Genomic DNA, 144179 nt, shown 5'->3' on the forward strand with positions numbered 1-144179 from the left:
AACAGGGAGAGAGTGATGCAGCAGAGTATGATGTAATTTTTCTATTTTTATGGACTTTGTACACTTTAAGGGAGAATGAGTCTATAAAAGCAGCTCAGTTTCAGTGGCTCTAAATCTGTCACATAGCTGCTAAAAGCTATTCAAACTCAGCTCTTGCATTTATTTTTTTGTTCTTCCTAAAAAAGAATTCAGTTTTCCAACTGTTGATAGAAGAATATTTTTCAAATGATTATTTTTATTTTTTAGAATATTATATGTATTATATATATGTATATATAATAGTATATGTATTATATATATGGTAATGTTGGTCAGAAAAACAAAGAGAGAAGATGTATACAAAGCCAAAGTCAAAGTGCCTCAGGTGTTTCCTTTGATATTTTTCTGAAGGTATAATTTTAAACATAATCAGGGAGAATTTTGGGACTGCAGAAGAGTAAAAGGAAAGAAGTGTCGGTTGTTGTGTCATACAGGCTGTCTTTCAGTTTTCTGGAGTTTCTTATATATAAGCTCTTTGCTACTTGCTGTTAATGCCAAGGATTTATTTATTTATTTATTTATTTATCCAGTAAGGCTATATAAAAATAAACTTCTTATGCTTTGTAAGGCCCAGCTAAAAGGTTTTGTAATGTAAGAGAGCATTAAATACTTAGTGGTTTACTCCATTGTAGCAAGACTACAAGCTTCGCTTAAAGAAGCTTCATCTTCATGTTAAAATGGTTTGCTGTATGGTTGTAAGTAAGGAAATGGGCCTGTCAATGCATCAGGTATGACAAGGCAGTCAAGCTGCTTTCCAGAATGTTTGCAGAGTTCATGTTTAATATCACTGATAATATATAATGTTATATTAAGATAGTGATGTTAAACACTCAAAGTATATTGCATATAATATAAAACTGCTGATGAATATAGTTTACAAAGACGTGTGTGCACTATGAAGCTTGTGGGTAAAAACTGCATGATTTAAAGAGAGTTAAGAGTGTTTTGCAAAAAGCCCTCACCTCCTTTTTATCATGTTTCTGGCAAGTCAAAATACAGTCCTTAGATAACTGTGAGCTGATAAGCTATTTAATGATGTCAGGCCTTGCCTACTAAAAAAATAATTAAAGCATGTCTTACACAGAAGAAAAAAAAGGTAATGTTTTCTATGATATTCTTAGGTAATTACTTATAAAGGCCAATTATTTAATTAGGTTTTTTTTTTCCATCTTCATATTACAAATACATAGGCATTGAAAAAGTCTGAAAAAGTCCAACGCCAAAAATCAGATTTAAACAATGCTAACAAAATCAATTTCTTAGCAGCTGTGACTAACAGATCTTTAAACTTTAAAGAGAGCTAAGTGTAATAATGAGCATGAAGTTGATGGTAAAATTTAGCTGAAAATACACAAGGTGCTGAATTAAATGTTTGCTATCGTTGGGCTAGACCAGTTTGTACAAAGCCTTTTGAAATGGCTGTGCAGAAATAACTGAGTAAGAGTTCTTTTGTTAGGTAATATCTTACCAGGTTAACATGGTGTCTGGACCTGTTTTCTAACACTGCATAAAGACAATTAATTGATTACAAGTCGAGAAGATAGCTCCATCTGCAAAGTGGAAGGTGGGGAAGAGCATGGCATGGAAGGTGAATCCCTTTCATTTCACACTGGCTTTGGGCAGCTTATTGGGGGGGGGGGGGGGGCTGTGCTTGTGCAGCCAGAGTAAGGGTCAGTGTACCTCTGTGTCCCAGTTTATGGAGCTCTGAATAAGTCTGATCTGGTCAGAGGAAATATGGGATTTGGACTACTAACGGAGTGTACAGAAAGAAGCAGGAGCTGTGTGCCTTTGTACAGCAGTGGAAGCATTTGCGTGCAATAATTTCCAAGAGTGCAGGATCTCTCTGAAGTTATCCTTATTTCCACAGAGTTAAGTGACAGGACCAATGAAAGCGTACTTGCATGGATAAATCACTACACATGTATTAGCAGTTAGTTTCCTTTTATTTCATAACTTTTTGCCAGGGTGTCACTTCCTGCTGATGGCAGTGTGTGCTGGGTTGCTTGGAAAGATGTTACTTTTGCACTTATCAGAAATTCTTACAGTATGATTAGATTGACTTTGCTTTACTTTTTGGCCTTTTTAATGTTACAGATTTGGGACTGCAACACGTGGGAGACGTTTGCCTGCGGCCAGTTTTAATGAGAGAAAGAACTCTGTTTTTAGTGATAATATGGCTCATTGCAGTAATGATTGCTTTTATTGCAAACTAACTAGAGTTTAAAAGCCATTTATGGCTAAAACAGGTCACTGGAACTATGTAGACAATAAAAGCATTATTGCTCTATCAGTGCCTTTTTACTCTTTGTTAAGAGAAACAGTAATCTTTCATTTCCTCCCAAACACTTAGAGCATCCCTAATTACATCACTGCTCAAGCTACAACTGCTGCTCTCAACATCACATAAATCTCACACTAAATTGATTTGTGGCTGAGTTGTGAAAGGGATCAATGGATTCATTTGCACTGATTCCCCACTCTGTTACTGAGAACGTGTCTACACATGTGAAGGATGAGATTATCTGTGTTGATTCACAACCTCCCAGATGTCTTAGAAGCGGCAGTATACCTGTGATACAAGGAAAAAGAATGGGAGAATTAAATCGGATGCTGTTTGATCTTGCTACTTCTATGATTGCTAAATCTCCAGTGTGGTGGAGTGAAATGCTGTCTTGTCACCAGCATTTTGTTCACAAAAGCACTGTTAACTCCTTGGAGAGAACACCTTACCATTTCCTACAGCAGTGACATGATACTCTCAAGTACCATAAACAGTCTGTTGCAGAATAAATGGTGACTATGTCTGAAAACTCTGTTTCATGCAAGGCAAGGTCCTTAAAAAAGAAGTCCCAGGTGTGAGCACAAGAGAATTTGCTAACCTTAATAGTATGTGCCTTTCCTGCATTATCTGTGACTGTTTCACCCTATTAGCAAAGAAAATTCTGGTCTTTACTAAAGGGAATTTTTAGTGTGTAAGAATAAATTAAACTGTATGACTGAGACCTTAGCTAATACTTTCAGAGTAAAGACATGTTTTTCCTGTGTGTTGTATAGTCCAGTACATATGACCTAAGTAGGCTTATTCCAACCCTAACTATTCTATGATTCTATGATTTTCTGAGTGTCACTCTGCCCATGTAAAGCCATCACTTATGCTACAAAACTGTCTTTGCTTTATCAATGTCATCAGATCTGTATCAGCAGAATATCTTTGCATAGAGAGTATGTATGGGAGTACTTTTCTGTTGGTACAGCTATATGACTTCAACAAAAGCATGGGCTGAGGTGGATTTTCTTTTCTTGATGTAACTTTTTCCATACCAATGTTTTTATCCAAAGGACTTGTATCATGATATGTTGTTCCTCTCTTGACAGAATGTGCGATTCCATAGCTGGGTTTAGCAAAAAGAAGGAAAACACTTTATACAGGAATACAGATTTTAGCTTTTAACGGGCACTGAGAGCCATTCCTTCTTTGGTAGAGTTAGCTCTACAAAAGGTTCCTCTGTTTCAGGGCTCTGCTGCAAAGAACTTTTTATAAGATTACATTTTAGGTGTACAAGAATGATTTTATTTTGTGAGTCAGAGGGGAAGAAGATCAAGCTTTGGCACAATGACAGTGCTGTCGATTATATGTATTGTGCTCTAAAGCATAACTTCTAAAATGATGGGCATCATTTTTGTTATTATGGCTTTGAAAAGGTTTGTCCTCATCCCATGTTTGTGTTGGCTTAGGAGAGCTGCAGAAACAACATTGAGGAGATGCCTGAAAAGAAATCTGACAGTCCAGGAGTACTATCAGTGTAGAGGTGTGTAGTTTCTGACTGTGGGCCCTGGGTGATGCACTGACACTGGTGTCAGGTAGCAAAGAATGCTCAAGGAGTCTGCAAGCCTTTCTGAGGTCAGTTTTTTGGGTCACCAGGTCACACTTATACATGCTTATACAGCAAATATTCCTGTTCTGGAGGTCATTTGCATAGAACAACTTGGACTGATTTTGCTAAAGGTTGGCTAGGCTTAGAGGAATGGGTTTCTTTTTGTGTGTGTGTGTGTAAAAAAGATGGGATTGAGGACGTGAAAATGTCCAGAAGGAAAAAGAGAACAAAGAAGAAAATGTGAAGAACACGGGACATATTCTTTAAGCTAAGGACCTAATTTGGCAATGAAATTGGACATGGTAAAGAAAGCAGAAGCAGATAAATTTAGAGAGTGAAGACAAATAGGAAGGACAACGATGAGGAACAGAACAAATCCCAAGACAAGGAAATGAAGCAGGCATTGTGTTCCTGTGATATAGACCTGTGCTTTTTGTTCTTTGCCCAGGTGTGGTTGTCGGGGCTTTGAAATTCTGTGGAGCTGAAGTTCTGTCATCTTGCACGGCCATATTGCCTTTGCAGCTCCCACAGTACTTGGCCTCCATGCCCCTCTACGATCCCAGTTTCAGGGTTTATGATCTGCAAAGTACTTACAATCAAATGGGTCATAAGTACATTGCTTGTGTCACAAGCACATACAAATAAAGTAGGAACTAAAGAGATGGCATCTAAATCATACTCAGCTAGAAAGACCAAGAAAGAGAGTGCTCCTTGATTTATCAACAACAACTTTAAATTTCCAAAATGAGTACTGGACACTAACTCAGAGTTGTCTACAACCTGGTCCACAGCATGAGCCTGTTGTCACCATGGCAAGAAATGTTCTGTCTCTAATAAGGGAGGTTAGATACATTTCCTATTAATATGTTTCAGGAATAAGTATGTTAAAAATATTTAAACCATCAGAAACTCCCATAACAAGGGTACTAAATGAAGAAATTTTAAAATCTGAATTTTACCCCATTAATTGATACAAGAGAAAGCTGAGGGGAAAGCTCTATGTTTTGTCAGTTTTGTTTAGAACCACAAATAAAATCACATGAAGGAAGGCTATGAAGTGCTTTTTACAGGTGTAGCAAATTACATCTGATGCAATCACGAGTGTAACATAAGTAAAGGGCTTGAATCGTGATGTAACTGTTCCTCAAAATAAACTGTCAACAGATTGCAGTAAGTAACACCCCACTCTGCTGCACGGCATCATCTGTGAGGGAAAATATGGAGGGAAACCTTATGGACAGATTCTGCCTCACGACACTTTCAGTCCTCAGGACAAGTATGTAACAGGAAAAAAAATCTACCTTTGAAGTTAATATATGCAAAAATATTTGGCCTTCTCTATAGTAAGGTGCTGCAGTTTTCTTTGGAGCATTTCTTAATGTTGTCTTGTAATGCTTAGTTTTACTACTGTCTCTTACCATCTTCAAAAGTTGTCTTTCACTGAAAAGAGCAGGGAAAGGGTTCATATATGCTGGTACTACAGAAAACAACACCGTCTGGCTTTAAAGATACTAGTAAGATGATGTTTTCTGTCTCTCATCCCTGTTCTTTCTCCCTGAAATTACTTTGCTTCCTGCTGCAAACTAGATTTCATGCCATTCATAATAATAATAATAAAGTGACATTAATGGCTATGTGTAGTGTATGTTCTGAATTGAGCCTGAGGAACTGTGTATAAGACACCAAACAGCAACTTTGCAAATAGGGTAAATTAGAGTTAAGAAAATGTTGTATAACATAGTACAAGTGGTAGGTAACTTATAGCCTTCACTTTCATTCACACCCACAGTTTGAACTCTTTCATGAAAGGATTCTTACTGGGAAGTAATCCTCTGGAGAAAATTCACCAACAACATGCCATCCTTCTGATATTAACCATGGCAGAAAATGCCAAAATAGAAAACTTACTCAGTACAGCTTTTTCCTTAAGTGTTGAGGACACAAAAGCTATCTAGTGACACTTTAAAAGTCTTTTCTTTTAATACATGTGTTAATATGCAACTGTGGATAATTAATCATTTATGTGAAATTAGAGTGACAGTTTTAAAGGTGTCTAAATAAGCTGGGAGCCAAAATCTGGTTGTTCAAAAGTGATGGGGACACTTGGGATCTCATAGAGCTTGGCAGATTTTCCTCTCTATGACTCAGAGTGAAACATTGTGCTGGACCCTCAGGCTTCCTCAGGAGCTGGAGAAGCTTATTCGTGGCTACACAGCCTGGTGACCAAGCTCTTTGGCTTCACTGATGACAGTTTGTGGTGATTGCAAAGCTGTTGTGGGGTTTTAAATCGATCCTTACTCAAGAGGGGGTCTCTGTGCTGGCTCCTGCACCCAGTGTAAGCATGCCACACTTGTGTAGTGTTGCCCCTAGGGTCTGATATTAGCATATGATTGGAAACAAGCTGTGTTTTGTGAAAACCTACTATTAGGCTTTTTATTTTTTCAGGGCACGTCTCTTACAGATACGTATTCTAAAACTCATTTGAATAGCAATCTTTATGGGTTATGCTATTCTTGAACATTCTGGAAATGAGGGAAAGACTGAAGACCAGGACATGGTATAGGAAATTTACACTTGGATTCCCAAAGGAAATGGGAACCGTGCAGCAGCAGTGGCGTGAAACTACTGCAACTGCAGGCTGAGCAAGGAGCAGGCAGGGTTTCCCTGCCACAGGGCATGCTGGCTGCATATATCTCCTTGCTCATGGCTGTGTAAGTCTCTGGGGCCCCAGTCTATGCGGGTGAAGGCTGAGACAGGCAATGCATCAGCAGCCTTCAGCTGTGGCGGCAGTCCCCTGGGAACCATGGCAAGCAGCAGGAACATCATCTGGAGTCCCCTGATGGATGCTGGAGAGAAGGCGTACTCTGTCCCTGCCAACTGTGAGGGCAGAGGCTGTTTGCTGGTCTGAACAAAGGTTGGCTACTTAATTTCTTTCTGCTGTTGTCACTAAAACTCCACATAAATCTTGTGCAATATTTGGTGTCCTTATGAAAAATGCTTTGACCCCCAAATCTAATAATGCTGACTGAGTAGTTTTAAGGGGGAAAAAAATAAGAAAAAAGCATTGGGAAACTGAGCGGCATTAGAAACTGAAGCCACTTGCTTGCTTCTCTACATGTGTGTGGGGCTAGTAGCAACCTGTTTATTCAACAGAAAGCATAGAGATGTGTAAGAAAATAAGGTCCTTGCATAGTAGCAGAAAATAGCTCTTGCTGTGGTGGTGGATTGGGGAAACATGAACAGTTCAGGGTCTGTGTCTGCCCTTTTGTTTCTCTTCCACAGCCCATCATAAGACATGAAACTTACTCCCTCACTAGTGTGAGAGTTGCAGCTCCTTGACCTCCCTGAGAAATCTGTGCCTGTGCAAAGTGTCTGTGGTATTGGCTTGATAAAATCAAATCTCAGCTTCTTTCTTTACACAATAAGTGCTCTGTGTTGCACCCTTCAGCAGTCTGTTCTTTAATATTTTGTTGATCTTCTTTAATCTTAGTGATTCTCTCTCTCGCCAGAAACAAGAAAACAAATAAATGCTGTAGCTGTATCAAAAGGTTTGAAATTCTGAGATTAAATGAAAAGCAACCTTCAGGCTGAACTGTATCCCTCATGAAGTATATGAACTCAATTTCATGACCTGCGCCTGCCCATTCAGTATCCTTTAATCTCACATTGGCCTTTGCTCCTGTCTGAGCCTTATGCTACTTGTCTCAGTAAGTGTGTTTAAAATTCCCTGTAATATCAATCCAGATAATTAATCTTATGGTTAATAGATAATTAATATGGTAGTATGGATGACATAGAGTAAAAGGAACTCTCTCTAGTGTTTATCTCAAATCAAAATTAGGGTAAATTTGTGGTGTCCTTTTTTTCACTGAATCTTTGGTGTGGCTAATAGGCTCTTCTATTGCTGCAAAGGAAAATTAATATACTAGACGATGCTATTTCTTTGGTTTCTGGATTAGAATTAATGCAGGAATATAAAATGAAAGAGATCTCATTGCTCAATGCTGATCTCTGTGGTTTGAACACCTGATACTTCTGCTTCTGAGGGAGGCAGGACTACAGTAAATAAATAAATAAAGTTGATACAGCACAAGAACACATGCACAGAGTAAATACATACAGAGTGTTGATGTTAATTTTGTATGTGAGTGGAACAATTTGGGATACAGATATTTTTTGTATGATCAGCAGGTGCTTTCATGTGTTCACAGCTGCTGAGTGTGTGTGTGCTTATACTCATATGCATTGTTGCTGTGTATAAATTTTACTCCTTTCTGTCCTTCCAAACTGAAGTTTCCTTCATGGGTGAGATGCTCCTGTGCTGTGTATAGTCTAGCAAGGGAAATAGAAGCAATGATCAGAATCATGATTTTAATAACAAACAAAGGCTTATTAACATATTTATGTTTTTCCCTTGGATCAGCATGTAATTTCACTGTGTCTAGTTTGTCTCCTTATTTCTTTCTTATATGGCTAGATAGCTACAAGCTTTCATCTTCACTTTCCATGTTCAGAGTTACTGTGTGTGGTATTATTTTGCAATGCCACAAACACAGCCTACTACCTAAATGCCTCTTCTGTAGGAACATGCCTAACAGGACTCAGCAGACTCTGCCTGTTTGATTGAAAGGCTGAGGGCTGCCAGGGTCCACCTCAGTGTGTGGGCAAAGTGTATTGCATTGGCTGCCCTGGATGCCCCCCTGCTCGTCTCTGAACATGCTCTTAACTCTGCTGTACTCAAAATAGGCTAGAATTCAGGAAGGACGATTAAATTTAATATCGCGGCAGTGTTTATTGGAGCCAATAAATACTGCAATAATAAAAATGGAGGCTATTTAATTGTTATTGCCTTTGAGTGTGAAGACTTTTTTTCTACGGTTTTGTCTCTGTAGCTGATTTTTTTTTTCTGGTCTCCCCTTTGTTCAGAGGTTAGTGTAATCTCTGAAAAGACTAAGCAAACATGGACACATTTTGAGGCATCAAAAGAACTAAATTTTATGATATATTAATTCTAATTTAAAAAAGTTTCCTTTTCTTTGAATAACCTTGTTACTCAGGTTTATCCTATAGATATGTAGGCATCACTTGTACTAGTAAGTAAGACAAGGTGAATATATACTTCAGCACTAATTCATACAATTTAATTATGAACTTGCTTCCCTGCACTGGAAAGTTTTTTTTTGCTTAGAGAAACAAAAAGAACTTTTAAATTTATTTAAAAAAAAATAATGATTTTTTCCCCAGTAAGAATAATACTATTTTTTAAGCTATATTTTGAAGTATCTATGTGAACATTTGCTTCTGTAGAGCCATGCTGCTTATTCAATATTCCTTGTGATCATATAACAAAAACCCTTTATAGTAGGACTAGTACTATTCACTAGTTTAAGGAGTGTTCTGTCTTTAAAAAGTGGGTGTAGGTTTTATTCCTTTTGATTTTTGAGTCCTTTGAGAGACCGCTATGTATAACAATAAAAGCTTCTCTACATATTGAGGAGCCAGGATCCTTAAGTTAAGCTTTTAAAAATTGCCAAAAATATGAAAATTAATTCTGGGTTTTGTCTACATGGTAAATTCTCTACTAAAAAGAAAGAGCTTGTTTTTAAAGTGTATTTCTCAGACTTCATTAGGTTTCTGTGTGGACACATTTACTGTACCTGAAGAATAGCTCTGGGTGAAGCAGAGGTGGAAAAGTTATGTTCATGTTTATTGTGGCAAAATCTAGCTAAAATCTTATGGGAGTCTCTGCACATCTTAATTTATCATCCCTTGCAGGAGTTCTTTATCGATTTTATTAGAGTCATAGAGACAGTATGAGCTGGAGAGGTGGCACATTTGCCTACATCTCAGTAGAACTTCATTCCACAGCAATTGATTGAGCTGCATTGGCTACCCCCCCCAAATTAATTCTTGTCAATATGAAAAGGAAAATGCACCAAATTAAAGAAATAACTTTTCAGTAAAAATCTCTGATGTTTCTGAATCTTTTTCTCAAGTCCTTACTGTACCTAAACTTCTTGCCAGTTGCAGACTGACTTCAGTCACATATTGAGAGCTAATCAGTCACATTGACTCTAGGTAGTAAAGTGAGAACATTTTCAACACAGCTGTTATTGCCTCTCTGGTCTTCAAGAAACACCTATGAAAAAGTTTAGAAATGACACTAGGAACCACATTTTATTTTACTTTTCTTTTTCTCTGTGTGTGTGTTTTGTTTTTTTATCTTTTTTTGTTTGTTTTTTTTTGAGGGGTTGCTTTGTGGTTTTTTTTTTTTGTTTGTTTGTTTTGTTTTGTTTTTTCAGTGATTTTACTTAGCTATTATTAGTGGGGTGCAACTTCTTCCTCTGGAGTGAGTTTATGCTATTGTGAGAAAGACAGCATCCCAATACGGTTTAAGAGAGAAAGAGACCTGTTTTCTTGACCAGTTATTCTTTCTGCCTTAAGAAAAGTCCAGGGATGTAAGAACAAACGATAGATACAAACAGATGTTGCAACAAGTAGCAGTATCTATTTTTTCGTGATTGTTTATACCAGCAAGCTTATTCAAATCAAGCTGCTTAAGGCTTTCCACCTCTGTAGAAGGTGAGAAATCACAAGGCGCAAGCTAAAAGATAGCATAATAAATACTTGACTTCAGAATTCCGTAGGCCTGGAAGAAGTTAAGGTCTTCCAGAAGATGGAGGTCCCTGGACATAAAAATGTGTTTTCTTCTTTGGTTGCATCAATTCTAATAATCAAACACAAATTGTTGCATGACTAGTACAGAAAGATGGTTTTCATTTGTCTTCTTAGATTAAGTTATGGTAATCACTGTAGTGCTTATGCTCCTGTGTGTCTGATTGATTGCTCTGTGCTCCTGGTGTTCTGTGCACTGAAAGTCGTGATGTTTGATGAAGCTGTCTCTATTTCAGGGTGGGCTGAGAGAGCAATTTTGAGGTCTTTGCTGCAATACATTTCTAGTTATAATCTTATTATATCAGCCTAAGCCAAATGCTGCAATGAATATGGAAATAAACAAAGAAAAAAATATACTGCTTGATTTAGAAGGAACTCTTTACTTGTTTGTGCAGTGCCAGAACCCAAGGATCTCTAAGGATAGGATCCTCTTGTGTTATGCACAGAAATATATTTAATGTGCCTAGCTTTCATAAAAGATTGTTGTCTTGACTAGATACCACAGTTTCAGAATGGTGTTTCTTTATCTGGTAAAAATAATTTAAAGGTCTATTTAAAGGCAGATAGTAGATTCATCTCAGGCTTCGTGGATGTGCATGAAGATTGGGACGGATGGTGCTTAGATATGCCATGAATATGTGATGCCATGTCTTCATTACACTTCAGCTGGGACTAGAGATGAATAATTTCTGATCTGGATGATATAATTGCTATTAACGTTCAACTTTAATTATTACGTGTGTGGTTTTTAAACCCTATTTAGAACAAGTTAAGTCCCATGAAATTCTAGTATTTTACTGATCACAAGAAAGGGGGAAGCAGTTTTTCCAGTTAAATGCAGTATACAACATATAGTGAGCAGGCAGTCTATTTAAAAGTGTATTGTCCTTGTCCAGCTGAACATTTTCTCTGTGCTTCATTGGTAGACTGAAAGATATATCTTTGCCCTTGATACCTATCATGAGGAAGGGACCTTTCTTCCTCTATTTTAGGTATAACTGCACCATACAGGATAGGTTTTGACTGGTAAAATCAGGGAGGTGTTTCCAGGAACACTGAAGACCATCAGTTCTGATTCTTTTGTAGAGGTCTTTAGTTCAGGAAGAAAAGAAAACCAGGAAAACAATAGGTGTGCCCTGACCATTTATCTACACAACTGCTGTCTACAAAGATGTTTTTGAGGAAGGCTAATTTTGCCATTCAGCATTTCTGGCAAATCCTGGAGGCCTCAGTCTTTCTGGATTCCAGAATAGTTTTGGCCTCTGGACAACACAGAAATCATCTGTCTCTTGTTAATGAAGATCTTTTGGACAGCAAGTAAAGTCATCCATACTGATTTCTGTGGTATCAGCTGCCTTTCATCAGGAAGACAAAGACAGAGCAAGGAAAAGGAGGAGTAAGGGCAGAAATAGTTAAGGTTACATTGCCAAACTGACAATTCCCACCACCCCCACCATGAAGGACTGTTCTTGGGATGGTGCCTGAGCGGGCAGGTGTGAGGAGGAGGAGGGCTGCCTGGCAGGCTGAGCTTGGTTAGGATGTCTGCGGGGTGGAGGGTGTCACGGATCAGAACATGCTGTAAGAAGCTTTAACACCCAACCCTGCAGAGCTAGATCGAGCTTCCTACAGCAGTGCCCCTTAAACAGCCCAGGCATGTCCCCATCTCTTTCAGCTTCCCACTTGTACGTGAAGCATCCTTGACCACAAACTAATAGCTACTGTGCAAAGAAGCCTTATGCATGCAAATTTCTAGGAAATGTGAGGAAGAAGCTAGGATTTCATGGTGTAGGTCTGGGATCTTTTAGTGCTGGGATGAAATTTAAGAAGTCCAGATGACAGATTCTTAACCTGGGACAGAGTAATGCTGGGCACAAGTATAAACCGGGAGAGGAGTGGCTGCAGAAAGGGACCTTGGGGTGCTGGTTGACAGCAGGATCAATAGGAGTCATCAGTGAGCCCTGACAGCCCAGAAGGCAAACTGCACCCTGGGGTGCAGCAGAACCCACAGCATCACCAGCTGGTCAAAAAGGTGATTGTCCTACTGTATTCAGTGCTGGTGGGGCCTCACCTCGAGTGCTGTGTGCAGTGCTGGGCCCCACAGTTTAAGAAGGATGTGAAAGTCCTTAAATGTGTCCAGAGGAGGACAACAAAACTGGTGAAAGGGCTGGAGGGAATGTCCTGTGAGGAGTGGCTGAGGGCTGAGGACTTTGGGCTTGTCTAGCCTGGGGAAAAGGAGGCTGAGGGAGACCTCACTGCTCTCTATGGGTTCTTGAGGAGGGGAAGTAGAGAGAGAGGTGCTGATCCCTCCCTCCCTGATAAAGCCCCCACTTGTCCCAGTGACAGGACATGTGGGAATGGTTCAAAGCTGCACCAGGGGAGGTTCAGACTGGACATTAGGAAGCATTTCTTAACCAAGAAGCTGGTCAGACACTGGAAATATCCTATCCTATCCTATCCTATCCTATCCTATCCTATCCTATCCTATCCTATCCTATCCTATCCTATCCTTTCCATTACATTCTATCCTGTCCTTGCTTATGCAACTGAAAAAGTGTGCAGCTGTACTGTGGTTAATTTAATAGTAGTACCAAAATAAAATATGCAGCAAAACCAGCAATAAGCTTAAAAGATCATTTTTTGTTTGTTTGTTTCTTTGTTTTCACTGTTTTGGTTATCCAAAACAAGATGTGGAACTTACCAGTAACACAAAGCAATATAGCACCACTTTAAGAGCCCTAAGCTTGCTTCAGGGATTTAGTGTATGTATCATTTGGCCTAATGCTGCACTGTGCAGTTGCAATGTTTTGGGTACTAGCAGCATAAAAGCTGTATTATGGGTTTGTGTTTAGACCAGTGTCTCTAGGTTTCTCTTATTAATCTGTTTACAATGGCGTGTTAATGTTGCTGTACTGTTTCCAATGCTGGAGCTGGCTTGGTAGCTGTGGGATTTCATTAGTGCCCTGGACTGTGTTGGACAGACATGGCTGCAGATTCAGAGATGTGACTGGTGTCAGAGTGAACTGGGGAGGGTGCAATTCAACCCCCGTATTATCTGTGTCTAACTCAACCCATGCTGAGTAAATAACTAGTAGTGAAAAGTTCACAGAAATAGTATCTATCTGAAGCTGGACTGGGTCTACCAAGTTTAGATCTGGGATTCAGTGTGATTATATTAAGGGACCATCTGCAACATTTAGACTTATGTGCATGAATCATTTGAGAGAGTTCATAGGTTATAAGTAGTGTCTTTTCCATTTTTGACCAAAAGAGTTTTTCAAATTTAAGAGAAAAAAAAAACACGTAGAGCTGGTGTAGAGCAGAGAGGACAAACTATGGAAATGGTGGGTTTTGAGAGTCAGGAGTTAAGCCAAGACAACCTCTGAATCCAGCTGGTTTTGTTCTTCTGCTACTAGCACAATGTGCTGCCCCCTATGTTCTTATTTTTGTTTGTTTTTTTGATCCATTCACAAGCTGCACTTCTTAAAAATAGAAACAGGATTTCATAGAAACAGGATTTTCAGCCTGTTTGGTGACATTTCAGAGGGAATTAATGGCAAATTCATTGGGGCATACAGGCCTTGCTGTGACTGTTTGCTGCTATGGATTTGGAGAATGATTAACGTTCCCTGTTTTCATTCTTTTTTAGACACCAGAGAAGGAGTTATGGGGAAGAGCAACTTCAGAGAAGGCCTGAGGGAAGAGGTAGCTGAGTTTTGTAGTTGCTTGTATTTGCTCACAATTCAATTCAGATGATAATTTTAATTACCTACAAGGAGAAAGTAAGATAGCTCCCCAATAAAATCCTGTGTACATGGATTCACTACATTCAAAACCTGGATGCTCAAAAAGTCTGTGAGAACATATTTATGTGAAGATTGGAGTGCTTCAGCCCCTGTTCATTAAAACAGGGATGTTGGGCAAGTTTGCACAAGTTGTACATTGGGTTGCTTCCCAATTTCAGTTGTAAAGCCCTAATACTTACATAGTGGCAGCTGGAGGGTTTTGCAGACTTGGATAGAAGGGGAGAGGCAGCTTAGCCTGCCTGATGATGCACTTAGGACTGAACAGGAGGCAGGCCATAGCAGAGGGTCAGCCTCAGAAGCTAGCTCAGCTGGCAGCTACACCGAACTAGGGCATCCCATAAACTGCCTGAAGACTGGAAGAGGAGCTCTGGGATCTGCTGTTGCTCCTCTCTGTATTAGACAGGCGCTCAGCTGCTGGGCTGCCAACATCAGCTGTTCAATACAAACATTATGTCAAGCTCAGTTTGCCTCCCAGGAAAAGCAGAGAAAGTGGTCTGGGCTGGGCAGAGGGAGTGGGAGAAAGTCCTTGGAAAGAACAGTGTGAATAAAGCCTCAAACAGGTTTCACCTTGTCCGCTTCAGTTATGATTTCCAGGCCCTTGGGTGGCTTTGTGAGATTATTTTGTACCTCAAAGCTATATCAAGCAGTGGGTATGTCTTAAAAACAACTATAGGTATGTAATTGTTAAGTATGACAGTAAGTATAGCTCATTTGTGAATGATAAGTATTATTATTCTTATGAAAGCAGAAAAGCAAGCTCCAACTAAAAACAGGGAGAAACAATATTTTTGCTTTGCTTTCTTCAACTAGCTAAAATATCACTGCAATGTTATTTTGTTTGCAGAACATATATATTTAATGAATAACTTTGCTTTCCTTGCTTGAATACCAGCAAAGTGTGATTATATACTGTTCCAAAAATAAATGTATAAAAAACTCGGGAGCTGTCTTGACTGTCACTTCGTATTACTGAAAAGCTGACTGCTCTGCTCACATATTGTGCCAATGACATCATCCTTATTCACTCTTATGTAAACAGCAACCCCAGATTCTTTTATTTATAGAGTCACATACTTCTCACAGATAAGAGCTCTTGTAGTTTGGTTAGACTTCAGCCAGGTATTGCTCATGAGCAGTCTCTTGGGCTGAAAATAAATAATCATTCAGTGACTGGGGATGAAAGGCTGTGAGCCAACAGGGACTGACACCTTCCATATGGTCAGGATGGCCTCTGTTTGTCTGCTGAAAGTGGCCACAGACCCACTTATCCTATGGGTTCAACCTGTTATTTAAACCTTTCAGATGAGTAAACTGAGGCTCATTTCTAATATTTGACAGTATCATTCCAGCTTCACTGGCAGTAATCCATTTTGCAGTATTATATTACAGAATTAGTACTGGTATACAAAACTTCCTCAGAATTCAATATACCATGGTTATGATTGCTTCTGTGGAAACAAATCTAACTCATCTTAAGACTTATTGTTGGATGAGAGATGCAGGAGGAAGAAGGCAATTTTCAAACTCAGGAAATAAAGAAGTCCTCAGCTTTTTCTTCACTTACCCATTTTCTTAATTTTGCTGCTTGGTTTATTCACAGAGTTGAAAAATTTGTGAAGAAAAGTTATCTGAAAGTGCTTAGAAAAGTGTTTCCAATGGGGATTATATTGTAGGTCTGTTACACACAATGTACAGCCTAGAAACAGAATGAATTCTCTCTGAATAGCAGATCTTACATCATTAATTTATATTAACTTTAGAGGCTTAAAATTAAGAATTTTAGGGCTTTCCCCACAGTTATGTGCAAATCAGGTGAAAGATGTGAGAAAGCATGGCTTCAGAAAGCATTTCCTTGGCTTGTCTTGCTCCCTGTAGTTCCATCAACTCTTCCAATTGAATTACACTAGTGGAGAATCTTGATCTAAATGTCTTAAGCCTGCCTTATCACAGTGACTCTCCTGATGCTCACAGTGTGTGTCTATCTCACAGTGTCTGACTGACAAGATATCCAATTTTAGGTTAACAGCCTCTTTTACAAGAGCTGGGCTTGGAGCTTCGTGTCTGCTGCTGAGCTACTGTAAGATTTGCATCTCAGCTTCTCTTGGTAACAGTAATTCTCTTAGTAATAATAACATCCTGTCAAGATGCTCTAAATATTTTTCCCTTTTCTCTGGCCATTTCTTCTCAGCTCATACTTCATATAAGGTTAATATGAAGCTCTGAATGAAATTTTCTCATGTTTCCCACTAGCTGGCTTTGAGCCATTCTGGAAAAAAGGCTGCGTCCTCTTGTACTGTTTCCTGGAATCTTTGTTCCTCCACTTAAAACCTATGGTGACCAGGAAACAACATATCCTAGTTCAACTTTTTTTTTTTCTGATTGAATCCTATATAATACTCATTGCAAGCCCTTCCAAAGTTCACTTCCCATTGACCTTAGTTACATAATGATAATACACAGACTGGGACAGTCTTCCTGTGTTTATGAGCTAGGTAATGTTCTTTATTTAAATTCTGTATTACAATGCATTTCTTCCAAGTTGCTTTTGAGGCTAAGCAGCAACCTAACTTGAAAACCGGCCTGCCCTTACTATAATATGTGTGTTTAGCTGGAAATGGATAGTTCAAATCAAAGTCCAACACAGTTCAAGTCTTGAGTATATACTGTGTAAGGGTATATTTCCAGATATAGATTGCTGTTAACAGATATATGAATATGCTATTCATAATATTCTTATCTGTTTCAGTTAGTTTATGGCATTGCCTTTTTTTTTGCTGCAACTTGATTGTGCAAATTAGCCCATTTTTTAATGAATATCAACTGATGCTTTTTAGAAATGCTATAACTAAGGTGTCATTAGAATTCATGTATGTCCAGATACACATATATGACAGCAGCAATGCCAATTTGATACTAGTTTTGGTTTATTTTTTTAAAACCGGCCTAGTTTAGCCTATGTCCTGAGGACAAAGTTTTGTTGCTGCAATAATGCATATCTGAATAAAGTCACTGAAAGACCATTCTTTTTTCCTAATTCAAGAAAGATTTTACTAAAGGTGAATGAATAATTCATAAAAAGAGACACATAAAATTTATTTTGCTGTGCGTTGTATTTATCTATGAACAGCCTTCAACTTCAGTTGGATTTATTAATTATTTAAAATTGTTTTCAGAACAAAGGCCTTAGGAAACTGGGGAAAAAAACAGGCCTTGCCTGGTTACTTGAAAAGACTAAGTAAACCATTTTGCTTAGATCACATGTCATTGCATCTGTTTTCTTGGTTAAGTGTAATTCCTGATGTAATTTCCTAAGAAGAGTACATGCATGAATAGACTCAGAGGCATCTGTGGTAGCACTCATGAGTTTGAAGTAAAAGAAATACCTAGTATATAAGATAAATTCTTCAAATGTTAACACCTAAGTAATTTAGTATTCATTTTTGGTTTTGCAACATGGCAAGCTCTATCAGTTTTGACTTTTTTATAAGGACATAGTAGGAAAATAGACAAATCAGAAAAGGATTTGAACTTCTTAACTTTCTGATAAAGCATGTTGGGTTTGGTAGTTTAACCCAGAACTGACAGAGGATTTCCAAGATTCCTCGTGAAATGCCTACAGTTTTATTATTCCCTTTGGGGTTTGCATTGCTATTTTGTTTAATTATTTCTCATCTAATCTCATTAAGTACCAATAAGAGAGAAATGCCAATGAGACTATATTCATCTCTCATTAACTACTAATTCTAACACACTTCTTGAGTCTTTAAGCAACAGAACAGAGAAAGAAAGTCTAGTGTCTTGCTAGAGCTCCAATTATTTATTTCTTTGGCAGCTGTCAAATTTATGCCCCAGATCCAAATTAAGTTATTAGAGTTTTAACAGGGAATTGTTTTTAAATAAACTAAACAAATTACAATCTAATTGTATGTATCTAGAGGATCAGAATGAGTTTTAATGAAGACAGGTGCCCTACTCACAACCCCAATATTTAAGTAAAAGATGAACTACAGACAAGAGGTGGTCCCACATCATGTCATTTCTATAAAACACTACAGCTTAGCTCCCAAGTCTGGGTTTCACAGAGCATTCTTTTCCTGGGTTCTTGAGCATTCTAATGGTACAGAAAACATTTCAAGACTTGTTAAGCAGACATTGGGAAGGAGGAAAAGTGAGCAAACCAATACAACTCTGTGGTTAGGACAAGGTCTGTTACCTGCTTTAGAGAGTTATTTCATTTGGCCTGTTGGCTAACAGGCATAAGTAATTCTTTGAGATCCATAACTGTTCCTTGCACATAGTTTAGGGCTCTAATAAAACACCAGTCATGGCAATTTTGCTGTACTTCTGTCCAGCCAGTCTGTGTGTCTTGCCAGCATGGTCACAAAGCTCTGAATGTCTAGAGAGCAGGGGCACTTCAAAGCAGCCTGTACCCCAGTGGTTTCAGAAAGCTGGGAAACAGCAGATGTTGACATGGATGTTTTAAGGTTGTCAGTGTTTCCAAGTTTTCCATAGTTTAAATGGGCTCAAATTTCCACAGGATTTATCCTGCAGGGATTTAACAAAAAAATCAAGTTTCTGTACAATTTTTTTTATTCCTTACAGAATGGCCCAGATGAGTTTTACTTAATTTCTTATTTCAATATGTGTGCTGAGTAAGAAGTTTTATTACCACATTGTAAAATCTCATTGTTCAGGATCATGACAAAAACCACAAAAGAAATCTATTACACTTACGTGGTGATAAGCTGGAGCATGTGGAAAAAACAGAATTGTCAGGGGCTTTAGCTGCTGAAACAGGAAGAGCCATTTATCTGGAGTGAACTAGTGACTGTACTTCTGCTAGTACAAATTTTTAAGTATTAAGAGACATTTTGCATTCACTTGCAGGTATAACACCTATTATGGTCTTATTGTGAAGAGCAAGGTTACTGTAGAGTCACTTTGTCTTGGAAAAATGATCTTGGAAAATGCCTTGGAAAACAGCCTTTTTGGAGCTGACTGATGATATCTGGCCCTTCTAGTTTTTGAAGGGGTTTTCTCTGGTCTGATACAAAAGTTTTGACCTCTAGGTTGAATATAGCAGTGAGACATCTCTATACATATACAGAAAACCTGTACTGACTAAAATTATCTGTGGTGGATCTGGAAGTACAGTGGAGCAATTTTGAGCAGGGTAAACTAGCCTGCTCATAAGTAAGTTCATATATGAGGACAGTGACTGAGCTCATGAAATAGTTGTCTAGCAAAACTGGCAAGGACAAATACATTTTTAAAATGAACCAGCAAGCAGATAACAATTATTTTAGAGTAATGACAGTGCTTTTGAGCTGTGACAAATTTTGTAGCCTGCAGGAATGTTTTCTGACCAAAAGAGTCAAAGGCAAGACAGAGTGAAGAATAAAGGCAAAACCAGAGCAAAACAACAAACAAAACCTCTGGTAAGGCATGAAAGGCTTTTTCCACAAAAAGATCCTTTACTTGTGATATATCAAACAGGTACACAGAGACTGCCTAAAGTATCAGGAGAAGTATGCCTGCATAGGTTGCCATCAATATTGGCAGTGTGTGCATAAGACTGTTTACCTCTTTTTCCTCTAATACTTATGTTTTTGGGGTGGTTTTTTTTTGTTGTTTGTTTTTTTTTGTGTTTTTTTTTCTTTTTTTTAAAAAAAGAGTATGTTGTTTTTTAAGAAACCTTTATCATTGCATAAAAATGAATACAGATTTAGGAGAAAATATCAGTGTTTCAGACCAAGCTGGATCTGTAGGTAGGAAAGTTTCAGGGAAAGAGTATTGCACTGAGGGTCCCCAGCAATGTGGTGTAAGTAATGAGGTAGGTACAGGCACCAAGTCCAATGCTGAAGTGAATAAACTTGGAGAGCTCAGGGCTACCATAAAGTACAGGTGCCATGTTACATCCACCTAGTAAAGGAGTTGCATCACTCAGCTCAGGTACAGAAATGGAATTAAACATCTATTTATGGGTAAAATGTAGAAAACAGTTGATGATGTCATGCAGGTTCTAAGCCTTGGACTGAGAAAGAATAATCCTCATTGCAAGTTGGATTTTAATAATTTACTTCTGTTGTATACTTGCTAGTGTCTTTTCAATCACAGGGTAAATTACAATGCATTTATGAAAGTAGGTTGTAATTGAAGAGACAAACTAATTAAATAGTTTATTTACTCTCCGGAAACAACTATTAATTGCAATTAAGTCTTTAAAAATATTGTATCAACAGTAGTGATGACCTTTATATCCTTAGTGCTTGCATACATCCTGACCCCTGGGAGCAGTTGTAATTTGCAGTCCCAAATTTCAGTTCATCTCGGACTGGTAAAATATAATTTGCTCATATTTTTGTAGTCTTCATTCGGAGTTTGGCAGCCCTCAGCACGTATTTCCAAGTTTCTCTGGGTTTGACAATTAATTAGTTTTAAGCACACTTGATTTAATTAAAGTTATTGCTGCCATTGGGATAGTTGCATTGTGAACATTACCTCTCCCAGCAACATACCAGAACATATTCTATACTAAAAAAACCTTCGGATTTCTCATCCTGAATCCTTCTAAATGTATGTTTATTTAACAAGTAAGTTTAAAACCTTATTTTGTGTTATCACCCATTTTCATGATAATATTGAAAATGAGCCTTTTTCCTGTACTGTAGTTTTAGTACGTTAAGTCAAGCTGATGCATCCTTTCTTAGGAGATAGTCAGCATGTGAGCTTATCTTCCTTTTTGCAGTTACTCATAGCATTAATTTGTTGGAAACTGCATGACAGTATCAGTGAATGAGTATCAGTGAATACTGGCAATTTTATGACAGTATCAGTGAATGAGTAACACGTTATCGGAACAAAAGATTTTTCTACTTTCATCCACACATCATCACTGAAAGACTGCAAATATTTGGATGAATTGCACAGGCTTGAAGTCACTCAATAATTTGAAATTGTAGTTTCTGAATTTTGATAGTTATTGGCTCAAAGTTTTAATGCTTTAATCACTTCTGTCACCTGTAAAATAATCACCTCTATGATAAGAGTTTAGAAAGCCATTTGTATTTGCAACATGCTTTAAAGATAAACACTTGAGTGAATGGGTTATCTGTTATCATATATCTAAGTGAAAACTTGGCCCAGAAAATGTCCAGATTAGGACATCCTTGATTTTGATTTGAAAAGAACAGGGACTGATCAGTGTCTTACCCATAGGTTCTGCTGCTCAAATAATGTCTCAATGAAAATGGAAAAAACCCTCTACTCTGTATAAGTAAGTCCTAAATCGGTGAGACTCCAAGTAACAAGCAGGGAAGTTGTCATAGTCTTACAGAGCTCTTGCTCAGCTGGTGGTTTGGAAAGCCAGAATTCTTTCTGTACTTGTTTTTGAAGATCAGGTGCTCAAAAGAAGGAGACAAGATTTGGCTTCTGAATTGTGGAGAGCATTCAAATACAAAACAAAACCAAGTCTCTAGTTTGTAAATACTAGGAAGTAGTTGTGACAAGGAAGGGAAAGACGTGTTACATATTGCTTCTCTTGTATCCAGGAACCTCAGTGCTTTTGCTTGAAGTACTCATCTACCTTGCTGTCTGCATCCCATTACATAGCTTAGGCTCAGTGATACATATTCGTAGAGTGTAGATGCTTGTTATATGTCATGGAAGCTAGTAGTAGCAACTCTAATCATAATTCAGTGCACAAATTCATCCCTAAATATTGTTGTCGCAGAGCTGTCATTGCACTTCTCAGCAGCATGGTTTTTAATACGCTCATGAGAAAACTATCTATAGCAGGCTGGTAATTGACTTGGGCATTTTTTAAATGAGAAACAAAACTATGTGAAATCTTTCCAGTGGTTCCATCTAAAAAAGGACCTCTTCAGCAACATAAGTGTTTAATTTTCTTACATGTCTCTTCTCTCAAGAACAGAAATATGGAGAAACCTCTCTGGAAAATGAATGCAATTATAGTGTACCTGTAGTGCCAATGTATTCAGTGTCATGTATTTAAAGGGTTGTACACTGGAATACTTCTGTAGCTCTAGCCTTGGTAGTTTTGCACCAAAAAGCATAATGGTGCTGTCTATAGTGTACAGCCCCATCTTTCCCATTAGACTTGCAAAGTGCTTGATTAAGAAAACTAAACACCAAACCAAACCAACCAACCAACCAACCAACCAACCAAACAAACAAACAAAAAGCCCAAGAAAAACCCCACCCAAATTCAATTGTGAAACACATTTCCTGCTAATATAATTCAGTGCTATGGATTTGTTTTCTCCCTTTTGATCTCTTCAACTGGACTCTTGCCTTTCAATTGAGACATATTAAATCATTAGTTTAGTTAATAAAAAGACTTTGAACTTTCAGACTCCTCAGGCATTTTCACCTCTGTAGCCTTAAAAGAGATGCCAGATTTTAAAAGGATCTTAAAGAGTTTGACATGTCACTCATGGTAAATTGCTGGAACGATAAATCAAGGAGATTTATTTTTGCACATGGAATGGAGATACAATAAGCAAGTTTTCTTGTTTTGGAAATCTTTATAGAGCTTAGACATTTTTTTCACTCTATTTGCAGTGATGGAGTGGAAGATGAATGAAATAATATAGTATAAATGACTCTGATGTTATCTGACTAGTACTGCCATTATCTCTCATGGAGCTGTCAGAAATATTCCGTTATATAAGACAGATAGTGCTGTAGTTGCTGACTAGAAGACTGGAATATGATGATTATACTGGCTAAAACTAACCTCTAGTTTCCTATACAGGAAGCCACTATTTCAAGACACAGTTAAAATGTGTTATTTCTGGCAATTGTTATTTTTATAGAGAAATGTAGCACTATTCAAAAAATAAATTTTAAATCCCCATGGTGAGAAAATTGAGGCTTTAAACTGTAGACAACAGCTGTAGTCTACATATCTTCATTTTAGTAGTGCTGAATGTTAATTTAAAATTAAAATAACCTCTCTGATGTACCGATTGAAACCAGCACACCCTTTAGGCAGAAGGGTTTGTTCATTAGCTCTGGCTAAAGTACTTGTGCAGAACAAAGTTTAAACTGGCAGTTCAACTCTGCTTTTGGAAGCAGGAATGCCCTCCTTTCTCCATCATGGTTTGTATGTTTTTCTACTTCACTGTAAATACCATTATAATTATATAGTCAGCTGGTGACGTTGCCAGTGTATTATTCCAGTGAAGGCTGCGCACCTTCTAGGCCATGTGCCTAGCTCAATTCTAAAATCATAGAATCACAAAATGGTTTGAGTTGGAAGAGATTTCAGAGTTCCAACACCCTGCCATAGGCAGGGACACCTTCAACTAGACCAAGTTTAATGGCATGCTGTTAACTTCTTTTTTAATAAATCTGTGTTTTGCAGTGGATAGAATTTAGCTATTAAGAGGTTGGTCTAGGTAGTCTATGCTGGTTCTGAACACTTCCAACTTCATTCTGACTTGTGTGTTTTTATTTAAATCACAGCATCACAACATCCTCTTTTTTTTTCATGCTTAAATAGAAGCTACTTGATACAGGCAATTTGACTCGTGAATAACACAGCCATTTATTATTCAGTCTATTCTTATGCTCATCTGCAGTTCATGACTATCTTGATTTCTGATGGAATGTTTGATGTTATGTGTATTTTGGTCTTTAAGTGAAGTAAGGTTTTTATTGCTTGTGTAGTCTAAGAAAAACAATTGCAGTACGTGAATTTTATGTAGTAATGCTGCTTATTTTTCAGCTGAAGAATGGCACTCTTCAACCCACAGTCTAATCAGTAGAAAACAGGAAATCCCTATTTCTGCTATTTCAGGATTGTCTTTCATTGTTATACTGATTTCTGCAGCTTTTGAGACTTACTTGTAGTTTTATGGAATGCTAGTAATTGCCCAAATACACATAAATCACAATTAATGGCCCTACAGAAACAGAGACTGGAAGTTGTCTCTTTCATATGTGAGCCAAGAGATTTATAGCTGGCTCCTGTCCAGCTGGATAACAGAACACGCGAGCAAGACAGAAGTGACTGCAGGCTTTTAAGACCATTGGCACATTCAACTTCTGCAACCTTAGAGAGGAATTCCTTCACCAGTGGTTTAAGAGTGATTATTATAGCTTGTTTTATTTGAGCACCTGCTTAGAGACAGGCAGTATAAGTTAGTTATTATCTGTAGAAATAACCATTTAAACAGTATGGTTTTGCTAATTTTTGCTGGTCATGTTTGGGAATGCAGTGTAAATGGCTTTTCCTTCAGTGAATAATTAATTACTAATTCATGGTACTAAAACATTTTAAATGGATGAGTGAGAAGGAAAACTTGTGGTAGAAAATGCATGGTCTGTTCCAGAGACCCAGGTTTCAGAAAGTGAGAGAAAAGGAGACAGAAACATGTGCCCCAGGACACAGAAGAAGAAACACCCTGCATTAAAACAGTCTGAATTTTTTTTTTGACTATAGCTTGATTTTTCTTCTCAGAGTTATATTTAGAGCAAGGGAAATTTACATATCCAAGAGGCTGAATCTGAAGCTGTAGAGGGATGAGACAGAGGAAATATTGCAGCTTCCTTGTGATACCACACAAAGGCAAGTTATTTTTTACATTGTATTTCAAAAAGATGTTGAAAATTTGGCAAGCCTCAACTGAACAATGCTCCACATCTTTTTCTCCAATCCAGTCTAACAGCATCAAAAGAAGAGAGTAACTTTCACCTCTGACTATCTGATAGTCTACACTCTACTTATTATGTATGAGGCTGACTCAAACTCAGGAAGAACCACAGAGTTTTACAGCCTTTGCAACCAACGTCAATTAGTTAAATTGGCTAGAACAATAAGGTGACAAAAGTGATGATGAGGGGCAGAAGAAATGAAAATCCTACGTTTTAAGGACTGACAAAGTCCTTGGTGACAATCTTTTTTTAATAAATCTGTGTTTTGCAGTGGATAGAATTTAGCTATTAAGAGGTTGGTCTAGGTAGTCTATGCTGGTTCTGAACACTTCCAACTTCATTCTGACTTGTGTGTTTTTATTTAAATCACAGCATCACAACATCCTCTTTTTTTTTCATGTGTGTTTTCAGAGAGGTATTTTATAATTTCAGGGGTTTTAATATCAGGTGTGATTTTACCAACTTTTTGAAAGGATAACTGGGCATGATGAACTTTCGTTTTGTATTGTACTTCCAGGATTGATCAAAATCTGAGAAAGAGCGCTGAATATCATGAATATAACTGCTTCAGCCATCCAGACTGTCCTGTTCGTGATTCAGCAAAATGCAGTTGTACAGATACAGGCACACAGTTTCTACTTGTATTTGACATTTTAAGTTTGCTTCTAAGGGGGAGGGGGAGAAAGTCTAATTGTCATTTAACTGTATTGTTCTGATAGCACTCTCACCATCTGTGGTTCAGAATCAATATTAACAGAGGAAGGATTTTATTTGCCTGGGGACATTGACAGTAGCTGCAACAGCTTTGCCAGAACAGCTTTTCATGTGGACACTCAGAACTATTGTCCATTTCCCTATCTGTGTAGATAAGCTCTGAGTCATACATGTATATTTTGCTGACTATTACGAAGTCTGAGGAAGTTAGCAGACGCCTAGAAAAAATAGATGCTATGTGCAATTTATGTGCTATGAGCAAATTATTAGTATTTGCATAGTTCTCAGAAGCTCAATATTCTGCACTTGAAGAAATTTTTCAGTTGTGTAGGGAAAGTGGAAGATGATACGTCTCCTTGACCCTGCAGTCTACCCCTGTGTTTTTCATCACAAAGTGTTTGCCCTCTTGCTTTTCCTTGCTCTGCCTCCTTTCTTTCACCCAGCCCTTAGGAGAACCAGAAGATGAACAACCCTTTGCACCCCTTAAAGGAGGTAACCTCAGGGGCTGCTTAAAGTAAAACCAGAGATAAGCCACTCCAAAATTCAGAAACAGAGGTACCTTCCTTGTAAAGCAAAGCTAATTCTGTAAAATGAGATGAATGTTTTCAATCCAGTTTCACATATATGGCCTAGCTTCAACTTAATAAGGCTCAGTTATAGTAACTCCTCATTTATAGTAACTCCAGCAGAAAAAAAATCCTTTAATTCAGTAGTAATTGGCTCTGTGAGAATTAACATACTGCACAAAACTGATCCTAAAGGCAGTAATCCTGTTTGTCTTACTTTTCCTAATGAATGCTATCTTTAATATCTAAATGCACATTTCTCCTTCTTTATGTTCTTACTATTTCAACATTCAAATGGAGTACTGAATATGAAATTAAACTAAAAGTATATTCAAAGTCAAATGTCATCTCTCTTTATAATGCTGATTTGGCAAATGCCAAGCCCTTTCTGCTAACATCTTTCCAAAATAACAAATATTTCTTCAGCTCTCAGGAGTTTGTATAGTGAGGCTAGCAGGTTTTTAATTTCTTTCAGGCCTGGCAACTTTCTGTTCAGTGACTCATCTGATTTTTAATAGATGTTGCATAACACTGGTTTTCACTGTGCTTGTGCTTGTTTTGTTTTTCACCATATGGAGTTTCTCAGTAAGAATATACTTTAAAAGAAGGAGCTAATGCAAATACACTGTTCCTTTCCAATTTTTGTTTTTTAGAAAGATGGACAAAGGCAATTATTGTTCACATGCAGAATGACTAACAGGCTAAAGGGCAATGGAACTGCCAGCCTATGTTTTTCTGTGGGAGACTTTTGTACACGTGAGTATTTCAAAGAACACTAAATCTAGTTAACTGCAACTATCATTAGGCTAAAAATAGTGGGAAAGACATAAACAAAACAAGGTTCTCTCTCACATCACCTGCATAAGTAAATCGACCTCTGACCATTCAGCATTACTGAAAACAGAGATATAGACTGGACAACTTTTCTTTAATAGTGACCTAAATTCTGCATATTTTTTTTTGTGTATGTGTTTAAAAACAAACCAGAACAAAGGGCTGATGGAGAGGAAGGGCAAGCACAGGGAAGCAAGCATGTATGCCAAGTGACTCCTATGGTAAGAGGTGTGTTGGATTCTTATGTCAAGTCCATTGCCACATTTTCACATCACAGATGCACAACGTATGCCTCATTCTTCCCTGGTGTCATGAAGTTCTCCTGGTCATTTGCTGTCATCCAGGGTCCCCTGATTCCTGCTCAAAGGTACTATCTCATACAAGCATTGATCTAACAAAGAAAAAATGTGTTTAGCGTAGGTGGAGTCTGTAGGAGGCATATTTGTGATCTGCCAAGCTGAGTAAGATTGCTTTCTCCCACCTTTACCTTTGTTTAGCTTGGTGCTTGGTGAGCAAGAAGAGCTTGCCCCTCTTCCCCTATTGATCTATTCCTAGTCCTTCCTCAATGCCACAATGGTTTTTTGCTCCAGCCTTCTTTGAGTTCCTATCTTGCTATTTTGTAACCATACATTTCATCTCAAACTGAGTGAACAGATAACCTTTGGAAAGCTTCAGTTATTTTGAATATAAGGATAACTTACTGTATGAATTGGAAAGAATCTGCTTACCATTGTTTGACTGCATTTTAGAGCTGGACTTATGAACTGATAAAAGCACCCAAACTTCAAAAACTTTTCTTTAGCTCATTCTCTCTCTAACCTAAGCACCCCTGGAATCTTTGAATGCCTATATCCTCTTCAAAAGCATGGACTTACAGCTCATGGAAATTTTATTTTTCTCTGATCAGAAAATGTGAATTTGTTTCAGAATTTGCTCTAGAAATCAAAACATTTTTGAAAGAGTTTAATTTTTGATTTACAGAAACTTGAGCAGAATTGCAACTATGAACCCATGATTTGTTAAGAGGAAACAAATGCAATTATATTTATGGCTTAATTCATTAGATGATTCAGCTGTTTAAGCTTGGAAAGTACAGGACAGTGAAATGAGGTCATGAAAGCAAAACTAAATCTTTCACTTATAAAGAAAGGTTTAGAAAGGTTTTGGCTTTATCTCAAATGGAAAGAAAAAGACTATTTTAAAAGAAAATTATCAGCATACTCAGAAGTTCTTGTTCTATTCTTCTATTGTACAGAGTAGGTATAGCGTGCTCACCAGCATTATTAGAGTGTAAAACTGTAAGGCTTTTTACAAGTTTATCATGCCATAATTAATTAACTACATATTTTCCTTTGGCTTTGCCTTTGGCATCTTAATATGAGTTTACATAGTCCTTTGTTCTCCTCATTGTTATTGGAGCTGAGCTTTTACTGGCCATTAAGAAAGACTAGGGTGCTGGTCCTAGTTTCAGCAAAGTCCATCAAAATATAAAGCTTGTGCTTGTTTCATTATGAATTTTCTCTTGTTTTCCCCTGTGCTAAATGCAATAAACCTGAAAACAGGTGCATTGGCTCAGTGGGCGTATTTCCTAGTTGCTCTCAGACTGTTCTTAGCAAAGATGCATAACGGTAGACTATCTCCTACCCAACAGTTGTTTTAAGTTTTCGAATATCCCAATAAAATTACCAGCAGGTTGAATTCTAACTCTTCACTACAAGCAACATTTTATTTTTCCATGCAAAGGCAATTTCCTAGATTTGCTCATGAGTAAGCCTAGCATGAAGGATGCAATATGAAGTTGGCATAAACCCACTAGAGCTTCCATACCTATTCTACTGTGCTATGAACATCTCAAACTCGAGTAATGTAGACAGCCAAACATCTGGGTAAATTATATCCTGTGTTTGTAGCCAACATTCTTTGAAATTTTCAGCTAAAGTAGTATGCATGTATAAGAATTCTGAGATCCATTTGCTGTACCAGGGCTTGTACCAGGAGTTTAGAAAATCAAGGGTGAAGCTTAAGAAATCACAAAATTTCTGTTAATTCATGCCATTACTTAGCTTCCAGTGTTAATGCCTTAGAAGTCCACAGGACAGGTTAAAATAGGGTTAATTTCCACTGAAAATGACAGGTTTAAAGTTTTATTTATTTGTAAATATCAAAATGTTGTGTTTTCTGGTAATGAAATTGTTTGATATACTGAGACATTGTCTATAAATAGTATCCTATGGTAATTATGTCATTGCGGCATCTGAAATATCAGTATAATATGACTTAGCATGATATAGTTTATGCATTTCTATTATGGGCAGATGGTATTCTATGTTTAAATTGATGTAAAAAATCCCATACAATAGAGTGTAACAAAATAATAGCAATAATATAAGAAAATTCTGAGGATCTACTATCTCTAGTTTCTACGAAGACAAATGTGAACTCTTAGGAGCAAAGAAAGGATGCCATTTTTATTGCAAAAATAATAAAAATAATTAATTATTATATATTTCATTTTATTTTATTTTGGTCTTTCTCTGGTAAAGCAGTGGGTCTAAAAATTAGTCCCTTAGGTAGAGACAGTGCTCTGCCAGGGCAAAGTGATATTCTGGAAAATGAACGTCATAATTTTTGGATAGAGATGTAAGGAAAAGTAAATTCAAATTTAAAATATTGTTTTAACTCTGTAGAAGATGCTCAGCTGTTTTTGGGATACTGGCTGGCTATACCTCTCTACTATATTTGGAACTTTGATGGGCTTCAGAAAAGTACATCAGGAATTATCTGATATCCAAAAAAGACATGTTAACTAGAAAACTAAAGAAATTCAGACTCAGTAGTTTATTGAATAGCAGGTTGTAGGCTTACATGATTAGTCTTCTAGTATTTACCGTGTAGGTAATATTTCTAATAGGCATTTATTTTGTCTAACAGAGAACCACACAACTGGTTGAAAAATATTCAGACTAGAAATATTAACAGCTCTTAGTAGAGATGACAAGTAACATGCGACAGCACAGTTTAAAGGCAACTAAATTGTTGATGTGTTTCCCATTAAATTTACCTTGAAAAGTAGCAACAGGCTTTCCCTGGACTGTGTATGCTTCATCTTCCAGTAACTCCTGATGGTCCCTTTTGACTTCAAAATGTACGCACCTGTAAATGACAGACAACAGCATCATACCCCTTTCCCACCATACAAGGGTGTGCAAAGCAGTGGTGTTACCTTAAAAAAATCTTGGTTCTAAAGGAATTTACAAAAACTTACGAATTTTGCTCTTAAAAGCAAAGGCAAAACATCACAGTGCACTTCTGTATTGCATGTGAAGGTTACATAAGAGCCAAAAAAACTTTCCAACTCTGAAATACTGGGAAACTGTGATGAATGGGAGATTTCTTATATTTTAATTAAATAGATCGATTTGTTAGGAGGTGACTCACAACACTTGGATGTCCCTCTGCTACCCTTCAACACTTTTTGATTATTTTGTTAATTCTAGAATGTTGCATTCATTCTCTGCAGATGACTACTGAGTATCAATACAGATTTGTTTTCCTACCTGCTGGGCATTTTTTCCCCCAGCCTTCTGTTTTTGTCAAAACTGCTAAACAGCTTTTCCTCTTTGTCTGTTTTCAGCCCGTGGTACCAGAGGTGCTACAAATGAGTTTTCCAGCATTGTCAATGACATAGGATTAAATTTACAGGGGAAGATCCACCGTAACCAGTCATCCACACTGTTAACATGTGGCTGTTGCCATCTCTACTTGGGATGCTAAACATTGCTGAGGTAGACCTGGGTGAAGATGCAGACATCTTGCTCCAAGTCCATGCTCAGAAGCTTTCTCCCCACCATTATCATAGCACTGTCAGAAAGGGAGGGCTATAGATATGGGCAGTTTCAGTCACAAGGCACACTCCTACAGGTGTATGCATCAAGATGTCCTCTCTTCAGTCCCCTGGGTTGGTTTCCTTTACCAGAACAGACCCCTACCCTATACCCCTATCAGAAACTTGACAACTGAAAGAACTATTGACCATCAAAGAGCACCCTTCTCTTCCCCTAATCCTTTTTCTTTCTGTCTCTAATTGCCTTTGATTTTGCCCTTGCCTTTGCAGCTCACTCTGAAGAATCATGGGGTGAAACAACAAATGTTGAAAACTCCAAGTTTTTCAAATGGAAGAATTTCATTCTTTCAATTAAATAATTTTTAACCATACGTATCACTTTTGGTCACAATTTTCAAAGTCCCGTTGACTTCAGATAGGGCAAAGTTGAGCACTTCTCATCTCACATCTCAGTTGCCAACCTGTGGGAGAGGAATCTATACGCCAAGATGATATCTGCGTAATCCCAGAAGGGACATTTTATGTGTTGCGAATTAGAGCATTCATCTTACATCTAGGTGCACAAAAGACTGCATAGTGGTCTTGCAACAGTTGTAGAGGATTGGGAACCAAAGAGAAAAAAACTAATGTGGAGGTTGTAACACAAGCACATTGTGACATGCTTTGGATAGTTAATAAATAATTTTGTGCTACTGATGTACTTTTGATCTCCCCAAAAGAGCGTGAAGACCAGCTTGAATACCTCATAGCCCGAATTTATCAAAGCTAATATCATGTTGTAGTCCACATTCTTCATTTGTCTGTATTACTATATGCTATAGAGGAACAAGTATAACAGTATACTTATACAAGTATACGACTTTTTAGAATTCAGGTTTTAAAGAGGAGATTCAGTTTGGGGCTCTAACTTCAATCAATTTGGGTCAATATACTCTTTTTCTGTTCCAAACTGTAATTCACAACACATTGTCTAGGATTTTAGTGCTTTGTGAAAATTTTGCTGCCAGTGAAAGCTGTGCAGGCTGAGTGAGCACACAGTTTTCCTGGGGAGTTCTACAGTCTTTATCAAGCTAGGAAATTTCTGCTATTGAAAGATTTCATGCCAGAGCAAGCTGCATACATCATCACCCTCATACAGTTAGAAAGTTGCTTGCTGAAATCCATTGCAAACCAAACTATAGTCAACCTGGCATGTAATGAGCTCACCCAGGGGCAATGCAAAACAGATCTGTATCTTGAAAGCAAAATCTATCCTGGTGCTAACATTTATGTTTTAATATAAAACTGTGACATTACATAGGTTTCATACTCCCTTGATTTGTGTTTATAGCACATCAGAGGATTATTTTCATTTGATGGATTATGCCCTCTGGTATTCTCAGGTATGCAAACAGCCTATTTTATGATAGCAAGAGCAGTTGTCAGGGTGTCTTTTTTAAATGCTGTGCATTATGTTTGAATGAATTATTTCTGATGTTTCTGAATATCTACAAAATATCTACAAATTATATTTGGGTTTAGGATCCCATTTGATATAAAATTATTTTGGTGTGTATTTTAAAATAATTGTTTTGTAGTGTAGATTTAAGGGGGGGGGAAAAGGAAAAAAAAGAAAGGGAAATGTGGCAGTACAGTCAGAGCTGATCTTACAAATGCATAAATAAATGTGGTGATTTTTTTGTTTTAATTCTTCTTTCCTTTCTATTCAAAGGATACATTTTATTAAATAACAGGCTTCCCTGACCCATCTTTTTCCACATTCTGTTTTGTGTGGACAAAAAGTGGGGGACGGAGAGTTTAAAAATAAAAAGAAAAAACACAATGCAGAGTAGTGTTCGTGGTTTCTCCAAAACTCTGTTTTTCCACTAACTGTAGCAGGAACTGCTGGGCCATTGTTCTCTTTTTCAGTCTCTCATTCTACACTATTTCACCCTCTTTTAAGATCATCTCAAGTTTACACAAGTTACTACATGTCTTAACACTGTACTGGGATCTGCTGTGATTTCACTGAAAGCCCTTTTGGAATGAAGGGAGAATCAAACAGGTCTGCTAGACTTCCATCTAGCTGCAAGACTTTGCCCTCTGCGTGTTAAGTCAAGTTCCATCTATGCTCATTGAATAAGGAGTGAGTTTACATTGTCCTGACTCCTGATTAGGAGACCAACCCTCTCTATAGTACCCTGCATCACATAATTGTGCGGTTTAGGTGTGACTGCAGAGCTTCCCAAAGTAAACTCCCATCTACCCCCTTCCATTGATTATTACAGGTAGACTGCAGAGACCAGAACATCTCCCTGAGTGGTGTGAACATCTGCAAAAGTTCACTTTCTAATACACTGGTGAATGAGAAACATCCCTTCTGACTTTTCTCCTGTCTCTCTCATTCCATGCACATTTAGTCCCATGTAACCTTTGAGTTTTACAGAGAAGAAAGCTAGTCATGACATTTTGTTTTGTCACGTGCAAACCAGTCATGACATTTTCTTTTCCAAGAGCTTCAGTCACAAATTTTCATCAAAAAAAAAATTCTTAGAATAAACATTTTGCTTCTGGTGGCATTCATTCCTTTTTCTTTCTCCTATTGAAAACTGGGAAGTTTTCATATATTGTGGGAGGAGGAGTCACAAAAAGGCTTTATGCATCTCCAAAGCTACAGAGTGTCATTTTATGCTGAAAGTTTGCAATATGCTTGGTAATGGTAATCAAAGCAGACGATGAAAGTGTAATAGAGTATTGACATTTCCATAGATAGTCTTGTCTGCAGCCAACAAAAACCATGATGATGGGTGTCCTGGAAATGTGCAGGCTTCTGTTATTTACTTTGAATGTTTGCTTATATTTCAAGATTAATTATAGGTAGATGGGTTATTAATCAGAAATATATTACATGTATCAGGGTGAGAGCCAACATTTTTACCTTCCTTGCCTAACAGAATAATTAATTATATATACCTGAAGTACAGACAGAAAGCATATTTAGAAGATTTTCACAAAATTCTTTTTCCTAATAGTATGGATTGACTGTTTTGCTTGTTACAGGACATATGTTTCCTGGCAGAAGAAATTAAGCTTTTCCAAGCTAGACTGGAGAAACTTCCATTTTGTCCATCATCATGATGGTGTCCAGGAATGAATGTTTCAGCAGAAGATGCAGGAGCCAGGCAGTATCTATACAAGAGGTAATTTGTTTTGCAGCAGAAAGTTCTACCCTGAGGTGGACTAGACACAGATGTATGTAAATCTCAAGGCAGACAGTCTGATACTAATTTTATTGTTAATAGGGTATGATAGCAAGAACTTCCAAGGTTATTTGAATGTCACCTTCCCTCTTGAATAGGCTGATAGCTTGAGTTACATGCCATGGCACCTCCACTACCTACTCATACTGTGAGACAGTGTGAGAAAACATTTCCAGTTTTGAATTTGCTACCTTTCAATGTCATTAAATAGCTATTTGTTACCTTTCAATGTCATGAAATAGTTGCTATCTCTTTCTTTTCTTTCTTTCTTTTTATTGTATTTTGGAATGGAGAACAGTGACTTTCTATGGAGTACAGCTTTTGATCTTGATCTATAGGTTGGTTCTCCAAGGAAGATACTTCTCACAGCCTAAGCTATTCATGAGTGCTCTCACATGCTGTGGGTAATTGCTCTGGCTCATTGCAGCTGACCCTCAGGTGAGTCCTTGCTCCATCAGCTTCTCTACTGTGCTGTGGGCAGTATTTCTAAAGACTATAGTATATTTAGCCACCTTCTGAAAGCTGACATTTCCTTCATAGCCTAGGTACTGAAATGCATTTCCTCATAGCTAGTATTTACTCTTTCAGTGGGTGGCTTTGTTGATGCATCTTTCTAAAGATAGCTGTTAAGTAGAGATGCTGAATAATGATCCTTAAAGCTGTTATAAATGGATATCCAAAACATTTCAATCTGAAGGCAAATCTAGGAAGTTTGCTTGTGGTTGGTTGCTCATAATCTCTTCATGAGAGTTGATGCACTTCATAAGAGTGGGATTTATGTGATTTAAAAAGTAAACAAAACTATGAAGATATTTTGAACCACAGTAGAGAAACAGTAAGACAGATTCTTTGAAGATTATTGTACTTGTTGCTGTAGTGAAACACAACACCAAAGTCTTACTTTACACTGTATATTTTGTTTTGTTAAATGTTGATTTTTTATATTTACACTTACAGACATCAGCTGATATCCAAGCCAATAACTAAGCCAAGACATAGGTGACATTTGTACAAGAAATACTAAGACAAGTTTAGTTTACTGGGCACTGAGATCTGCTGGCATGCATTGGCTAATGTCTAACAAACCATCTCAACCTCCAAACCAGAGGGCTGCATATAAAGTGTGCATAGGGAATGGTCCCTGGATCACACTGACTGGCAAACCATGCCTGAGATTTGTTTATGGAGACTGCTAGCTGAAAGCAGGCCAAATCTGCAAATGGAAAACAAAAAAAGAATTTATTTAAAGGATTTGAGTGATTTTAATTCAGGACATTGCATTATTGTTTAGATAAATAAAACCATTTATATTACGCTGGATTGTGGAAGATAAATTTTCTCCAGATTGCGTGGCATCAGTCCTGACTTTGTCTTTCTGATAAGAATATGAAATTGAAACACAAGCATTTAAATTAAAAACCGCTGCTTCTGAGCTGTAATATTGTATGAAATAGTGATGCACCTCAGAAGTAGCAGCAAGCTGTGCTTTCTGCTAATACTGTGATTATAACACGATGGACATTAGGGCTAGAAGGGACATTGAGAGATTACCTTTTTCTTCCTCTGGCCAACAGGTGAAAGAACAGCTAAACACTACAGTTGTCATTGGAAAGATTTTTCTTTTTTTTTTCTTTACTTTAAGGCCTTCTTTTATATTCTCCACAGTGGAATAAAGAAAAAAAAACCAACCCTAAACTAGACTGAAAATAGGGAGTCCCTGAAGTGCTAGGAAAGAGAAGTCTATACAGGTGATACTGAAGGACTAAGGAGATGAGGAGAGGAAGAAGTCTCTTCTAACAGCATCTCAGAGAAGAAAACATCACAATCCTCTCCCACAAATTCTCCCTGAAAGCCTGAGAATGACCTTTGTCGTCCTTAATCCTCTTCAATGCTTAAGTCTCGAGACTTCCTTCCTCCATCAAAAAACTCACGCATCCTAAAGTCCTTTTCACCATCCCTTCCCAACAGCACTTTCCATTCTTAGTACCAGCAAAATGTTGAATTGTACTGCCTTCTACTTTAGCTGCTTCGCCCTCATCCATGACAAAATCTGTCAATTTGTCTATACTTCTGAGCTGCCTTTGAATAGCATGAATATCTGGGACTCCTTGGGAAATGAAGAACGTCCCTGGGCATGCGTGGGAAAGAATGAGCAACCTGGCAGTAACTGAACTGCAGCAAAAGAGCCCTTCTTGAGAATGGCTTGAACAGCAGGATAAAGTGGCTACATAGAGAGAACAGCAATGATACCCTGCCTGCTGTTAAATTCATAAATGCAAACAAATAAACAAATGTTCCCCTTTTACTTCAATTTACACTTTTTCTTGTAGCATCCACATTGCTACTGAGATAAAAATACATCTTCACCATAACAACTTTTAAGCATAATTGTAGATTGCCTTCCTTCAGTCTTTTCTTCTTCACCCTAAAAATCCCCTCAAAATCTTTCAGTACCTCCTCATAAATGTTTCTTTTAATAGTAAAAACTAACAAGTTTTCAGACAGAATTAAGAATCTTTCTAAACTTCATGGACACTTTTCATTGCAAACATTCAAACTAGGAGGAAATTATAATAATATAAAGAACAGTTACATAAATTCTGCTCTATGGAAGAAATATAAAGGAAATAAACAATAAATGACAAAATGTCTGTTAAGAAATCACAGAAAGCCTGCTGAGCTGCTGCTTTCTTTCCTTCTCCCAGATAAGTGTAAAAATTACTGCCAGTTTTGGAATACACACCACATTCCTGGCATGAGAAGCTATGCTTTCCTTTCTTTTTTTTTTTTCCCTTCAGTGAAGTCTTACCATTTGTATCTTCATGCATTTATTGTTTACTTGAGTCTGCCTGTGACTGATTCACAAACAGATGGACACAGTGAATTTCTGGAGAAGTCCTGCAGTTTGATTGGATTGTTTATTTGCAGATTTTGGCTAAGCCTGGGGAAATATAACAAGGAGAAAAGTCTAAGGTCAAAATTTAGATGCAGGTGTTTTCATAAGCTTTCAGCCCTTGTGCTGAATTTCCATATGGGTATGCATTTGTTCCCATGTTTGCTCACATGGCCCTAGTAATTTTATTTTTATTAGTAATAACCTTTCTTTCAACAGCTACATTACCTATGATTTGTTTGTTTTTTACTTGAGAAAGAGAGTGCCCAAGTTTTTTATACAGGCACAAAATTTTCACAGTCATGAGACCTATTAATAGGACATAATCTCTATCCCATGACATTAAGGTATATATGATCAAAACTTGAAGTGCCTGCTTAGCCAAATCACCCCATTTGTGACCCAGGTCATGGCTGAAACTGAAAGGGACACATGACAATGTATAACCAAACTATCTTGTATCTCTCAGTATAGTCTCCTTATAGCCTGTGCAGAAATCATTAACTTCATTATATACAGCCCTTCCTCCCAGCACTTTTGAGAGATTAAGAAAAGCTAAACAGAGTGACCTTGTGCATAGAAAAAGCAGTTGTTATAGTTGTTAATTCCTTTTCTACTGTGCAAATGTTGTTTACCTGAGGACGTTTGCTGTTAGTCATACTACACAGCTAATGGGTGAGGTTTAATATTTTGGTTTCTCCCTTCCAAGAGTGTTCTGGTGTGTGAATTCATGCTAAGTATGAACCCACTTGCTGGATCCCTTTCATGTCACCAGCCCAAACAAATCTTATTCCCATGGAGCTCTGCACACAGCTGCCAACTAAATTATAGTGAGGAGTCAGATGGTTCTGCACTGATTTTCCAGCTACTGCCTCTCCTAAATAGACAAAACATTACATTTCACTACATTACATTACATCGAAAGATAGCTTTTGCATATTTTACATTCCCTTGGGAGCAGAAGAGAAGGTCTGAGTCCTTGGTTAAAGACATGTCATAATTTACCATGGCAATTTCTGTATTATGTCTTTATTCTCTAGAATTTTCAACAGTCAGTAAATAATACACACAGTTGTACTGAAATAATCAGGATTATAGCCTCTATATATGAAAAGTGCCTGCTGAGAAGTATAATTTTGTCATGCATATTCTTCTAAACATTCAGTTTCCAGGTGAAAAATTATTTATTCTTGCATGCTGGATATTCTTGCATGCTGTGATAGAGAAGCAATGCAATGGAATGGCATCACACATAAGGGATAGTAGATTAATGGTCCTTTATCATTTTCCCTATTAAGACCAGGATATGATTTATTTTCCTAAGTCAAATCAGACATATAAAACTTAAAATTCAATATAATATTTAATCATAAAGAACTCTTTTGCCATCAGTATCTATTATTTGTACTGTGATCAGGCCTTGAGCTAGAAGTCTAATGCATGCAAGCATATAGTTAAAAGACAGTTCAAATTCTAGACAATTAGGGTGAAGTCTTGAAGGCAGCATATGAAGGAAGTCTTAGCACAGCTCTGTAGATGAGATTGATGAGCTTCTCAGGAAGACAAAAGCACCATTAAAAATGGTAATTCTAGCTTTTATGCTTGTCGCTTCTAGAATACAGCTCGCTTTTCTGGGGTTGTGAGTCTTATGGTGTCAATCTCTCTGGTCAGCATATAAAGAAGAATTATAATTCTACCAAACATAAACCCTCCAAAATTGTTCATGTTGGGCCTGCCAAGAGCTCTGTGGCTGCTTAAAAAATAGTGAATCTTTGCAATAATAAACCAACATCCATTATAATCTGTCTCCAAGCTTTTGAGTTTTCAAATGGAATTCTCACTTCAGTTATGAGGACTTGATGTTATTTATTTGTTTTTTGAATTTTTTTATCACATAACATTGGGAGCTCAGAAAAAAAAAGGTTAAGTCATGACACAAGAGTGCAAGATGACAAAACAATTAAAGAGTAATTAGACTTATTAAGTTTTAGAAGATGTGGCTCTAAGCAACCTGATCTAGATGAAGATGTCCATGCTCATTGCAGGGGAGCTGGACTATATGACCTCTGAAGGTCCCTTCCAAGCCAAACTGTTCTATGATTATGTGCTTATGTGGGTTTCTTGCTGTCTGGTTAATGCCAGAGAAGATCCATGTCAGAAACCTTTTACTGAAGAACAGTGAATATTGGAGCAAAAACTAGGTGTGTTACAAAAGTAAATTCATTAATGTGAAGGTTGTAGTGGTAATATGTGTCCAAGCTGAAGGTGGGTGGAAGGTGGGAGGAGGACTTTACCTAGAAGAAAAGAAACAAACTGTAGGCTTGGCAGTGGCAAAGCCACTACAAAATCAGACACCGACTCCTATAAAGACTTCTTATGACTAAGGAACACCAGGAACAGTAATATCAGCCACACTGCTGGGGTGCTGGGGTACAGATACCCCTCTGTCCCATAAGTAAACCGAAGACAATGTGCATGCTGAAGGACTGAGCATGCTCTTGCCAGACTTCATCAGGCATAGATATATTTTTTCATATTCCCACTGAAATCACAAGGTCTTAGAATGGGCTGGCTTGGGAAGGACCTTAAGATCATCTAGTTCCAATCCCCCTGTCATGGGCAGGGACACCTTCCATTAGACCAGGTTGCTCAAGGCCCCCTCCAATCTGGCCTTGAACACTGCCAGGGATGGCACAGTCACAACTCCCTTGGGCAGCTTGTTCCAGTGCCTGACCACTCTCACAGTAAAGAACTTCTTCCTTATATCCGACCTAAATTCCCCTGTTTAAGTTTGAATCTGTTACCGCTTGTCCTATCACTACAGTCCCTGATGGACAGTTCCTCTCCAGCACCCTTGTAGGCCCCCTTCAGGTGCTGAAAGGCTGCTATGAGGTCTTCATGCAGCCTTCTCTTCTGGCCCTAATTTTCTTAGCCCATAAAAAGTATGGGAGGTGCTCTAGTCCCCTTAGCTGCTAGAGCCAAGTCAGTATGTGGTACATCTTACTCAGGTAAGTACCCACTCATACTGACCAGTTAGTTTAGCCTAGGGTCAGCTGTTCATTCAAAGTACTCCTTCTTAGATTGAAGAGCACCCCTATGCTTTTCTCCCCAACAGGAACAGAGTCTCTCTAGAAGAAACACTTGCAGCCTTACTGCTAGTTGCATGTGGCTACATTTCCCATAGCCTAGGGTTAACCCTAGAGGGACAATTTACTCTTGTATTAGAGTTAGGATAGTGGAATTTGGAAGAAGAAAGGCTTTTAAGGCATGAAAAGAATCAGTCGTGCACTGTCTCCCTCTCTGCCCATACATTCTATGCTGTTTGTTATATTTTCCACTATGTTTATTCCCTCTGTGCTTTTAAGAGAGGAGGATAGCAAGAAAGTGATTGCATTGATTTTACATTTTACACCTGAGTGATAACAAGCTTAGCTATTGACCTGTGCTCAGTAAAATTTTTCATGTGTTGATTAGCGGAATAAAAACAAAAGTAAATAAATATAGAAGTAACACTCATTTAGCTTCATTGAAACTCACACACTTTGTGTGTATAAAATACAGTTCTAATTTAGCTCTGTTTCAAATCACTGAACCACTGTATGTTGTTTGAAGTTTTCCCAGCCCTGATCTTACAACAATCACAGAAAGATCAAAGCCAAATAGTTGCAAAAATTCCTGATGAAAGCAAGGGAGAATGTTCTGTTGATTCAGCTTGAAAGATTAAAAACTAGTAGAGATGAGCATTAAGTTTTCAGGTCAGAAAGAAGATATCAGAGAGAAAATGCTATATGCTTTCAATACAAAGAAACCTTTCAAGAAAATAGACTTTACAAAAACAAATGGAGCTAGAGGTGAAGAGCTTTATAGAGCTGCATTGAGCAAAGAGGGATTACACCATGGCAAAGAATAATGATAACTGCACTGCAGACACCTGAGAAATTGCATCTAGTTCTGAGAAAACCCCAGAGTTCACGTAACAGGTTCAGTCTCTGTATGAGCCTGGGAAATTGGTCAAGAAATGTCATGCCAGAAGATTCATTCGTGACAGGAGCAGCGCTTTCTGCCCATGATCCTTTGTGTTACGTCATTGTGGTGGGTTGACCCTGGCTGGATGCCAGGTGCCCACCAAAGCCACTCTATCACTCCCTTTCTCAGTTGGGCAGGGGAGAAGAAATATAACAAGATAAGCACAGGGAGAGATCATTCATCCATTATTGTCATGAGCAAAACAGAGTCATCTTGGGGAAATTAGTTATTTTTTTACCAATCGAATCAGAGTGGAGCAGTGAGACGTAAAAGCAAATCTTAAAATATCTTCTCCCCACATCTCTCTTCTTCCTGGGCTCAACTTCACTCCCTATTTTTATTAACTCCTTCCCCTCAGCACCACAGGGTGACAGAGAATTGGGGTTGTAGTCAGTTCATCACACATCGTCCCTGCCATTCCTTCCTCCTCAGGGGAGGACTCCTCACACTCTTCCCTTGCTCAAGCACAGGAGCCCTCACATAGCAGACAGTCCTCTACCGGCTTCTCCAATGTGAATCCTTCCCACGTGCTGCCATTCTTCACTACCTGATCCTGTGTGAGTGCCTTCCAGGCGTTCAGTCCTTCAGGAACAGACTGCTCTGGCATGGGGCCCCCACAGGGTCACAAGTCCTGCCAGTAAACCTGCTCCAGCACGGGCTCCTCTCTGAATGGGGCCACAGGTCCTGCCAGGAGCCTGTTCCAGCACATGCTTCTCACAGGACCACCACAGGCTGCAAGGGAATCTCTGCTCCAGCACCTGTAGCAATTCCTCCCCCCCTTCTTCACTGACCTTCGTGTCTGCAGCGTTGTTTCTCTCACATATTCTCACTCCAGCTGCAGTTGCTGTTGCACAGCAGTTTTCCCCCCACTTCTTAACTCTGTTATCCCAGAGGCTCTGTCAGACATGGGGGAAACTCCTAGCAGCTTCTCACAGAAGCTATCTTTCTAGACCCCCTCACCACCAAAATCTTGCCATGCAAACCCAGTACAGTCATGGAGCCTCTCACACCAAACCTAGACTGAGGCCAGGAGGTAAAAACATGTCAGAAAATGAGAAGACAACAGGATTATTGAATATTTTTGCCTCATTTACAAGTGTGTGTATTCACTATGGGTTTTGTACAGGTTTTCTTAGTTAAACCATACCAACCAACATATAACAAGCAACTCAGCAAGCACTAGTGTTGGAAAATTTTGGGGAGGAATCAGATATGATACTTAGCAGCATGCACCTTGTGAGGGTCTTTCTCTCTCTGTGTCGTTTCTAATTGCACTGTGTATCTATCTCATTTGAAAGTGAAATCATGAGCCAGAGGCTTACATTAAAAGTTCACACTGTAGTGCTGGGTAGCGGGGGGACCCCTTTTCAGGCTTTTCTTTGCACAAAAGGAATCAGAGTCATAGAATCATGCAGTCGCTGAGGTTGGAAAAGACCTTTAGGATCATCAAGTTCAACTGTTAACCCAGCACTGACAAGTCCACCATTAAACCATGTCCCTAACTGCCACATCTATATGTCTTTTAAATACTTCCAAGGATGGTGAAGACAGTTCAGACCAGAGAGTCAAACCAGTCTGTTTTCCTTCAGGTCAGCTATCAAGTGGCTGGGGGAATGAGACCACAGAGAAGAATGGGAAAGACTGCTTAAACACAAGAGTACCCCATGCACATTTCTCAGTGCTCCTTCCCCAAACCCAGCCTACCATACCTCCTGGACTGGAGAGCTATTTAAATTTCTACCTTATGGTAATTCTCTGTGTCTAGTTTCAATCCAGAGCAAGGGCCAGCTAATTTACTATTTCCCTGAAGAGCCCATACACTTTTCTACCCTGCCATAAAGAAGTTAAGTTCCTTTGCTGAGCAGACAAAAAAAGCTGCAAACTATGACTCAAAATACACAGCAGCTGCAGGGATCTGAACTATGTGGGAGAAGGGTTCTGCTGGAAGATGGGCAATGTGGGACAAGTTACCAAGAAGGGGGCAGGCTCAGAAAACAGAGGCAGCAGAAACACCGAAGAAATAACAGCCACGGCAGCAGAAAGTCAGAGAAAGATTTTTAATATCACCTGGGAGAACCCTAGAGACAGAGTTTGTAGAGATAGTGTTATCAGGGAAGAGCCTTGAAGGTCTCTGAATACAAGAACATAAGCGGGATGGTGTTTGTTCTCTGTACAAAACAGTCCTTGACCAGGAGAAGTTTAAGACCCTCAGATCTGCTGGGGTGCTCAGGTGATCACCTCAGGACCCAGCTGAGTTGCAAGAGTCCAGCGAAGAGAAGACCTAAAGTTTGTGGCTTGTCTGTTTTATTTCAGCTCAGCTGGCTTGTTTGTATTGAAGCAGAGAGCACTGGTCTGAATAGTTATGCAAGCAGGTCCACAAGTCAGTAGCCTCAGCGAAGTGATAGGGGCAGATGGCTGGGAACCAGTTGGGGCTGACAGGCTCTTCACCCAGCTCTGCTGAAGCCAGATCAAGATCTGTGAGCAGAACCTTGATATGTTGATTAGACACTCGAGTCAAAAAGGGTAATTACCCTTGGAGGTGTTTGCATTGTTATTTTGATGCCTGTATGCTAATTTGTGAGAAACTAGAATGGCAGATTTTTCTCCCTTACTTCATCCATGAGAAAGGAGACGACTCTCCATCATTTTTCAGTGACTCTGGTATTCAAAAAGAAGCTTAATTTCTCTTTATTAAGAAGATCCAGAAGAAATTATTGAGAAACTTCCTGCTGATCTTTTCAGACCAGCCTGCAGTTTGCTGGATGTTCATCGTTGTCATCGTCATCATCTTTTCAAAGGCTGAACCTGCTATGAGCTTTGACCTTCCTTTTGCTGAAAGTTTGTGCTCTCTTGTTACTCATCTCAGCTGTGTGGAAGGTGATGACCTCTCCATGTGGCTGTTGCACTCCCTCTGTGGCACCCAGGGATCTGCATTGCTATTGTTTTCTTTAAGTGGAGGCAGCAAGGGTTTTGTTTTTTTTTCTATTCCCTCTCCAGCTTTCTGGGCATACTGCATCACGTTTTGGTTCAGTGACCACACTGTTATTCTGTCAAATTGCCCATCCCTACCATTTTGGCTTTCCTTTTGGAGTGTGTACATTTCCCCCTGCAGCCTCCACTTACTCCTGTCATGTCTCTTCTTTCAGCATTACATGGTTCTGAGGCTATGATGACCCTGAGGGTCACTCTGTGCAGTTGCAATTAATCTTGTAGATGAGTTGAGCTTTATGGGAGAAGGACAGAGGGCTTAGGCAAGCTGTGCTGCTGAGCTCTGGGGCTGTCTCTGGGATACTGCCTGGGAGCCTTACATGAAGCCGGGGGAGCTATGGGACTTCTCAGAGTGTTTTTTTTTACAGTGGAGCACTTTCTCCCAGTCAGGTTTGTTAACTTTCCTTTACAGCCATCAGAGACAAAGCTAAGGATTTTTTGTTTGTTTTTATTTTGGGAAGAAAAAAAAAAGAGGGAAAAGAAGGCAGAGATCAAGACAATTTTTCACCAAATAACATAACTCCTTGAGAAATGCTCTGGGAAATACAGTTATCTGTAGTGATGAGAAAGCAGGAAAGGAATGGAAAGACTGGCTGTGAACCTGTGAACTGGCTGTGAACTCTGTTTCTTAGAGTGGTACCCTTTAAATTTCAGATTTGGAAAACTTTATCATGCCAGAGAGAAGCAAGGTGAGCTCAAAACAAGTTTTCCTTCCTTTTTGTCTACTTGCTGCAAGCTATACTTTTTCATGTTAATGGAAAGGTGATGTTACTCAGAAGGGGCTGTACTGGTTGGTGGCCAGATAAAGGTTCAGGAATATAAAGCTAATATAATACGGTTCAGCTATATAAAGACCTAGAAAAAGAAATGCTCTTTCTCATCTCCTGTGGCTTTACCGATATAAGAAGACTTCAACATGTAGAAAAGTATGATTTCCAAATATATGACTTGTGGATTTAATCATAGGACTGTGATACTGCTTTTTTGTTGTTTTGGTTTTAATAATCTCTGAAGCAGATACATTGCGAATCTGCCTCTTCTGTAGGAATCAGGCTGTTTGTTCCTTTTATTAGAAGATTACTGTTGGTTTCAGACTTATGTATCAGTGTTGTTTCTTTGGATGGGATTTACATTTATCTGAGCTCTTTGTCTAAATTTCTTTTCTTATCAATGGAGAGTAATACAGTTTGCTGAAGTCATCTTGTCCTTTCGCAGATCTCTAAGACAATTCAGATGAATCATTTTTTCTTGGTACATGCTTCTCCCTGCTGATAATAAGGGAGTCTAACAGAGCAGCTCTATACATCCAGACATGTTGCAGGTCACTAAAGTCACTTGAGTTGAAAACCACCTCTAGTGTTTGTGAAAAATGTACACACTATCAACCATGAATTGGCTTCTGAGTGAAATGGAAACTGTGAGTATATAGCCTCCTGGCGGAAGTCTATCCTCCAGTAAGGTAGTCCCCATAATCACATAGCCTGTATTCATGACTTTTGCTCCCTTGTTAGGTTTGCAGTGTGCCTACCTTCTGTACATAAGTGCTTTCTGCTGTATTTCAGGGGTAAAAAGGGTACTGAACCTGATGATTTTCATCAAGTATATGTTGCTTTTCCAGCCAAACTTCTTAACTCTTATTGTAAAATTTCAGTCCTGTTCTAACTGGGGCATTTAATAGCATATAGAGCAGTAACATTAGCTATGCTTTGAAATGAGTTATGACAAATGTTAGCTAGGAAGTAGATAATGGGCTATACTAGTTAATACAGATGAGCTAATGATGTTCTGATTGCCTTTCATGGAAGTATCTGCTTTTATTCGTGGATTATATAAGGAAAATAGGCATTTAGCTTTGGTCCTCTGATTTGCATCTGACTTAGATGTCTACCAGAACTTTGAATAGCTGAAATTGGAACACCTGGTTGGTGCTGATTCAATGTAAAGAAATATGTTGTGGGCTTAATTAAACAGTAACAGACCATTCAGTAATGCTAATGCACACATGCATGTTCAGAAAGATTAATTAATCTGACCTGCAGCTTGCTCTGTCATTAATTATTAAACATTTGAGAATACAGGAAAATGCATGGTCGGCTAATCAGATAAAGCCCTTTAAAATTAATTTTAAAACCTTCACCATTCCTACTAGAATCTTAAATCAACACTGGTTCCTAAATAAAATGTGATCTGACTGTCAAAAAAGATGGAGATTTTCCAAAAGTCACAATCTTAAATCTTCCTGCTATCAATCAAGACATCCTGTTATTAATCCCATCCACCATTAGCATTTTGGAATCAGAATTGTTGTGTCTTTCCACATTATCATTTGTAACATGCTTCATGGATTTTTTTCTCCACTCAGATTTTCCTTCAGAAAAAAATACATTGGCTCACGTAACCCAGTGCTAAGCATGTGGGAACTTGCTTAACAATTTAATTTTGGAAAATTTAAGTTTGCCTTCCTTGGGATCTTCCAGGTTGGAAGGGACCTCAGGTGGTCATCTGCTCTAACATCCTGTTCAAAGCACAGTCAGCAGTCGATTCAGCATTTAGGTGCTCAGGGTTTTGTTGAGTCAGATCTGGAAAACTTCCATGGTGAGAACTTTCTGGGCAGCCTGTCATAATGCTTGGACAATTTGTTTCCTTTGACCCAGTTGGAGCTACCCATCTTTTAGGCTGGGGCTGCTGTTTCTCGTCCATTTGCCACACCTCTATAACAAGGATTTGTATTCTTGCTAACTTTCCTGTAAATACTGGTAAGCTGCTGTTAAGTGCTCCCAAAGCCATCTTGTCTTCAGGCTGAACCAGATCTGATCCTGCAGCTTCTGGTTATAGGGCAAGTGCTCCAGCCCAACTATTTTGGTGGCCTCCACTGAACTCATTACAGTTTACCAATGTCTTTCATGTACTGGGAATCAAAACTAGCAGCAGTATTCAAGATGAGATGTAATGAGTACCAGATAAAGATGAATAATCAGTTTCCTTGATCAGCTGGCTCTGGTTTTGTTAATAAAGTCAAGTATGACAGCACACGCTGCCCACTCATGTTTAGGCACAAGCATACATTGTTGTAGCACCAGACTATTCTACTGCACACCAAACATCTGCAGGCAAACACTTGTTTTAAGCCAGAGATAGCATCATTTTCTAGACAATATTGCACTGTTTGTGACAAAAGTGTCAAACCTACCTGGCTGTCTGACATCAAACCCAATAAATCAGATAGTCTTACAGTAAGCAAATCTATTGTACAGCACATGTGCCAAAAGTACGTTTACTGTGCAAATACAGGATGACTTTGATACTTACTTTTTTAGCTGAAAGATATGATATACCTAAAAATCCCTTTTCCTAAATAAAAACATACTTTTCCACACAGCTGTCCCTTATTTGTGGAAACTTGCTAGGAGACTTTAAAAGAGAAAGCTGTTTAAAAGAGAAAGCCCAGGCAATACTGGATGAGCTCTAATTACTTTAACTGGAAGAACTGGTGGTTCTTCCTCTGTTTCTTCTTTCTGCCAGGATGTGGAGTGCAGAGGACTGGCTCTGGAGCCAGCCTTTGTGACAGTGCACTCCTCTGTGCTCTTGTGTCCAGGAGGACAATGCAGAGGCAGTTACATTGGCCCCACACAGGTCTGGCAAAGCCTACTAGCTGGGCTTTGTGCCATTCTTCCAAGGATTTATCCCCTGGTAGGTAATAAAAGTGTTTCCTTTTTACAGATTTATTTTGTACTTGCGTAACTTCAATATGTAGGTGAAGTCCCATGTATATTGCAAAAATAGCAAAACTGGCCATTTCTTTTGCTTGGTCTACAGCTCCCAGTGGGATTAGTTATCTCCTATTTTAACTCCAGCCATAGGCTAAAGCCCTTTCTAAATTTTTCCACATGTACTTGGTCTTCAGCTGAGTCCTGTCTACTGAAAGACTTTCTCAAACTTTTCCAGTTATTTAACTCCTCAGATTTTTGAAAGTCCAGAATGGGAGAGACAAATAGCTTGTTACCCTCACTACTGAATGCTGGGTATGTTCCCATCACCTGGGTTGGAGCAATCCCAGGCACAGCTACAGGTTGGGCAGAGAAGAGATTCAGAGCAGCCCTGCGGAAGAAGGACTTGGGGGTGCTGGCTGGTGAGAAAATGAACATGAGCCGGCTTCAGTGTGTGCTCGCAGCCCAGAAAGCCAACCATATCCTGGGCTTCACCAAAAGGAGCTTGACCAGCAGGTCCAAGGAGGTGATCCTGCCCCTTTGCTCTTGTGAGACCTCACTTGGAGTATTGTGTGCAGTTCTGGTGTCCTCAACATAAAAAGGACATGGAACTGTTGGAACAAGTCCAGAGAAGGGCCACGAGGATGATCAGGGGACTGGAGCACCTCCCGTATGAAGACAGGCTGAGAAAGTTGGGGCTGTTCAGCCTGGAGAAGAGAAGGCTGCATGGAGACCTCATAGCAGTCTTACAGTATCTGAAGGGGGCCTATAAGGGTGCTGTGGAGGGACTGTTCATTAGGGACTGTAGTGACAGTACAAGGGGTAATGGGTTCAAACTTAAAGAGGGGAAGTTTGGATTGGATATAAGGAAGAAGTTGTTTCCTGTGAGGGTGGTGAGGCACTGGAAAAGGCTGCCCAGGGAAGTTGTGAATGCTCCATCCCTGGGGGTGCTCAAGGCTGGGCTGGACAAAGCCTTGGGTGGCATGGTTTAATGTGAGGTGTCCCTGCCCATGGCTGGGGGGTTGGAGCTAGTTGATCTTAAGGTTTCTAACTTTCTAACACTAACTATTCTGTTATTCTATGATCCTATGCAGTGCTTTCTTCTGTGCATTCACCATTTATTTACACTCTCCAAGTTCTAACTTTTTACCTTCTGTGCATGTGGCTTTTTCTCCAGTGCTGTATTTCCACTTTTCTTGTGGACTCAGTGTTCATGTCCTGTTAGTTTTCAGATTTACAATCCTTACCTTTTGGATATAAAATTGTCAGCTGCTCTGGTCATTCTCTGTGTCCATCCTTTAAATGTTGTGCCAGAGCTTGTAAACTCTGATAATCCAATACAGAATACGCCTCTCTTTCCAACACTTAGTATAATTTTGGCTTGCTCTGTTTGTCACAAAGGGTTCAGCTTCATCTGTTTTTGGGGTATTCTGTCTTGAATTTCGTTGGTCTGTCAATCGCATGTTTATTTTTATTTTCATCTATGGCTTATATGTTTACCTCAGAGGACTGACTGGTTCACTTTCAACTTCATTTTTCATTGGGTAATTTAATTTACTCTGTAAGCTGTAAATGCTTGCTTAAGAGTTAAGTCTGGATCTTCTAGTAGTTTCCCTGTTTTGCCTCAGATTCACCCCAGATTGTTAGCTCAGATTTTCTATCTACCTATCTTTTCACTGACATCTTGCATTTTCAGTATGAAAGGCTATTTAGATTTTCTCTGGCAGTCTTTGACATTTCCAGATTTTCTGTTGTAGCAGGTCTTTTACCATTTGTCTAATCAGGGCTAAGTTGTGTTTTGTTTGTTTGTCTATTTGTTTTTAGTTTATTGTACCCTTCTTGTTCTGAAATCATTAGAGGCAAGGATTATTGTAGAGGTCTAAAGCTTTCTTAATCATCAACATAATGTGTTTTAAATCTCCAGCTTTGCATATTAATGGTACAAGATGGCTCTTGCGAGAGCCATGAGGATTGCTGCTTACACATACTGATGAATCGGCTTTTCTTTTTCTTTCTCTCTCTCTCTTTCTCTCTCTCTCTTTCTCTCTCTCACTGTCTCTTTCTCTCTCACTGTCTCTTTCTCTCTCTCTGTCTCTTTCTCTCTCTCTCTCTTTCTCTCCTCAAAATTTATTTTCTGGAGAGCCTTGCAGCCCATGTTGACTTTATACATACACTACTTCCTCATGATGCATGGATTTGATTGAGGTGGGCAAGAATATGAAGAGCAATTTGAAAATGGGAGAAATGGGAGATGGAAAACTACTGCTTCTTAGTTTTCAGCTGGTCTATAGCACATTAGTAACCAAAGCACACACAAGTTAAAATAATCCTTAAGAAATTCGAAATCTGACCATGTAAAAGTGACCATGAATAAAACCCCTGATCTTACAAAACCTAGTTAATGGTGGCTTAACACAAAATTATATGTGAAAGGTATATGGGTGAGAATCAAAAACTAGTAGGCACGAAGGTCTATAACAAAAGGTAAAAAGCTAATACACAATTCTAGATCATAGAATCATAGAATAGTTAGGGTTAGAAAGCACCTTAAGATCAACTAGCTCCAACCCCCATGCTGTGGGCAGGGACACCTCACATTAAACCATGCCACCCAAGGCTTTGTCCAGCCCAGCCTTGAGCACCCCCAGGGATGGAGCATTCAGAGATTCCCTGGGCAGCCTTTTCCAGTGCCTCACCACCCTCACAGTAAAGAACTTCCTTATATCCAGTGTAAACTTCCCCTGTTTAAGTTTGAACCCATTACCCCTTGTCCCGTCACTATAGACCCTAATGAAAAGTCCCTCCACAGCATCCCTACATCCCCCCTTCATATACTGGAAGGCTGCTATGAGGTCTCCACGCAGCCTTCTCTTCTCCAGGCTGAACAGCCCCAACTTTCTCAGCCTATCTTCATACAGGAGGTGCTCCATCTCCCCTGATCATCCTCATGGCCCTCCTCTGGACTTGTTCCAACAGTTCCATGTCCTTTTTATGTTGAGGACACCAGAACTGCACCCAATACTCCAAGTGAGGTCTCACAAGAGTAGAGGGGCAGGATCACCTCCTTCGACCTCCTGGTCACGCTCCTTTTGATGCAGCCCAGGATACAGTTGGCTTTCTGGGCTGCAAGCGCACACTGAAGCCGGCTCATGTTCATTTTCTCACCAACCAACACCCCCAAGTCCTTCTTCCGCAGGGCTGCTCTGAATCTCTTCTCTGCCCAACCTGTAGCTGTGCCTGGGATTGCTCCAACCCAGGTGTAGGACCTTGCACTTGGCATGATTAAACTTCATGAGGTTGGCATCAGCCCACCTCACAAGCATGTCAAGGTCCCTCTGGATGCCATTCCTTCCCTCCAGCATTATCAACCGAACCACACAGCTTGGTGTCATCGGCAAACCTGCTGAGGGCGCACTCAATCCCACTGTCCATGTCAGCGATGAAGATGTGGAACAAGACCAGTCCCAACACCGATCCCTGAGGGACACCACTTGTTACTGGTCTCCAGCTGGACATTGAGCCATTGACCACAACTCTTTGTGTGCTGCCATCCAGCCAGTTCTTTATCCACCAAGTGGTCCACCTATCAAATTGATGTCTCTCTAATTTAGTGACAAGGATGTTGTGTGGGACAGTGTGAAACACTTTACATCCTCCTTGAACCACCTACATTATTTTCATTGATTCATGAAATCAGCAATCTGATTTAATCTTGTTTCTGCCTCCATCTTCAGATTTGAGGCTACTTGATCAGAAATGAAGTTTGTAAATGTCAAAATGTTTAATGATAAGACTGTTTGTAATTATTTTTTTTCTGGAAAAAAACCCAAGGAGCTATGTGTTTATAGCTGCTTGATTTAGTGAAAGTGTGATAATTTAACTTTTCACTATAATAACATTTTATTTTAAATAACATAACATGCACTTAATAAGTATGTTGCCATTTGAGATGATTAAAAATATTTTCTGTATTCTAAAATAACATGAGGTTCTGTTTGTTTCAGGTTTTGTTTGGTTTTGTTTATTTTTTCTCTTTTTTACAAATCCCACCTGATGACATCCAGAAATAATTTTTTTCACTGTTGAAGCACAAGTAGTTATAAAATCTTTGGGATTCCCCTCAAATAAGAAATTTCATGTTCTAACCTGATGCTCTGAGTTCTTGCAAAAACATCTGTCTTATAAACTGTGCTGTCTATAATAATTTATGCATCATTAGACTAAATAGATCCTATGAATGAAGCAGAGGAAAATATTTACATCTTTTAATCCAGCTCATTTTTGTTTTTCAAAGAACTCTCATAGGCCTAGGGTTTATAATTACTCAAATGAGTATGAGCGCAGGTAATCCTCAGCCAGGTTGGGACCTCATTGTAGTAGATGCTGCACAAACACACAGTGTCTGCCAGCTTGTGTCCCAGAGCATTCACAGTTTGAAAACAAGCTGCAACAGGTGGATGATAAACAAGAGAAGATGGAGTAACTCTTACAAGCAGAATGCCTTAGTACAACTAATTAGTTGTGCAAATCAAAGCCCATTCATGGCAGCAGTGAAGAAATATATGAAGGAATAAAAAGAAACCAATATCTCCTTCAGTTTCAGTTTTCTAATAATATACACAAAACTGCTGTCATCAATACTTTACCAAAACCTGTCAATTTTTTTCAATAATGAGGCAGTATGATCTACCCTACTAAGTAACCATACTTTGAAAGACTGTTGAGAGTTCATAAAGCTTTTCTAAGGCATGGACACTAATATAGAAATGAAATATTAGTTTAATAACACTAGACCAACAATTTAATGGGCTTATAATTTTCAATGTCCCTAAGCAGTAAGCATCAAGAGCTGATATTAAATTCTGTTTTCTTATTTTAAAATTACTTTACATTTCCCAATGGGACTTTAAAGGTTTGCTGTTGCATTCTATCTGAAAAGAATCATGGATGATAGCAAATATAAAACCATAAAAGCTAACATGATCTGGGATATTACATCTGCCAATAGTTGTTTTCCTCCAATTTGGTACTAGACTTCTTAAAATTTATCAAGTTAGTGCTTCCAGTAAGGCATAACTTCCCATCCACTGGAAAATCTCATATAAATTACAGATTTTTTGAGGTTTAAATTTTGAAGTTTGGGTTTGTTTGTGGTTTCTGTTTGCTTATATGTGGGTTTTGTTGGTATTGTGGTTTAAGGCCAGCTGGCAATCCAGAACCACACAGCTGCTCGCTCACTCCCTCCCCTTCCTCCGCTCACTCCCTGAAGGATGGAGAGGAGAATAAAAAATATTTAACTCCCATGAGTTGAGATAAGAACAGTCCAGTAACTAAGGTATAACACAAACCACTACTGCTACCACCAATAATAATAATGATAAGGGAAATAACAAAGGAAGAGAATACAGCTGCCCACCACCCGCCGACCAATACCCAGCCCGACCCCAGCAGTGATCTAACCCTTCCGGGTAACTGCCCTCAGTTTATATAGTGAGCATGACGTGCTGTGGTGTGCAATACCTCTTTGGTTAATTTGGGTCAAGTGTCCCGTCTCTGCTTCCTCCCAGCTTCCCCTCCTCCCTCGCAGAGCATGACACTCAGAAAGTCCTTGGTCAGAGTTACTGAGCACCAACTAAAAACATCAGTGTTATCAGCACTGTTCCCAGGCTGAAAGTCAAAACCACAGCACTGCACCAGCTATTAAGAAGGAGAAAAATGACTGCTACTGCTGAACCCAGGACAGCTGGGTTTTCTTTTCTTAGTCTGTTTTAATACTTCAGGCAGTTCTAGAGCATCTAAAATATTTTGAGGACTTCTCATCTTTCATGGAGTTTTTAGACAAGTCAGTTGCAGTAAGTAGCCTCAGATACCTACTACTTCAACATCAGACTTGAATTATGAGTACAGGCTCAAAGTATATTTACCACAGTGACGTTGCCCCACTGAAGCAGTATCATATTACATAATTATCAGATTCAGGTGTACCTTTGAAAGAGAAAAGCTCCAGACAAAGGAAACCTCTGATAGTTCAGCGGAGGTCATTGCCTGAATGGAGTATAGTACAAGGTGTAATTTCTGTATGTGTATAGCTTTACTCATATCCAAATACATTTCTAATTTATAAAAGTTTTTAATATAGCTATATGACATTTTTATTTGATTGTACAAATAACTTCATATATTTTCTGAAAAGTCACTAAATATTTGCATGAAGCAGGACCAGCTTTCAAGATTGAGAGTATTTTGATGAAATAAATAGAATTCAATGGAATATCTTTTCTCTCATTTTACCTACTGCACGTTTTTATTTTGCAGAAAATAGTATCTCTTTCTGCATCAGTCTTTATTGACTAGGAGAGCACAGGTAGTATTTACAAGTTTTATATTGAAGGGTAGGACCTCATGGATGTAACTCAGGAGATCACTATTCTAAGCTTTGAGATGTTCAGAATCCTACTGTTTTCCAGAGCCATTGATTTCCTAGGTTAACTTTTGTTCTTACCCAACTCACCAGTAAGATCTTACAGCTATATGTCTTAGAAAATGCAGTCAGTACTTTTCCCAGGGTTATTGCCCTTTTTTTTTGATGTGAAATGCTTTCTGATTGTAAGAATGTGCACTGTTTCCTAAGAAATAAAAAGCAAGAAAAGAAACAGAAACAAAGGAGAGGAGGGTGAATTTGTCCCTTACTTTTGCTGTCTAGTGTTGCTTCAAGGAGGAACAGCTCTGAGTGTAACTTAAGTAAGCCCTGGAGTGTTGTCTGTGGTATGACAGAGGCTTCCTTCTAGATATTGCTGTTCTACCTGTTTGATGGCTAGGGCTTACTTTCATGGTGTAACACATGAAATATTTTGCACGTGGGGACTATCAGACTTTTTTCAACTTTTTTTTTGTTGTGAAGGTTTTGAAAATGTCTTCAAATTGCAACTCTGCTAATGGACATATCCTTTATGCATTCACAATTTGGAGTTTTCATGTTACACATAATGTAACATGTGTGCCCATATAACGTATAAAATGTGGTATCATCCTAACCTGAATTTTTACAGCAGAAAATTAGAATGAAACTTCTATCATGTACATCCAGGAGAAATTTTTGTTTCTTATCACTAAGAGAGTTTATATTAGTGTCTGGAATACACCTTTACACCATCAACAAGAAATGTACTATTGTTCTATATGTCAATCAAGTAGTAGGCAGCACTGTGAAACCAGTGTGGCCTTTTTATTTACTATGCATAACTTTGGTAGGCAGAGGCTCTTCTCTGGTGAGCTGGGTTAGAGTCCAAGCCTAGGTGAGGGATGTGGTCTAGCTGTTACACCTGATCTATCTGCACACCCTGGAAGGAATGCAAACAAAATCACACCTAAATAGCAGCTTTCTTTATAATTTCTTTATAAAGAACTAATTAGAGCCTTCCTGACCAACAGTGTACATCTTGGTCCTCTTCCTGTTACATGTAGATACCAAATGTGCATGAGTTGTGTATTCAACCCATCCTTCTGCTGCAACCCCAGGGATTCTTAGTCCCCAGTATCTACTCCCTGCCCAAGTCTGAGTAGGCATGGAAATAGCAGCTCTGAGAACTGCGGGCTGTGCCCCTGTGGCAATTTGTGCTGTCCACTCTCCACTTCCCTCTTTTCCAAAAACTCTTCTGTCACTGGCAGTCACCCACTTGATGGTTATTATTAGCTCTTGTTTTTTCCATGGTTGTCTAGGCTCCCATGTCAATTGTTACATACCATCACCCGGTTGGGCAGACTTCCCCAAGAAAGACAGTAGCCAAGTCTATCCTAATTTTGACTACAGAAATATCCATCTACCTCACAGCTTTCTTTCAAAGGATTCCAAGAAACAGGTCTATATAAAGACTCATGGGTTAGGTGAATTGCCTTGTCAGATTCCAAGTAACTGGGGCTTTGAAAGAAGACCAATGTCAGATCCCATGCCATAATGATAGTACTTACCTGCCATACAAAATTTTGGGAAAAAACCCCACCCTAAACAAAAAAACGACAAACCACTAAAGGACAGAATAGCCATAAATCTGAATATGTTTGCTTATGTGGGTTTGTGTGTATTAAAACAGATTGATTTTCATTCTTCTTCCTTCTGCTTTATAGAGAACTGGGAAAGACTTATTTGTCCCACAGATTACTTTCATGTCATGTTAAGAACATTCCTCTTTTGCTACATTATCATTCATAAAAGATCACTGTACTAGTTACTGGTGTGACTCTCACTGTTCTCACCTGTCTCTCAGGTTAATTTCTGGTGCTTAGTGGGCAATACCCCTGAGTCTTTATACTGAGGGGCTGCACATGGCATGGTAGCTGAGGTTCTCTGACACTCCATGCAGTGTGCAGCTGACTCCCTCACTGCTTCTGGGCACCCACTCTTTTGTAGGGCTTATAGAATCATAGAATGGTTAGAATTGGAAAAGACATTAAGACTACAATTGTTGACCTGTTGTAATGAAAATCTTGCAAATCTTTATTTGCCATCAATAATGTCCCTGCGTTTGTCATTTTGGGATGCTTGAAATAGTCAAGAAATACAGGATTTCTTTTCATAAGAGTTTTTTCCCATGCTCATTGTTTCCATACTTTGCCTGTTTAAGGAAACTCCATTTTGTACATCTCCAGTGGTAGCTGAGGCTAGAAACATCTTTATCTTTTTGGTCTAATGACATATTTGCTTTTCCACTCCTGTCTTTCTTTCTGTGGTGGTACATTCTTTTCCAGTCAGAAAGTGTTCATGTTCTGAGTAAATTGCCTTCTAAGATATACTTCACCTTATTATACTTAATGATGATAAAACTGGTGGTAAACCAGAAAGACCAACATGCAACTCCACTTCTCTAGAGTTCATGTTTTGATTTGATCTCTCATTTCTCTTTAGCCCTATAAAATCTTTCACTCCAATATAACTGTTTTCCTAGCAGTATCTATCTTGAGAGGTAGTTCTTTAAAATGGATTTCCATTTCTTGATTTGCTTTCTAAAATTTTCTTGGGCATTAAAAAAATTCCCAAAAATTAAAATACAAATAACTGCTTCCTAGATAGTTTTAAAGTGAAAGTCTTCATTTTTTTTGTACAAGCTCTGCATCCCAAGAGATACAGACATAATCAGTGCTAGACAAAAAATATGCTCCTTAGCTGTAGGATGAATCACTTACTGTGTCTCTTTATCCTAGATCTTTCATCATAAGTTTAATAGCCTCTCATACTTACGTATTTTCTTCCTGAGAGTCTACATTTATCCCTACATAAATTTTATACCTTGTTAAAATCTATGCTCTTATCCCAAACCCAGTGATTAAAGTATACTACTAAACTTTCCCCAAAACTGTGATGAGCTCATGTAGTCTCTTCTGACTTACAGTTGTGTTCAGCACAGATGGAGAAGGCTACATCAGAGGTAAGCCATTAGATGTAAAAGCTTACTAGGCTGGGTAGGAAGAGTTAAACACCTCAGTCTTGGACTATCCATAAAGCTGGATCAGAAATGGATTTTTAGTTTGGTAAGTTGAACTAACAAATCATAGAATCATAGAATCATAGAATAGTTAGGGTTGGAAAGGACCTTAAGATCATCTAGTTGCAACCCCCCTGCTGTGGGCAGGGACACCTCACGTTAAATCATACCACCCAGGGCCTCGTCCAACCTGGTATTGAACACTGCCAGGGATGGAGCATTCACAACTTCCCTGGGCAACCCATTCCAGTGCCTCACCACCCTCACAGAAAAGAATTTACTCCTTATATCCAATCTAAACTTCCCCTGTTTAAATTTTAACCCATTACCCCTTGTCCTATCACTACAGTCCCTAATGAGAAGTCCCTCCCCAGCATCCTTATAGGCCCCCTTCAGATACTGGAAGGCTGCTATGAGGTCTCCACGCAGCCTTCTCCAGGTTGAACAGCCCCAACTTCCTCAGCCTGTCTTCATATGGGAGGTGCTCCAGTCCCCTGATCATCCTCATGGCCCTCCTCTGGACTTGTTCCAACAGTTCCATGTCCTTTTTATGTTGAGGACACCAGAACTGCACACAATACTCCAAGTGAGGTCTCACAATAGCAGAGTAAAGGGGCAGGATCACCTCCTTCGACCTGCTGGTCACTCTTATTTTGATGCAGCCCAGGATAGGGTTGGCTTTCTGGGCTGGAAATGCACACTGCCTGCTCATGTTCATTTTCTCACCAACCAACACCCCAAGTCCTTCTCCGCAGGGCTGCTCTGAATCTCTTCTCTGCCCAACCTGTAGCTGTGCCTGGGATTGCTCCGACCCAGGTGTAGGACCTTGCACTTGGCATGGTTAAACTTCATGAGGTTGGCATCAGCCCACCTCACAAGCATGTCAAGGTCCCTCTGGATGCCATTCCTTCCCTCCAGCATTATCAACTGAACCACACAGCTTGGTGTCATCGGCAAATTTGAGGGTGCACTCAATCCCACTGTCCATGTCAGCGACGAAGATGTTAAACAAGACCGGCCCCAACACCGATCCCTGAGGGACAGCACTCATTACTGGTCTCCAGCCGGACATTGAGCCATTGACCACAACTCTTTGTGTGCGGCCATCCAGCCAGTTCTTTATCCACTGAGTGCTCCACCTACCAAATTGATGTCGCTCCAATTTAGTGACAAGGATGTTGTGTGGGACAGTGTCGAACACTTTGCACAAGTCCAGGTAGATGACATCAACTGCTCTACCCCTGTCCATTAGTTCTGTAGCCCCATCGTAGAGAAAACCAAACTGGTCAGGCAGGATTTCCCCTTAGTGAAGCCATGCTGGCTGTCACCAAGCACCTTGTTGATTTTCATGTGCCTTAGCATGCCTTCCAGGAGAATCTGCTCCAAGATTTTGCCAGGCACAGAGGTGAGACTGACTGGTCTGTAATTCCCCAGGAAATTGATTAAGTCAGAGCAGAAATTTTGTAAGGTTTAAGCAAATATCTCCATTGTCCTAAAACTTCAGAGTTTCACTTTCAGAATATATGAGAGACATAAACTGCCAACATTTTCTTAAATATGCATGTTCTTCATGTCTTTTTTGCACATTAAATATTAAGTGATTGTAAAGTGAATATTAAAATTTCAGAATGAATACAGGAAATGTATTAGAAATGCTGAAATAAAACAGTTACTTTAAGGAAAAATGAAAAAGTTCTATAGTTTTTAAATTGCCCTCTCTTTGTTTTTGGTTTTCATTTTTTTTAATTTTTTTTTTTAGTTGCCCATAACTCTTTGTTATTTCTCAAGCTGTTCATTTTCCTTATTTTCCATTTTAATTTCATGTGCATGCTAGTTTCCTGTTTGCTGAAAATGAAAGCCAACCCCAATTAACCTCATCCAACATTTTGGGTGAGGAGTTCTCCAAGTTAGCCACTAGAATGCACAGAGGTCAAGATTGCACCTGAATTATTATTTCACTACAGGCCAGAGGTGTCTTCATGTGAGTCTCAAGAAAAATATCTCCTTCAGCTCATGGTTCATGTCCTTGCAATACCTTCTGGATAGTGCTGCCTTTGCTCTTTCTCTCCAAACAAGAGTGAACATCAGTCAATTTTTCAAAATGCTGTCACACAAAGAGGGAATGTTGGTCGGGCTTTTATTCCACGGCTTGCTTAGTGGTACACCTCCAGACTGGAGTGAGAGGCAGTGGAGTTGCCTCTTTGGAGTGATGGATAAAGGTAGACGGGCAGATAGAAATATCAGAAGGTCTGAAGAGGGAAGATTAGTCAGGAAGGAAGACATCATTCCAGCAAGCAAGGCTTTGTCTGCTCTAGGATTCCTGAAAGACAGATTTTCAGAAAATGAGGAAATTTTGATGATGTTACAGGACTTCTTCCAAATGCAAGAGATTGGGCAAAGACACGGTGCTACCTTTGGAAACATGGCAGGTGGTGGCTGATCAGATGTAGGAGACATGTTCCTGCTGATGGATGAAAGATGCTGGGCAGAGTGCTAAGTAATATGACTAATGTCCCTCACTGATCTTGAAGATAAACCCAAGTAGTTTATATTTGATATGGGAGGCACTTGCATGGTTTCCAGAGCACTTCATTGAGCTAGCACTAAGTCCTTGTCTGCTTGCAAGACTGAAAATAAAGGCTATAAAAGCATATAAAAATTGGCTATAAAGGCAGATTTGCAAAGAGAAGCTGTGTTAAAGTCTAGGAAGCCAGGCAAAAGCTTGTGAACCACCACTGCTGTTAGTTGTTCTCACATGCTTTAAAGTTGCTACTTGGTACTCATGAAAATCTTTGGTAGTGGGAAGGAAATCACAGTGTTCACAGTGCTCAGACAGTCCATTTGAAGGTGGAAAATCAGGCCAGGAAGCAATCTGCTGGCTATGATAGATGTTTTGATAATTTAAAACTGGAAAGTGAGATTTTAGACACTGTCAAAAAAAAGTCCAACAAATAAATAGAGATGCTTTTGCTGCTGAAGGAGTGGCAGGTTTATGGCACTGGCATTGAAACCACATAGAGTACCAAGAGGCCCCAGGTCTTCTAGAACTACTCATGAATTCTTCATTCGGAAAACATAGTTTGAGTTCCTAATTCAAGCATGTATTCATGAAGACTTTTCAGCCTATGCTTAAGTCAATTTTTAAACAATCTTTGTTACTTGAGGAACTTAGCCCTTTCCCCTTCAGCCAGCTGGTAAGTTATCTATTCACTGGATGCAAGTTATTTGAAAATGAGGTCCTGAATTACTGTATAGTAAAACCCAGAATGCCTCAGTAGTGCTTTTTATTCACGTATCTATTTTTGGTCCCTTCTGCCTAAAATATTCTTCAGTTCCTTGTCATCTGGATAAATATTCTTCTGCTGCTTACTTTGGCTGAAAATTCATGTATATCTCAAATCAGTTAATATAGTTAATTTGTTACTTGAATCTTCACTATTATCATATTGTATAGGCAGTATCTATGCTATTTTACTTTGAATTGTATTTCTAGAAGTTCTTCAGAAACAGCACGTTAAACTTTTGCTAAATAAGCTTCTCTGCATTTGATTTCTTATTTGTTTTCAAATCTGTTTTCATATTTGGATTTTTTGGTTATATATAACCTCCTTCTGTAAAGGACTTCCAAAGTTCTCTTCTAACAAAACAACCTTATGAAGTGTTAGTCATTTTTGATATTTGAAGCTTCTGGTAAAATGATAGCTTTCCTATAATTAGATCAACACAAAGGCTGAAAGGGGTCATCTAGGAGATTTTGTTCTCAGTTTAAAAGTCAACCTTCTCTCTGCTAGCTGAATGACTTTTAGATACATACCAGATCATTCCCCTTACAGAGAAGGTTATCATTATCACTGTTTTTATCATTATATTGCAGTAGCCAGCATTCTACAGATGGGTGACAAGCATACACAAGTATAGCTTGCACTCTCAGCTGTCAATATAGGGAGGAGATGGGGAAACAGGGGCGTAAGAAGCTAAGAAGATGATATTCTAGAAAGAGTAGAACATTTCTAAAAATACAACAAAGGAACATGGTGTTGTGGTTTAAACCCTAGCCAGGCAGCTTGTTCACTGACTCCCAGTGAGTGGTGCCTGGCTGGAAGCAATTGAGACCCCCCCAGGGGCTCTCCCCTTCCCCGCTCCCAGAGGGATAGGGAGGAGAATCAAAAGAGTGCAACTCCCACATTTTGAGACAAGAACAGTCCAGCAACCAATGTACAACACAAATCACCACCACTACTACCAACGACAACAATGATAAAAGAAAATAAGGGAAGAGAATACAATACCACCGGCCAAGAAATGAGTCCAACCCAGAAGCCCGTGTCCTTCCGGGTAACTCCCAGTTACCCCCCACCCCAGGCATGACGTGCTGTGGTATGGAATACCTCTTTGGCTAGCCTGGGTCAGGCGCCCCGTCTCTGCTTCCTCCCAGCTTCCCCTCCTCCCTGGCAGAGCATGAGCCTCACAAAGTCCTTGGTCAGGGTAAACATTACTTAGCAACAACTGAAAACATCGGTGTTATCAGAACTGTTCCCAGGCTGAAAGTCAAAACACAATGCTGCACCAGCTACCAAGGAGAAAAATTGACTGCTACTGCTAAACCCAGGGCACATGGCTCAATGCAAAAAGTGCAAGCCCTGTGTTGAGGCTGAAGTCTGTGTTGTGCATCTGCCCTTTCTTTTGCATGTCTTCCATAACTCTTGGAATAGGCAACTTCCCAGGATGCTGGCTCTTGGAAAGGGAGTGAAGAAAAATAATACCTAAACTGAAAAACCTGAGATCAGGTGATGACTACAAGACTTATGCATACCATGACGTTCCCTGCATTTAGGGACTATCTTTGCCGAAACAGAATTCCTGAGTTCTTGAATCCTACTTGAGAATCCTGCGTACTGTATTCAACTATATACATACATTACCACTATATGTATAGTGGTTATAATAATTCTGAAGTGTTCAAAAGTGCTCTACTTTGCAACACAGCTCAGGTTCGGTTAATATTGTGTTCCCTGTATTTTCTTGATAGTTGTGCTTGGTTTTAGTAGTGTTCCCACTCATGACTACAGTAAAAATCAGAAGCTTTATTAAAGAAAGCCTCAGCTATCAAGTGTCCGGCTCCAGTTTATGTTAAAAATCTCTTACAGCTGGGCAGTTATTGCCTAATGAAAATCATATTTTTAAAAATGAAACACTGAAGTGCTTTTCTGACTCAACAGTTCTACAACCACTTCTTCCACTTACTTGCACAAGACTGCTCTGTTTAAAATGCACTCAGTCAATGCTCAAACCTTCCAGGTTTTGGTGTTTGGGGTGGCTTTTGTTGTTGTTGGGGGGTTGTTTTTTGTTTTTTTTTTTTTGTTTCTTTTTTTTTTTTTTTTTGTTTTTCCTGCTGTGTTTTTCCTACCTTAGTTTTCTCTTTGTATTAATAACTTAATGGTTGGAGAGTCAATTCTCGCTTTGCCTAGAGTCACACCAAAAGCCATCCCTTTCCAAGTGTTGCCTTGTTATAACACTAATGGACAAAATAGCATTTTTCACCACAAATGGGGAGAGAAAGACAGACGTTCACTGAAACTCACGTACAACTCCCTAACAATATCAGTTTCTCTTTAGTAAACTCTTAGCTATTATTGTGGCAAACACCCAGATGACAAACAGAGGATCCATACTGCTAAAAATGTACAAGCGATGCCTTTCCCATGCCTCTTACCCAAATGGTGTGAGATTTTTTTCACGATTGCTGCAGGTTTATATCTAGTTCCCAACACTGATAACTAACAGGTTTTGATTCTTACACAAACACTGCACCATTTTCTGTGCTAAACCTCTAAATCAGGGATCCACAGGAGAGGCAGATTATTGATTCCATGTCCACAGGGAATTAATTTTGATTGCTTTGCATAGGTTCAAAAACCTGTGTTTATGATCTCTATTTACTCTTATGAACCAGGATTAAATCTTACCATAAAAATAAACTTTTTATACTCATATTTTTTCATATTTTGACAAAAATTCTCCACAGAAATAACAAGTTCCTACACTATTTGGCTCTCATTAAAATTAGATTTAGATAGTAAAGCTCAGGTGAAATAAACCTTATTAAAATGTAAATTAAACAAACCAGCAGAATAAATTGCCTGGTAGATCTCTGTCAATGATACATTTTGTATCATTTTCCTGTTTCAATTTTAGCTCTTATCCCTTTTGTAAGTACGGAGATACAAGTAGGAGGTTTGTTTAGTTATGGGTTACTGATAAAATCTTTAAAAGACCAGGTATATAGTAGTTTCTTTCAGAGTCTGAAGACTTTTGGGTTTTGACACTGCTGACGTTTATTTGGCAAGAGTACTATTGTTCTCATTGCTTCTAAACAACTGCTGAATTATTTGGGAAAAAAATGCCAAGATGGCCACTGTGTAAAAGAATGTCCCTTCAAGTATTTTTATTCTTATTTTAGTTGCATGCATTGAAGTACAGAGTTTTTAACTCTGACTTCTACAAGATGTCAAACTGACAGTAGAGAAATGCATAAAATTAACAAATAAGAGAGTAGCAAAGTGCAGTTTTAGGATGAATCTTGTAGATCCTAACTAGGAGATAGTAGGACTTACTTCCTGCAGACATGCATGTATAGAAACCAAGTAGGAGGTTAGATAGGCAAAATCCAAACACATTTCATACCTCAGGGTTTGGTTTTGATTTATATAGTCTTCACCCTTTTCTAAGAATGGCTTTCAATAAGGAAGCTATTGAATTTTAAAACTATTGTTTATTCTTTCTATAGAAGACTAAGGATTGTGTTTAAACATCTATAATTTTATCTTTAGATCTGCTTTAATTGTGGCACAATTTGGAACAGTCCTGACCACAGAAATATGTATAACTGGTATGTGGAACTTTTTTATTCCCCTGAAAAAATTAAAGCTGTAAAAATTGGTAATTCTTTTCTCTTTGTGTTATCTAAACACTAATGACCTTTCCTTCTCTTCATTGATTTAAATATTAAGAGTTAAGAAGAAGAAAATTACAGAAAACCACTAAAGAATGAAAGAGCTTATCTACTGAAGATTATCAGATATGCGATAGACTCATGGGAAGGATTTACTAGCTCTAGCTCAGTTTCTAAGTATGTTCAGTACTAAATGAGACTTGCAAACGATCTATAATCTTCTAGCCCTTCTGAAGATAAAACAATATAAAAATGCATTGTCAATTGTTATTACTTGGCAGTACAGTGTGTCTCTGCCATTACCATTTCTTCGTCAGGGCAGTTCAAATGCTCATGGAGGCATTGATGGCACACAAGCACACTCACACAAAGGGTGAAGAAAAGGAACATGGAGTTTGATTGTGGTTATTTTTTTTTATAATTCTTTTTTTCTATTTGCAATGACAGCAAGCATGAAGGCATCTGTGCCTGTCTAAATTCAGCCCAAACCATCTGCCAACAGTTGCAGTTAAAGGGTAGAAAATCTAATCGTGACTCAGAGGACTTAGAAGGGAATGTGGGATTGAGCGCCCAGGCAATAAGCTGCAGAGATGTGTAACAGTCAGCTGGGAACAGACAGGAAGCAGTTAAATGAATGGGGGACATCTATTCTTATCACACTTACACTAGATGAACCTGATAATTAAATGAACAGTTACAGCGTAATGTATCGCAACACAGAGAGAAGTTTTTCAGATACATACTCATGCTGTGATCTTCTTCCCATCTATGTCTTCCTCCTCCTCAGCTTCAAACCTTCATCATTAAGAAACTTGCTATACAGTAAGTTTGCAGTTCTATGCAATGACAGTTACCTGAAATCAATGCTAGCTCTGAGTTATGGTAGCATCATAAACTGATTGCCTTAATGGAATTATTTATCATTACAATTATTTATTATTTATCACATGAGCTCTTAAGATATTCCTTGCTATTGATCATATTATCCTGTGCAATTTATTTTTCATTTATGTTGTCTGGATTAGAAACACATGAGGGAAAAGTGCAGATAGTTATTACTATGTTTTCCTTTTCAACAGAGAACATTTTGGGAAACAAACACAGTATATAAAAGCATAATGATTAAAACCTGCTTAACTTAAAAAGTGGGTTCATTATCCGAGTTCTCTCAGGGTAACTAATTTTCCAATTGCCTGAGATAACACTGGTCTTTTCGGTCAGAGATTTTTAACATAAACCCAAGCTGGATGCTTGATGTAACTGAGGCTATGTAATGTCCTGAGTGGTCCTGTCTCTAGGAGAGCTTCTGTTTCCTTGCTGCTACATGTTTCCCAAAGACTGCAAATTCATTTTCTTCAAAAAAGTATGACTGTCCTAAAGGAATGGGGGCTGCCTGCAGGCATTGCACCTATAAGATGTATGATGAGCCGCCTCTACAGTTTGTGGTAACTTCTCTGTGGTAAGCAGGAAAACTTGAGAGTCATCCTCCAGGCATGTCAATGGTTACATGTGATAGACTCCTGCATCACTTGGGTTTCAGCATGAACTAAGAGACAGCTCATCTTCATTTTACTTTGACACTCTGAATGTTTAGAAAGTGGCATGACTGGGAGGTCTTTCTCTACCTGCCTGTAAGCATACAATTCCCCAGACCATGGATAAAAATGAACAAGTTTCTCTTCTGCTTACCAAGTTGTACTGCTCTGCAATGTCTTCCAGGGCTCAGTTCACACTCTTTATTTTTCTTTCGCATTACACTAGAGAGCTTTTGCAGTTCTTCACAGGACAAAATTTTTGATGGCTGCTTGCTGGCAAACAAGTAGGATTTTGCCTATGATGGGCATTAAATACATACATATTTTATAAAGTATTCTTAAAAGTCTGTAGTTTATAATTATTCATGAAGAAGACGTGCTGCTTACAGAAGTATCCTCCTGAAAAAACGAGCCAGTACGGACATCTAAGGGAAGGAAAGAGAACATGGAGTCTAGTTAAGTACTCATAAAATTAACAACTGCTTTTGAAAAAAGGAAGGTTCAATAGATATTTTGAAATTATTTTGAAATTATTTCTACTTTTCAATTTCAAAAGTTTCCTCCTTAGGGCCTCACTGGACTCTAAAGTGTTTTAGGACATCTGGTGGGCATTAAACACAAAAGTGATTCTGAAGTTTTCTTCAATACATATTTCACAACTGGAATTACTGAGTGCTCACTATTTGCTGCTGTAGTTACATGCATTAAGCATGTTCCTGACCATTTGGAATTGGGAGTGGCTTTAGCGTGTTTATAGATTTCTGTAAAGATTAAAGTGATGGGACAACAGTAGCTGGCTTTTTTCTGTCCCTTGTCACACCAAAAGCCTGTGGAATAATTGAACCATGAGACAGCCAAGACATTTTTTTTTTTCCTGAATTTACCCATGGGGATTATTTATCTAATTATTGTCTATGTTTTGGCTGTATTTGAAATGTACCTAGCTAACTTGCCAAAAACTAAGCAAAAATCTACACCAGATTCTAAAATATACATTTACAGATTGTCATGTTCTTCATATCATGGAGACTACTACATGTGAATGTGAACATAAAAAGTCCTTGCAGTATAACATTTTTCATTCCTAACCCCATGAAACATATAAAATAAATATTTTTCCCTCCTTTAAACAAACTATTTAGTGCACCAAAAATTTAATTTCTTATTCGTAAGGGTCAGCTTTAGACAACTTTTGTTTTTTATGCAAGTATTTATCAAGGAGAAACAGGTATACAAGATGACCATGTACAAATGCTGTTGCTAGGGGGGTCTATTGGACATATCAGACATGCTTCTTTTTTTTCCCTAGGAAATGTACTAAGAAATATCATGCCTGTGGAGTTCTTCTGCTTACTCTCCCAATTGCTCTGGGTTTGTGTTTTGTTGTGTCTTATTCCCCATTTCTTCATCAAACTTCTCTTTCTGCAAGGAGTGAAGTTCACAGAGGACTGGCAGCAAGCATAATTATAGAATTTAAGCTCACTTAGTGCTCATGCTTTCTATCCCTGTGTTTTGATAATGAACAAAATTTACAAGATTTGTGTTGGAGAGGAAGAATCTGTTGCCAGTTTTTAGGATGTGGGGACCTGAGACTTCCGAGGGAGGAATATCCTTTCTTCTCAGGCTGACTTACCTCTCAGAGTCAGTCTGTGCTCCCCTATGCTTCCCTGCATAATTCAATTACTGTCACCTCATCTCCATTTATCTGTTTTTTTTTTTCCCTAACTAATCTTCCATTAAATTTTAAAAATTAAATGCAATATTGCAAGTAGTAGTGCAGAAGATTACTGAGAAAATTCATGGAAACTCAGTGACCAATCTTTAGCCAAACTGTATGCAATCAAAATCTTTCTTATACTCTAAACTGAATATATTTGTTTTTATCTCATTATTAATTGTTACTTAGTACATATTAAAACTGGTATTTAAGAAATGCCATAGAAAGAAAATATTCTTGGAAATGGATATGGAGTTAGCAAAAATATTTCATTTCATTTTGGGCAACCATTAGTCAAACAGCTCCATCTCTCTAGCCACAGTTTTTGAAGGAGGTGGAATAAAAAATTTTGAGAATACATATATTTTAAAACCTTTTTAGAGGTTTAAAAAGCATTGTGAAAATTTGTTCTCTTTTTTTCTTTGTAAATCAATAAAATCCATTTGTAAGTATTTTCACAGAGAAAAAGTTTCATCCTGCCATTCTGAGTTCTGAATTAAAAAATGCAACAGCCTTGAAGACCCAAAGAAGATGCTGCAAATCTTTATTCTGCCACTCAGTGACTTTTTTTAAAGCATTAAAAAAGTTTTTAAAACTATCCAGGTGGTAAAAGCAAGGAAACAAAAAATGGAAAACTTATAAACAACCCCCCTAGATACCATTCATTTTATTGCAGTTGGACACAAAAGAGAAAGGAATATTGTCAGCATTTTTGTGAATTTTATTCCATTTTTCTTCAACAGGTATAGCTCTAAATCTCACAAGATTTCAAGCAAAGTACTTTAAAAATAATTTAAAATTGAAATAGAATGTAGAAAGCATTTAAAGATTTAAACAACATTCTGCATTGTCCTATTTATATTCCTGTGTAGACAGTCATTTCTGTAGTTAAAATCAGTACTATTGTTTAATATTATCCTGATATGAAATGAAATCATTATACTGTGGTGATTTTTATCCAACCTTCTCATTAGGTTATAAGCAACTGGAATTTTTAATGAGCTTAAGTTCCTGAGATGCCCATTTCAACACTAGCATTTCAAAACTACTGACTATGAAAGGTGTCTAGAAAGCACTGCAAATATTGGACTATCCCACATAGAATGAAACAATATGAGTCTGATACAATCAGAAAATTTAAGAAATTTTTAGACCTCATTACTTCAGTTACCACAGTATTGCCAAGAGGAGGATTTTTTTACCATTAATATGTGATTTAACTTTTTTCTGAGGAGACACCCAAAAGGAGCTATGGATACTGTTCACATTGCAAAACCAAACACTTCTTATAAGCTAGGATATGTTGAAATGAAATCAATCTATCTGATCTTCATTTATCCCTGCACTCTGAACACAGATTTAAATCTTTCCATGGATGCCTTTCCTCATTTAGAGGCCAACAATATTGATGCTCAAATCAGAACTGTGTATTACCTCCCCTACAGCCCCATTTTCTCCCAGTCTTCAACATTCTTTCCCTCACACCTGATGTACCAAACATACTGTTTATGTACTGGTGTACAGACAGAATTGCTGCTTTTTTTCACTTGCTTCTTAATGGCATTTGTCACTGTATTACCTCAGGAGTTAGTTAATGTGTCTGGTAACACATTAACAATTAACTTGGCCATTTTCATAATTCCTGTGAAGAATTATTTCACTTTTATTGCTGGGGAGATGAGGCAATGAATATAAAACCTGTTCACCTCATTTGGACATCTAATTTCAAACTTTCCAAAGGATAACAACCCAAACTCACACTTTAGACATTTAAAGCATAGTCCCAGCTGGCATATCTGTCTGCGTACTTCAGAACATCAAGGAAGCAGAACCTTAAGTCGGTTTTCCCAGCTAATGAGCTTCTTAAGTTTAAACACCTTTCTTTGGCATTGTATCTGAGGCAACACAAAGAGCTGGTTCTTCAAGGCAGGATGCAATTGATGCCCAAGGAGACTGTGCTCTGTTTGCAAGCTCTCATCTGCCCAGTTCCTCGCTTACCTCCCTGTTGTTGCTTAAAGGCAAGATTCTGCAGCTGGAACTCTTCTCTTCACAGCCCACATTTCATTCTCTGCATTGTGTAGTGGATGGGTCAGGGAAGAGACAGAATGTAATCAGGTAGGTAAAAAAGTAAAAGCAACTTACAGACCTGAATAGAAGGGGACTGATTCCCCATACCTACCCCAGAGCCAGCACACCCCACCACAGCCCAGAGTTGGGAAATATCCTACTTAGCCCAAAACAGGGCTATTTTGTGGAGTTTTTGGCTGCCACAATTTAGGATCTTACATGTGTGAAATACGTTTTTTCTAGGAATAAGAAATCAGAATCAGCTAGGATTTTTTGCAGAAGTTAAAGGCAATAAATCCAGCAGGAAAGTTACCCCCTTGTTATGCATGAAGCACAAACCCCAGGGTGTGTCCTTTTGAGAGGAAGGTCATCAAAATCTTTATGGTGGACAAAATAATGTATTTTCCTGTAGCCTTCCCATTTTTTTTTTTTCTCTGAAAGAACTAAAATGTTCAGCTGCAACTATAACTGTGCGTGCGCGGGTATGTGTGTGTGAAAAATTAGTCTGAAATAGATGCCCACGCTGCAAAATTTCAGTCCAAACATTTCAAGAATTGTAAAGTTATCAGCAAATGAAAACAAGCTCTGACACAGAGAGTATAAAATACCCTTTTACAAATGCAATATTCAGCCTATTTTGCTACAGAAGTGTGACAGAGGTAATGTTCTTTTTTATTGTTAAGGATAAATAAAACCCTAAGATAAGAATGAGTACAACAGTTTAATCTAATTCAGGCAGTTTATCTTGACATATTTCTTGTTAATTAAAATGTGAGAATAATTGATTTTTCTGTGTGAAATGTAAAGCAAAGCAGGTTGATGACAGTGTAATTATGGCAGCATACATACCTGAAAAAATGTAATTTTGTTTGTCATGTAATAAGTCTTTTGATATCAACTGAAACTTTCATTTCCTGGTACATGTAAAACATCAAACTGGCAATGGTAGTACAGCCTCAAATGCATACATGCTTAGATGTCTCCAAGAACAAAATCAGAGCTGTCTAATAATGGTTAACGAACTTAACATGTGGAATATACTGATTCTATCTGCTTCTTGGTTTTGAAGCCAGTTTGAGTCATGTTCCCAGCTAACAAATGGTTTCACAAGTTTATTGCTAATCTGTGGGGTTCAGGAGCATTTCCAGCCCAACAAGACCCCACTGCTATCTTTTGTCCAATTGTACCTGGTGGGACACCACAGCCCAGTGTACCTTGGTTTTCCCTTGAAGAAAACACAAGCAGATGCACCAGGAGAATGCAACACGCGTCAGCTCCTAAGGTAAATGTAAATGCACAGGGGATAGGTGCTGTGCCATGCAGGGTGCCTTTAGACACTGAATACTGAAACTGAGAACTATTAGTTTCTGCTATAGACCCAGTTAGTTTTCACCAGAGGTGGGGCTGGAAACCAGGTCTCCTCAGCCTGTGCAATTGTCCTAGCAGCTCTCTAGCATAATAATAACTGTATTATTATATAGTGTGCTTAATTAGGAATAACTGAGAGTGTCTTCACTTCAAAAGTCTTGTAACCTGCTGAGTAAGCAACATGTGTGCTCAGAGGTATCAAGAAAAGGCTCTCACCCTGTCCCAGGTGTGTAGCCCTGACCCCCTGGCTGCTTCAGGTGAAGGGGAGCAGTGCACCACCAGCACAGTGAATCTGCCTTACTGACTTCTTTCAAACTATTTCCAAGAATTAACTGGATTTGATGATAATTTGTGTATGACTTGAGGGTAACTGAAACTTAATTTTCAATTAACTTATTATTCTCAATTTATTAAACAGTCATCTCTGCTGGTTCCCATGCTCTCTTCTACTAAACCTGGTACCTCACATATAGCCTTTAATGAAAGAGTAGGGCCCAATCAATGCTTGGTGCGTGAGCGTTCTTTCTTTTCTTTGGGGAGATCTTTGCTATTTCTATTTCACACTTTTGGTCTTTCACACCTTTTATCATTTCACACCTCTGGTCTCTTTTTTAATGTTTTTTAGCCTCTCCTCATTCTTCTGCTTCATCTGTTGCTTCTACCCACCCATATGGAAAAAAAGTTACTAAAAAAGCAGTGTGTCTGTGATATTCAGCACCTTGTAGTTGAGTTGTAGTGGAGTTTTGAGCTTTCTGCTGTGGAATTTGCAGTATTTGCCAGTTGGATTATTTTCTGGTTTTGTTGTAACTGTAGTTATGTATTCTCCTTTTCTCTTTCAGAACAAATTGATATTTTTTTTCTGGATAAGTCTTTTCCAATATCAGTAGTAAGAAGTGCTGACAAGTTCAGTGCCTGTATGGGATTTTATTCATTTTCTTGTGACCATGATATCAGAATAGACTACACAACTCGTTAAAGTTGTAAAGCAGGGATGCGTTTATTCAGCTGAAGACGCATGGGGGATTACTCCTCCAAAGGCATGCGCGCCTCAGTGTCGTTTTCCTCTACATTTATCCTCTAAAGTTCTACATATGCATTAGGTTACACAATACGTCTATACATATTTATGTCCTATCCCCGCTTCATATTATAATGAGCTTAAAGGTTCTTTGCACATCGGAGTGTCTCCTGGTGGTCGTGGGCAGGGGTCTTCAGATGAAGTAAACGAGTCTTCCTCGGGTCTGAACTTTTCACCCTTGGTACTCACGCATGCTCTTTAGGAGCCTGGATGAGCCTGGTCTATGTCCAAATGGTTTTTGCTGAAACTAAAGTAACTGCTTTCCTTATTAGGAGGTTGTGTTCTGGTACTGCCTGGTAAAGCACAATAGGTATTTGCTGAGCGCGATATATCTGTTAAGCAAGCTATGTAACTTAAGCAATACCCCCTTGTACAACCCCCCTGTACAATAGTCCACATCAACCATCCCAGCTGTCTGTTTCCAAGTTCTCCTCAGATGGAGCAATGTATGCTTGCTCATTATAGATTTCTTTGTGGAAAGGTCTTTCTCTTATGTTTTTGACACTAGTCCAAGACAACAAGTGGAAATGCAATTCTCAGTGACTAAATGAATTGCTTCACATAATGTTGCAAATATTTAAGAGACTGATATCTTGATACAAAACAATGCAGTCTTTGAAAGGTAAGAACCCCATCATCAGATTATAAAAACAAGCGCTGCAATCTCTATTTATTATTTTTTGCAAAATGTCCTTTCAAAAATGCCTTTTGGTGACTTCTGAATGAAGCATGTTCCCCTTCAGAATGCAGAGTGAGCCACATCATAGTGCATGCATCCCATAGCCCCATTATTAATGATAAATCCAGGTTCTTAAGGCATGCGCAATTAATGGCACCCAGAAAAAGTAGATAGGAAGAGGTTTCTAGAAGCACCATGACAGCAAGATTTACTCAACAGTTACAAGCTGATTCTTTTTCATTTCTTGTTTTATTTGTACATCATATGCATTTGGCCCTCGTTACTGCATTGCTGTTCAAAACCACTATTCTTACTGAAGTTACACTGTTTACACCCTGAAAATAAAATGCAACTGGAAGACTTCAAAGTAATGTTCAGTTATGAGCCAGCTATACTAGGCACCTTGCTGATGTAAGGACTTCTTCTGCACCATTAGCTTGATTTATGATAAGGTAGCTAGGATGTCGGGTGGTTAAATGCTCTATCCTGGATGACTCATGAAGGAACTAAGACTCGCATGCGCTTATGAAAGGTAGAGCAACCTCAGAGCCAATACGTCTGGACACTCTGAAACAGCGGGCAATTAATGCAAAGCATGAAGCAGACCATCATTATGACTATGAAAGCACCTCCTTAGATTTGTTCTAATTTCCTCACAATGTCCAAACCTCATCTTGGAAGCAAATACTGTATATCTGGTAGCATGAACCAAATATGGGAATGTGGCTCTCTAGATTAATGTACAAATGCTTCCAATAACCCAGCAGTGAATCTGTAGCAGGCCTGATTCCAGCCATCAGGCAGAAGACAGTACCTGGCTAAGACCACAAACTATAGGGAATAGCAAAACATTGTTGCTCTGATGCCAAGTTTGGTAGACCCAAATTGCTAGAAAACTGGGGTTTCTACATCTGGTGTCTGCTTAGAATGGAGTCGTGGAGTTGCAAAAGGATGTGAGACAACAGTTATTGTTTGGGGGTGCAAAAGCTCTTTCGGAAACAGTGATTGCCTGCATGTTTTTCTCATCTATCAAGTGATTCAGGTAGTGGCAGAGCTGTCTCTTAGATCTTTGCTGTCCATCTTCTGCCAGGCTCCCCTCCCTCCTGCTGCAGGAAGGGCCTTGGCCCCGCATGAGCCAGCTGTCAGCAGCAGTACAAGCACAGGCGTTTGCAGGGAGATTTGTATGTTGCAATGTCCTGTTGAACTGCTAAGTGCCACTGGAGCTGCCAAAATGGCCCTAATAAAATGAGTTTCAGGCTTTCACAGTCTTTCAGCTCCTTTTATTTCTCATTTCTTTTTGTACCTCTCATGCCTTCTTACCTCAGGGTTTGATCTTTTGCCAAGATCTTTCTTTCTCCATTAAGTGTATTTCCATGCTGAACACAGCTCAGCCAACTGCCAGCTGATACCGTGTTTGAGGACCAGGTCTCTGGTATTTCAAAGTGGCAGCCTAAGCAACTGCATGGCCTTGACAGGAGTGCTGATTGCTGCCCAGTTTCCCAGATACCATGTCATACATTGGAATATGCATAAGTCAATAATAATTATTACTGTAGACTTTCAGCACATTTTTAAACTGAGACAGACAGAAGCATTTGTTTTCTCTCAGGATGTTCTCTTACAGACATTTTCATTATCGAAAAATTTTGGAGGTGGACAAGGCAAATTATGCAAATCCTGTGAAATCCAAAGTCCTTGTTTAGACAGATGTTTTCTATAAGCTTATGTGCATAAGTGTTTGTAAAATGTTGTAGCTGAAATATTTAGAATAGAATGGAATAGAATATTTGTGTAAAAGTCAGTCTAAAATTTATAATATCAAACAACTACGCAAAATCTTCTAAAATAAGTTCACAGGGCTTTATATTTACACATTGAATACATGTAAAGTGAAAAAAATGCATTTAAACTTTTTATTTATGAAAAGCTCTTTTCTTCTTTGCTAAATAACTGGCGCTATGCCTAAGAAGCCTCAAGGATCCATAGTAGCTGCAGGATAAGTATCAATTTGAAAGTGAGAGGATGAATTTTTGGGCACTTCTTGATAAGCTGGTAAGATCTGAAGTGCAATTTCAGAACCATTGTGAGCCTCATGCACTGCTGCCAGTTTGTGTTTGTCTATTCCAGCACAGCTTAAGGGATTTACTGTGGCCTATCTATCTGCTTTGACAACTCAGTCTTATCCTAGAATTTCTAATATCTTGTGTTAAAGCTCTGTCTCCTGACGATTTTCATGACAGCCTGTTCCTCGTCCAAAAATTGTGAAAACTGATGATCCAAACAGAAAGGCAAACCAAAAAAGAACGTGGGTTTTCCTCAGTGGATTTTCCACACTGATTATTAAGAATGGGAATATTTTAATTTTCCTACATGGCTTGCCAGCTGGTTTGTCTCTCAAGCTGCCAGAGTCTTCTTTAATCTTTGGTTTTGTTTTTCAGAAGCTTTGTCAGAAACATTCATTTTCCAAGTGCCATTCTCACTGGTTCCTGTTGTCTCTCCAGAGACCAACTCTGTGAATTTCAGCGAAAAAAAATTAAAAAACTGTATTTTCTAAGCTATTCAGATGAGAAAATTACATTGTCTAGATAGTCTTTATTAATCGAAAATATTTAAAGCAGTGAAAAAGAATGTACTGATTTACAGTAATTGTCTGAAGATTCGAAAAACAGTATAACAGTAGGAGTGCAAGATAAACAGTTCAGATTCAGATATTAATAAACCTGCTACTAAGCCACATGTATTAGAGATGGTTCCAGTGGTTGGTATTTATATCCTCTGGTTTATAACCTTATCATTGTACCAAAACAGCTTTAGGAGGTTAATCTGAAATTTTCAGAGAATCATAGGATCATAGAAGGAATGAGTTTAGGAGGGACCTCTGGAGGTCATCTAGTTCAGTGCCCCTGTTCAAGGAGGGCCACCTTGAGCTGGTTGCCCAGGATTGTGTCCAAGTGGCTTTTGAATATCTGCAAGGATGGAAAATCCACAACCTCCATGGACAATGTATGCCAATGCTCAGGTACCCTCACAGTAAAAAAAATGCTTCCTGATGTTCAGAGGGAGCCTCCTGTGTTTCAGGTTGTGTGCAAGGCCTTTGGTCCTGTCACTGGGCACCACTGAAAGGAGCCTGGCTCCATCCTCTTTGCACCCTTTCTTCAGGTGTTTGTATGCATTGGTAAGATCCCCTGAGCCTTTTTTCTCCAGGCCCCATCTCTCTCAGCCTTTCTTCACAGGAGAGGTGCTCCAGTCCTTTCATCATATTTCTGACCCTTTGCTAGACTGTCTTCAGTATGTCTATGTCTCTTTTGTGCTGGGGAGAGCAGGACTCGACCCAGTATTGGTGGCCTCAGCAGTACTGAGTAGAGGAGAAGGATCACCTCCCTTGACCTATTGCTAACACTCCTAATGCAGCCAAAGGGCACCATTAGCTTTCTCTGCACACTGCTGGCTCATGTTCAACTTGGTGTTCACCATGACCCCCAGGTCCTTGTCTGCCAAGCTGCTTTCCAGCCAGGTGGCCCCCAGCATGTACTGGTGGTGGATAGATCTATTCCTCCCGAGGTGCAGGACTTTGCAGTTCCCCATGTTGAACTCCTTGAGATTTCTGCCAATCCATTTCTCCAGCCTGCTTGAGGTGACTCTGGACTGGGGCACAAATTTAGGGTATCAGCAGCTTCTCCTAGCTTTGTGTTATCAGCAGACTTCCTGATAACTCTTCCTCATATTCCAGATCATCAACTAAGATGTTGAATGTGATAGAACCCAGAACTGATACTAGCAGTACACCACTAGTCACTGGCCTTCAACTAGACTTCATGCCGCTACTCTCTGGCCTCAGCCATTCAGCCAGTTGTAAGTACACCTCTCCGTCTGCTCATCCAGCCCATCCTTCATCTCTTATTTGTTTTCTATGAAAAACTTATGGAGAACAGTTTCAAAAACCTTACTAAAGTCTGCTGATTTTCTCTGCTGCTCTCAATTTTTGAGCACTTTGTTTTGCCTTCCTATTATTTATCATTCCCTTCCCTTTTGATGCTAGCAACAAGCTAATGAAGACATTTTATTTGATAGATGAAAATACTTAGGTGCTCTGCAACAAGCTAAGCTTTAAATCTGTATTTTCTCATGTTTTCTCTGCCAATTGCAAGTAAATTAAAATTGTGATTTCTATTGTTTAGAAGTTACAAATAATAATGTAGCACAAGATTTCTTATGTTTTGAATTTTCATATTACGTTCCATTTACCCTGCATTAAAATTATGCATTAATAAAGCTTCTCATGAGCTGCTGGAGGATGTAGAAGGATGGAAGTTTTGGCAAAAGTGATAGGAACATTTCAGAAGTTATTGAGTGTGGGAAGCTAGTAATGGAATAAGCACACAAATTGCTTATGTCTTGCTTAAACAACCATTAGCGACATTTCTAAAGCCAAAAAATCAGAAGTCCCTAGTTGTCTCTGCTATGGTTACAGCCACTTTCTCCTACTGGGAGAAAACTCTTATTAAATTCCTCAGTTTTGCAAGACTGCCCAGGGTCTTGCCTATGACAAAATATAAAGGTATATAGCCTTTTCTCTGGGGAGATTTTGTAAACCTGAAGGAAACTCAGGAGAGAAGCAATTTTTCTTCTGACAAGGAAAAATGCTTTTCCCTTTTAATCCTCATATAAAGAAAATCAAGACATATATTGAACCAGTGGATGTGAAAGAATAATGAGAGAAGTTAAGATCTTCATAAAACTCAGAATAAAATGCCTTTAAATGCAAACATTTTGCCAGGAAGTCTTATTTTCAAGCTCTAAACAGGTGAAAATAAAATATAGCTCAACTATCCAGAACAAAGAAAGCTGGATCCAGCCAGCACTTGCCTCTCACTTCCACAAACAGAATTTTCTATATGTGTTTATATAAAAGTATAAATGTAGCTTTAATTTATGAATACTGAGGATGCTTAATAATATGTAATTTAATCTGTATGTTCTTAAATTAGGTCATATGTGTTAAAACTTCACAAACTTATCTAAACAGTTGTGTAACAAACAAAGAAAAGCCAAAATCCTGCTGATGACCTCTAAACTCTCATTTTGGCAAGTGTTAGATGCCAAGCAACAGTCCTGTTACAGAAATAATTGAAATAAATATGACTGGAACAAAAGTGCTCTGGACCTTATATCTCCCTTCATGGAACTAGAGGGTTTTTATTCTTCTGATTTTATAACATCATTTGTATGAATGGTGCTGAAAAAGTCATGACTCTCAATTCAATAAAGACAGAAATGATGCTGTAAATTTGATGTTAGCAAAGTATTATAAGCATCAATAGTTTACAGAAAAGGGAGCAAAGGGAAAGTGTATTGACACCACTATTCGTTTTATTAAGCATTAGGTAGGTGGCAAAGTAATTTCGATATATCTGGAAACACAAGTACAGTCTTTATCTTCAAGAGCTTGCAGCCCAGCACCCTCACTCTGCTGGACTGCTACAGTCCTACTGTGCCCTGGGCAAATTGTGTTCTTGAGAAAGGGAAAGAGGAGGCTGCAAATACAGGAGCCATAGAAGCCTCCAGTGAACAGAAAGGTGAAAGAGGAGGAGCAGTTTGAAAGCAGAAAGTAAGAATGCCTAACAGGACTAGTAGACTCTTACCAGCATCATGAAAGAACCTGCAGGAGGATGAGGCAAAAAAAACAGCAAAGCAAATATGGTACAGCAGAGGAATAAGGGCAAAAAGGCAGGTTGCAAGCAGAATTTGAACATCAGCAACATTGTACAAATGTATTCATTTCTGAACAGACTATTGTACTGGCACAGATATATGTCTGTGTGTGTCTAAATTTCTGGAAAACTGAGTGGATTGTCCCCTACTAAGTTGTCTTATGTAATCAGAAATAATAGGCCAGATAGGCTACCCTTCCTACAAACAAGGCAAAAAAGAGGATCATTTTCCCCATTAAAATCCTGTGTACTTTCTTTTGAGAAGCAATAGATCCCCCAGATTTCTTGATTTCATTGCAAGAAATTCATTAGTCTTGTACACTTTCACCATTCTATTAAAAATGTGTCCATCTTCAGTCAAGACTGAGAGAGATTTGGAGGCTGCCACTCCTTGCAGTGGAAGTGGTAGTCAAGGCAAAGTAACATGCTGAGAAACAAAGATGAAGACAGAAGATGAACAAACAAAGAAGACAGAAGCTGCCAGTACTTGAGCAGGCAGCCTACAATGAGCAGTTCAGATGGTTTCTGAATCCCAACTGGGCTTGTGATACAAGAGGATAGCTGCAAGGACTGGAGGACTCTGAATGTGAAGGGGGATACAGCTGTAAATACCAGGGAGAAGCTTTGGTCAAAAAGGGAGTCACAGATGGATTTCAGCTTGTTCTGGGTTTGTATTTAAGCACTTACCTGCCCAGTCTTGGTTTTGGCACTTATGTCCTTTATTGCAGATCATCCTTATAATACATTTCTTCTTGCAAAATTGAATGATACCATAAGCAGTATTAGCTTAGCTCCTTAACTGCTCCACTGAAGTAATGGTTCAGACTAAGAAAATAACCCCTTAGCAAATGTATTATAAGATTGAAATATTTCTGCATTTTTTATCTGTGTTGACAATGGTCACTACTATTTTCACTGTAGAGATACTTCAGAAAACCTGTGGTTCAGGAAAAACAGGATTGAAGCCTTTGTTTAGATGATTAGCATGTGAGATATGTATAACAACAGCTACATCTGTTGAAAATTTAATTGTGGAGGATGAACTTGGGGTCCTTGTGGTTCTGTGCACATGTAATACTAGAAATAGTTTATGATTCTTGTTTGCCTTTATTTTTAAATCAGATTTTTTCTTTCTCCAAAACTGAGTCAACTTAAGCAAGATTTCTTAAGCTTATTATATATAATAGGAATGATAAACCCACAAAATCTCCACTCTAAAGTCCCCTAAATCCCAACGCTGATCACAGAGTTAAGATGCCTGTGAATATTGGTCTTGTCTGACAGGTCTCTCTAAGATGCAGAGAGCGGTACGGTTTACATCTCCCATGCTCATTATCCCAAGGGGTTGTACTGAGCAACATATCCAGGTAAACCTTAAACTAAGAGGAGAAAACCTAGACGTGACTCACAAGTCTCAGTTTTTCTGTGTATGCGTGTAGGTGAATCACAAATTTTGCAGCTTTTTCCTGCTTTCAAGTAGCTAGCCCAAGCCCTCTAGTGGTCCGAGCGAGGGGAGCCTGGTCTCGGGAGTAATCGCCAAATCATCAGCGGCTGATTAAACACTGCAGGAGTCAGGGAGAAGTAGGCAAACAAGCTAACTAACAACTAACTTTGTATTTGATTGCACACCGATCGCCATTACAGCTGGGCAGAGAAGTGATTTGTAGAGGAAGCTTCTCCTTCGAAGCTCAGCGCATCTCGTGTCTCAGCTATGGCTCTTCCTCTGCCCCCTCTCTCCAGTTTCTGCATTTCCTACCCAAACAAGCTGGGGTGCAGCCATAAGGCTTTTCCTCACCGAGGTGCCACACGGCTGTAAAGGGTGGAGGTTGCTGTTTCAGAGGCTGCTGGTCCTCACTGAGCTATGACTTTCTCAAGCCCTGGGGTCTGTAAATTCCCCACAGGGGCTGCCGGGGAGCCCCGTTGGTAAACTGAGAAAGAGAAAGGAAAAGGGAAAATAAGCTGTTTTTTAACCTGAGGTGGGCCATTTTGGTTCTCTCAACCTTCTCTGGTCTCTGGAAGAATTCTGTAAGTTTTGTTAAATTAATACATTCCAAATTTTTTCTCTGATTCCCCCCCCCCCCCCCCCCCATTTAGCAACACTTGTAACTTTGTCCTAGTAGCTTTTTGTAAGTATTTAAAGGTGTGACTTCGTCTCTAAAAATATTCATTGATAGAATGGTGCAAAACGTGTGAAGCTATTTACATAAATATGGGTGGCAACACTGTTTGGTGATGAGCTGAAAACCCTGCTGCAAGTCAGGTAGCCTTGAGCAGAAAGCTGTGTGATTCAGCAGCTCAGACCCACCACATGGATAGAAAATTGTGAATAAAAATAATTAAAATATAGAACAACTCTCTCCTGAGCAAGCTATGGTTACACAAACTACTCATTGAAGAATTTTAAATAACAGCTAATTTGGGACCAGGGAAAGATGTTAATGCATATAAAACTCTTTTTCGTGCCTGTAATTAGTTTGTTCAGCTTTATTAAGTAAAGCTTATATATGCTGGTAGAAATCCCAGCTGCATCATATTTTCAAGGTACCCTGGAAAACGCTGAGAAGCATTGCTGAGGGAGAAGGGATTGAAATGCCTATCAATATAAATTGTCTTTGCCACAGGTGGCAGGCATAGGGACTGATGGCTCTCTTACACCAAGGAAAATCAGAAATAATTCCTCAGAGGTAGGGGAATGATGGAATGACATTGGTGTGTAATCTGTAGGAGAGGAGAATGAGGACAAGTGATTTCAGAGCCCACTGTGGGGTTGTGGTGGGCTGTGCTCTCCTGTTGATGCCTCCGTGGACACACTCTCTAGGTGACATTACTGGGAGCCTGACTCTGCCCCATGGCCTTATCCAGCCAGAATGATGCAAAGGGCAAATGAGGTCGAGGAGGTTAAACCCCAGCAGGTATTACAGATGGGATCTGCAATTCCCAGGTCAAAGGGTCTCCATAGCTGAGAAAAACAAGGGGCATTGCTAGATTTTCCTGTGGACGTGACTGAGTATAACTAGACACAGCTGCTTATAAAAGCAGCAGTAAAAAAAGGCTGACTTCTCTGATGGAAGTATGGCAGAGGAGAAAGAAGGTTGTAGTTTTTAAAAAGTAGCTATGCTATTCTGTATGAAAATGAACAGATCTGTTCTTATAACTGGGCTTAATGCATTGTTTGCTGAAATAATGAGCTTGGCTTATTTCTTCTTCAGTTTTTACACAGCACTTAAAGTACTTTCAGTGTAAACCAAACTTCAGCTGTTTTTTTTTAGTCTTTTTATTGAGAGCTATCATTTACTTACAGCTGCCCAGATTATGGATTTGCCATTCTTTAATTTTAAATATATTTTCCACTCCCTTTTCTCCATTAACTTAATGAAAATTAACTAATATATACCTATACAATTTCTGTCATTAAAACAGATAAATTATGTATAAGATCTACCTAAAGAGATTTTTTCTCTTTTAAAAAAGCCTAATTAAATACACAGAGGTAATTTGTAGAGGAGGAGGGCATATATACGTAAGCATACCTTATTCAGAGAGTGCTGTGTTAGAAATGTTAGAAATTCAGAAATGCAGCAACACCACAGTCCTTTCAAAATGAGGATGTTTTATGTTTAACCAGTGTCAACCAAATATATTTTGAATATGTTTTGTGTGAAGAATATCCTTCTACTTGGATGTATATTTATGTGCATGTGTGTGTATGTTACAGTTTTATTTCAATCTCTCAAGTGAGGACACAAGGCTAGTTTGGATACTTTCCAAGTCTGAAAGCTATACCTTTAGAATGGACTTCAGTGCAGCTATGCTCTGTTTAAATTTGTTATTTGGTTAAACACTACCTCATTACAGTGGTCTTGAGTGGTTCATGTCATTGGATTTCACTCCATCCTTTTCCTTTTACAAGACTGAGCAAACAAAAACTGAATGTGTGAGTCAGATGGTTTAAAAATAGTCAAACATTTCAATTTGCAAGTAATTTTGGGCCTCTAAGAGCCCACTTTTGTTTGTTTTGATGGCAAGGAATTTATCTGACAGCAACATACTTCTATTGAACTGTTGGCCACAATAAAGTTAAATAATATTTTTCAGTGCAGCTGCCATCTGCTGTGTTGTGTCATCTCATACTGAAAGGTCCCCAGGCAAGCAGCAGCAACGACCCATGAGTCAGAAGCACGAATTGGTATCAGGCAGTGGAGAGTAATGACTAAGGGAAAGATGGAGGTACTGAGTATCCTTATCAGCCACTGCATTTCACTGTGACTTTGAAAATCCCAGCTGACAGTAACAGGTTGGATTCACTTTTTTGCCTTTTTGCCTTTTTAGAGTTGTAAATCCGAAAAGTAGATGTGAAAAGCCCTTGGCTTGGCCTGATGGTACCACCCAGGGACATCTACTCAAGAGGCACAGCACTGGCTGGGCATCCATCACATGCTCCCCATCCATGCACAACCAGAATAACAAAAGATGAGCCCCACATAGCAAATTCTTTGCTGGAAAGCATTTCTTTGTTAGAAAAACTAGAAGTCATGGTTCCCCTGGTTCTCCTTGAAGGGAAGACTACCCTGCTGTGCTCTGGTACAATCCCCATCTGCTGCATAAAACTCACCCATGGCTCAGGAGAAGCAGTGGGACACATGCTCTGCCCACTCTGGGTATACAGCTATTCTGCAACTTTGCCTCACTGAACACTTAATTATGCCAACAAGGTGTTGCCTAATGCATTAGGGATGGTAACTAGTTTTCTTCAACCAGTATTTTACTGCATGGTTATTAGGGCAGTATTTTTGGATTAAAAGAGATTTGGTCTCCAGTTCTCTCAGGCAAGGAAAAACACTGAATTTGGTGACCTTTTTGCTCAGTTAAGCGCTCCCCACTACAGCTAGACAGCAAGCATGCTGCCTTTACTTAATGTGCTCGGCAGTACTTGACTGTCTGGGTTTGCAGACCCAGCTCCAGATAAAAGTTCAGTTTGTGAAAACTACTCCTACATGGTACCTTCCTCCATCTGAATAAGATACTTCAATGTGTGCATGATGCTATGTGGATACCCTCCAGCTTGATCTGTACAAACTGGTAGGGCTACACAATAGAAACCAGGGCATGCATAGGTGCCTGCTTAGTTTCTACATGTGGTAGGGCAAAGCTGTGTAGGACCTATTCGCACTGTTCTCTGTGACCATTGAATTTTCAAATCAAGGGTCAATCTGGTATTCAGATTCTCTGAAATACTGAAGTGTTTGATTACTATGAGACTGGAGCAAGCAGCTCTCCAGACATCCATCCAGGCTACTGGCTGGGCTAAGGATGTCCATTAGGCAGAAAGGTATCTGAAAGTCAGAGATTTCTTCAGGTATCTGTTCTATGGAATAATTAACTATATTGAAGTGAAAGGTAAAACAGATGCATGAACCACTCTCGTTTTCCAGTCGTGTCCAAGAAAACAACTTTGTTTTGATTAATGAGATATAATTAGACAAATCAATGCAGAGGTGCTATGTAATTGTTTTCTTGGCATATGTTGTTACTCACTGTCATGTCATATAGGCACATTAGGAAAAAAAAGAATTAAATAAAAAAGAAATCAATGTTGTTTCATTTTTTATTGCATGGAGAGAAAATGAAATTTAGAGGAAGTGGGTGTCTTGAAAAAGGAGGAGGAATATAAAAAACTCTGAACCAGAGAAATAATGTTTGAATTAGATTTATTCTGTGCCATTCATCAGGAGAGATGGAGAAAGAGATTAGATTATTTAATTATGCTTTAATGTAGATATCTCAGAAGTCATATTAGAGAATTGCAATAGATGGGGAGGAGTAATCCAGGAAATGGATCCTAATATTGACTCATCTACAGTCTTAACTGGCATATACCTGTGATGTTCAAACTGTGGTGACCAATTATATCAGGGAGAGTCTTTTCTGGACATTATTGAGACATGAAGAACCCTAGTAGATAAATTAGGCAATGTGGAAGGCATCCTGTGTTAATCAGGGTAAGTGTGGGAGATGCAGTTAGAAAAAGGAGTTTTGGAATACCTGATGGTACCCCAAAGGCAGTACTATTATAGTTCAAAACCTGAAAAACGGAATTAACATGATGTGAAGATAAGTTAAGAAAAAGCTTTAGTACTGTCCTGGGTTCAGCAGTAGCAGTCATTTTTCCCCTTCTTGGTAGCTGGTGCAGTGCAGTGTTTTGACTTTCAGCTCGGGAACAGAGCTGATAACAAGCGATGTTTTGGTTTGGCCAAGGACTTTGTGAGCCTCATGCTCTGCCAGGGAGGAGGGGGAGCCAGGAGGAAGCAGAGACAGGACACCTGACCCAAACTGACCAAAGAGGTATTCCATACCACAGCACGTCATGCCCAGGATGTAACTGGGAGTTAGCCGGAAGGGCTGGGAGACTGCAGGGCTGGAGGAGGTATCGGTCAGAGCTTGGTCGGGCTGGGGGGGGGCGAGTTATCGGTCGGCTGGTGGTGAGATGATGTATTCTCTTCCCTTGTTATTTCCTTTATCATTATTATCATTGGTGGTAGCAGTAGTGATTTGTGTTATACCTTAGTTACTAAACTGTTCTTATCTCAACCCATGGGAGTTGCATTCTTTTCGATTCTCCTCTCCGTCCCTCCGAGAGCAGGGGGAGGGCAAGAAAGGGGGGGAAGTGAGCGAACAAGTTACCTGACTGGGTTTAAACCACGACAAGTACATTTAAATTTTATCATATTTTTCTGGTGCCATGCCTTGATCAGTGAAATAAACTTAAAAAAACCCAAAAGAGAATCCAACCTGACCTGTTAACAGAAATCTCTGTACTCTCTGTCCCTAAGAAACTACTGTGTAGGGAGTAATGTCCTGCAAATGGTGTTTAGAAAACTTTTCTCAAGCATGAAAAAATCTCTAGCAAATGTCTGTAATTCTTATAACAAAGGGTTTAAATCGCAACAAAGGGCTTCTATTTTCTTCTCTGAATCACTGCAGATTAGCTACTGCCATTATTTACGCTGGAAATTCCAGTGTGATTCTGTGACTCTGTAAAATTAGTGTTTATCTCAGTGGCCAATCTAAGCAGCTCGGTCTGAGAGTAAGATTTCATGGGCAGGACGAAAGAAGACTCTCTCCCTTTCTTCATCCCTCTCTCCTTGACTTATTGGTGTTGCGTCCTTTATCCTTCTTTCCCTCCCTCTCCTCCTTTCCTTCCCTCCTTTCTGTCATCCTTCACCTTTTTTGTGTCCTAAGGCAGACCACATTTTTTCACCCTGGGAAGCAAAGGGAAGAAACAGAGATCAGATCTTGCAGCCTCCCTGACCCTCTCAGCCCACTTTGGAGTGTTGTTGCTGCAACTCACACAAAATATGTCCAGTCTATCACATCTCCTGTCAGCTCCAAGCAGTTTTTATTTCTCTTCTGATGCACCACCAAAGGTAACACAGGCTGATGTGCTCTGGGCTTGGGCACAGGTTCCAAAGGATGGAAAAATACCTCTCCGGGGAAGAAAAGAACTATAAACAATTGTTCCCAGTGATCTAATACCAAATGGCAATGTTCCATTTGTTATTTTTATTCCTGACTATGGGAGGACTTTGTGGAGGAATAGGAAATGACAGGAGAAAATGAATAGCCTATCAAGTAGTCTGAGTACTAAAGCATACAATGTGCTGCTTCACCATCAAATTCATCACTTACTTTACATCCATATACATCTTGCAAACAGAAAAGGCATACTGGGAGCCAGCCAACAGAAGAACATGGCAGTTACTAATTTCTGCTTTTATGCTTGATTTTATACGGCATGACTTAGTTTCATTGACTTTGATGGGGCTGCTCTATGCCAAAACTTAAACACATTTGTAGGACTGAAGTTTTATTCAGAATACTAATCCAGAAACCTACTTAAAACCTCAAACCATTACTAGAGGGTATGATTTGTGAAAAATAACTTTCTACAACTTTAGAAAGCAAATATTTCAGAAAAAGGAAGAAAATTAAATTAGCCTTTCTCATTTACAACTTAGTTTCTGTGTACAAGCCTTATTACAGCAGATCCAGCCTTGCAAAGAACTGTATAATTAGCTTTTTTCCTCAATTAGGAGATTGTAAGGTTGCCAAAGAAAACATATTTTGAGAGTATCTTTTATCACATGATTAAAGATCACATATATCCATGCCTATAATGAGGAGCTCATGTGCTAATGTTCTGTAGTGGTCCAAAATTTACAACTGCAAAAACCTTTGATGTATCACTAATTGGTTTTAGCACCATAGATTAGGTGCTGAAATCAGTAGTCAAGAAATTGTGAGTAGTAGGTGGAGAAGGGATAATTCTGATTCTCACCATATGCTTTGAGAAATTTAAATCCTTACAGCGTAAGTAGAAAAAGGAGACAGAACTTGTTGCTTTTTTATTTTTAAGAGAGTCTCATAGATTATCTGTATGATCCAAAAATATGCTTTATTCTAAATAATTAAAAAATCTCCATTTCACAGTTTTTATTTTTGTAGAAACAACACCCATCTCGCCTGCAATATGCTGTGCATTCTAACACCTAATGTGTGGAGAAGAATGTAGTAACAGGGGAAATATATCTGCATAACATGTGAAAAGTGCCAAACCTTGAATTAATTCAGACACTGTATCACAAAATAGCAAATTCTAACTATAGACTTCATCTACACCATGCAGAAACAGGAAAGGAAGGCAAGTGATGTGGCACATTTTCTTGTAATGGTGGTCCACGTTGCACCTTTGATGGCTTGGTGATAAGGATTTATTATTCAAACAGTAATGAAAATCATTGGTGGCATTGCCTAAGGTTTACTGGCAAGCTGTGAAGACAGATCTCTATTCTGTGTTGAAAGCTACAGGGCTGGTCTACGCAGAGGAAACTATAGAGGCACGTTGCAGTAGACATGATCTTTGGGTTTAAAATATGCTAAAATGTTCTGTGTTTGTTTTTCTTAGTGAAAATTGTGTGATTTGAATCATTCTACACAAGCATGCACACACCCCTTTCCAGTGTGCCTTGTTCTTGTTACCCATTTATTCCTGCAACTCACAATTTTGTGTTTACAGCAAAGGTATGGTAAAGTTTATCTCAATATTCTTTAATTATTAAAACCCCCAAACCATAGCCTTAAAAAAGAAACAATTCAAGAACCTTTCTGCTCTGCTTTGCCACAATGTCTTTATTTAAACCAACAAAAATAGATTGAATTTTTAATGTTTAATTTAACTTTGCAAGTTATTTTCAAGCCTTGTTTTGTTTTCTTGTGTGCACGTGTAGAAATTGAGGCACACAGGGTTTTATTTTTTTATTGCATTTTTATTATAAGTCATTATTATATATTTATATATAATATATAATTTATATAAAAATACATAATGAATATATATTGATTATAATTTTATTATAAATGGGCTTTCTTTGCATGCCAGTGACAATCCAAGGTGCTACTCATTGTAGCACGCTGACCTAAAGCATATCAGGACTCCAACCATTCACTCCAAGGATTTTCTCTCTATTGAAATTAAAGGATAAAAGTGATTGCAAATCTATGTTAGACCAAGGTGATGACCTTTTCTGCTGCTAAACTGTTAGTGTAAATGGGAATCAGGTCTACCATTTACATTTGACAGTCCTGTTCAGAAGTGTCACTCAGGACTTCCAGCTTCTTTCTTTTAGTAAACACTATTTTTAATGTTACTTTAAAGGAATAAAAGTGGTAAGACAAAATGCAGAACATTGAATTAGGTTTCCCTTAAAAGTGAATTATAGGGTGTCCTCCTTTGATGGCAGGGTGAAAGCTGAAAGCAACAGTGATATCTACCACTTTGGCCTTGATTCAGATTCTTTCTACTGACTTTGATTGTGTCCTGAAAGTGCAGTTTGCTTCGTTGCTTCTCCACTTTGGTGTAGTTCACTAATTTAACATAAGACCTTCATACATTTTTCACATACATTTTTCACATACATTTTTCCCAGCTGATATCTTTTCCTCTCAGCAGCAGGGCACCGCAGTCTTACGTCAAACAAATCTTCACCGAAGTAATTTTTCATCATCATTACTCTCTTTGCATTTCCTAATTTTAAAATGCAGCCTTCTCCTCCCCTCCTCTCCATCCCCAATTTCTTTAAATGCACACTTAAAAAACATTTGTCTCTACCTGTGACAAGGTCATTATTGTTGGAACAACGCAGGTAATTTCTTTACACAGTGATGGTTGCAGCATCTTACAGGTTACTCATAAATTGTAGAGCTTCTCATGATACCCTGCTATATGAATGGGACATCCCACACATAGGTGTTGCTTTGCCACAAAGAGAATCATTGGAAGTGATAGAAAACACCCATTGTTTCACATTCCTATGGAACAGTTGTGGGTTGTGGGGATTTTTTGTTTGGTTGTTTTGGGGTCTTTTTGGGTTTGTGGTTTTGTTGGGGTTTTTTTTTGTTTGCTCATTTTTGTGGTGGTTTTTTGGTTTGTTTGTTTTTGGGGGTTTGCTGGTGTTGTTTTGTGTTTTTTTGTTTTTTGTTTTTTTTTTATAGATGCTGTACAAACAGTATATAGAGGCTTAAACATAGACTAACAGAGTCATTGTGGTTGGTTGATAAAGACCGCATGGTAGAATGAAATTGTTTCTACTGGAAGCAGAATGGATTCTATTTCCCTTGAGTAGTCTTACATTACTTCAGGCTGATCTGTTCAGTTTTTCAGTTTTGCTCTGTCACTGTTAGAGCCATGGTACCTGAGCTGAGTTTGGCACTGGCTGTTTTCCTCTGGCTGACTTTCACCTGGTCGCACTGATGTGCTGGGTACTAACATGCTGGTGCTGATGCTCATTAACAGGGCAGCATCTGGCTCAATAGGCAAGGGTACAAACAAACACCCACAAGGTGTTTACTCCTCACAGCTTGGGGGTGGTGCTTGGGTCAGCAAGCTTTCTTACATTTTCTCCACTTGCTTATCATAAAAGGTTCTGCTCAGGAGTAGTGAATCCTTATTCACAGATTTGCTTGCTTTCCCAGATCCCTTTGAAGTTGGCTGTAAACCTGGCTGTGGATTGCTGATTCAAAGGTAATTTTGCTCTTTCCCGTCACCAAAGATCGAGTATCCCTGGTAATGTCCTTTGACTGTTAGGCTGGATCACACAGGGCTGACCCAGGAGATCAGAATCCCTTTTTCTTCTCAAGACTATAGCAGAGAAGTGTGTCTATTATATTGGGCTTTACAGTGAAATTGTAAAGAGCAGAGGAAGCAAAATTATCACAGTAGACATGACTCTTGTTGAATCCTTAGACATAACTTGTTTCTGAGATTTGCAGTAAAAGAAAGCACTTAAGATACTTTGGAAACATGTTATTTGCAGTTGAAAATTATTGCCTGTAACTTACGTATCCAGGCTAACAAAAATGATGTCTTTATTCCAACACTATTGATGTCAGTTCATAACTTAAAGTGATGCTATTCACACCACCTATCCCAGATTAGGTCAGATACATTACTCAGGTGCAGCTAAGAGTACTGAAAATATGCGCTCCAGCTCCTTTTACAGTTCCTGGGAGCTGAATGTGCTCCCAAGAGGCTGCTGGAAGCACGGACAAGGTGTTTTGAACAAACCATGACTATTCAAACATCATTAGAGGAAAATATTTTGGGAGCTTCAGCAGAGATTTACAGCCTCTGGAGAGCAAAAGTATCACAAATATTGAGATATTGTAATTAACTCCTTGTCTGTGCACAGAGCAAGGCTAATGTGCTTGGAAGGAGAGAAAATGATGCAGGCAACAACAGCAAAAAAAGAAAACTGCAACCCAAATATAAACATTAATGTCTCAGGAGGTATTTGTGATGGAGTATATCTCTTTCTTTAACACCAATATTCTTTTGAATACAAACAGTTGTGAATTAACAGATTTGCATAGGTCAAACAGAAACAGAAATTGCATTAAATCTTAAATGCAGCAGTTAATATGTGCAGGGAGGATATTAAATATGAGCTTGGTAATGGAGCAAGGTCTGTATGAAGAAGAGTTAATATTGTTACCAAAGAGTACCAGTTTGATGTAAATCGCCGTTCCACAACCACTGACTGTGGTAGCTGGTGCAGTGCTGTGTTTTGACTTCCAGCCTGGGAACAGTGCTGGTGAAACCGACATTTTCAGTTGTTGCTAAGTGATGTTTACCCTGACCAAGGACTTTGTGAGGCTCATGCTCTGCGAGGGAGGAGGGGAAGCCGGGAGGAAGCAGAGACGGGGCACCTGACCCAAGCTAGCCATAGAGGTATTCCATAACACAGCACATGCCCGGGGTGGGGGGCAACTGGGAGTTACCGGGAAGGACACGGGCCTCTGGGTTGGACTCGTTTCTTGGCCGGTGGTATTGTATTCTCTTCCCTTGTTATTTTCTTTTATCATTATTGTCGTTGTTGGTGGTGATTTGTGTTGTACATTGGTTGCTGGACTGTTCTTGTCTCAAAATGTGGGAGTTGCACTCTTTCGATCCTCCTCTCTGTTCCTCCGGGAGCTGGGAAGGGGAGCGACCTGGGTGGGGGGGGGGGTGGTATTGGGCCTCGATTGCTCTCAGCCCGGCACCACTCACTGGGAGTGAGTGAACAAGCTGTCTGGCTAGGGTTTAAACCACGACAGTTCTTTTTGGCACCCAACATGGGGCTCGAGGGGTTGAGATAACGACAGATCTGTCCCGATTAATAGTCACTCGTCACAATGCTGATTTATTGGCCCTCAAGGTTGTTCCTCTTGATCTCACAGTTTCAGTATATCGTATCTTACGTCCATCCGGTATTTGCTGTATTAGTGTTTTTCAAGTGTGGGGCTTGGGCTAAGTTTTTTGTCTCATTGTACTTTATGGTAATGACTTGTAATACAACAGAATCATTGATCAGGAAACTGATCTGGCTTATGTTCCCAGTGTGGTCACCACCTTTATACTTTGGGAGGTATATAATAGAAGTGCTTAGCAATTACACATTTTTTTTCTCCTTCTCAGGTGCCCAACCTGTGAAGGAGACATCCTTTTACCCTCCCAATCCTCCCCCCAGACCATTTACATTTGAGAGTTTTGAAGTTTTTGAATGGCCTTTTAATGCTGTTGATGCTTGTTTGCTGATCGTGATGGGGATCACCATGCTAGCACGCATACAGAGTGTGTTTTGCCCACGACTGATTTCAAGAGTTAAGCAGAGTCAGGTTTGGGTCATGTCTGGGGTCAAACGACGATGTAGGAGGACCAAGAGATTTTCCCTGAGGCTGGACAGCCATGAGTGGCAGGGCGTGTGGGATAGTATGGGCAAGTATCTAGGTCAGTGGGCCCCTCCAATACTTTGGAATTTCACTACTGAACAACTGCAAAATCCAGAAGAATTAGTAAAACACTTAAATGAGGTGTGTGGTCATTCTGGCCCTACCAGAGATGGACAAATCATGGCAACGTGCTGGGGCTTGGCCTATGCTTACAGGGCCTTCACAGTATCACAGTATGCTGGAGATTGGAAGGGACCTCAAAAGATCATCTAGTCCAATCCCCCTGCCAGAGCAGGAACACCTAGATAACGTTACACAGGAATGTGTCCAGGCAGGCTTTGAATGTCTCCAGGGAAGGAGACTCCACAACCTCCCTGGGCAGCCTGTTCCAGTGTTCCGTCACCCTCACTGAGAAGAAGTTCCTTCTCAAGTTTAAGTGGAACCTCTTGTGTTCCAGTTTGCACCCATTACCCCTTGTCCTATCATTGTTTGCCACTGAGTAGAGCCTGGCTCCATCCTCGTGACATTCCCCCTTTATATATTTATAGACACTTATAAGGTCACCCCTCAGTCTCCTCTTCTCTAAACTATAAAGACCCAGCTCCCTCAGTCTTTCCTCATAAGGGAGATGCTCCACTCCCTTAATCATCTTGGTTGCCCTGCGCTGGACTCTCTCCAGCAGCTCCCTGTCCTTCTTGAACTGAGGGGCCCAGAACTGGACACAATATTCCAGATGGGGTCTCACCAGGGCAGAGTAGAGGGGAAGGAGGACCTCTCTCGACCTACTAACCACCGCCCTTCTAATACATCCCAGGATGCCATTGGCCTTCTTAGCCACAAGGGCACAGTGTTGGCTCATGGTCATCCTGTCGTCCACTAGGACCCCCAGGTCCCTCTCCCCTACACTGCTCTCTAGCAGGTCGTTCCCCAACCTATACTGGAACCTGGGGTTGTTCCTGCCCAGATGCAGGACTCTACACTTTCCCTTGTTATATTTCATCAAGTTATTCCTGGCCAACTCTCCAGCCTGTCCAGGTCTCGCTGGATGGCAGCACAGCCTTCTGGCGTGTCAGCCACTCCTCCCAGCTTAGTGTCATCAGCAAACTTGCTGATAGTACACTCAATTCCCTCATCTAAATCATTGATGAATATATTAAATAATACCGGTCCCAGTACTGACCCTTGAGGCACTCCACTAGTTACAGGCCTCCAACTAGACTCAGCCCCATAGACTACAACTCTCTGGCTTCTCTCCTTCAGCCAGTTCGCAGTCCACCTCACTACCTGGTCATCCAGTCCACACTTCCTCAATTTAGCCGTGAGGATGCTGTGGGAGACTGTGTCAAAGGCTTTGCTGAAGTCAAGGTAGACCACATCCACCGCTCTGCCATCCTCCATCCACCGTGTTATTTCCTCATAAAAGGCTAAGAGATTGGTCAAACATGATTTCCCCCTGGTGAAGCCATGTTGACAGCCTTGTTCAACACTATCCAGCACCTTCAAAAGGAAAAGAATGTCCCTGGATCTGAGGGCAAAGCAACAGTCAGCGCAGCTACTCCAGCTCCAGGCACAGCAGCTTCACCACCCCCAGCGACAAGTACAGTCACTACTCAAACTTTGGCTGCGATGAACAATGCAGCTACCCCAGTGGCAAGTAGAGCAGCTGCTCAAACTTCGACTGCAACAGACAGCGGGGTTACCCCAGCTCCAAGAACAGCAGCTACGCCACCACCAGCAACAAGTACAGTCGCTACTCAAACCACAGTGATAATTACTGCAGCCAAACCAGAGGACCAATTCTTACCAATATCGGTTGCCCCTGTATGCAAGGGCAAAAGCAAAAAAGAGGCAAGAAGGGTGAAGCAAGATGAAGAAACAATGTATTCACCACCTGGTCTAGCATCTGATCAGGAGTCATCATCACATGATGAAGAAGAAGAAGAAGAGGTAACTTCTCGACCTCGGACCTCAACCGAGCTACGGAATATGCGAAAAGATTTTACCTGCCAACCAGGGGAGCACATCATCACCTGGTTACTCCGATGCTGGACAGTGGGGCCGATGGTCACGAACTAGAAGGTACAGAAGCCAAGCAGCTGGGATCACTTGCTAGAGAAGGGGGAATTGACAAAGCAATTGCAAGAGAGAAAAAGTTGCTCAGTCTTTGGAGGCGGCTCTTGGCAGCTGTGAAAGAAAGGTTTCCGTACAAGGATGATGTTATGAGTCGTTCGGCCAAGTGGGCTACTATAGACAAAGTCATCCAGCCTCTGAGGGAATCAGCCATTGTAGAGATGATCTATCACATCAAGCCGAATAACGGGGATACACCCATAGATCCAGATGAAGTTGAATGTACACGACCCATGTGGCGAAAACTTACACGGAATGCACCGTCATCATATGCCCATTCATTGGCAACAGTAACCTGGAATGACATAGTACCACTGACAGTGGATGACATGGTTCATAAACTCCGAGAGTTCGAAGACAGTCTCAACCCTTCCATCATCTTAGCTGTGGAAAAACTGTCCCAGGACCTCAAACAATTGAGGGACGATCTATCTGATTTATCCAGCTCCTCACGTGTACCAACACACGTCTCAGCTATTAACAAAAGGCGTCCTATTGTTCAAGAGAGGAGATACAGGAGGTATACACCACGGGGTACCCTATGGTTTTACCTGTGGGATCACGGAGAAGACATGACAAAGTGGAATGGAAAACCTACTTCAGCTTTGGAGGAACGGGTGAGTGAAGACGGGAGCAAGGGCCAAGACTGATCGTCCCATGAGAGCTACGGCTTCAGTCTCTGGTGATCAGTTTCCCAGATGGAGTGGAAGAGCTGATTTTACTCCAGCTCCTGTCATAATGAAGAATAATCCCTTTTACCATGACTTAAGTGTCCAACACCGTGATGACCATTAGAGGGGCCCTGCCTTCAGCCAGGTGGAGCCTCGATTGCTCTCAGCCTGGCACCACTCGCTGGGAGTGAGTGAACAAGCTGTCTGGCTAGGGTTTAAACCACGACAATAGTGATGAAAATTGCACTACTGTGCCTGCAGATTTAAAAGTAAAACTTGTGTGAGCAGAGAGGGAGAGATTTCCCAAAATAGGGTGTGCAAAATATTTCCATTTTCTCTTTTTGAGGTGTTGTTGATTATTTTAGTATGAGAAAGATTTCAACTTTCTTCACTTGTGATGCTTGCCTCTGGATTTGCTGTGCTTACAGATCAACTTACCCTCAGTCGCCTATGGACATATCTCTGTGTTATATGTCAGAGCAAAGTTTGTATGAAAAAGCTCCTGGTAGTTGCTATTATTGAATAGCATCATAAACAAAATGGGAGCAAAGCTGTTGAACAGTGAAAACAAAAAGGAAGACCTTTGCAACTATAAAAAGACAATGCACCTGTTAAGAGTGGGAACAGAATATAAACCATTTTCTTTGTAATTGAGATGGAAATGCAAACACCACAGCCACCAGTGTTAAGCAAGGTGCTTTGAGCAACAGATCACCTGGTGATCTTCCTTCACCAGTAAATTGCAGCTCATTATTAAATGGCAGCCTCAGACCATTGCCTTTAGCATCTCCCCAGCTATGAGCTCAGCGACTATTGCAGTTCACAGGGAATCCTTCACTCAAGCATGAGCTACACAAGTCAACAACCACTTATGGCTCAGAAACTGATGGATCAGTTAGTTCTGCTGTACCTGCATAGATCAAAGACAAGAGGGATGTTGGATGCTAAATCTCATTCAGCAGCCATGTGTGACATGTTGTAAAACTGAAAAGCTTTTATCTTTTCCTTCCATTTTGGACCCAACAAGGTTCAGTGGGTAGCAGTGTGTGTCTTAAAATAGAAACAGAGCTGGTTCACTCTGATCCTGATGCAACACCAAAGAGCAAGCGGACTGTCAGTATTTAGACAATCCCAGTCCTTGGACCCTACCTGAATCTAAATTCTCTGTAGGGATGTGCAGTGACATTCTCTGATCTTCCCATCTCTGTGGAGCAGTGGAAAGAAGCACTTACATGTGTTACTGATGTCTAATCTTGCTGTCAGTTTTACAGAGGGTTTTTTCTCCAGTGCCAGGACATGTCACTGCTCCTGGGGTTTGCACAGCAGATACTGCAGCAAGCCTCATCTCTAATTAGACACCCATCCTCTGACACATTCCACTGCACAGGTTGTGGGAAACTAATTAAAAGAGCCTGTAATTGATAATTTAAGAAATAATGCAATTCGCCATAGTTAGAGTCTGTTATAGAACTCCTACTAGAGCTTTTCTTTTTGTTGCCATCCATATGTGACCTTGCCCAGTAGTTATTCCATTCTTTTGGCAGAAAAATATTAAGGGAAGAAGGAATGGACTGAATAAGCAATTGTTGTCTCATCACTGATCTCATGACTTTTTTAATATATTGACCTTGAAAGACTGGGTGAAGTAAAGGAATCAAGAGCAAGCTTCTCTTTTTATCACAAATAAGATGCAAATTATAATTTTATGTGGTGGCTAGCATTTTTAATGAATAATTTTTAACAGTTAAAAAAGTTTTTCAAAACTCTTAAAGTCCTAGTTTTTTTTTTTCCCAACAGTGAAATACAAATTAAAACTGTATTTTTTGATTTTGAAAGTCAACACATAAATTCTTTTAGTGTTTAGAACGTCATGTATTGTTTCACTTTTTTTTCTTTGCCTCATTTTCCCTGTGATAATTAGGGAAAGACAACAAGGGAAATGAAAAAATCCTGACATTTTTGTAAGTTCTTGACTAAAGAAAATCTCAGAACTTGAAACAAATGCAAAAATCTATTTAACAAAAAAGACAATTTTCAATTTCAAGATGTTTCTGAATGGAAAACATGAAAAACTCAAATTATTACTACCTAGTGTTATTGAAAAAGTGTTTCAAGCTTTGTTGTTAAGACAAACTTTACTGCTATATATTTTTGAGCAAATTGTTTTTGAAAGTGCTATTGAAATTATTTTCTTAATACTACATATCTGTAGTAAGAGATGCCAGAGAGGGCTATGTGCCTGTCTAATGGTGGCTTGAAACCACATATTATAAAACATACCATATATGAGATAGATCAAATAATTGAAGTGTAAGAAGTGTTACACTCTTTCTGCAACTGAGTACACTCATCCTAACAAAAAAACTCCAACACTGAGACTACTAACACCGTCTTTCACAAAACCTCTAGTGTCTTTGCTGGTCTAGACTATGTGCACACACTTCCACTGAAGTCAGTGAGAGCTAAGATGGTTGGCTTTGGAACATCAATAAACTTTCATAAATGACATCATTATTCTGAATGCTCATTGGTAAGTTCAAAAGTTGAATTTCAGAAATGTACATTTTAACTTTAAATGTTTAGAGTTTAGATTTTGGTTTGAAAAATTTGGCTCATACTCCCAGTGGGAGGGAAGGGTGTATGAACTCTTCCCCTAGTAGACTTAAAAATATTTAAGAAATGTTGAAAAAATCCTTTAATCTACAAAAATAGTTCTAAGAGATGCTTGCCTAACAAGATGCAGTGGAAACCACAGTGTGGATGTGCAAACATTACACAGTATTTTTATGAGTCTTAAATAACTAATGATAGCTTACCTAGAGATGGTCTTAGTCTCCTACCAAAACCACAGTGGAGCTCCAGGGAGCAGTGATATGATAGATTAGGAATTCAAAAAGGTGCTAAATCCCAACCTAGTTTGATTAACTTATTCAGTAAGTGGCCTTGGGCAGGTCATTGTAAGACCATACTCCTCTTCCAGTCTGTATAAAGAATGTGCTAAGAATCATAACCACACTTTAAAAAAGCCTCAGGTTTCTAAGATGGCTTTTTTTTTTCCCCCCAATAAAATTTGAAGTAGCGAAAGAAAATCCTTCATCCTAAATGTATTTGCAGCTTAAATACGAAGTCCATTATTTTCCTCATTTTCAGCTGATACCACAGAAGAATGAAATTATTGCTTTTTGTCAATATATGACATGATCTGTCAGTGCACTTTAATAACTGATATCAACTGCAGCAGAAATTACAGATTTCAGTGTATTTTCCACGGTATACCCACTAATATTTTCACCTTTATATTTGCATTAAAAACTGAATTTAGCTATAACAAGAATTTTGTATGTGTCTACAGGCAAGATGCTGATCTGTCATGTTATAAAAATACCCTTCTCAGTACCCTCTCTGGAAAGAGGCTGATAAGCATGCCACGACCATGTCCTGACTCTCGCAGTGATGCTCACTGTCTTTCGGCATTTGTTGTATTGAGATACTGCAGCATGAATGTCCATGCCTTTTTTCAGCAGTGTGACTGAAAATGGGAAATAACTTTTGCATCCTCCACATCTTTTAAAAGTAAACAAGAATTTACTATCTACTCAAATGACCAGGCATGGTAAAAGAAAGGCACTTCACCAGTAAGGGCATTAATCTAGGGATCTGTGTCCTACTCTGCCACAGACATCCCTTGTAACCTGAGAAAAAGCATTTAGTCTCTCTTTGTCTCAGTTCTGCATCTGCCAGGGATATAGTAGGCATTTCATGGCCTCATGTTTTTTTTGTCAAGATAAACGTATTACAGTACTGGGATTCTGACAAGAGTGTCCCTATAATCTATTCCACAAAGAAACTACAACTAAGAAAATAATGCTAGTGGAATGATAGAAATGCAGTCAAATGAGAAGGGAAAATTGCAAAGAAATATACATCTATTACATATTTTTTCCTAGCAACATTTAGCCTAATTTCAGATTTAGCCTAATTCAGGGGTTAACTGAAAAGTTAAGAGAAAGGGAGCACCCATTTTTATTCAAACTCATCGCAGTCAGTAAGAGTGTGCAGAGATAAAAATCAGACTCTCTAGCATCTTTGGAAAGATGTGTCATTGCTTTGAATGGGCAGTCACAGTCCACAGTAAGATGTGCCTCAAATTACATGACAACTTTTTGACATTGACTCCATCAATGACAGGAATAAATGTACATAGAGCAAGAATGGTCATGGTTTTTGATGCTACTATTGCATCCACCATGATATCAATGACTCTTTAAGTTTTGCAGAAACCTTTTCTGCTTTCTGGCATGGAAAAAGACCATGTTGGCAGGGCCTGGCATATTCTGAGAGACTGTTGTTGAGATGGAGTAATCAGATACCTTGTTTGAGTGTGAATATAAACCAAGTGTGTATATGTCACCACGTATGCAAAGATATAGAGGGCTCTACACCTGTACAGACCCGGCTGAAATTGCTTCTCTGAAACACTGAAGGAAGGAAGGAAGAAAGAAAGAAAGAAGAGCAGTCAGCATTCAGAGCAGAGGAAAAAGTTGACAAAAAGAAAAAAAAAAAAAGAGGTGTATCCTGTGAGGAATTCAAGTCTGGTTTGCCCATGATAGTTATTGGCGAGTGATCTCTCCCTGTCCTTATCTCGACCCATGTGGTTTTATTTTCTCTCTGCTATCCAGCTGAGGAGGTTGAGTGATAGAGCGGCCTCGGTGGGCACCTGACATCCAAACAGGGTCAACCCTCTACGCTTGGCTGACAAAAACATGTGTAAGTGCAGGGGCTGCCTGTGACAGTGTGACGATCTGAGCCCAAGCAAGAAGCAGAGCTGACAGAAAGAGCTCAAGCCTGTGTTCTCCAAAAATCAGTCCTGTGCAAGGAGCAGACATTGGTCAGTTTCCACATCACAGGGGACCTGAATGAAGTGTAGGCGACAAGGCAGACTGACACCTTGGCTATGGAAGTCATCTGTTGATCACATGGGTCCTGTATTGCTGCTGTGCAAGGCACAAAGCTAGGGAGACCTGTATTTATTACAGGGAGCTAGGCACTGTTACAATACTGGATGTCTACACAATGCCAGGAATAAATTAAATGACAGACTAAGCAGAGCAAAATATATAACCTCAGTAGACCATTCTACGGAGTCCTGGCAAACAGCCTTAGATGGTGCTACTCAATTAAATTAGCTTTCACCATTCACCAGGGTTCCAAGTGTTTAAGGTTATAGACACATTTCAGAGGCTTGTAAATAAATTAAGGGACATGTAAAAGTTTGGCAAGGAAATACTGATGAAGCAGTTGTTTATAGCGATAACAGAGACCTCACCCGTGAGAGAGCTGTGATCTCTCAAACCCAGAAACTAGCTTAAAAATTTAAGTATTTTCAAGATGTGACATCTTATTTCTGATGTAATATCTGGAATCAGGTGGGAAAAAATGATGTTCTTGCTTGCACTCTGGAGGTAATACCAGGTTGGCCTTGCCCCATGTAGTTATAATTGAGCTTTGCCACACTTACTGCTCTAGTCCCTGAGATAAACAAGCAAACAAACAAAAACTAAAATCCAAAAAGATGGCCAAAGCAGATGTAATCTTGCACTTATTTGACAAACCTGAATGGTGGGAATTCTGTGTTCTAAAAGGTGGTAAGGCATCTTACCTTCCTGTTAGCTGTGCTCTCTAGAAGCTACAAAGTTATCCTAAAGTTTAAAAATATAACTGTGCTGATTAAATGTGTTGGGGCTGAGAGCTGATCTGATGAAGAAGAGAAAAATCATACTGGTTGCTCACTGAGTGAAAAATAAAAATCTCTGGTAGTCAAATGGTATTGTAACATTTCTACAGGTTGAGCTACTAGAAAATCCATCCCTTTCCTCCTTGTTGAGCTGGTTTTGTCTGGGACAGAGTACATTTTCTTCAAAGTAACTGGTATGGGGCTGTGTTTTGGATTTCTGCAGTAAACAGCATTGATTACAGAGGGATATTTTAGTTATTGCTGAGCAGTGCTTACACTGAGTCAAGGCCTTTTCTGCTCCTCACACCACCCCACCAGTGAGCAGGCTGGGGGTGCACAAAGAAGTTGGGGTGGGATATGGCTGGGACAGCTGACCCTAACTGACCCAAGGGATATCCCATACCATACGGCCTCATGCTCAGCATATAGAGTTGGGGGAAGAAGAAGGAAGGGAGAATGTTCAGTGGTGGTGTTTGTCTTCCCAAGTAACCATTACATGTGATGCAGCCCTGCTTTCCTGAGGAAGGTGAACACTTTCCCGACCATGAAAAGTGGTGAACGAATTCCTTGTTTTGCTTTACTAGTGCTCACAGCTTTTGCTTTACTTATTAAGTTGCCTTTATCACAACCCAGTAGCTTTCGCACTTTTCTGATTCTCTCCCCCATCCCACTGTGGTCTATTGAGCAAGCGGCTGTGTGGGGCTTAGCTGCTGGCTGGAGTTAAACCAGGACACTTGTCTTCACAACAAACCAAATAGACAGATGCTAAATTCATGACATTAAGTACCACGTTTTAGCAGCACAATACAGAAATTGTTCTTTTGAGTGTACAAAACCCAAGGGTACATCTGCTGTCCTCAATGAATGATCCAGAGGGGGGAATAGGGGCTGTATCTTCAGATACAGAGTTCCCATTTCACTCCAAAAAGTGGGAAAAAAGGCTGTACAGAAATTTCTGTGCTAACATGAAGTGGCAGGTTCTGAGGCATTACTGCAGTTAAAAACATTGTACAACAGCATGCATTGCCGAATGAAGGTCAAAGGAGCATGTGCTTTGATTGCCAGGGGACCAGATCTCCTGTACAAAGCCTGGTCTGAGTGAAGAGGTTTGGGGATTGGGAAAAACAGTCAGTTGTTCAGGGGAAAAGAGTAAGAAAACTAAGATGCAAGATGTGCAGGATGGGAAATTGCAGCATGTTCTAATTAAGCTTAAGTTTTGCTTTCATTAAGGCAGAACTGGTTATTAACTGACAATATTTGTGTTAGGAATATTTTGGGGAGTTGAGTAAAGAACAGGTGATTTTGTTATCTTTGAGCTTTTTTTAAAAAGTCTTACTGACACTATTCCAAATGCTATTCATTATCTTCAATATACATGCACAAGATGTTTAGCTTTATTATATATTCACTTTATATGAAGCTATGTAGTAATTTTCCTTCAAAAACTGACTGAAACTTACAATTCAATAACCTGATCTTTTATATGAAATAGCTCAGAGCTTTTCCTCTGCAACACTTCCCTGAAAGTCCTTATCAGCTAGGGCTCTTACCTGCACTTCAGATGAGAATTAAGTTGGCATCAAGGAATAAAGGGATGGTAGTAGAATTATATATAAAATTGCTTCAGAATCTCCTTATCTATTACAGTGTCCTTCAGCATTATGCAGGACTGACCCCTTTCCGTGATAAAGGAGTGTTGCTTGTATGACCCATTTCAAGGAAAATTACATTTAAAGAATAAAAGGATACAAATGTTTTTTTTTAATAGTCCCCCTTTGTGTGTACTTTTGTTTTTTTTAGTACATTAGAATCCTGTAATGATCAAGGTGAAGATACTAGCTTAACACCCCCCCCCCCATCTTTCATAGAAAAAGTACAGCAGAGATTTTATATGTTGTATGAGACTGACTGAGCCTATGTCTTCTGGAAGTCAAGAAACACTGTAGACAGTTGGAAAGGTGCTGTTATAAAGTGAAGATAAAACTACAGAGAATAACATTACATAGTGATTTATTATGTGACTGTAACCTGTTTCTCTACTTGTGAGGTAGCAATACTCGACTGCTACAGCTTTTGCAGAAGCACTCTAATTCATAAATGTCATTAATAAGAATAACTTCACAAACCCATTTCATTAAAATTGTGCATTAGTCAGTGCACTGTACAAATGTTAATGGATTTGTCTCTTTGGACTGCTCATTTATAGTACCTTGTGAATACTCGGTACTTGAGATGCAGTAGCTCTCTGCAATTGGCTGGATAAGCCACATGGCAGTATTTTTTTCATGTGGCTTAATAAACGTGTTGGTGTACATATTGGTGCTTGTAAAAGTAAAATTTTATCACTATGAATATTCATGTATGTTATACTGATATTCTCTTTCTTTAAATAGCTGTGCCAGCAAAAATCTGTTTTAGTAATATTTGCAGAAAAGGAACTGATAAAAGAGACAGCATGTTGGAAGTAAATAATTTGAACATTTAAGGTAATATTCAGACTAAATATTTTGCAAGATTTACCTTAACCTTTCTTAAGAACAGCTTCCCTGTAAATGAATGGAGAGTTTCGCCTATACCTGCTTCTTTGCTTCTAGAGGGAAGTGCTGGAACCCTATTATCCCAACATATGTTGGCAGGTCTGGCCTATTGCACCTAGCAAACCCAGCCAGCTCTCCAGGGGACATCAGGCTGCAGGAAAATATCAAGAAAGGCGGCATATGTGGAGCATAAGAGGTGAAACAGAAAGCCTTTGTATTGCTTCTAATATACTCCCAAAATAGAAATTTCCTTCTCAAGCTGGCACATTCTGTAATCACGATTTTGACTATTTGACGTCTATTCTCTTGGTGCTGACCTTGCTCCCTACAGCTATCTGCAGTCCACTTTTCCTGCAATTTATAACAGATGTGGAGACATAAAACGAAATCACTTGCTTGCAAGTAAGCTTGGTTTTGGAGTCGATATGCTGCTGTAGCTGTGTCGTGGCTGCCATACTATATTTGACATTCTTGAGGCCCAGCATTTGTCCAGACAGTGACAAAAATCTATCCAATTGTTTGAAAATTCTGATTTCTAATAGGGATCTTTGGAGAGCAGGTGGACTTTTGTACCAGGGCATCCTCAATGTTATCGTCTGCCCTCCAGTTAACCTGTGATATTCAGTGTTGCAGATGGAGGGTAGGTAGATACCTGGGGCTCTCTTCCAGTCCCTCCTTGGAGGTGCTCCTGTTGAGCATTTGGTTGCTGCTCTGAGATTGGGGACCTGTGCCTTGGGGCACCCAGGTGTCAGTGGAGGAGGAACAAGGGGCATGGGTGGCTTCTGCTGCACCTCTGTAGTTGTAATGTCACATAGCCAGCTCCTAACAGTGAGATCAGAGTGAATCTCTATTAGCTGCACACAGACAGTTTATCTGAGCTTTACTTGCAACAACAAGTAATGTCCCAGTACCCTGGTAATGGTCATTTCCCTCACAGAAAGCCTCATCTCCAAATAACTGTGAGCAGTGTGAAATATGAAATCACCATGGGTAGCATGGCATACTTTTCCAGGCAGACTGAGTATTAATGTGAGGACTTTCTGATTTTTCTACATGGTGGAAGATATTTGGCCTCCAGAGATCAATGAGTTTCCAAACTGCATTGCCTGTCAGCTCTTCAAAGTTCCTACAGAACCCCAAATGCCCAAACCTCCTTCCCTAGATCTGCCAGCAAATGGGGTTCTCCTTCAGCAGCAACCAAGAGGGAATGCATGTGTGGCAGGGCAGAAGTAGCCAAAATCAGGTGCTGTATAGACAGTAATCTACTGAAATGCTACAGGAGTAGTCATGCCCTCCCGAGTCCATACTCCCTCCCAGAAGGAGCCTTGCTAAGCATGACCTGATACGCAGGACCATGCTGCCTGCCTGCTGCCCGGCGTCATCTGCTCAGGCAAGAGAATTTGAGTGAGCATGAGAATTAGGAGATGAAAGGCCACAACAGAAGAAAACGGGGTCTCAGAACTGAGAACTGCATTACATGAACTGTGCCTGTTTGTATACGCTTTCACTGTTAAAGCCAAATGCTTGTGAATTTGGGTATGGGAGGAACAACATAGCATCTCTTTTAGCTGCTGCCTCTCGGCTCTCGAATGTTTTCAGTTCACCAGAGAGATCACTGGCTAGGGACCACTGACCAAAGCAAATCCCTTTGACTTTGAAGCTGTCTAATTTGAGCATGTGCCTCTCCAGTTTTAGTTCATTACACAAGTTATTGATGTAAGAAATCTGCAAATATGTTATGTCACACACAAGGGCAACAGCATTGTCTGAAGAATGATCCCCTGTTTTTCTATAATCTTACATGCTACAGTCTCTCAATGAAATAAATCACTCCACAGGCAATGTATAATGCAGTCTAAAATATGATGGTTCTAACTGTAATCTAAATTGGATATACTGTTATTGCCCTCTTTGTCAGAGTATCAAGGGCTTAATAGTTTTCTTGAGAAACTGAACATGAGCCAGTTTCTGTGTGCACTTGCAGCCCAGAAAGCCAACCGTATCCTGGGCTGCATCAAAAAGAGCGTGACCAGCAGGGCAAAGGAGGTGATCCTGCCCTTCTGCTCTGCTCTTGTGAGACCCCACCTGGAGTATTGTGTGCAGTTCTGGTGTCCTCAATATAAAAAGGACATGGAATTGTTGGAACAAGTCCAGAGGAGGGCCACGAGGATGATCAGGGGACTGGAGCACCTCCTGTATAAAGACAGGCTGAGAAAGTTGGGGCTGTTCAACCTGGAGAAGAGAAGGCTGCGTGGAGACCTCATAGCAGCCTTCCAGTATCTGAAGGGGGCCTATAGGGATGCTGGGGAGGGACTCTTCATTAGGGACTGTAGTGATAGGACAACGGGTAACAGATTCATACTTAAACAGGGAAAGTTTAGGTTGGATATAAGGAGGAAGTTCTTTACTGTGAGGGTGGTGAGGCACTGGAAAAGGCTGCCCAGGGAAATTGTGAATGCTCCATCCCTGGCAGTGTTCAAGGCTAGGTTGGGTGACATGGTTTAGTGTGTGGTGTCCCTGCCCATGGCAGGGGGGCTGGAACTAGATGATCTTAAGGTCCTTTCCAACCCTAACTATTCTATGATTGTTGTGCTTACATGATTATTTCAAATCATCTTTTCAGTAACTCAGATATTCACCATATTTTTGATCATGCTTGAACTTGCAGGCATACTAATTAAAAGCTTTGCTTTGTTTCTTGATAACAGATTTCATATATGTATTAGAAAATCAAACATATCATATTTATCTTTGATCCAGTGACTTACACCTTATACCCCTGTTGTCTACCTCTACCTCAAGAGCTGTCTCTGCCTTGTCCCTGGTCTGCACTACTTTAATCTCTTTCTCTCTTTTTGTTATTTCAGAGATCTGTTAGTAGTAGTTACATCTTTCTTTGAGCCACTCGTCTGGCTTCCACATTGCTTCAGCTCTGCATTCACAGCAAATACTCTACCAACTGCAATGTGATCTCTGCTAGAAATCTTCATCCCTCTGGTTAATCCTGCTCCACTGCTCAGAGATGATAGCTTGTGTTATTCTGTGTTATCTGACTGCTCTATCTCCAACCTACTTTCATCTTGCTAGTGAGATTTTTTGATACAAGCACAACATCTGCCTGATAAACTGCAGTGATTCTGTTACTTGGTGAAGTTCAGTGTGTTGTTTGTAAGGGTGGACATTGGGAGCTTTAGCGCAGAAATATGTTAGTCTGCTTTCCCCTCTCTCCTTCTTTAATTATCTGACTTTCTAAACTCTGTGTGTTTAGTTATTAGCTTAGGAATTCCCTGGGCTTACGTGGATTTCCCAGTGCAGTCACTATTTCCATTTAACTATTTCAAGAGCTGTTTTGCAGAAGAGCCAATTAAACTAGTTACCGAAATGGTACCCAGTCTGTGCCCCCTCACCATAACCTGCCCCCACCCATGGTTTATCCTGGTTGCTGTTTTTTCTCTGATGAATGGCATGGCAGAGGCACAGCTCAGCAGGCAGTCCCACCTCTGTCTATCTCTTCTTCCACTTCTGCTCAGCCTTGGACCTAAGTGTCACCCCGGAAAGGTGCAAAGTAATGATGTAATGCACTCTGGGCTATCTGTCCAAAGAACTAATTGATATTCAAGGACAGCATAGACAAGAGGAGACATGAAGAAAATATGTTGACATTGTAAGAGAACAGAATATATTTGCTGTTACTGGTGAAAAACAGTGTTGTTCCCTCTGGAATACATCAGTAATGGCCAAGACCCAGCTCTTCAGGGGTTTAATGAGTGTTTCTACAGTAGTTGCAAAATATCTGCTTGACTGCAAATTGAATAACCAACTTTTTGCAAGTTGAAAAGCACCTGTATTTGTCTTGAAGTTTTGAAAAACATCTGGCTCTTATACTGGTAGCCCCATTGAGAACAATATTAATTAAAAAAAACAGAGCTGCAGATATGTACCCTCTTCTTGCATTTTTCTTATCAATATTCATGTGCCATAATCCTGACTGGACTCTCAAACTTTTCTGTTGACACTGGGTTTTGATCTGTGGGTCTTAGAGGTGCAGAGATGCAGCGCAGTTGCTTGGCAACACGAACACTCCAGTTCACTGGGGGTGATGAACATTTTTTAAGGAACATTTTCTTTTTTCTGTTGCTGAATGGAGAAGAGCACAGACAACTCAGACTATGATTGATGCCTGACCTGCGGTTTTGGGGCCATAATTCAGGGCTTTATGGATGCAGAGTTCTAGTTGGCACGAGGGTAAATTTGGACCAAGCCTTGTCTTTCACTAACCCCATGGAATACAGTAATAATGTTGAGATGCTCAAGTATTTAAGATTTTGGATTTTGCCTTAGAAAAAAATAATGGGAGGGACTCTTCCTTTTAAGTCCTTTATTTAAAACTCTTTATGAAGCCAGACTGCACAATTCCAGTCTGGGCAAGTTTCTGCAAAACAAGAAAAAGGGAGGGCATTGCCTTCTGTGCAAGGGCAGAGTGTTCTGGGTTCAGAGCTTGTCTCTGCTCTGGAGAGGACGAACCCACCATCACTCACGCAGGAGTTTCTGTTTGTGGAAGACACAGTAGATGCTGTCTCATATTGCACCCACTTCTATGCAGCTGGCAGTTTTTTACAATGATCTCCACACACTACATTTCAGAAGGCCATGCATACTTAGTTCCTGGGCCTTAAGGAGCTTATGGAAAGTCTAAAGCCATATAAAAGGATTACAACCTGCCATTTACCAAGGTCTCAGACTTGCTGAAGCTTGCCGAAGACCAACAGCTTCATCACTAAGACAGTTGAATGTCTGTGCTTCTTTTTGTTGAGCACCATTTTTTGCAGAGCTACTATTTTCAGATCAAGAGTTTCTGATCTGGGTGTTCCTTCTTTTATAGTTCTTTGTAATTTTTATAATTATGGACTTAATTATATTAAATTTATTAAGAATTAGAATTTTAAATTTCTTATGATTCTCTGTGTATTTTTCCAACTGAGTTTAGTTTACAAGACTTCAGTAAATTTGGTGCCTCATTGTGGCAAGAAATTGGGTAACTCAGCAAATGTGTAGGAAGGTAAGTCCTTTAAGGAAATTTTAGGTAGAGATAAAGGAAACCAAGAGCAGCCAGATTTTAGAAGATCTAGATGTGTTTGACATACACACAGTGCCTCCTGTCTTTACTTAGAATTGATGTAAGCCACAGCAAATTAGATAGCCCCCAGGCTTACTTACATTTTGAATTTAGTAATATAACATTATTTCCTCCAAAGCAGCAATCAAGCCATCCATCAGGTTGTCAGCAAATTGTCCATTTGCCATATATTAATCTCACTTTTCATATCCCTTATTCTTCTGTTTCAGTGGGAATTCAGTCACAGATGAAGTCTACTTAGACACAATATTCTGCATATAATGTAGCCCGAGAAACAGTTCACTAATAAGAAAAATACCTGGTCTCTAAGCTGGTGCTTTGTGGGTACATGGTGCTAGATGAGTGCTGTAGAGAGGAGTGTAGCTGTAAATTCTTACTTAAAAAAACCCAACATGTAGAATTTGACTTGCTTCCTACTGGGTGATCAGCAGCAAGCTTGAAGTTAACAGTGATACCAAATGGTTTATTTAGCTGTCAGTTGCAGAGAGAGAATTTGTCATGGAAACAAACAGGCAGCCTACAGCGATATCTTTAAGAGAAGTCTGCTTTCATACAACTGTGAAAGCGCAGACTTACCTCCACTAGCAAGCAACAAGAGCAAGTTTCATGGAATATTTTATTCAAGACCCCTGCTTTTGTTCAAAGTTTCCTGCAGGGAATGGTGGCTTGTGTTGCCACCAGAGACAGTGGATATAGGCAGAAGCAAAGTAAGTTTGAAAAAGGAACCAGAATTTGTGCTGTGCTGCCTTTCCTTACGTTTGTTTTCACACAGAAATCCACTGATACAAAACAGACCTTTAATGATACAGCGCATCAGTATGGGTCCATGACACAGGAATCTTTTCGGCTTGTTTTCCTTTAAAAAGTAAAGTGAAAGCAAATGTGCTTTGAAGCATCATGTCTTCATCTCCTAGAAATGGTCAGTGAGAAAAATAACAAAGTTATGGCAAAAGAGCGAAGTTGCTCAGCTGATGTAGGGATTGGACTTTTTCATTCTCTGTCTTTATAGTAGGTCATGTAGCATATTAGGAATGAAAGCTGAGAGGTGATAAGATTTTTTATTTGCTACATCTTTCAAGGGATGGTCTTTCTCTGTAGATGTAGGAATCCCTGATGGGTAAAGGGAATTTAATAAGAATATGCACAAGTTCCCTGTGGTTGAATTTATGTGCGTGATGCCAGTTCCAGACACAATTATTTAAGATACTTTTTTATCAGTTTATTCTAGCAAATATAGTACTGATATAAAGAGGAAAACTATTTTCACCAGCAGAAGAGGAATACTTATTTTGTGGTGGGAAAAATTAGTCCAATGATACTGAAATAAGGTAAGACATGCTTTTATCTTTCTTTGCATGGAGCAAGTGGTCTGACAGGGTATTCACCCAAGGTAAATCATGTCTCTGGCCATGGCTGAGGGCTTATGATCCTGGACCTGGTGACTACATAAGCACTGAGTTGTGGGAGGCACACAGCAGGGTCCTCTGGTGGTCCATTTTAGGAGCTGGTTACGGCTTCTGCCTCCCTTGGCCATCATCCTTCCCACCAAGTGCAAAAAAAAAAAAGGAGACAAGGAAAGAGAGGTGCTGAGGGTCCTGATACACAGCCGAGTCTCAGTGCAGGGTTAAGGTGAGGAGAGGACTTGCCCCAAAACTTGGAATCTTCCACGTTTGACACACAGTAATATGAGTGTATATTTTATGGCTATGTGGGTATAAAAGGTATTTCAATGAGTTTGCCTAATTCTGACTTTTAAGGGGTTTTTGTTAGTGCTGAAATGATGGGAAAAGCCTTTTAAAAACTGAGATGATGTTTTCCATTAACCTAAGCTTTTGACAGGTGCTAAGGAGCACAGTAAGATAAGAAGAATGTCATTTTCATTTCCCTCTTGGATTTTTTTGATATCGACATCTTGTTTGCAAAGCCTACCTCTTTCTCAATGCTTGTACAATTTTCTTGTACACGAATCTTGCAGGAGGATTGGGTGGGAGGAAGATGGTTATTTCTATGAGGTTATACAGGGATGTTATAGGGTCAACATAGCATTAGGATCTTCAGGTTTATCTCGTAAAGGAATTATTAAAAAGAAAAAAAGAAAACCAAAAAACCAAAACAAAAGCAGAACAACCAGTTAGCAGAAAAGGACAAGGAGAAAAGAAAACCAACTGACTTTTAAAATAAAGAGAAATAACTTAATCTGAAGCTAGAGGAAATAAATCAATAAAAGTAATTTTGTGTTATGTGCGAAGGCTTCACAGTCCTAGCTTTCAACTTTCTGTCAGTTTTACAGGTTTAATTCATTTATAGAATTTTAAATTGAACCTATTTTGTCCAGTCATCCTCTTTCTTGGGATAGTTTATTAAATCTGGTTTTGAAATGCATCATCGAAATAAGGATGGGCTTTGCAGCCCCATGACACTGGCCACGTCATAAGGCATGAGACAGCATACTCAGGGATACAGGGATATGTATAATGTGATATTGGAACTGGAGGCATTGAGGCTATCAGCTGAGTTGCATGTGGGCTTTACAGGTGTGTGGTGTATGTGGATTAGTCAGGGCAATGGCAATGAGTTTGAGCTTTGTATACACATTTTGTAGGTGAATACTGTGGAAATGAAGTCAAGTGGAAGTGAAGCTATGACAAGCTTTTTCTTTTCTCATAAGGCGTCTGCCTCCCAGGATCACACTCGACAATATAGTCTTCATCCAGCATATCTACAGGTGACTCTTCCTCAGACTAAAACCTTTCAAAAACACCTAAAGAGGAGAAAACAAAAAGAGGACACTTAATAACCTCACAAGCTGGCTGACTCACTGCAGGTGTCAGTGCATATATCTGGCAAATCTCAGTACTTGCCATCTACCTTGCAATTACACATGGGGTAGGGGTGCTTAACTGAAAGTCAACTGATACCCGGTTACGTCTTACTATAGTACCTTCAGAGCTTTGCCACTTGCTGCTTTGCCATAGCAGCTATCATTTACCATATAGCACTGCAACAAAAGAAATCCCTCATTCCTGCAAGTCCACAGCAGCTTTCCTCTCATGGCAATGGCCTCTCCACCTTGGCTCATTGTCTTAGCATGTTTTTATAGACTGATGAGAGCTACGACTTTCATTTAGTGGTAATGAATAGGTTCCTTTCATGTGACTCCTGGGCTACTTAACCTCAGCTTCTGCAGGCTGAGCAGGCCTTGCTGAGTGTGTCCATGGAAAAGCAAGCCCTCTACATGGGCAGCCTTAATCCAGGGGGAGAGGACAAACCCCTGCTCTATCTGTGGAATCATTGCAAACTCAGAGGTGGCCCGAGGGTGTCCCAGGGAGGAAACATGGCAGATGCTGGATGGCCTGCCCTGCTCACTCACTGCCATAAATAATGGATAGAAGACCCTGTAAGTGGAACATCTTCCTCGAAGCTCTCTGGACATTACATATCTTCAGGACTCAAACTCCTTTCCTTATAGCCTGCAAATTTATTCTTTTTTTTCAGAGCACAGTTTCCAGTTCCAGGAATCTCATGAAAAAATCTGAAGCATCAGGGCTCTCCAGTCCAAATGGAGAAGCCAGTTTACATGTGTCAGTAGATTCTGCAGGGGAAATTTCTGGGAAAACACAGAAGCTGTTTACGTCTTTAAATGAAGCAGTATTAGAGCTATTGAAAGCAACGTTAAGAAACCAAGGGATCTAGCTCTCTTTATAGATGCTTATTAGGGAAATAAATGAACCTAATAAGCATTGTCCATAGCTTTATCAACACTCAAACGCTACCAAGATCACTGAAGGTGAGCAAAAGCACCGAAGCCCCTTTGACCCCCTCTAAAGCAATTGATTTGTGAAGAAGTGTTAAAACAACAAACAGCCGCGGGACAGCCTCTCTGTGCACGTGTGTGTGTGTGAATGCGTTAAACCCTCCGCGATGCGCTCATCCTTCCTTCCACCTCATCCCGCCTCCCGTGGCCACCAGGTGGGGCAGCGACGCTCTGCTCCCCGCAAAGCCGAGAGCGCTCCTGAACCTGCCGACAGGCAGCCGGCATCACGGAAACTTTCCTGTTCTTTTAAGCGAGAGAAGCAGACGCTTCCGTCCTCCTGCAAAGGCCGGAAGGTGAAACCCGCCGTTTCTTTTTGCGTGGCAATCGGAAAAGGAGAAATCGGAGCAAAGCTCTCTGGAAGGGTGGCTTTGTGGAGCTCGTTCCTCGCTGGTGCTCGACATTACTCTGCATCAGAGCCCTATGCTTCACCTGGGGAACTGTAGGTTTGTCCTATGATCGTCCTTATGATTCCTGCTGTTTCCTAAGTAAATACAGAAAGGCATTGTAGCCCACTGATGTCAGAAGACATCACCACTTTCCAAACACCACGGTGTGAGAGGAAATCTTAAATTAATCTTCCCTTAACAAAAATCACTGGCGTAAAGAGCAAAGGTTTGGAAAAGAGGGGAAAAAAGCCCAGAATCATATGAAAATCTGCCTCATAAAGTGAGCAAACTCCTGCCCACATTATTTTGCCGTTTGTTTACTTGTGGCTTCATTAAAATTGCATGCAGATCCAATGACTAGATTTTGTTAATGGCCCACAGAGGGACAATCATCGCTGAAGCCTGAACACTGTGATCCATTTTCCCTAATTATTACTTTGTAACCATTTCTAATTTGACAGCTCCTGCTGAACACTGGTTCATTTATTTTGTTTCATTGTTTCATGTAAGGAAACATCAGATAAGCATAACAGCAGAGCATTAATAATGAGACCCACTAATTTGAAACATACATTAATTGCACATTAAGAGCATATAATGGCCTTCATTGGGGCTCCTGGAAAGATTCTTCATTGTAGAATCCCTTTAAATGATATAAATCACAGGGTTGTACTGCACACTTAAAAAGGAACAGGAAGAATATCTGATTCCTTGTGGCCTACAAGTCAAGAATGGAGAGAGGTAAAGAGTTTCGTTTCCCTCCTTGGCACGGTTTTATAACTGTCAAAATGATGGAATCAAGATGGATGTATTTGCTCCTGATAAAGTAGAACTTTGAGGCGATTTATATGTTTTCCTCTGTAGGGAAAATTCTGGGGTGTTCAGGTGTTTCTAAAAATCTAATGTATCAGTTTTTTGAAGGTTTTATAATAAAATTACATATTTCTAAAGAAGTAATGTGAGAATATACAACTACAAAGGTCAGCAAGTCCAGTCTCCTGCTAGCTCAGTTAACGGCATCAATATTTCTTTCATGAACTCATGGAGTTCTATCTTAAATGTATTATGGTTTTTAATTTTGATCCTTTTTATTCCCATAACCTAATTTTAGAAGGCTGTTCCAAAACTCCATTTTATTGACCCTCCTGAAAATTTGTGCCACTGGGAAATGTCATTATCTCACTCTTTTACTTTCTGCTAGCTCCTTCCTTATTCATTTTGTGATATAGCTAGTCCCTATCTTCAGTGTAAAAGTATTTGGCATTTGTTTTGCCTTCATTCCCTGTCTCCTCTATATCTTTTTTTTCATAGTGTTTACCCCACTTTATGAAAACATGTTCAACTTCAAGCTTAATTTTGCTAAGCTAAACAGGGCAGGCTAGTTTGGATTCCTTTGGTAAGATGGACTTATGCCTTTCCTGCATTCCATCTTGACTTTGTATTTTTTTCTTGTGACTGATTGGAATTATAAATTTTTCTCCAGATGGAATTTCCTCAATGCTTTGTACAGTCACATTAATACATCTTCATATCTCCTGGAAATGCTGTAGCTGATAAATCCATCTTTCCCTTCCTCCCCCCCTCCTCGCCCCTTGCAACACCGTGGTAGATCGTAGCTCTCTTAACAATGCATTAGTTTGGCCAGACGTTTTAATCATTTTTAGCTCTCAGCTGATGATAAGTAAGCTTGGAGCAGTCATTTTTGCTGTCTTTTAACAGAGGCATGATTTGCATTTTTGCACATTGTGCTTTTGAATTTAAACTATTTCTATCTTTCCAAGCCTCATGATCATTCAGTTATTCCTATAAAATATTCCAGTCTTCCTCAGATGCTGGCAATACTTCAAATTACATGTCATCAGGAAGTGTGATGATATAACTGCTTTGCGTTAGCCAGTTCCTTACTCTCTGTGACTTAACTAGCTCCTGTCTTCTCCAGTGTGGTCTGCTTTATATAGATTCGGTATATTGTACCTGCTTACTCTAGACCTTTAATTACCTTGTTTCATACAGATATGAAATTGACCTCATTTACTCTGCTGTTTATCCTGTTCCCCTTTTCCTTTCCGTTCTTTATTCTTTCCCTCACAGTTTGATCTACAGTCCTGTGTAGCACAGAGGTCAGACTAATGGGCTTGTGGTTGTATGAAACACTGCAAGTCCTTAAATACAGGTACTAAATTTGTTATTCTCTGGTTAGACAGCAATATCCCTTCCCATTATTTCGATGCCTATTTAGTGAACAAAATCCTTCAGCCATCAAATCCAGAAATACCTTCACCTGAATTTGTTGTTATGTCTGTATTTGAGGTCACTGTATTTTCCCTTTCTCTCTCAAAACATTGTACAGTCGTCTACTCAGTCCTGTCACTGATCACTCTCAGCCTATATACCAACATCCAATGAGTAGGACTGCTTGTGCCAAGCTCTTCACAAATGGTTTTGGATAGTTGGGATGTTGAGCTGTCGTATCTTATTTTTCTTCTCTCAAGCTGTTGGCATGCAGTCCTTAAAAATATTTGTTCTCTCCATTTTGTCAGCAGTGTACCTTCCAGGAGTGTATGCTAAATGTGTCCTCTTATGCCCTGTGGTCTTCTTACGCCCCTGATGGCTCAGCTTTGACATGGCAGGCTATCAGTTGATGTTCATGGAACTGCAGGGCATCTCTCCATCACTGATGGACTCTTTTTGGGTTTGAATTGCTGCTAATGTTCACTGCCTAAGAAAGGAAGGGGTCTCCATATGATCACTACCAGCTCAGAGAAATCTGTGCAAAGACTACTCTGGTCAGGGAAAGTTAAGCAACAGCCTGAAAATCAGAGCTTGTCTTAGAAGGTACTGTATAATACATGGTTTGAAACAACAGTCTGCTTAGAAGTGAAGTATTTTTAGCTTTTCACAAAATTGCTGTGCTGTGCTCAGATAAAGCAGTAATAGCTGCAGTTGTTTGCTGAAGGAAGGCAAAATTCCTTGCTCTCTGTTTTCATTCTGGACACTCTTTAATGACAATTACCAAAATATCAGGCAGTTGTTTCTCACAGTCGCCCAGCTTTGCTCTCACTAGCTGTGCCCTGCTGCATTACTGACGTTCATGCTTCTTTTGTTCTAACTGGTTCCATTCTTCCAGCTCTCCAGTTATGTTCTAACCACCGTCTAATCACCTTTTAACTGAATTTCCTCATTAGATTCTGTTAGCAAGCCTCTCCCAACCTTCTTGCTGCAGAAGGATAAAAGGGAAGTGATCAATCTGTTTATCCTGATAGATATGTCATGGTGCCACAGTTTGCAGGTAGTGAGGGGCACTGCATGAGCAGCCAGACTCTAGAGGAGGCAGGGTGGTTAGGTGAGAGGAGTCTGCTGTCTCATGACTTTCAGGAGAGAAGAAAGGTACCAGCCCTGAACCGAGTGCATCACCTGCTCTGCAACTTTTCTGCCAGAGAAGTCCTGGCAAAGCAGGTAAGAAGTTGTCCTTGCTTTACAAGAACTGTTGCCTTCATGCCTCAAGAGTGATACAAAGGAGGAGGAGTTCATTATGGTCCACTGCTCTTCTTCCTGGTGCCACTGTACACGTATAGTCCCACTATGTGTGGTGATCTGCTAGAATTAATTTCAGCCTTTACCCTGGTTGGTCAGGGTGTGCAGCAGCTCCATCTCCATTGTGTTCTGCCAGGAGCTTCCTGCTTAGCTGTAATAAATGGTGGTTCCCTGACTGCCTTCATCTTTAAACATGACCTTTTTTTCAGGTAATACACAGATCATTGATAATTAAGACAAGAAACAAATTTTAGACCCAATTTTCCATACTCCTTTTAGAGTCTGCTTTTTGCCTCACCACATTCCTTGGTTATTATTGTAAGTACATTTTTACCACAGGGTAGGAATGTATTTGTGGATTTAAGAAGTGAAGCAAGCTAAGCCATAAATATTCTTATCTCTTTCTTGCCATTTATTAGTTACAATTTCTCCTATAAATAAGAATTTCAATACTTGCATTTGTTTCTTTTGTCTATATATTTTTGGAACAGCTCTTGCTTTTTTTTTGTCCTTCTGTGTGGTGACTCACTCTGATTTCCTGATTTATGTTGTTCTGATTTACACTTCTTTTCCCCCAAATTCGCAGGAAAGAGCTTCCTAGTAATGCCATTTATTAACAGGCTGGGTGCTTAGAATATACTTTCAGCTCACATGAACACCATTCACCCCTATATTTTTATTAATAATTATTATTTTATAGGGCCAAACTGTTTGAAGAGCATTCAGGTTGAATAGGCTGCTGAATTTGTAGGCCACCCATCCACTAAAGCAGGCACTTTGGGCTGCAAAAAAATCTGTATGTTTGAGTAGCCCACTAATGAAAATGAGTGAGCTCTACATGCAAATGAACTCAGGTTCCAAGGCTGGCCTCTCTCCTTTCATTATTCTGTTTTATATCCCAGACAGCTACTGCCATGCATTACAGTCTATAAAAGCAAGGCTGGGCGCAGCCCAACAAATTCAGAAGCTGTCTGAAAATCTTTTGACAGCTTTCCATCTTCTGGTTACAAGCTCAATGTTAAAATTATCTCTGTTCCAAAAAAGCTAGTGGTGCACATTTATCTCTTTTCAAATATATAATCTGCATGTTTAGTTATTGTTTATTAAAAATCTCATCAGACACAGATTTCCTGCAATAGTATAATGTTTTGCAATGCTTAGTTTACAGTAGTTACCTTATTTGATAGAACCACATTACTTTCCTCATTAATTACTGCTTCTCACCTGCTCTTAAAAATGGGCATAGCTTTCAATCTGTGTTGATTTCTATACAAGTCTGTCCTGGGTTCAGCAGTAGCAGTCATTTTTCCCCTTCTTGGTAGCTGGTGCAGTGCAATGTTTTGACTTTCAGCTCGGGAACAGAGCTGATAACAAGCGATGTTTTGGTTTGGCCAAGGACTTTGTGAGCCTCATGCTCTGCCAGGGAGGAGGGGAAGCCGGGAGGAAGCAGAGACAGGACACCTGACCCAAACTGACCAAAGAGGTATTCCATACCACAGCACGTCATGCCCAGGATGTAACTGGGAGTTAGCCGGAAGGGCTGGGAGACTGCAGGGTTGGAGGAGGTATCGGTCAGAGCTTGGTTGGGCTGGGGGGCGAGTTATCGGTCAGCTGGTGGTGAGATGATGTATTCTCTTCCCTTGTTATTTCCTTTATCATTATTATCACTGGTGGTAGCAGTAGTGATTTGTGTTATACCTTAGTTACTAAACTGTTCTTATCTCAACCCGTGGGAGTTGCATTCTTTTCGATTCTCCTCTCCGTCCCTCCGGGAGCAGGGGGAGGGCAAGAAAGGGGGGGGAAGTGAGCGAACGAATTACCTGACTGAGTTTAAACCACAACAAAGTCTTAACTTTCGATTAATAACCTGCAGCTTATTTAAATTATTATGGCCTCTTGAGTAGTGTTAGTTTGAAAAAAAAAAAAAAATCTTATCAGAAGCACAATGGTGGGAGGAAAAGCAATATATTACAGGAGCAGCCTGACATCTCTATCATAAGAACTTCACAATTAGCTTGTAGAAGTAAATGAGAATTAAAAAACATCCAATCCATAGAAACCCCTTGCATTAAAAATCCTGGTGTGTATTTACACATTCTAACACCTCACAGTTTAATTTTTCATTCTGGAAAGAGCAGATGACAGAATTTTTAAAATTATTTCTGCAGTAAAGTTTTTCAGTGGTGTAAGAGAGCAATAACAGCCTGCTCTGCTTAGGAGTTGGGCTATGAAACAACTGCTTGCAAGCATCTCACATTTGAACATTCCACTGAAATGGAAGATTTTTGAGACCTCAGGGTGTTTGGCTAAATTTGTACTTAGAAAATGTGACTTTCTAAGAGGATACTGCTTGTATTGGGCTGGCTGAGGTAGAGTTAATTTTCTCCATAGCAGCCCTCATAGTACAGTGCTTTGTATTGGTAGCTAGAAAGGTATCTGTAACACACAAGTGTTTTGGCTACAGAAGTGCTTGCACAGCATCAGGGCTGTGTCTCCAACATTCCCCCCTCACCAGTAGGCTGGAGCTGGGCAAGATCCTGGGAGGAGACACAGCCAGGACAGTTGACCCAAACTGACCAAAGGGATATGCCATGCTATATGACATCTGCTTATCAATAAAAGCTAAGAGGAAGGAGGAGGAAGGGGCAGGAGGGTGGGGTGGCATTCATTATTTACATTTGTCTTCTGGCGCAAGTGCTATATGTACTGAAGCTCTGCTTCCTGGAAAGTGGTTGAACATAGCCTGCTGATGGGAAGTAGAGAAAAAAATCTTTTGCTTTCCTTTGCTTCTGTGGGTGACTTTGCTTTGCTTTATTAAACTGCCTCTATCTTGACCCATGAGGGTTTTTTGTGTCTCATTTTCTTCCCTTCCTGTCCTGCTGAGGACAAGAGAGATACAGCTGCTTGTTGGGCCCTTGCTCCTACCCGGGGTCATCACACCACACTAGTACAAGTATAAATAGCAAAAAAATGAAGTACTTCTGGATAGTTGCTCTTGCCTCCTAGGGAGTATTTTGGGTTTCTTCTCATAATATTTCCTCTATGTTGTTAGGAACCCCATAGACTGCCTGTGAAGCAGAGCTATTTGGTTGGATCTCTTATTTTGCCTTAGTTAAAAAGTTGTTTTCTGTTCTTTTTGTTGGGTTTATTTTTTTTTTTAAGAGATTCCTGAAATCAAATCTTCATTTGGCAGAAATCAAATGATCACTATTGACTTCAGAGGAACTGCTTTGACTTACAAAACCAGAAAGTATAATACTTTATTAGATATTATGCACTTTTTTTGTTAGCAAATTGCAATCAAGCTAGAAACATGGTGCTGGAAGAGATGGGAAATGATTCTTTAGTCTGTGTTTTGGATTGACCAAGCATCTCTGTAGTTTTTCTGATCTATGTCTGTAATACCTCTTTCTCAAAATCCTTTGGATAAACAGGATTTGCAATCTGTAGATTTCATGTCCTGTGGCTCACAGGATGTCCCTTCATAACTGGAAAGATTTCTGTTTGTTCTTTGCCTCTTATTAAATTAGTTTCTCTGTTTTCCTGTGTGCTCAGGGCATGGAGAACAATTAAATGCTCTCTTTTTGAAAACCATCTTTTATTTACTGGTAGGCTGCTATCATACTGTCTTCTCCCTACCTCTTTTCTTACCAACTCTCACTTGTGTTCACTGCCTGGACTAAACTATATGCGTAGTTCTTTCAATATAATGTACTTATTCACTTTCCTATTCAATAATGAATAGATGTTTGTAAATTGTTGTGCATTATGTGCCTACTTTGGCTTCCCTAAAAATTGATCTTCTCTCTTATGAGTTCCATTCCAGGTATGCCTTTGTACTCTTTGATACACCCACATTAAAAACAAAGGCCACTGTTTTATTTCTCTGTCCTGCATCAGCTATATGTGCTATATATATATACTATATGTGCTATTCTCAGTTGTTCACCAAAATCTCAAAGACTCCAATCTCTTTCACAGAGTAAAATCAACTAGAGTTGCCCCAATTGTTCACATAAGAAACAAGCTGTTCCATCAAAATAAAAACAGACCAAAACAATTTTTTTTAGATATATTTTCATTACTTTTCCCTTACTTGTTCTTCTGACTGCATTTTAGTGTGGAAATATTTTTGTTTTTCCAGTTGGAAAAACATTATACAACTCAAAGAAAAAGCTACAAAGTTGTCTTTATTGCTATGTAGAGATCATGCTATCACAACTGGATGTTACAACCTCCTCCTATTACATTAAAATATCATTACTGCTGTTTTGGGTCTTAGTGCCTTTAAATTCATGGTCATCTTCCAGTTACACATGTTCTTTTTTCCTGGTACTATCAAAAGTGAAGCTGTATTTGGGCAAAATGAAAAATAAGTTTAAGCAGTTTAAAAATTAAATGTTTGTTTCCTATCAGAAGTAAAAATCCAAGAGGACAAAAGCCCTGTAAATGAATTGCATAATTTGATACTGCTTTTTGAGAAATTAGGCAGTTTGAAATATCATGTAAAAAGCATGTTAATTTTTCTCCCAGGAATACATAACATAGAAGTAAGAAGGATTTTCTGGGTTTTAATCTTGATCCCGTAACATCTTAAGAAGCTTGATTATATAATTATTAAATACATTTAGAATCTAATTGGTTTCTGCTTCTAATACACCTATTCGATTCAACAATTCTGAATATATTTTCAGATTTTTCAGAGCCAAATGTATTTAAATATATTTGAAATTGAATTCTCATATTGTTTCAGTGGTTCCAAATGTGTATGTTGCTTAAAAAATACTTTAACTGTTATGCTTTTGCCCATGTTTTATAACTATTACATTAAAGTTTATTGACATAATATAATCTAGAGTTTGAAAAGAGATGTTATTACTATCTTTAGGTAATCATAATTGTCTTTAAATAATCACTAAAAAATGGAAAATTGCAATTTTTCATCTTACAAAATAAACCCCAAAATGTAGTCATTTGAATTGTAAATATGTAAGTAAAGATCGACTCTGACAAAAACTGGAGATCTTTGAGTATTCTGGTTTGTACAATCCAGAATTGTACTCCATATAAATCTGTCTAGAAGACTTTGAATGCTTTCTCCTCTTTAGCTTGCACATAGAAAAGGAAAATGGACTCCAGTGAAGCATTTACTGTAGTATGCAACCACATACTCTTTCCCATAGAAATCTGTCTTATTCAGTGATGTTCTGGTTATTTCCTACAGAATGACTCAGATGGAGATAATGAATGAGACTCTTGCTGGTAAAGTGCCTGCTGCATTCATCTGAGGAGCTAGAGAGTGTAGTGAATGACAGCTGGGAAGAGAGATGCAGTCTTGTACCTAATGCTGTTAAAAAAAACTCCAGTGACAACTGAATTGTCTCCTGACCTTTTCCATAAAGTCATATTTTTCACAATAATTTTGTCCTCCTTTCTGGATGCCTCATTTGGGATGCCTGGGACCTGTGAAGTGGAGGTGCTGAACACCTCCATGAACTACTAGAAGGAGAGACAGAAGCCTTCTGCTGAAAGTTCTTCTCTGCCCTGACACTCAGTGTGACTTCAGGCATATCAGGCTTTCTGACTCCATTTTTATTTTTAATTCCTGTTTGGAATCAAAGCAGGTTTGTCACTGTAAATTCCTGCAAAGTCACAAGTATGCTAAGACGCCATAATTCAGTTCTGCTGGCAATCTTCTTTGGAAGCATATTTTTCAGGGTGTCAGATTTGATATTCTCAATATTTTCATACTTTTAAATATATTTTAAAAGTATGTTTCTACCTAAAGTTTTAATACGTTCTTCTCCCTTCACAGTTTTCAAATTTTAAAATTTTATCAGAAAGTATTTTAGGCAAACGATAGATAACTCTCAAAGATACATGTCTGATCATGTGCATATATGTGATTTCTATCAGTCTGACTTGCCTTGAGAAATGTCCACCAAGTGATCTGAAGCTATTTTAACTAGGTGGCTTCTGCACTTCTTTGAGTGAGAGACTGTACAGAAGAGTTCAGCTCCATTCAACAAAATATCAAAACATCATAACTGGATCAATTTCAATTCAATTTCAATTTCATTAAATGTCTTCTGATGAAATATTAAAAATCCCCACATAATTTAAAATCAAAATTCTTTTGGTGTCTGGGAGTGAAGTGATTATTTATTTTTTTTTTTTTTTTTAACTCAGAAAACTTTAAAATCCCCCCCAAAATTTTATCATGGAAGTTTTTTAGTGGAGGACTAATTGTAGCTTGCTCTCGCCAAAGAATGTGCAAAGGGAAAAGGATTTAAAGGTGCCAGCATTCCTTCCAAATGACTGAAAGAACCTTGCTGCTAGGTTCAGGTAGCTTATGCCTGTCTGTGCTTTGATGGTTTTTCATTTTTCATAAGTAATTGGACAAAATTATCTACTATGCTATGGTTTCAGATTTCCTCGCCACCCAAGTGTTGCAGATTCAGGTTTGCCCTGATGGAGCCTCCTGCCTCTTTCATATGGCCATGTTCCTTGAAAGAGGAAAGCTAATACATTCTCTTGAAGGAAATACACTATGATAGCATGCTCCCCCCTGCTATTTCATTTTGGGGAAAAAAAAAAAAAGGGAGGGGGGGAGTGTTGGAGAAAGCAGAACATTAGCATAAATGGCCCAAATGTCTGTGTATCTGTCGAAGAGGCATTGACATCAGGAAAGATTCACAAGATAGAAAGACCTGTCAATCACAGGGATCACCACCAACATTTTAGGCACCAGGGAAATTGATTTTAAAAAAATCCATATTCCTAGGCTGTCTGTGCTTTCTAGTCCCAAAGATCACTCAGGAAAGACAACAGATTTTCTGTATGCAGGAGCTGATTCCTGGGAGCACACAACCCCACCTCCCAGTGTCAGTATCTATCTGAAAATGCCCACATTGATTACATTATATTTACTGAGAATGACATGTATTTGGAAGGGAAAAAGTTATTTTTAAAATACTAAGTGACAGTTTCCTTCCCTTTTAAAAGAGAAAGAACCCCTATTGTTGTAAAAAGATTTTCTTCATGAATATAAACATTGCTTCTGCCTTTTGTGAATACTGAACAATTCAGAAACTTTAAAGCTGTATACATAATGTTTGTGTATTACTGTAACTTCTGCATAATTTTTCACATGGCATTGCATTCTGCCATGTCACATTTTCATAGTCTATGAAAATTTCCTTATCTTTTAATTGTGATTCAGAAAGTGCTGTCAAAGAAAGCTGAAAGGCTTGCAAAGAGAAATGAATGAATGTATAAAATTCAGGTCTGTTCTGTGAGCTAGTGCAAACACGTAGTCCCTTTCAGAGCCACCATGCCTTTTCAGTCATGTAAAAAGTTATCACACCAAAGCACTGATGGATGATAATTCAGATTCAGAATCATGCAGACCATGAGTTTTCTTTTCAGTTCCCTGGGGCTCAGATAACACTTGAATGGGTGGACTAATATTTTCAAAAGTTTGTAAAATACTCAGATAAATACCAACCTTCAGATCCCAGCTGGGATTTAAACACAAAAAGAGTTGAGCAAGGTCATAAGAGCAAGTGTTTTTTTGCAAAATTATCATTTTATATCCAACAGAGAAGAAAACACAAACAAACTTAAAGCTGTGTATTTATCTGTAGGTCCTTCTTCATGAAAGACAGCTCTGCTCACTAAGAGAATTGGAAGACTGCAGGACATACAGATCGTTAAAAGGCATTTGTGTTTTCTTTGACAATTCCAGAAGTTTCTATTTGCTGCATGTATCTCAGCCACATACCTTGCTAATTTAAATGATATACTCAATTTTCTTGCAAGCTAATAGCAAATTTAGACCTTGAATACTGCTGTCATTTCTCCACCCTCCGCTGCTTCCGCTGTTCTGTCTTTCCCCATTCCTCTTATATCTTTTCCACCTACTCTTTTTCCACCTCCTTATCCTCAATTTCATCATCACCAAATATTGCCAATTAGCAACTGTTCATACAACTTCTTCAGTTTGTTATTGATAGGCTATTTATTTTGTTATTAGTATGAACAGGCTGGTGGGATCCTCTTTAGAACAGGGAACATTACGTGTACATTTATTTTAATTTCTTAAAATGTATAATTTCAAAAGTACTTTTTTCATAATCTACAACTTTGCTGGGTTTTATATGTGAGCAACAGAATTTCTTCAAAAACCAAAAAGCAGCATTTATCTATTTCCAAGTGTTTCTTATTCCATTTCATCTCATTGTGTCACTGTATTTTTCTTGAAATTGTCCATAGGCTTAATTTCTCTGACCTCAGAAAAGTACAGAAATTCATACAGTTTAAGGAGAGCAGCTAGGGTAGCAGTGATTTCCAGAATGACTAAGGCAGGTTGCAACACATGCAAGTGACTCTTTGGAGCAGAGAATAAAGAAAAAGGAAATGTATTTTTTTTAAAATTACAATGGAGAGGTTTAACTGGTACTTATTTTGGCTAGAAGAGACAAGTGAAGCTTGTAGGAACTGAGCTTTTTTCTTTCCTTTGAGCAGATATATGAAGACAAATACCTTAAGCAAACTTTGAGTAACTGAAATTATTTTTCTCACATAAGATTTCCTTTGCACACAAAATTCAACTTCAGAATTAAGAAGTGTGCCTCTGAGTTTTTAACAGATATAATCAGATACCTTCAGAGGTTGCGAAAATTGAGGCTGTTCATCCTGGAGAAGAGGAAGCTTCTTGGGGACCTCACAGCAGCCTTCCATTATCTGAAGGAGGCTATAAGAATGCTGGGGAGAGACTCTTCATCAGGGACTTTAGCAATAGGACAAAGGGTAATGGGTTCAAACTTAAACTGGGGAATTTAGGTTAGGTATAAGGAAGAAATTCTTTACTGTGAGAGTGGTGAGGCACTGGAACAGGTTGCCCAAAGAAGCTGTGAATGCTCTGTCCCTGACAGTTTTTAAGGCCAGGTTGGAGAGGGCCTTGGGTGTGACATGGTCTAGTAGAAGGTGTTCCTGCCCATGGCATGGGGGTTTGAACTAGATGATTTTAAGGTCCTTTCCAACCCTAACTATTCCATGGTTCTATGATTCTGTACAGTTTCTGGCAAAATGCACTATTTCATAACTGTGTTGACTTTTTACCAGCCATACTGAACTTTAGCCTTTTCATTGACTTGCTTTATGGGATGTATTAGTTATGCTAAGAAGATGCTATTCCCACAGTGATGAAATTAAGCTAGTATTTGTAAAGCAGAAGGAAGTGAGACAATTTTTTTGCCACCATCATTTTTTGTAAATACAAGGAGAAGGGTTTGCATCTGGGTGGCTGCTGTCCTTTCATTTATTTTAAGAGGACACAGACACCCACCATGGAATGTCATTCTTCCATCATCCTAATCTAATATTAGGAACCTCGAAAGGAGCCTTGAGAAACATGGGAGTGTTTTTAATCTGTCACATAAATCTGTGTCACACCTCAACTCAAATGCTTCGTACAGTCCTGCTCCCCCACCTCAATAAATGTATGTTAGGACTGAGAGATGTTTAGAAAAGCAGCAATGATGGTAAAAGGTATGGAATGACACTCATGAAGAGTTAATGAAAGAGGTCTTTGCCAGTCAGGAGAAGAGATGAGAAAAAATGCTATGCACATTTACAAAACCTGTATCACAAACAGTGAGATGAGCACAAAAAACTGTTTACTGCCTCTCTTGTTATGAAAATGAGAATCACATTAAATTAGTAAGTGATGCATGAAAAACCAACAGAAGGGTATGGCCTGTGGCGCAGCTTATAGGTAAGCTTGAGAGTCTCTGCTGCATGATATAGTTGCCATCAAATGTGTGCAGAGTCAAAAAGAGAGCAGAGAAATTAATGAAAAAAAAACCCTTTGAGGTTATTCCACATAAATAACCACCTATGGCTCAACCAAAATCTCTGAAGACTATTCTGAGGGTATGTTTCATGTTTTCATAATTTCTTTGTACTTACCTTGGCTTACTTACCTTACTGTACTTACCATCTGCGGCCAATGGTCTTGTGCAATATCTGCTAACCTCCTGTGACGCCTTTACATTTTTGTTACTTCACAGGTTTTTCCTGCCCTGATTTTTTATTTTGCTCTTCTCTTGTTCTCCAGCCTTCTTGCTGACAGCTAAAAACCCTGTCTTCTGTTAGTTTCTTCTTCTAGTAGGAATTAACTTCCTGTCAGTGTTTGAAGTTCGGTTGGATGAGGTTATTTGGCGTACTAATTTGTTCATGGGAAAGAACACTGAAGACACTAAGCCAATACACCAGCACTCACCAAACTGGTATTAAGGTGAGGGATATAGACTGAAAAAACATTGAAGTGTTATAATAATATTTTTCAAAATAATTTTATAACAGAAAGTTACCTTCTTTGTTTTCAAAAAGATTTGGAGAGAATAACTACAGAGTCGTTTTTTTTTTATAATTCAGAAGTTTTTTAAATAAAAAAGAAAATCTGAAAATTGTATTTTGGGTAAAATCATGTTTTTGTTGGAAGAAAACTATTTTTTTTTTCTCAGCAACAAAACTGCAGGATCATTTCCCCCCCCCCCAGTTCTCTACAAGTTCTTAACCAGAAGAGACAATTTAAGAATTGAATTTCCATTTACTGTCATACTAACAATCAATACAGAAAAGATTTTTTTTCCTTAAGTGGCATTTCCCTCTGTCACAGATAACTGCCAATAAACTCCGTGGTTGTTTTGTTTTTTTTTTTTTTGCTGTGTATGCCATTCCTTCAGCAACATTCACGTAATTCAGAGTGATTCCAATAATTCCGTTAATATCAACATTGATTTTGATTTCATCAAAGTATTTAAAGCAATAACTAACCTGCTCTCCCAAGCATACAGTATTTTTCCAAAAGTTAGCCAGGAGATTATGATGGCTAGGACTAGACACATCCATATTTCAAACTAAAGACCTACATTTGGCATCACATTATGTTTGCTCTACAATAAATCATATGACGTCAATAACTGTAAATAAGGTGATATTGAAGAATAATACAGTATTAGAGAGCACAAGGTAATCCTCATAGATAGCCTTTAACTTGTAACCTTTATTTATCAGATAATTTTTCTCAAAACCGGGAGCGAATTAGGTTGTTGTTTTGTGGGGTTTGGAGGTTTTTTTTTTTTTTGATTTATTATTTTAATTGAGTCCGAGAAGAAAAACATAAATGTTTCTGAAAGACTTCTTGATTTTTTTGAGTTTTGTTTCTTATTTTAAAATTCTGAAGACTTGTGAACAGTAAAATAAAATTGTAATGTTTCACCCTCTTGATCCTTTCGTACAAAAATAGAACTGCTTGCAAAACTAACAGGAAGTATAAAGAACTTATATTTACCTTAAGTTACAGGTACCTTAAGTTACAGGTACCTTGAAAGAAGAAATTACAGTAAAGGTTCATTAAAAGGATAAAATCTGTACAATAGACTGGAAATAGGCAGTAATTGCTGCTAGGGAAGATGACTTATGTATAGTCTCTGCTGAGACCTCTGCTTATTTCTGGCTCAATTTCTGGTTTCAGTCCCAAATGGGCAGACTCAATACAAATGTGTCAATTAGATGCTTAGACAAAATTTCAACATTGTTCTTATGCAAACTACTGCAATAACTTTGTCAGCAGAAAGAAACAACAAACTGCAGCTGTGCCCCTCCTTGCATTTGAAGAACAGGAAGACAAAGATTTACAAAGGTGCAATGGCTGAGCACCTGCTGTGGTCCCTTGCTTCAAAACCCGTACTGAGCGGGTTCATGAAAAGTGTCCTTCAACTTCCCAGTCTCCTTATGAATATGAGACTGGGTTTTATATTTTCTTACTTATGGTATAAAAAGCATAGCAGGTCATAACATGTATAGTATGAAAATTGTGGAATGTCACAGAATCATAGAATCATAGAATAGTTAGGGTTGGAAAAGACCTTAAGATCATCTAGTTCCAACCCCCCTGCCGTGGGCAGGGACACCTTACACTAAATCATATCACCCAAGGCCTCGTCCAACCTGGTCTTGAACACTGCCAGGGATGGAGCATTCACAACCTCGCTGGGCAACCCGTTCCAGTGCCTCACCACCCTAACAGGAAAAAATTTCCTCCTTATATCCAATCTAAACTTCCCCTGGTTAAGTTTTAACCCATTACCCCTTGTCCTGTCACTACAGTCCCTAATGAAGAGTCCCTCTCCAGCATCCCTATAGCCCCCCTTCAGATACTGGAAGGCTGCTATGAGGTCTCCATGCAGCCTTCTCTTCTTATAACTTGTTTCAGTAGATCTAAGTTTTGGGTCCTTCATTTTAGATAAACTGCAAACTGAATTCTTTTATTGTACTTTCATTCTAGTCACACTAGTTTTAATAACTTAGTCAAACATATGTGCTGTTTATTTTTGGAAATGGTGTGGTTTAAACCCTATCCAGACAGCTTGTTCACTCACTCCCAGTGAGTGGTGCCGGGCTGAGAGCAATCGAGGCCCGCCCTCCCCCCGGGGGCTCTCCCCTTCCCCGCTCCCTTGAGGGACAGGGAGGAGAATCAAAAGAGTGCAACTCCCACGGGTTGAGACAAGAACAGTCCAGCAACCAATGTACAACACAAATCACCACCGCTACCACCAATGACAACAATGATAAGAGAAAATAACAAGGGAAGAGAATGCAATACCACCGGCCAAGAAACGAGTCCAACCCAGAAGCCCGTGTCCTTCCGGGTAACTCCCAGTTACCCCCCACCCCGGGCATGATGTGCTGTGGTATGGAATACCTGCTTGGCTAGCCTGGGTCAGGCGCCCCATCTCTGCTTCCTCATGGCTTCCCCTCCTCCCTGGCAGAGCATGAGCCTCACAAAGTCCTTGGTCAGGGTAAACATCACTTAGCAACAACCGAAAACATCGGTGTTATCAGCACTGTTCTCAGACTGGAAGTCAAAACACAGCGCTGCACCAGCTACCACGAAGGAGAAACATGGCTGCTACTGCTGAACCCAGGATGAATGGGCAGCTGCATTACTTAATAAGTCAATTACTTAATATTCAAGAAGTTATAAACCATGATTAATTTGGTCTGGTATTTACAAAACCCAAACATTAAAGTACAAAGCTTTAGGATTAATGCAGTCTTCATTTTTTTTTTTTGCCATCCAGTTGCAAAAATACAGAATGTATGTATCATACTTCACAAACGTTGAAGGGAGACTGCAAAACACCTATTTGACTGATCACAGCTCACTTTCATGCTGGAAGACAATGAAAGAATGAATGAATAAATGAATGAAAATGAAAGAAAAATTTGTCTTTCCGTGTATACTTGCATATACATATTTGTGTGAGCGTGGTGGTACATTCCCCTCCATCCATCCTCTGGACTACCCTACTATCTAAGAAATATCCATCAGACCTTGGCCCCTGTGTAATGAGTTGGGTGATGAAGAGTCCCTTGACCATACCAGGAACGCTTACACAGCTAAGAATGGGGCCACTGATTGTAGCAGGAACTCCTGACACATAGCTAAGGTGGGAAGTAAACCCAGGGATAACCAGTCATCCTCTGACGAACTCAGAACATTCCTTCCCTTGATCATAACCTGGCTGGAAGAGTACCAGTTTTACTGGATTTTTGTTTCTAGTCATTACTGACTCAGGTTGTTGTCAGGATGGAAATTTACTAATGACTTAACCAATCGTCTTACCACCTATAAATAATGGTCTCAAGTGAGGCCCTTTGAGCTCTCCTGCACAGCAGTGGGCTGCAGCCAGCATCTCCAAGTGGAACACCTCTCAGAGTTCGCAAACTCTCAGGTTTGCAATAATCAGAGGACTATCACTGAAATATGGGACCTGGCCTGAGGTCTCTCCGCTTCTCAAGACTTAACCCTTGCCTACTGAGAAATGTGGAGATATTAGATGTGAATATTTCATTGACCTTGAGGATAAATTTTGACAGATACCTTTAAGGGGCTTTTAGTAATCTGCTCTAGTGGAAGGTGTCTCTGCCTATGGCAAGGGGGTTTGAACTAGATGAGATTTAAAGTCCCTTCCAGCTCTAACTGTTATATGATTCTATGATTCTATGATTCCATTATTCCATACATCTTTACACACATACACAAGCACACATACATAAAGATTCTATTGGCTAACTTTATAATATCCATCTTAAAACCACAAATTGTTGCTAGATGAAAGCCATGTAAAATTCCCTTTGAGGTGAACTGGTACACTTGTAATTACTTATACATATATATCTTTAACCAAGTCTGAGACTGAGACTAGATACAGCAGCACCCAGGCTCTGTCAGGAGTTTAGAAAACAAGAGGGTCTATTCTAAACCTTGTGAATCAGTGGGAATGTTGTCCTTGTCCTTTGTACCTTTAATCCCTGTATCAATCATTTTTAGCTTGCTTTTACATTGATTTTCCTTTGTACACTACAACCATGCAATAAGTAATAGAGTGAACTTTGCTGTTGAATTCTGTTAAGTTGTGCCTTTGAAAGTCATATTAAAACTGCTTTTGTTAATACCTCTGATGCTCATTCTTTGAGTGACCCTATACCACTCTTTTTGCTATTGTGTGTGTGTGTGCATGCATATAAATGTATATATATATGTGTATAAAAGAACACCACTGTCATCATACTTCAAAGGTGATCTGAATGTTAATATATATAACTGAATCAGAAGGGAAGGAATTTTAGAAGAAAAGCCTACCTACCCATCAAGGCAATGAAACATTTGGGTTTGCTAGCAAACTTCATTGCAGATTCCTGCAGCCAGGAGAGGCACAGAGAAGAAGAAGGCTGCCTGAAGCCTTGATGAGGTTGAGGGTCTGCATAGCTGCTGCCCCATCACACAGTTTTCACTGTCCATGACTGTGCAGCCATAACAAGCTTATGAAGCTTTGATGGTGTATTATTTCTGGGGATTAATGCAACTGCCATTGTAGGAGATTTTTCAATGTGTAGACTTAATAACTTTGTTATTAGTAACAATATTGTGCTTTTTGCTGTATTTCATGATGTACTTTTTTTGACTATTGTTTTCTTACAGGATCTACAGTTTTCTTCTTAACAGACTAAATTCTTCAAGAGCAACAGCAAACAGATGCTCATGTAAATGTTCAGCTATGGAAGAAAGAGTAGGAAATGAGTTTAATCAGACATCACCAGTAGAGGTCAACATCACTGTTTCGCCCAGTACCAGACGCAAAACTCAGGCTGGAGCTAGTCGTGGAGGAGGGATTTATTTTTGATCCTCTGCACCAGGGATTCATATTCAAAGGGAGAGTGGTATGGGCTCTCTGCTCAGCTACAGAGCTTGGTGTTACACACCTCAGACTCCCTTGTCTCTTGCAGTATGTGGCAGGGCCCTATTATCAAAGGGTACACACCCTTGCAAACCCATCTCCCCTCACAGTGCCCTGCACCTCTCCTAACCTTTGCTGAATAAAAAAAATAATTCTGCTATGAAAATTGGTATGGATCCTTACCTGAAGTACCATATGTAATTAAGTTAAATCATCATGGCATTTGGTTAATTATTATCAGTAAATTAAGAACTGCAGACATTCATGTACAACTCTGGAAGGTATTTGTGAGATATGTTTACTTTCATTGACAGAGAAGGGAAAATAAACTTCTTTAGATCAGATTCAATTTTAGATACATTTTTTTTTAGTTTTCCTTTGCTTTTTTTCTCCAGATTATCTTATCTTCCTGAATCCCATGGTCATGTGAGTTATTGTTACAATGGGTCATGTCAGCAACATCTTTTATTTTAGCTTTTAAAAAAGTCTTGTTACCGTGGCAACTGCCATATCACCTCCTTGAAATAACATGCACAATATAGAATTTGATCTTTTGCACTGTAGAATGTTCAAGGGAAAATGTTCAGTTTAAGGAGTTTTTTTTCCAGATTTTAATGATGTTTGAATGATATTTTTAATGATCTGTCATTTAAAATACTTTTCCATTTAAAATACTTTTATAAAGAAAACAAATGAGTGCACCAATGCTTACATCTGTCCCTATTGACCCTTTCAGGTAGTGACAGAGCTGACAGTACACATTATTCTCCATACAGATAATATAAAAGTTATATCAATGATTTGTTTCAGTCATTGCATTCTGCTTACTATTTCCCTCAAACAGCTCAGACAATAGAGTCATTGAGCTAAGGCAGACAGAAGGGTTTTCCCTCAGCTCACATTTATCTAAATTATTTTATTCAAAAATTCATAGATTTTAAGACCAGAAGCCACCATTGCAATTATCTAGTCTGGAGTCTTGCACAGCATAAATCAGAGAATATCACACTGCAGTAGCTTAGTAAACCACAAATATCCTGTTGAACCTTTAGGAACATATCCTTGCTAACCACCTTTGTGCAGAAAATGTAAGCAAACATCCAGACTTGGGTCAGCTTTTTTTGCTGCCCAGGTGAAGACAAAATATGTATTCCATATTTTGTGTGCTTTACTCTGCCCTGGACATTCTAGGGCCTGGCCTTTGGAGCAATTTATTGTGTCATGATTGTGTGTTTCAGCTTCTGAGGGACACATAAGCTTTCTGGCTTTTGAGTGTCCTGGGGATAGAAGGTAGCAATGCTTGAACAACAGCACAACAACAATAAAACAGATTTTTCACTCAAAATTTTGCATTTAAAAAACCACATTAAATAAAAATATGTCAAGCAAAGCATTTCATTCAATCATTTATGATAGTCCCATTCCTGTTCCTGGAGCTGCCAGAGGTGCAAGCCCTCCCTCCCTGAGCACACACTCCTAGTTCTTTGCCCAATTCTGTTTACCCTTAAACCTCATTGATTTCCTATCAGTCTTTAAGCTACCAGTTACGCCTTTCAAAATCTCTGTAGACTACACAGTCTTGTACAGATGGTACAAGCCATCTAGAAATCAACCTACTAAGCAGGTGCTGGTAATTTTAAACTAGTAAGATTTATCAAGTCATGAAAAGGACCCCTATGTTTCTCTAGTTATATATAACCCTTTTCTGTTTTAGTTGAGTCAGTAATCTGGCAACAATATTTGCTGAGCCTTCATAAAGTAATGAACACATCAATGCAAATGATTGTGGTCAGATTTTAAGAGAGAGATTACTGGTATAGCAAATATTAGAAAAATTATTTCAGTGAAAAATTCTGTCCTGATTTTTCTTTGAAAAGTGAAAGTTCAACAATTTTTCTATGAACTCTTTTGAAATGTTTTTTTCCTATCTGTGAAGCATTTTTTTCTTTTCTCTCATTTTTTTCTAAAGAATTTTGAAAGAAAGATAGTATTTTTATTTACAAATTTACATTGTATTATTTGCGTGCATCACAAAAAAATTGGTCTTGAGTTTTTACTTTTGACAAGTAGCATAAGTCTGCTGAATTCAGTGAAGTTACACAGTTGGAGATCCAAGGTAAATGAGAAGAAATCCAACTGTTTCTATGGACTTTGAAAACACTGTGGGGGTTTTGTACATTTTAAAACATAACTTCTATAGATTTCAATAGGTTTTTTTTTTATTAGAGAAGAGAATTACAAGAAAAATGGCTGTTCATTGCTTCAAGCCTGGGTTTTCTCAACTTGACTGAAGCAATTAATGGCGATCTTAATGTTAGCAGGAAGTACACATCTTTCAGAATTATTTTGTTGGGCTGCATGTATAACTATGGTAATTTTATGAAAACTTACACTACAAAAAAGCCAAACATGGCACTCAGTTAATTCATGCTTGAACAAAGTGACTTTTCTACTTGTTTCAAGCAACAAAGCAAGAGAGACAAAATGAGTTTTTCAGGAAGTGTGGGAAGAGACAAACAAATCACTAATAAAGGAAAATACTGAAACAAGCAGAGTCACATTATTTCTCCTCTCCAGACTGTTGAATAAAGTATTGCATGCCTGACATTACACACTCTCTCTGAGCTTCCCAGGAGGCAGGACTGGTTTTGTACTCATAAATGAAAAAAAACAGTCTGAGATTGTCCAAGTTTATGAAGTTTTCTTCTCAGGAATAGGTACTGTTAGATGCCTACAATGAGCAGCTAAAATTACCCTAGTTTTAAACTCCATAAAAATTAACATTGACTGCTATAATCCCAATAATCATGCTTATAAAGGTTTTACTCTTCTAGTCCTTCAAAACTGGAAATTTGAATTTTGATAAATATATATTAAAGAATATATGTTCTTATTTTCCCATTTGAAATAAGACACTGTTTTAACTTACTTAAGATTTGTTTTCTACTCTTCTGGATGTAAGAGGTGAAGATCAGTCCTATTACTTTTCTCACCTCTTTACCTGTAGACAAAATAACCTGCTGTAACCAGGGATAGGAAGCTCATATTTCAGTGGAATCTGCCATCCATACATTTCCCAGTAACCTGTGGAGACCAGGAGGAGGAATGGTATTTAACAATACTTTGGATGTCTTTCCTGGTGGGTAAAATGATGGGAATTCCAACATGAAATTCAGCCAACTTGTTAGGCTGCATGTTAAGTAAATGTGCTAGGATTTTCTGCAGTAAGCACACATTACATCATTTCGTATACATCTTTATTTTACATTTTAGTTTCAGGGTACCATGCCTGTCATTATAAAGCCTAGTATCACTGCCCAGGATTGAGCCTTTAGAAAAATCCTTTCTTGACTGTCTCTTCTGCGCTGCCTGGATGAAAGCTGAATGTCCCTTATCTAACCGAATACTGATAGTACATGGTTATGCTTATGATAGGTAAATAGCTAAAGAAAGCAGTGTGATTCGGGAGAGCTGATTACTTAGAATAATCCAGCAGCTAGATTTCAAATTTGACATCTTTCTGTTTCTGTCTTAGCTCTAGTTAAGTTTAAAATCTATTGTGCGATATTCTGGAGAGTAACAAACAAATTAAATACCAGAACTGTCAAACCTTTTCAGGTGTGAATACTGTAATAAAAGGTAACATTTTTTAATCAAATAAATAAAATTATGCATTCATGGAGGAGACACATAAGTACAGAGATAAAATAGCACAAAGCATTACATAAAGTGCAAATTGTCAAAACATTTCATAATGACATTATTTCATAATAACCTTAGCAGCTGCAGTCCTTTTTAATCTACTGTTTAAAGCAGACTTTATTATAAGCAGAAAAACTTAATTTTTACCATTAACATTAAAAATTATTAAAATAATACATTTGGATATTTCCTGCGCATTTCTTGCGTGAACATCAGAAAGAACTATTTTCACTCAAAAGCAGGCAGAGATTAAGGAGCCTAAAATGTCTGTCATAGTTTCTTTGTCACAATTACCACATTTTTCCACGTAGTACGTAGATTTTGCTTTGGAACCTGTCTGCCCCGATTAAACATAATCACTTTTACATTTTTGAGCTTTCCTAGTTTTGTAGACCCAGATCTCCCAAAGAAGGAGGTTTTGCAAAGCCTTGCCCCAGCAACATATTTTGAAACTGAGCAATACAAAGAAGCTGGATTTGTGTAATATGTCAAAGGGAGAAATGAAAATTAGAGTGGCAGGAGATGAAAAGCCCTTAGATTTTAGGAGATTCAAGCTCCAGAGGAAAGAAATGGTGGGGACAGGTACTGCTGGCAGTGGTAGCACAAAAGTAGCAGTGTCAGGATATTGTTGCTCCTGGGAAGCTTTCCTGAGGTTCCTGTGCTTAAGCTGCCCCTTGGCGCTGAGGGTGTGATTGTCCAAGTGTTTGGCAACTGGGTAATCTGAATTTCTGTCTCTCAAAGAATGTGAGATTCAAGGCAGATCCTAGGGAGGTGAGAACCAGTCTCCTATGGAAAGGTCAGGTGCACTCTAGGAGACCATACTCATGCCTCCCTGGGGAGAGTGTCCTGTGAGTAGCTAGTGTCAACTCAGGAGAGCTTGAAAACTATGCAGCCAGCAACAGGAATACTGAAAATTGGTGGTGGATTGTTGTGGTTTAGCCTGACAGGTGGCTAAATACCACACAGCCATACACTCACTCCCCCACAGTGGGATAGGAGTATGAGAAGCTGAAAAGTCCTTGACTTAGTGTAAGTACTGCTCAGCAACAACTAAAACATCAGTGTGGTATTAACATTATTCTCATCCTAAATCCAAAGCACAGCATTGTTCCAGATACTTGGAAGAAAATTAACTCTATCCTAGCTGAAACAAGACATGCATATAAGGGCAATGGGGTTTGAATGCGTGTTTTTTTTCCCAAGGTTCAAAGTGATGTGGTTTATTTAATTAATAAGCTCACAGGGACCAGATCCCTTGTAATGTTTTCATTACTGGAGGTGGCATGACTTTGATTCGAGCATGGATACAAAAACAAAAAAGAGTTGTGTTCTTGTATTCGGATATGTAGGAAATGTCAATGCTGCATAATATAATGCAATACTGAGATTTCAGAAACAGCTTGTCTTGCTGAAACAATATTTCTGCCTTCATTTGGTACTTCACATGGGCTGATTTACATTTCTGCTTAGACAGTGAGGGATTTGAAGAGTAATGTGGAAAACTGAATACCCGAAAGAAGCATAAATGGTAGGATCAGTCTTAGATTCTCCAGTGTGGTAGCCATACATGTCTAAAGCAAAGGGTGTATTGTTAAACAGATTTGGATATTTCAGGAAAATGCCAAGGACATAGAGAAAGCTATTGTCAGAGCAAATATAAGTAAATAAGATGGTTGTCATAGATAGTTAGATGTGACTGCATTCAAGTTGGAGGTTCTCCTACCCACGTGTAGCATGAAAAGACAAGTGTAGCTAAATGACACTGGAATCAAAATAAATAGCTGAAACTTGTTTCCTATTAAAACAACAGCAAAAATTCTCTTGGCTGCAGTGGTAAAAGATTGATTACAGAAGGAAATAAGTGAATTTGTCTAGGGAAAACTATATAGACTTGGATACTGTATTCACAGGAAAACCAGCCTTAGTTGACTAATAAATATTTTGATCAGGGAATAACAGAAATCTGGATAAGGACCAGAACCAGAAGTCCCATAAGGAAGAGAAATAGTCTTTAAAAAAAACAAACCAAAACAAAACACCCAAACATTCAGGGATCTAAAATGAAAAAGAGAAAGCAAAGATCATTCAATGCAAAAATTGAAGATCGAGACAAAAGAAGGAAAATTAACTTAAAATTGAAATTTCAGAGTCTAAAAGACTCTTCTGCCTCAATCTTAAGTAACATTATGAAAAACAGTGTAGGTAGCAACTATATACCCACAACCAATCTGAAAGCCACACTGACAGCAAGGCATAAAGAATCCTTATTGTAAAATGAAGAGGGTAAACACTTTCTCCTCTTTGCTTTGTTGTCTTGAAGGGATATGAAGACGCAAACTATAAGATAACATTATATTTACTACCACTCCTCAATCTGTATTAGTCTGAATTCACACATAGTATCTCCTGCCGTGAAGTGAAGGAAAAAGATAAACCCAATATGTATCTTTCTGAAATGCCATTGAGAAAATTGATAAAAAAATGTTCATTCTTTGTATTGCCTTTTTTGTCATGGCAAGCAGTTTCTTCTTTGTCTAGGAACATGTTGCCAACCAGTGTTAGTTTCTAAGACCAAATGTTCTGTGATATTACAGGAAGTCTGTTAAAATCTCACAAAAGTTTTTCTTTAGAGAAACTACTGAAACCTTAGGAAACTTCATTACAACCGGATACATTTATTGGGAATGCAAAGGGATGCAACTAATCATAGTACAGAACCTTACTGGCAACAGGCATTTCTGAAGATGTCAGACACAGGCTTTGGGACGTATGCTTGGAAACATAAGATTTTTTTTTACCCCCTTTCGAGGTGGAAGTATGACAGCTCTTAGGTTCCAGAAAGGTGGAAAAACCCAAAATCAGGACTCACTTGCTTCACAAGTGTTACCACTGATTTTGGCATTTAGCATATAGAGTATTTTTCGAGGGAAAAAGAGCCCATGAAGGCTAGGTTCTGGCCTTTCCCCTCTTGGACAGCAGCACTTTACTTATCAACTTTTCAAAACAAAACTTGTTTCATTATTAGTTCAATGTTAGAAAAAGGGGACCCAATTTGCCTGTTCTTGCCTAACATGAAATCTCTTCATTAATAAAAGAAGAATCAAAAAGAATCAAGTGTTATCAGAGTGCTAACATTTCTTGTTTGTATGTTTTTCATGTGCATCTGATTCTTTTTTTTTTAATTAGGAAACTTCAATTTGGTTGGCAGTTATTAATACAATCCTTATGAGGTTTTATTTCACTTTTAGGTAGCAAACTGAGACATGGGGAATGAGAGTAACCATTCAAAATCCTAACTGGCAGTCACTGACATCTTTGGAGTAAAGATCTTAACAAACTTGCTTCCTGAGCAATCATCAAGATAATTGTCTTTCTATGCAGCTAGTGTTCAGTTGAGCAGGCATTTGCTGGGTAACTATGATCATACCTATAAAGTAAATGACAAATAAATGAGTTTTCATTTTTAGTCTGGGATACCATGAAGTTAAGCTAGGGCAGATAGCTAAACAGACAATGCAATTATATCCACTGCATAATGTGGGAAAAGCCTCCGTATTTAGTTCCTCTCTGAGGGTTGGTGTCTCTGGTTTATTCTTTTAATGTGAGGGACTCAGTTCCTGATGAGATCCTGTGGCAGGGATTTGAAATTCCCAGTGCCATTTCTGATCTACCTAGAGGAATCTCATCTTGGAGTCATTAATATAGGCTCTCTTTGAAGAGGAGCCTTGGTGTGGTTGCTTAGGAACCAGACAAAGAGATTCAAGGGAGGAAGAAGGTGTAATGGTAATGAATGAAAATACAATATGTGGCAGCATCTGACTCACATGGGTAACTGGAAAAAGCTTTGCACCTGTGTGGTTGATAAAATCATATTTTCATTTTTGTCAATTCATTCTTGTAAGATGAGTCTTCACTTTCTTAATTATCGTTTAGCTGTAAATTATGCCTCTATTTACAAAATCTGGTCAGAGTTTATATGTATTATCTGAGGGAATCAGAAATTAAGGAATTCTTCCTGAGAAAAGCTTTTCTACTAAGCTAATCAGAATTGGAGCTTTATTTGTAACTTTGTTTATAGAGCTGCACTTGGGCAACATTTGTCTTGGGATCTCTGATTACAGCCAGGTACAGTAGATTAAGGCTGGTGATGGTCTTAGATGCACATAAATAAACTTTTGGCCTAATTGCTGCCCGAGCTATCCACGTCTGGAGGGTGTTTACGATTCAGCTCTCAGTTGCCTCCTCAGTGAATGAACACACACCAGCTGTGTGGCAAACATCCACATACAGTGATATAATACCATAAGCTGCAGATACCTCAGAACTTTAGAACTATGTAAAAATAGGCTGGCAGCACAATGGACTCTTGACTGGGTATATAGCAGATGCAACCTGCTCAGCTGAGGACAAAAGATGGGTAATAGTGGGCTGCTGAGCTGCCATCTGCCTGTACCCCTCAACTGTATCAACAGTGCACCTCCTTACCCCTAAAACCAGTACTCTAGGCATGACACATACTTTGGAGATGTCCTTCTTACAGTGAACCTCTGCAGTTCAAAAAGCAAAATAAAGCACGTAGCACTGGCACCTGGGAGTGTGCCCAGCATTCAGGCACTGTGTTTCCAGTGACACTATCAGGATACTGCTCTCTACCCTGACAAAAACCACTCTTTTGTTTTGGCTGATACACTGGAAGGAAGGAATGCCATCCAGAGGGACCTTGACACGCTTGTGAGGTGGGCTGATGCAAACCTCATGAAGTTTAACCATGCCAAGTGCAAGGTCCTACACCTGGGTCGGAGCGAACCCAGGCAGAGCTACAGGTTGGGCAGAGAAGACATTCAGAACAGGACTTGGGGGTGTTGGTCAATGAGAAAATGAACATGAGCACACAGTGCGTGCTCGCAGCCCAGAAAGCCAACCGTATCCTGGGCTGCATTAAGGGGAGCGTGACCAGCAGGTCGAAGGAGGTGATCCTGCCCCTCTACTCTGCTCTTGTGAGACCTCACCTGAAGTATTGTGTGCAGTTCTGGTGTCCTCAACATAAAAAGGACATGGAACTGTGGGAACAAGTCCAGAGGAGGGCCATGAGGATGATCAGGGGACTGGAACACCTCCCATATGAAGACAGGCTGAGGAAGTTGGGGCTGTTCAGCCTGGAGAAGAGAAGGCTGCGTGGAGACCTCATAGCAACCTTCCAGTATCTGAAGGGGGCCTATAGGGATGCTGGGGAGGGACTCTTCCTTAGGGACTGTAGTGATAGGACAAGGGGTAACGGGTTAAAACTTAAACAGGGGAAGTTAAGGTTGGATATAAGGAAGAAATTCTTTCCTGTTAGGGTGGTGAGGCACTGGAATGGGTTGCCCCAGGGAGGTTGTGAATGCTCCATCCCTGGCAGTGTTCAAGACCAGGTTGGACGAGGCCTTGGGTGATATGATTTAGAGTAAGGTGTCCCTGCCCATGGCAGGGGGATTGGAGCTAGTTGATCTTAAGGTCCTTTCCAACCCTGACTATTCTATGATTCTATGATTCTATAATTCTATGACCTAGTACTCCAGGTTTGGCCTCATGACTGCTGAGGGGAAGGATCATCTCCTTCAACCTGCTGGTGACACTCCTAATGCATCCCAGGATATCATTTGTCTTCTCTGCACACTGCTGGCTCATGCTCAACTTGGTGTTCACCATGACCCCCAGGTGTTGTCTGACAAGCTGTTTTCCAGGCAGGTAGCCCCCAGCATGTACTACTGAATGGGGTTATTTCTTTCCTGGGATAGGATTTTACACTTCCTCTTGCTGAACTTTATGTTGGTGACAATATAACATATTGTAACATATATTACCATTATATTAGTAACAAATAACAGGTTGTTAACATGATTTTAAATAATTTAATATATTAATTTTAACATGGATGATTGCATTATTCGTTCATTCAGACATGTTATTATTCCACAGTAAGATTGTTAAAAGGATTCAGAAGGTAACAAATATGCACACAACCTCGGTACAGATAGGTGAAGACATGGGGATTTGTTACTAATCTTTAAGCAAGTAGATTTTCATTGTGTTGTCACAGGTTATGTGGCAAAACATACACTGTATTTTCATTAATTAATAAAAAAGGGAAATGGTTAATAATAGAATCCCTGTTCACACTAGACTGTATATTATTACTCTGAGAATCACTGGTAGAGGGCCTACAGCACTAAGACCTGAGCCTAAGACCCAAGCATCCAAAAAGTACAGAAGGCTGCTGCTCTCTTGAATCTTATCTATGTATCTGTCCTCCCCTGTCAGTAGGAGGCCAGATTTACACATTTATCCTCCAAGTGAATTGTCAGCTGAGCTGCTTTATGTTTTTGCTATTAAGTGATTGAGTTCTTTTTCACTTTCCACTTCAAATTTTCCTTCTTTAATGTGTCAGGAAGAGGAGGCAGAAGGTACTGCCAGGAGTAGCACGGTGACCTAGCTCTTGTCAGCTGGACATACAGGAGATCACTTGGTTGGACAGCTGAGGTCTGATGAGCAGCTCAGGTATGTGAGGCAACCATTTGGACCTCATAAAAATAAAAAATGAATGATTAAGTGAAAACAGAACCCAAATGACAGAGTGAAGAATTTTCTTACTCCCCTGAGCTCTGTGAAGATTTGGAAAAAAACTGGATGTTAATACCATGAATGAAAACAAAAAAAACCTCTTTCCATGTCAACCAACACTCTGCGAGACATTTTTGTAATGAACATACTGGGGCCTAAGGTCAGAAGAAAAATGGACCAAAACCAGTATCTTGTTTGCCTTGGGTGTGTTTATAGCAGGTTACAGACCTTGAAAGAGTGATGTCTCAGCAAGTTTCAGGTTAAACAGTTGAAAATCCTTTCAGGATAGAATAGGTGTTAGTTTCAAACTAATATAAAATAAAATTGTAATAGAATGGTATCTCCTCAACTCAGTCTTTCTATTTTCCAGAAGTTGCATTTCATACCAGCACCATTGTCTTAGAAAACCTACAGCACCAGCCAAGGAAACACAATTGATTTGGTGAGCTGTTCTGTGTTGGTAATTCTATCTTGTGCCTTAATTGTGCCAGTTCTTTCTGTCATTCAGGTTTGAATGTGATTTTCAGTATAAATTGTTGCTTGCTGTTTTTACATTAAGGTGCAGGCACTGGATTAACTTTTGATTTACCAGTTCAAATTTTGACAAAAATGCCTAGAGGTGGTGCCTGACCATTTGATTTGAGAGGAAAGAGGGAAGGTACAAATTTTCAGTTTTCATTTATCAAGTGTGAAGGGCCTACAGGCAGGATCAGAGTGGGGCCAAATGAGGAAATATTGTGTGGGAAGGAAAAAGGAACAAGGAGCTGGATGAGAGTGTAAGGAATGGGACATTTCGATTCTGCTGCTGTGAAGGGCTGGAGCAGGTCCTGCACCGGGACCTGCTGAAATCGAATTCCAAAGCTCCAGAGCCAGCTCTAGTAACATTTTCAGGATCAAGGTTTATCAGTATGATAATTTCAAAATTATCATTTTAACATTTAACATTTTCCCCATATGGATACCACTTCATAATCTGTATAATTTGGCATTTTTTCATGATATGTTCGATGCAAATATTTACAGGAAAAATTGTTTTTATCAACATTAATGTTAACAGTAGCTTATTTCCATTAAGTATAGGGAAGATTCCCTTGAAAAGACTTCTCATTACTCTTAACACTCCAAGTGACAGGTTTATCTTTCAGATTATTTTATTGCTATAAATTTCCTACAGTTTATAATTTTGGATTAATATTCACTATAATCTTTTTGTTTCATATACCTGTACATATTTAAAACCTGTACATATTTAAACCTGTACATATTTTGGATTAATATTCACTATAATCTTTTCGTTTCATATACCTGTACATATTTAAAACAAGAGATTCAGTAGAAAGACTGCTAATAGTACTTACAGAAAATGAGTGAAGAAATGAATATGAAAAGACTGTATAACTTGACTGACTATCACTGAGTTCAACCCACTGACCTAATGGGTTTTCTAATCCTTTTTTTTTTCCTGCCTTTTCCTCCTTCCTGGTAATTATGCCACTCCTCAGTAGTAGTTTTTTTCCATGAAAAGTTCATTCTTTAACTGAAATTTTCAAGTAAAATAATATTTCAAACTCCCACCTGCCATGTTTGCTTTCCTTTCTGGGCTCGCAAACAAAGCCACTGTCTGGTCTAGTTTCTTGTGCCTTCAGCTCCCTTCTGAGTTTGTTTCTGTCTTCAGCTGCTGACAGTCAGTTCCTCTCACATCCTTTTCTGAGGCTCTTGTATTCATCAATATTTAGTACTGCCTTTGATCCCAGGGTCTCCTGTCAGCATGAATAAAGCCAGGAAAAAAAAAAAATTCCATCAAGGAATCCTCCCTCCCTGTGTCCCGTTATGGAGACCTGATTCTATTGTATTTCCTTTCTCTTAACAATATTGCTTCATTTAATTCTGAGGAAAAAAAATATGGGATATTTTCAAACACATGAACTGAGAAACACTAGAAAGTCATAAAATAGAATTATATATTCGTTCCAAAAGCCAGGTAATTTTAATAAAGACCTGTGCTTTACTGTAAAACAGCTTTAAGTAAAAAATAAATAAACTAAAATGTAATTATTAATGACATTTCATTTCTTGTTTTATTCTGTATGTCATTTTACTATTCATGAAGATAAACTTATTCATCTTTGCAAGGAAACCTAGTGACACCCAAACAGATGTTTCATGCCTTGCCATAAAACATAACAATTTTATTTAGTAATGTGTGAAAGTGGAGACAAATCCACAGACATGATTTCTGCAATTTGCAGTTTAGAATTTTTCATAGGGCTTAAGGTGCACGTATAACTCCATTGATTTCACTGAGGCCCATGAAACCCTCTGCTAGATCCTTTGGAAAGACCCAAGTCTTAAAAATGGCATCACCAAGGATCAAATACTTTTTTTTTTTTCCCCTTTTCTAGTATTCCATCAGTATATTTTGTACAAAATATGTTTTAATACATGGATTTTTTTTTAAGAACTTTGTCTGAAATCTGTATCTCCCCAGGAGACAGAAGTTTATAGCATTATTTGTCATATTATGTGTTTACTACAAACAGTTTAAGATTAAAGGCATATTTATTGTAAGTACTGAAGCAATGAATTAGATGTTGCATATTTCATCTCTACTTGTCATGATGCTATAGAGCTTGTTAGCAGTCTAGCATATACAACGATTTAATGCTGAGTTCACATTCAGTTTTCTATTTCAGGCTTAGGATTTACAATTATCTTGTCACTATATTTCAAAACAGCAGAACATTGACTCCTTACCAAAAAAAATTAAAATCTTTACCAAAAAAAAAAAAAAGGTATAATCCACTTAATAACTTAGCAAGTGTCCATGTAAGAAGCAATGATCGTTTGTAAAGAAAATGCTTAATTAGTTGCATTGGCCTAGTCCAGATACC

The 144179-nt window shown here is 39.2% G+C and overlaps 1 long non-coding RNA gene across 1 annotated transcript; it reads right to left on the reverse strand.

The window, feature by feature from the left end:
- Positions 1-48481: 48481 nt before the first annotated feature.
- On the reverse strand, positions 48482-105091 carry LOC134171157 (uncharacterized). Its single transcript, XR_009967519.1, has 2 exons — positions 104987-105091; positions 48482-48539 (listed from the first exon to the last, which is right to left on the reverse strand). It is a non-coding gene; the product is annotated as an uncharacterized LOC134171157 (long non-coding RNA).
- Positions 105092-144179: the final 39088 nt, after the last annotated feature.

The sequence above is a fragment of the Pezoporus occidentalis genome, unplaced genomic scaffold (genome assembly GCF_034315485.1).
Source record: "Pezoporus occidentalis ecotype Australia unplaced genomic scaffold, CSIRO_AGI_Poc_V1 ctg4, whole genome shotgun sequence".
NCBI classification, from domain to species: domain Eukaryota; kingdom Metazoa; phylum Chordata; class Aves; order Psittaciformes; family Psittacidae; genus Pezoporus; species Pezoporus occidentalis.